Source organism: Lissotriton vulgaris, chromosome 3_1 (genome assembly GCF_964263255.1).
Source record: "Lissotriton vulgaris chromosome 3_1, aLisVul1.2, whole genome shotgun sequence".
In the NCBI taxonomy this organism is placed as follows: Eukaryota; Metazoa; Chordata; class Amphibia; order Caudata; family Salamandridae; genus Lissotriton; species Lissotriton vulgaris.
This window is the reverse complement of record NC_141689.1, coordinates 1,942,909,304-1,943,053,482: the sequence shown is the minus strand read 5'-3', so window position 1 is coordinate 1,943,053,482 and position 144,179 is coordinate 1,942,909,304.

Genomic DNA, 144,179 nt, shown 5'->3' with positions numbered 1-144,179 from the left:
TCCAAATGAAGCTCTTCTGGAAGCAAGCCCAGGAGAATCTAGAGCTCAGTCAGGAGGTCATGAAAAAGTAGTATGACCAGAAAGCCAGTATGGTTGAGTTTTAGCTTGGTCAAAATATGTGATTCATGGAGCCAATGGTGGCCAGAGCCCTACAAGTACAGTTGGTCTTGGCCCTACGAGGTGATAGTTTACAAGAGTGATGTCACCTTCCTGGTGGACCTCAAAACTTTCAGGAACCCGTTAACCCCTTGCATGCGTTTGTCGGCCAACGGCCGTCGCAAGCACTACCTTGGTAGTGCTGCGCACGTCCATTGGCTGATGCGGCCCCGCCTGCACAATGGAACGCCCGCACGGTTTAAGGCGTTTTGAACATCAATCGCCTCAAACCACACTTTGAGAGGTCTACGTTAACCATGCTCCTGTTCACGGATGATGGGGTGGAAGAGGAGAGAGAACCTTTCCCCGACTTCCTTTACTCCAAGGAGCAGGATGGGTCAGTGGATGGTCTCAGCTTCTCCCCTACACTGACCCTAGAAACAGAGAGAGACTGCCATGAGTTGTTTAGATAGTCTTTATTCTCCCTTACACCAGGATTCACTACACGGTGCACCCATGATATTGACACTCGGAGCAGAACACCATTTTGGGTAAAATCTACTGGTTGTCTGACAAGGTGAGAGCCTGAATTAAAAATAAGGTCCTTAAGATGCTGGAGTTCTGTGTTATTGAGGCGTAAAACAGACCTTTGTCCATCCCAATGATGTTGGTCCCTGTTAGAATTGGTGGTCTCTAGTTGGCAGTGGTAAGTACCTTTGTCCAAGTAGGGACCCTTACTTCTAGTCAGGGTAAGGGGGCACACACTGTTGATAACCCCTGCTCACCCCCTTGGTACCTTGGCATGAGCAGACAGGCTTATCCCCAAGGCATTGAGTAAAGTATATGCACTAACACCCACAATAATACTGCGAAACACCACAAATGAACACCACACAGATGATTATCAAAAATAGATTATTTATCTAAATATTAGACAAGACCAAATATCAAATATGCCAACATACACAGTAAATTCTTGTTGCAAAGAAAAACGGTTCTCTTGTAATGTTTCTTCAGCCCTCACACCTGTAATCCTTGTTTCTGCTAAGTAGCAGCTGTAGGGCCGAACAGTTCTGTACTTGTGTGCGACCAGCAGGAATTTTACTTGCACACGTGTCTGCATGAACCAACAATGCCTCTAAAAACTTTGATCGCCTCACTCGTATGTTCCACTGACACCGCGGTCAGCGATGGTGCCGATTTGCCCCCAAAGCTATGGGCGTGACTTCAACTAGCCTTGTAATTACTTATGACTATGAGCATCGAAGCAACCCTCTGCAACCCTGCTATCAACTCCCAGGCAAGGACACACCCCCCAGGTTCCGAGCGTTACCTGGGGGGTCGCAGCTTCATTTTGAGGGACGGGCAGTACTTGGTCTCCGATGCGCCCTCCTCGTAAGGCAAGTTTCTTCCTTGCGAGGCACCCCGGACCCCCGGCTCAGCTCCGCTCCCCAGTCTGAGCATGGGTAAGCCCTCGAGGCTGGGTCAATCCCAGCGCGGCGAACCGGTGACGCTGCAGGATTTCCCTCTGCTGGAACCAATGGTAGGGTGGCACACCAATGACGCTACGCGACTCCTTGAGCAGTCGGTACCGATCCCAGCGTGGCTCCAGCGATAACATCAGTGGGCCCCGGGCTGGCGGCGGTGATTTCCTTTGGCTCTTCTGTTGCCCCGGGCTGGCAGTGGTGATCCGGGCACCTTGGCGATTTGGGGCGCAGCAGTTTCCCCCTAACAGGGCGTAGGTTTCAGTCAGGCTGCCCACTATGTTGCTAGCACACTCGGTAACAATTTATGTTTGAGACAGAGCAAACATACAGCAGGCGTCAGCTGAGTGCCGATGAGCACACTGATTCTCCCACACAGCAGGCAGTTGTTAATAAAGCATAGGCTGTGAACAAAGACCTGCTCACAGCGTTTTGGTTCTTCTTGGGAACTTTTGTATTCCTGTGTTCCAAAAACAGGAGGCCAGCTCTTCTCAGGCCCTTGAAGACTTGTTTCTTCAAGACATAGCACACAGCAAAGTCCTTAGCAATAAGGGGAGACACAGCATACAGCAAAGTCCCTTTTCCTCTGCTCAGTTGAATCAGCAAAACTGAAGGACAGCCCCAGAGCACACAGCAAGGGCAATCTTCCTTCTTAGTTTCTCCAGCTGTTCTTCTTCCGGCAGAGGTTCCTCTTGATTGTAGAAGTCTGATTTTCAAGGGGTCTTCGTCCTACTTTTATACCCCTAAAGTCTTTGTTCTGCATGTGTTGGGGGCTCTGGACCCAGTTCAAACCAGACCTGGGGGCACTCTGCCAGTGCACAACTTCTTCCTTTGAGAAAGGGGGCCAGGGTCCTCAGACGCCAAGCAGGAGGTGGAGCCAGTCCTTTGTGGAGGCAGGCACAGACCTACTCAGCTACAGGGATCTCCCCACCCACCTCTCTAAATGCAGATGGGCCTATTCAGCCTAGGGCTGACACACCCAGACTCCTGGAGCCAAGACACTTCACCAGCCCCTGTCAATTTACAAAGCCAGACAGCCAATCCACAACCAGGCAGAGGCATACAGGAAGGTTTGAACAGAAAAATTGCAACTTTCTAAAAGCAGGATTTAAAACCATTTTCACTAAAATATGTGTTATTAAGTTCTGAATTCAAGGGTACCAGACTCCATGTCTCCATCTTGGTTCTATGGGAAGATAGGCTGGTAAAATGGTACACAGCCTTCCCCATTTTGTCCTATGGGCAAGATGGCCTTTCAATAGTGAAAAACGAAATTGGCTGTATTTCACTTTTAGGACATGTTACACACATCAGTACATGTCCTACCTTTCATATACACTGCACAGTGGTATTATCCTGATTTAAGGGCCCCCCAAAAACCTCATCAAATTTGCAGACCTCTTCCCCGCCTTAAAAACCATGTTCACAACCCGTCTCAGTCCTTGCTCCCACAGGCTCACCTCTTGCCCATTCCCCAAGTGCTCCTTGCCTCTCCCCTACCAATCTTGCCAGTGACCACGGCAGTGGGTCACCCGGCCCTGTCACTTTGCCACTTGCTCATGCCAATCACTGCGTGCCCATACCACCGATTCTAGCAAACCCTGCTCCTTCGGCCTCCCCCAGGGCCTACCTCTCAGGTCAACCCAGCTGCAGTATCACACATCCTGATATCACACATCCAGCACATACCACCAGAGACGTCCTGAAACCCTTAACCTCCTGCCCACGTAATCAGTCCACTCGCCGGGCTACTGACACTCCCACTAGGGCCTACAACACTAGTATGCAAAAGCCTAACATGGGCCAGCACACTGATTGACTAAGCCCCAAACCCAGGTTGCAAAACCAATCAGATGTAATCGCCCTCACCCCTTCGGCCCCCTGTCCACATGATCATCCCTCTCATGGGGACACTGAACGTCCACGTAAACCCACCTCTAGGCCACCAGCACATACTATCAGAACCGCCCCCTTGCATCCGTCCCCCTGCTTGCCAGAACATACCTCACTAAGAGATATTGATAATCTGCACCGCAGATCCTCCGAATTAACACAGAGCATCCACAAATCCATTCTGGACCTAAAACACCTCCTTCACATCACAAACTCTCCTTTTCGAATCTCAGGCTCTCACAGAATACGACCGACATTCCCTTCATGAAGCCCATCCTTCACCCTCTACCCCTATCCCTGAGACACCTGCGCCCACGCAAACAACCTTGTAACCTCTCGGAGAAGGAAATTCTTGCTCTCCCCAACACCTACAAACCCACCCCTGGCACGACCTATCCCTCTGAACTCACGGAGGAAGAAGTGGTTGACCTCCTCAAAAGTTAGGACTCTGCCTTGACAACCCCACTCCCCTTAAACCTGAGGGAAGAACACCCTATCTGTACGGTTACAACCAACCCTAATAGATCTGCTTCCTTCCGCACGAGAGGGGTGGTCAATAGCAACCTAACTAAAATTCCCACCGCCGCTGCTACCCTTGACAATCACTCCTACCCCTCCATAGCCGGCCTCCTAATAAACTGCTGATCAGCTGTAAAGCATGCATCTGATGTAGCCAACATCATTCTGAGTCATAATTCAGACCTAGCGATCTTGACTGAATCCTGGCTCAAGGATTCCTCATCGCCTTACCTAGACCTCTTAGTCCCGCCCAACTATAACATCGTAAGGTTGGATAGGCACCCAAAGAAAAAGTGGGTGGCATTGCCTGAATCCACCGCTCCAACCTCATTGTTACGGAACTGCCAGTGGACCCCACAGACTCCTGCGAATACCTAGCGCTCTCTATCTCCAACAACAACTCTCAGCTGTGCAAACTTCACATCTTTTACCACCCCCTAGGCAAGAACGACTCCTTTACGGACCTTTTTATGGAAATCATCACAGCCAAGGTTTTCTCCAAACTCTCATTTTCTTTGGCGACTTTAACCTACATTGGAACGATCCTAAGGACCCTCAGGTCAAGGCCATCAGAGACTTCTTGGCCGATCAAGCCCTTACCCAAGCCTGCTCCCTCACTACTCACTCGAAAGGCGCCACTCTAGACTGGATCACTGCTAAGGAACCAGCGGTCAAACTTCTCTCTATTGACCCCTGCGATTGGTATGACCACCACGCCATCATCTTACTACTGCCCAGCAGCCACAAAACATGAACACCTCAACCCGTGATTCGCAAAAGATGAATTAGAGACACTAAGAACCTTGAGCATGAGAAGCGGGCAGCGCGTTGTGTGTCTGACCTCCCCCCGCCCCCTTGTGCATCTCGGTTGACAACCTAGCGACTCATTACTCCCCAACCATATCCGACATTCTCGATGACCTGGCACCACTAAAACTAAAAAGAACCCAGGTCAAAGACCGAAACCCCTGGTTCAGCGGATCCCTTCGACAAACTGAGCGAAACTGGAAACAACACCCTTCAGCAGCACGTCTAAAACTTCTCCGCCAGGTCAGAAATGCCTACAATAAGAAAATCCTCAATACTAAAAAAGAATTCTTCAGATCTGAGCTGGAGAATACCAAAAATCGACCCCGCAAGCTGTTCGACTTGGTCAAACACCAATCCAACAAACTAGCGAAAACCACCAAAGAAACACCCAAACCCCTAATATCAAGCGAGGAATTCTCTTCTTTCTTCTAAGACAAAATCACTGCCCTTGGAAATGAACTTTAATCCGCTACTTACAACCAAAATCAAAATCCGTCTGCTCCACCTTCTCTCTCTGCGCTGTCCTCCAAAAACACACCCAAAAACCTAGCGCACTGGTTCAAATTTAAAACCTATGATGAACTTTCTATCTCGAAAACTCTTGCCTCCTTAAAACCGAACAATCACTTCAATGATCCTTTTCCCTCTAACTGCCCAGCTGCCGCCTCTCAGGCCATCATCCCTTCCTGGACGTCAATAATCAACGCCTCTCTCCTACAGGGCTCAATTCCCAACTCGCTCATAGCTGGCCAAGTCATCCCCATCCTAAGAAAAACATTGCTGGACCCTGCCTCTTCAGAGAACTATAGGCCCATATTCAACATCCCTCTCCTTGCCAAAGTTCTGGAAAAATGTGTGCAACAGCAGCTAGCCTACACATCAACGACTTTCACCTGCTTGATGACTTCCAATCAAGGTTCAGACCTGATCACAGCACGCAAACCACCCTCCCCCACATAGTGGATGACGCCCTCCAAGCCCTTGACCAAGGCAAATCTTGTCTACTAATCCTCCTAGACCTATCCTCTGCCTTTGATATGGTTAACCACAAAATTCTCTTAGAACATCTCAAACTTAGAATGGGGTTAGATGGCATGGTCCTTGAATGGTTTAGATCCTTCCCCCAGAACCGCTCACAGAGAATCCTCATCAACAGTAATCTATCCGCCCCCTCGCCGGTTACGTTTGGAGTTCACCAAGGATCAACCCTCTCCCCCACCCTCTTCAACCTTTACCTTGAACCTCTCACCGAGGTGCTACGTGCCGCCAACATCTCGTACCTTATGTACGCTGACGATACTCAGATCTACATAAAAATCTCTTCCCTTGAGGACATTCTCTCCCTGAAGGAGGCCCTGAAGTGGACAGTCCACTGGCTCACCGTCAACCAGCTAAAACTCAACGCAAGTAAAATGGAATTTCTCCTGATCTCCCCACCCAAAGCTGATCCAGACACCCAGGAATGGATCAAGACCATCTCAGCGCTAAACTGCCCTCCTACTATTGTTGACTCAGCAAAATCTCTTGGAATAACCCTTGACGGCAGCCTGAACATGCACAGCCATATCAACTCGATGGCCAAAACAGACAGATTCCATCTGAGTTACCTAAGAAACCTAAAACCCTTCCTCGATGTGGCCGACCTTAAAACAGCAACTCATGCACTAGTCATTTCCTGACTAGAATGTGGATGCTCTACTCTTGCAGGCCTACCCAAGAACTCTCTGGCACCTTTGAAAGCCCGCCTCAACACTGCCGCCAGACTACTTACTGGCCCAAGGAAATTCGACCACATCTCCCCCCACCTCAAAGCCCTGCACTGGCTTCCCCTAGAGGCCAGAATCCAATTTAAACTGGCTTGCATTACTCAAAAAGCCCTTTTCTTCAATTCCCCTTCATTTCTTGCACAAAAACGTGTGTTATCCGGAGGAGCCAGCACGCTTCCTAAAGAACAAAACCTACAATCGGGCATTTTCTGGGGCCGCCCCAAGAATCTGGAACTCTCTCCCACCCTCCATCAGAAGACTTCCGTCCTTGGCACACTTTAAGAAGGAAACCAAAACCTTAATGAGAAAATAACTCGCCCATACAAATACTTTACAATTACCGCAGTGACTTACCCAACTCTCCACCTCAGCAATATCCCTGCCTTAGACGGAGGATACCTTTTCTGCACTCCAGGACATCCCTCCTAGACTTGAGACTGCATACCTTCTCGTATATTGTATTGACTTGTATTAATTTTTATATCATGTAACCTGGACTTTAAACGTGCAGTGTGCTTTTCTTGTATTATGCACCCCCTACCTGTCCCAATTTATCCCCTGTCCCTACACTTGTATACTACCCCTTAATCTTGTAAAGAGCTCTGATACCCTCATGGGCCTGGTTCGCGCTCTATAAAACTATAAATTCATAAATAAAATAGGGGTGTCCTATGTGCACAGAATGGGAAGGGTAGGGCCTGGCAAGTGTGGGCACTTGCCAGTGCAACATGGAAGTTTAATAATTTGCATGCAGGCACTGCAATGGCAGGCCTGAGACTTCTTTTAGGGCTACTCATGTGGTTGGCACAATCAGTGCTGCAGGCCCACTAGTAGCATTTGGATTACTAGCCCTGGCACACACAGTGCACTCTACTAGGGACCTTACAGGTAAAGCAAATATGGCAATCATGGAGGACCAATCATGTTTAATAATTTACACAGGGAGCACTTGCCCCAGGCCACTGATTAGTAGTGACCAAAGGGCCCAAAGCATCTAAACCAGCAAAAGTGAAATCCAGCTTAGCATAAAAAAACACAGGAGGCAGAGGCAAAAAGTCAGGGGTAACCACGCCAAGGATGTCAGGTCTAACACGCGTCCCCTCCAGCAAAAAAGTGGGGAATACTACCCACCCTCTTGGGAGTTCTCATCACTAAGGTGGAAAAACCTGAACAGACCATAGCATTGGCGTGTTCTGTACCAGGGCGGTGTTCCACCGTAACGTCCATCTCCTGTAGGGAGATGGACCACCTCAACAGTTTTGGGTTCTCTCCCCTCATCTGCATCAACCATCTGAGGAGCCTGTGGTCTGTGTGAATGCGGAAGTGAGTCCCAAACAAGTAGGGCCTTAGCTTCTTCAGCGCCAAGACCACAGCAAAAGCTTCCTTTTCAATTGCACTTCCCCTTCTTTTCCCTGGGAAGTAGCCTCCTACTAATGAAAGCTACAGGTTGGTCCAAGCCCTCATCGTTCACCTGTGAGAGTACTGTTCCCACTCCATGATCTGAAGCATCTGTCTGCATCACAAACTCTTTGGAGAAATCAGGCACCTTGCTCACGGGTGCCGTGCACATGGCAGCTTTCAGGGCATCAAACGCGGTCTGGCAGGTATCAGTCCAGATCACCTTCCTGGGCTGCTTCCTTGAAGTCAGCTCTGTCAAGGGGGCAATAATGGTGCCATATCCCTTGACAAATTGGCGGTAATATCCAGTGAGTCCTAGAAAGGCTCTCACCTGGTCTGGGTCTTGGGGCACTCCCAAGCCAGAATGCTGTCAATCTTTGCTTGGAGTGGCGCCACAAGGCCGCTCCCTACCTGGTGTCCAAAGTACACCACTCAACCCTGCCCTATCTGGCACCTACTGGCCTTGATAGTGAGGCCTGCCCTTTGCAGAGCCTTCAACACTTCACAGAGGTGTTGCAAAGGTTCTTTCCAAGTGGAGCTAAACACAGCAATGTCATTCAGGTAGGCGGCGCTGAATTCCTCCAGCCCGGACAGTACCCTGTTGACCAGTCTCTGGAAGGTGGCAGGGGTGTTCTTCAACCAAAAGGGCATGACACGGACCTGGAAGTGGCCCACTCAGTTAAGGCATTCTGCCAGTACCCAGACGTTAAATCAAATGTACTGAGGTACTGGGCGGCGGCCAACCGGTCCACGAGCTCATCAGCTCTGGGGATGGGGTGTGCATCAGTGTTGGTGACCGCATTCAGCCCACAGTAGTCCACACAAAACCGGAGTTCTGGAGTGGCACCGGGTGCAGCAACGTCTGGTACTAAGACCACTGGGCTAGCCCAGGGGCTGCTTGAGGGCTCAATTACCCCTAGAGCCAACATCTTGGAAACGTCTTCCTTGATGCTGGCCCTGACCTTGTCACCTACCCTGTAAAACTTCTGCTTCACAGGTAGGCTGTCCCCAGTGTCCACATCATGGACGCACCAAGTGGTGACTCCTGGTGTCAGGGAGAACAGGGATGCGAACTGACCCAAAACATGGTGACATTCCCTCTGCTGGTCTGGGGTCAGTGTGGGAGAGAGGTTTACCCCATCCACTGATCCATCCTGCGCCTTGGCTGACAGGAGGTCCGGAAGATGGTCAATCTCCTCCTCCATCCCATCATCTGTAGCCAGGAGCATTGTCATATCAGACCTATCAAAGTGTTGTTTGAGGCGGTTCACATGTAGGATCCTCAAAGGGTTCCTGGGAGATTGCAAGTCAACAAAACAGGTTACACCGCATATGGCCGAGTCCACTTGCCTTGGAGCGCGCACGGCTCCACTTGGGCCATAACCCACACCTTCTGCCCAGGTTGAAATTGGACCAGAGTGGCATTCTGGTCATTACATCTTTTCATTTCTTCCTGGTTGGCTTCCAGGTTTGCCTGAGTGAGTTTCCTGAAGCGCTGAGTCTGATTACAGAAGGCCAGAACATAGCTGAACACGTCCTGGGGGGCTTACCAGGGGATTTTTCCAAACCCTCCTTCACCAGACTGAGAGGTCCTCTAACAGGGTGACCATACAGGAGTTCAAAGGGGCTGAACCCGAAGGACTTCTGGGGTACCTCCCTGTAGGGCAAATAACAGGCATGGTAGAAAGACATCCCATTTCCGTCTCATGGGCTCTGCAAGACCCATTATCATGCCTTTTAGGGTTCGGTTGAATCTTTCAACCAACCCATTACCTTGAGGATGGTACGGAGTGGTAAACTTGTAGGTTATCCCACACTCCTCCCACAAAGACTTCATGTATTTTGAGATGAAGTTGGTACCCCTGTCGTAGACCACCTCTCTAGGGAACCCCACACGGGAAAAGATCCCCATCAATGCACGGTCCACCACGGAGGCTGTGGTTGTCTGGAGAGGGACAGCTTCCAGGTACCTGGTGGCATTGTCCACCAAAACCAAGATAAACTTGTTGCCTAAGGCTGTCTTGGGTTCCACAGGCCCCACAATGTCGATGCCCACCCACTCGAAAGGGGTGCTCACCACGGGAAAGGGTTGGAGGGGATCCATACACTTCCCTCCACTCTTGCCACTTGCCTGGCAAGTCCTGCAATGTGTACCGATGTGCTTCCTCATTTGGGGTCAGTAAAAGTGGGTGACAAGCCTCTGGTAGGTCTTGTCATACCCAAATGTCCCGCGAGAGGCACGTTGTGAGCCAGACCCAGTAGGAAGGCCCTGAAGCGCTCGGGTACCACCAGCACATGGGCAGCACCGGGCTTCACGACCTTAGGCTCGCTATAGAGTAATCCACCTTCCCAGTAAATGAGGTGATCTCTGGACTCACCACCTGCCACCTGGTCTGCAGCCTGTTGCCATATACCAATGAGAGAAGGGCATTCCATCTGCACCTTTGAAAACTCCTCCCTGGAGGGACCTCCTTCTTGCTGCCAATGGGGCACCTCAGGCAGGTCTCCCAGTTCGGCCACCTGTTCCCCTGTAGGTTCCAGGGCATCCCCCTCAGGTTTTGCTTCCTACTGGACTGTGGGAACACCTGGGGCTGGTTTCCACGTCCCCTGCCTTTCCTCCTCCTGGTGGGTACCTGGGCCACTGTTTCAGGCTCCAGGTCTTCTTGATTACCCTGATGGGCTGCCATGAACCGAGTGGTCACACAGACCTGCTCAGGCAGACCCAACATCCCCATATGAGCCTGGTGTTCCACCTCCTTGCAGGGGGAACTCTCCAGGTCATTTTCTAGCAGACAGTCTACAGGCATGGATGGACGAACAACAACCTTCAAGGACCATGAGACCCCCCACTCAAAGGAAACTACCGCCACCCTACACAGGTGCACGGAGTTGTCTGTTGCAATTACAGGGTGAAGTGCATTGGGAATGACCTGAGACACCCATTGACACCTGACAGATGTCACACTTGCTCCGGTGTCTCTCAGAGCCTCCACCCTCCTCCCATTGATGGTCACCCACTGCCTGTATTTTTTAGTGTTCTCCGGAAAGTAGGTTTCTGGGACCACCTCTCTGTCTCCTTAAAAGACCAGGGTCATCACTGCTTGCTTGCCCCCTTCACTGGAAACCAATTCCTCCTCCAACGCTATACTCACTAGACCCGGTGTCTGAGCACCAGTGGGTTTCTTGTGGCACTTAGGGGCAATGTGACCCACCTACCTACATGCATAACATGTGGGTGGAGTTTGGATGTCCTGTCTGCCCTTAGGGGGTCAGGACCTCTAAGGCTTGGGGGATTGGGACTCCTTCTCCTGAGAACTATTTTGGGGCCCTTTAGAGAACTTCTTTTGGTTACCCTTGTCCTCCCCACCATTCTGCTGGGGACGCTGCCCACCTTTGGCTGTGGTACCCACCACCCCCTTGTGGACCCTGGTGCTAGCCTCCTTAGCAAGCTCACCCTGGTCAGTTAATGTGCCATCCAAAAGATGCTGGTTCAGCTCTGGAACACATAGACTGCACAAGTGCTCCCAACTAATTAAGTGACACAACCCCACATAATCAGTTACCTTGCTGCCCTTTATCCAACCTTCCAGTGCATGCGTGTACATACTCACACACTCCACCCAGGTACTGAAATCAAGTTTCTAGAAGTTTCTAAACTTCTGGCAGTAGAGTTCTGGAGTGAGACCATACCAGAGGCATAATGCCTCCTTCATAGCGGGGTAGGTTAGGGTAACTGCTGACTCTAAGGGTGACTGACATCCATCCCAGAGGCTTCAAAATGCTTACACAGGCCCGCCCCCAACTCTTCTCAGGCACTTCATTCATCTTCAAGGCAAGCTCATAGGATCTAAACCATGCATAGATATCCTCACCCCTCTGATAATGTTGTACCAAATCTTTGGGTATGTACACCTTACCCGCCTGCACTGGCTGTGCGCTGCCACCATTGGGACCGGACTCCACATGTTTGGATTTGAGATCCAGCTCCCTCAGACTCAGCTCATGAGCCCACTGGAGTTTCTTTTCCTCCAAAGCGAGAGCGTTCCTGCTCTCCTCCGCCTTCTTTTCACTTTCAAGGCGTAACTACCTCTCTTCTGCTTGAGCCTTGAGTTTAAAAAAGCTCTAGCTCATTGTCTCTGATCCTCTGGATCTCCTCCAGCTCCTCTGGAGAAAATCCCCTACTGGAATGGGTGCTGCCAGGCCTAGAAGCTGGCCTGCCCACTGGCATATCATGGGATATAAAACCATCCCCATTTGCATCCCCCTCTCCAGTGACATCCTCTGTCTCCTCAACCTGTTTGGCCTCCCACCAGGCCCTTAAGGCCTTCTGTAACTCCTCCTTTTTAGATCTGTTCCTCATGGGACATCCAAACTTGTTGCAGAATTGTTTCAACTGCTCCACCTTGTATGTGAGCAAATCCTGAATCTCAAATTCCAATTCCGCACTTTTACTTGCTTCTTTTCCTTTCTGAGACATGATGCTTGCAAGGGCTTCTCAAAAATAGATAAAAAAATAGGTACAGTATGTGGCTGTGTAGTGTTCTAAAACTAGTGGTGTACACTAATTACTGTGGGTCAAGTGCAAATACAAGTTCAAATCCTCACCGCTGACCACCAATATTAGAATTGGGGGTCTCTAGTTGGCAGAAAGTACCTTTGTCCAAGTAGAGACCTGAAAACAAGCACGCTAAATGTGTGCAGAATTTAGAAAAGAGCCAAGGCATGTTGTATTACATACAGCCACAAGGGCAGGAGTGTAGGTTGAGGACAAGGGGTGGGGGTGGGGATTTGAATCTTACCTCATGGTATTCCCCCTAGGGTTGGTGGAACACAAGTGTATCCAAACAGTGGATTGGGGGAGAGAGATAAAGACAATTACTCGGGAGACAAGTCTTGAGATGAAATTAACTACTCTCTATCCTCCAAGGGATTATTGGAAGTAGAGCAACCGTGGGGCAAAGTTTGCCCAGAAATGCTCAACCTTATGCAAGCTCATTATCAAATAAATACTGAAAGTATTTAAGCCATTCACACATTAAGGGGTGTTTACGCAATAAGAAAGGGAAATGGTGGTTACTCTATGCTTATGCTTTTTCAGGAGGGTTGCCAGTCATTTGCTCAGAACTCACCACGAGGAGAAGTGTGGCTCAAGTGGTTGGAGCGGCAGACCCTGATGCAGAGGTCTGGCCTGGACCAGGGTTCAATTCCCCGCCTCGGCAGGTCTTGGGCTCAAATTTCCCCGGACCTGACAATTCTCGCCTCAGTGCCTATTCCAATCAAGGAGTCCCACTCTGTAACTCTGGGCAATAGCTTGCTTAATCTCCACAACGGCCCCTCGCAGCGGGATGCCTGGCTTTCACCTTGAGGATGCCCAGTAATGGGTTATCTCGCAGGGGAATACCAGGACGGGTTCCCTAAGCAAGTGCTGGGACACTTTCAGGCAGCCATGCACTCTATAAATCAAACTTCATTTCATTTCACGGGTACATTTATAACCATTGTGGCAGTGGGCCTCTGCATTTGCCCCCCCCCCCTTGCTAGGCCACTGCCTAACCGCTAGTAAGAGTAATAGAACCCAGCCTGTCTATGAAACTTGTGACAAATGTATTTTAAGTCAATAAATTAGATTTTGTCATCACAGGTGTCACCGACAGCAGAACCATGATAAACTTTTCAATCCTATGTGTTAGAGGTAGCAAAGTTAAGTATGCGCCATTAGACCTTTGCTTCTGAGGAACGGTCAGTGGTGGTGTTTCAGCCTCACATTCAAGAGGCACGACAGGTGGGTCAACGGGCAGAACAACTGCTATATTTATAGCTAGTTTTCAGGCCCTTATTTGTAGCTATGTGTACTCTTATTTAGTAGGATGTTTGAGCTATACACTTAAATCACTGTTTGGGTCATTTGGTAATGTTTTACAGATAATTTTTCTTGCTATTGAAATGTGTCTACAGATATTTTCAGCAACAGCTATGCAGCTACTTAGAGAAGGATACATTCCCTTGTCTGGTAAATATTTATGCAAATGTTTGGGTCATGTTTGTGTGTACCATTTATTATTTTTAGATATTTCATATATACGTATATTTTTAAAATCCCTTTTAAAGAAATTTTGTGTACAATTATTTTTGACTCACGTCTAGAGAATATACAAGTCATTTCTGAGCTAGTTCATGGTCACAAAAAAAACGGGTTATGGTGGGTAATACTTGCTTGGTAAAGATAGGTCTGATATTATCCAATTAAACTCAAATACACATTGGTGCAGAAATCCTGGACTCATTGCAATGACTTGTGTGCTACACAATATTGAAAATCATCAAGGAGATAGGTCTGTAGGATGAGTGACCAACCGCAGCACAGCAGGTCACAGGATCCCCCCCCCCTCAAGTAGGGGTGATGCTGTTTCACAAGCGCAATGAGGCATCTGCCGACACTCCGCCCATATTTTTCATTGTCTTGTGTCATTGTCCTTCGAAAATGATGGCTTCTGATTCGGTAATTTGCTTGTTTGTCCATCTTTAGTACCGCATTGTCTTAATTTGTAACCTCCCATGAGAGCTGGCACCTTTCCTTCTGTTATGTAAATGTGTAGCTAGCTCACCTGTGTAATTCAGTTAAGTGTGTATTTATGAGGTTCAACCTGATATTGGGAGCCTCCCAGTGTAAGTAGTTGTGCCCACAACTCTTGATTAATACTGCTCTGTAGAGGCCTAGTGCACACTAGGTCTGCCTGGGAGCTCACCCTGTGTCCCTAGGGTTTCAAGTCTTTAACTCATTAATCAATAGTAAGAAAATTATTCAATGTTGATTAATTCGCAAGATTTTTTTGTAGGTATAACATTCTTTAGTGATACTATATTCATTTGTATACATTCAAATCATAAATGATGTCATAATCAAAAATAGCAATTACAGTTTTCAAAGAGCGATCAAATTAGAACAGTAGCACAGTAGTACTTAAACAAATGAAACTAGTGAAACTTAAATCATAACATTTCCCAATGCAATTTCGGGTCTACTGCGACCCTTCTTCAGGGGAATACCATTACGAAAGACGAATCCAATTTTGATACTGTTTTGAACACATAAATCATCACATCAGTTCCGTTTTCAGAGCACTGATGTTGGAAATATTGTGCTTTCTGCGTGTCAATGACGAACCTGGAAAAACGTGATCGGCCTCTGGGGGAAATGTGGTAAATAGGCTCACGTTACAATAGAAGGTCAACATGAAAGATCGAACCTATGAGGGAGATACGTATGCTAAGTTCTTACCCAAAATGTAGTGTTTTGCGTCTCCGATATGCCAGACGGAAAAAACGTGCTAAGCGGTTGTGACTACCGCTCGCCAAACTGGCGTGTCGTCACAAGTGTTTCCGATGTGCCAGACAGAAAAAATGTGCTATGCGGTTGTGGCTGCCCTTGAAACTCGCAGAACTGGCGGTGTCGCGACCTCTGACCTCACAAGTGTTTCACAAGGGTTACCGGAAACACTTGTGAGGTCAGAGGTCGCGACACGCCAGTTCGGCGAGTTTCAACTGCAGCCACAACCGCATAGCACATTTTTTCTGTCTGGCACATCGGAAACACTTGTGACGACACGCCAGTTTGGCGAGCGGCAGTCACAACCGCTTAGCACGTTTTTTCCGTCTGGCATATCGGAGACGCAAAACACTACATTTTGGGTAAGAACTTAGCGTACGTATCTCCCTCATAGGTTCGATCTTTCATGTTGACCTTCTATTGTAACGTGAGCCTATTTACCACATTTCCCCCAGAGGCCGATCACGTTTTTCCAGGTTCGTCATTGACACGCAGAAAGCACAATATTTCCAACATCAGTGCTCTGAAAACGGAACTGATGTGATGATTTATGTGTTCAAAACAGTATCAAGATTGGATTAGTCATTCGTAATTGTATTCCCCTGAAGAAGGGTCGCAGTAGACCCGAAATTGCATTGGGAAATGTTATGATTTAAGTTTCACTAGTTTCATTTGTTTAAGTACTACTGTGCTACTGTTCTAATTTGATCGCTCTTTGAAAACTGTAATTGTTATTTTTGATTATGACATCATTTATGATTTGAATGTATACAAATTAATATAGTATCAGTAAAGAATGTTGTACCTACAAAAAAATCTTGCGAATTAATCAACATTGAATAATTTTCTTACTATTGATTAATGATTTAAAGACTTGAAACCCTAGGGACACAGGGTGAGCTCCCAGGCAGACCTAGTGTGCACTAGGCCTCTACAGAGCACCTTTCCTTCTGTGACACAGACTGTGTTATTTAGTCTCTATGCTTTGTATCCTTCGGAGCTGGGATCTCTACTTATTGCTTCGAATGAGGTAAAGAACTTGGGAGTCACGTTTGACTCCATGCTTTCCTTTGAAGGCCACATAAACAAGGTCACATCCATGTAGTTCTACACACTAAAATTACTTAGAAGGATTCTTCCATTTATTCCGGTTGATCTGCGGAAGTTAGTGGTCTCGACTTTTGTCTTATCTAGAGCCAACTACTGTAACGGTCTTTTCATAAATCTTCGGAAGAACTGTGTGACTAAGTTGCAGATTGTGCAAAATGCTGCAGCACGTTTGTTGCTGAACATTCCAAAACATAAATCTGCTTCCTCAGTGCTCAAAGCATTACACTGGTTACCATTTAAGAGACGGATCGAGTTTAAGGCTCTTTGTATAGCTTTTAAAACGATTCATGACACAGGAACGGCCTTTTTTAAACAGACTTTGCAGCCATACATCCCTGCTTGCCATCTTCGCTCAGCTCACGCTCACAATCTGGTAGTCCCCAGGTACAAAAAGTGTCCTTCTAGTGGAAGAAGCTGTGGTTTGACAAAATCTTTATATATGAACGTATTTGTTTGTGTCATAGTCCTTTTTATCAATTCTGTAACCTAGGGGACTGCGTTTGATGAACTGAAGCTCATTGAGTGAGTTTTATCTTAATTTAATTTTCTTTTGACTTTAGTTTTTTTTGTAAAACGCTAATAAAGTTTGTTTGATTGATTGAAACATTTCAATCAATCATAATTAATTCATGTGAGTATAGGGTACTCCTAAAAAAATTGTGTCATCGGTACACATATAAGAAAATGCATCTTGGTCTCAACGTTTGAGTGTTATTCAATAATTACATATTAGGAAAGTACGTTAGAAGACGTCTCACAAAGGCATTTTTAAACAGATTTATGTAACACCTACTTTTGTTTTGGAATTTTCAATGCACACATTACAACATAATATAATGATTTCGGACTGTTCATAAGACAATCGATCTATTGCACCTTTATTCTCTTAAGTCTTATTCCACGTTCACAATTAAAAAAACTGCATTCGCAATGAAAATTGGTCTCTTATTTGTGAGAGTTGGAGGCATTGGCATTAGAAATGACAATGTATGTTACCCATGTGTTTTATATTGGAGTGAAGTGGATGTACACGGCTGCAAATGTTTCTTTTACCAATCCACAAGCAGAGGTAAACAAAAAAAGTGCCACAGTAGCACATACTTCCCAAAGAAAGTAGAAATAGTATATCAATTATAGCGCTTGCAGCGGAGGTACAGTAGTTAAGTTTAAGTAATCAAAACTGTAGCTGTAGCAGTACGTAACTTGGAACGCTCTTGTACTCTTTAATCCTGATCCTGTTCTTTTTCAGTCCTTCATCCTGATTCACTGAGCATTCCTGATCTCACTTTTATGCCTCTGGGGCCCAACCTCTCTTAGTTAATTTGTATGTTTCCGCCCCTTTTTCCTGTGCGTATTTATCTTTATGACAATATGAACCCCTGACGTCTGAGGGTTTACTTTGTCGGTCGCAAAATTGTTTCTGGCGTGCATTATTGTGTGCATTCATATCAAATGGGTGGCATTTATATTTTCTTTGTCCTGCCTTGTATACGGGGTAGTTGTAAAAAGGCGTTAACACTTTTGATTTAGAGAGACACGTGCATCACAAAGGAAGGCTATTGTAGAAAGCAGAACAGATTTTAGCCTTTCTTGGTGGATAGATTTTATCTGCATTGCTATATTAGTTTATCTCTGTTAATTCCAAAATATATCATTAAACCTCCAGATTGCGGCCTAATGTGGACACAAGCACACAGGGCTCACCCTGTGACCTGCGCTGTCTGAAGGTTGTGTAGGGCGGGCAGGACCGGCAGGTCCGGCTTTAGGGCAGTAAGACTAGTGCGGTCGCACTGGGCGCTGGCCTGTGGAGGGGGGCGCTGTGACCTCAGGGAGGCGCTGTGTTTAGCAATATCTTATGATGGGAGAGATAAGGGGCACTTTTGCAGGTGGTAGGGAGATAATCTGAAGAGCTGGTCATGGGATGTGGGAGCGCCAAAAGTGATTGTCGACAGGGCTCCATCAGCGCTAAAGCCGGCCCTGAGGGCGGGGGCATCTCAACACAGCCCACCATAGCACAGCCAACCTCTGTAGACCCACCAGCGAGGCACAGCTTCAGCTGTCATGCAGTATGAAGGAATTAATACATAAATATTAATTTCAGAGTAGAGCACATTCAATTACCCTCCCAACCGTTTTTTAGTCCTTAACAAGTATATCACAAAATATTTACAATACATATAAACGATGGCACCAGTCAATGAAAAAAGGCAAAAAAGACATGCAACGTTAGAGATAGCGGAGATTTGCTTGGAGAACATGGACCTTTCTTTGACCCCTTATTAACGTTACTGGTAGGTTCCTTGTGAATGTCAATAATAGAAGTAGGAGAAGCTAAAGGTTTTCAAATAGAAGACACCTAGTTATCCATTTTAAATTAAGTTAAGTCAGCTTGTTTTTCAACCCTAGCAGAGTGCTGCACAGCACGTTTTATCAGAATGGTTCTGTCTTTCCCATTAAAGGTAAAAAGCTGGAAGACTGAATGAGCAAGTTATGTACAGATGAAAATAATCTACAAACAACAAATTAACAAGACACTGCAATAGAATACAAGAGTCAACTTCAGGATGGGAAGCTTAGACAAGTGACTGTAAGCCCATAGTTCTCTGAACAAAGGATAATTCATTCGTATAAGAAAGGTATGACAGGAAATATCGGGGGGGGGGCATATTACCAAGCAATAGCGATAAATATCGCTATTGCTTGGTTAGCGTGAAAAACTTATCGCCGAGCTGCGACGATTTTTATCGCAGATAAACCTTGGTATTACCAAGGTTTATCGCAAATGCGATAAACATTGGCTGCAATGCATGAATATCGCTGAAAAGTCAGCGATATTCATGCATTAGCGAGCTAATGCTCTCAGCCATGTTATCCACCTCCCATTGGATAACATGGCTAAGAACTGCTCAGGGCAGGTGTTAGCTTTTGGAGATAATCGCGCTTAGCGCGAATATCTCCAAAAGTTGGTAATAGGAGATAGCGATGTTAGGGACTGTTTCCAGTCGCTAACATCTTGGCACGCCCACTTTGCATGTCATTAGTGATAAATATCACTGACATGCAAAGTGGGGCACAAGATGGTCGCTATCTCCTACTAGCTGTCGCTAACTGGTGTTAGCGACAGCTAGATAATAGGGAGATAATTTTATCTCCGCTTTCTTGGCTTTTAAAGCCAAAAAAGCTGAGATAAACCCCCTTGATAATATGCCCCCATATTCTTTACAGGTTTAGAAAAGGCTGCCACTAGTTTTATCATACAAAAATAGAGAAGATGAATAAAAAAACTCCCAAATATATTGGGCCTTATTTATGAAGGAGTTGCGCCGCCGGTGCGTCACTTTTAACATGGGAAAAAGTGACGCACCGGCGGCGCAAGTCCTTCATAAATAAGGCCCATTATCCATAGCTTAGCCCCTCCTTGACAGAGAAGCACAAACGTAATGCGCACTATAACTTTACTTTGAAATAAAATGGCAGCCGGGGCCTCCCTTCATTAGGAGCAGCGACATCCATGAGTAAGCTACTTCAAAGAGAAAGAAAGGGTCTATTAACTCACAGTGATTCTCCCTCTGTTCCGATGCAGCTGCAGCCCACAAAGCATATGAAGGAAGATGAGAAGCCACTGAAAATCAGTCTTTGAATTCTGGGTATCCAGAAATGCTAAAGCCTGGTGCGATTTTGCAGGCAGCCTAACCACACTCATGTACATATATATATACTGACTGTGTAAGAAAGGCATTTTCCACGTCACTTGTGTTTGAGTGTGAGTGTGTGCATGGGTGGGTGGTGCACGGGTATATACCCCTTCTTCATTCAATGAGGTATATGTGCTGTATGTATATGTGTATAAAGGGACCTTTCACCTCTGTTGCCAACGGCATCTGTGTGAGGAATGCCTGGACTACAATAATCCCTACCGTACTTGTTCTGGGTGTTCAGGAAGCTTACATTGTTTCTGCCTATGCTGTGAAATGTATGTCTATATCCATATGTGAGAGACGGAATGCAGCATTACTGCTACAGTGCTGCATTCATTCTTTGTGTATGCACGAGTTTGCTCTTTCAATACTATCCTCCTCTGTGTGTCTACGGAAGCTTGTACTGCAGCAGCACTTTATCTGTTGGATTGCTTTTGTCTGTTTTTAGGTCTCGCCTAGCGATGCAGCGCATGCACTACTTGGCTTGGATAGATCTATTGTCGTCAGTTTCTGTTCGGAAGGGGGACAGGAGATGTGCACGCATGGCCGGACAGGCGATGTGCACGTGTACAGCTCCCGTCGTCTGAGCATTATGCACGCATGGCACGCTTTCACTTTCCCTCACTTTTGTGTTGAAATTGTTTAAGAAAATTTCAAATAAATCACAAATGCAGATACATATGCAGAGGAAGAAATGGAACACAGTATAAATGAGGAAACCATTCCTAAAATATAACAAAGGAGGCATAAAACAACACATCCTCTAGTATTCATAAAGAAATTTGGGGTAAAAAAGAAAAGAAAAGAAAGAGAAGAGGAAGGAAAAAAGAAAAGAGAAAGAAAAAGAAAGAGAAAGGAAGCCCCAGAGTAACAAACTAGTTGTGAAGAGAGATGGAAGCAAGCAGAGTGATAAGAAGCAGAAAAGAGAGAAGAGAAAGTAAGCATGTTACAAGGAAGGTGAAATTAAGAAGGAAGAGTAGTTGTAGAAGAAGGAGAAGTAGAGACAGAATCATTATCCACTGTGGTTTCCAGGAATGGGGACCATACTTGAAGAAAAATGGAAGCTTGGTCCTGTAGACTGTAAATTATACGTTCATAAGAAGCTGTTTGTATCATTGCCACCAACCATTTCTCCTGAGAAGGAGGTAAGGACGACTTCCAGTGACGCAATATACAAATTGTTGCCGTTGCTAAAGCAGTATGAAGGAGACGGGTCTGTGGTTTAGTAAACTTGGAAAGGCCACGAAAGTCATGTAAAATTATTTTTGCAGAGGTAAAGGGTAAGGGCAATGACATAGAATGAGCCAAAGTGTTTCGTACAAAAAGACAAAATGATCTGGTAAGAGGGCATTCACATATAATGTGCGTTATGTCACAGCCGGAAGCAGAACATCTCCAACACAAGGAATGCCAAAGTAACTTAGCATGATGTAATTTGACCGTAGACCAGTGCCATTCATGGAGAGTTTTAAAAATACAAAATTTAAGGCCAGCTTCTCGAACACCCTTATGTAATCCTTCCAAAATAAGATCCCATTGAGTATCTGAGCATGTCACCGAGAGGCGTGTTTGCCGTTTCAATTGTAGAGCTTTGGAAAGAGATTGCGAGAATAGAGGGTGCAGAAAAGTCTTATAAAGACCAGAAGTGACACCCTTAAAAGTTCCCCATAAATTCAGGTAAGATAAAATAGGAGAAGCGGACAACAATTCAGGTGGGGAACTTAGATGTTTTGTGATAGCTTGCTGAAGATGAGAATATTTACAGGATTGAGTGGGCGGTAGATGAAATTCCTCACTTAATTGGGAAAAGGATTTAAAATTGTCACCATGGAACAGTTGTTCCAGGGAATGAATACCAGCTTCCTGCAATAGAGGCCAGGATATAGTTCGACCTCGAACTCGAATAGCCGAATTAGACCATATAGGAGCATTAAAGTGAAGCCGCAAATTAGATTTAAGGAGACGGTGACTTCTTTGCCAAGACTTAAACATGGCAGATAAGATAGGATTTTTGGGGTCAAGAGAACTTGAACCCTTGCCATATAAAAGGGACAAACCAGGGTCAGAAGCCAATAAATGGCGTTCAAGTGGTACCCATTGAGGGATGTCTTTAGACTTAGGTAAAAAGAAAGAAAGATGGGAAAGATGAAGGGCAAGGGAATAGTGCTCGATAGAGGGAAGACCCAAACCTCCCTGCAATTGGTGGGATTTTTATTTTGCAAAGGTGAGACGCGGTTTAACTGTACCCCATATAAAAAGTTTAATTTTTGAATCAATGGACCGAAGAGTAGCCAAAGGAATAGACAAAGGGAGCATACCCAGAACATAAAGAAAATGCAGTAAGGTGACCATCTTAATCGCCTGAACCCGTCCACAAAGGAATAAACCTAGGGCCTTCCATTTATCGAAGTCCCTTTGCATTTGCGCAATCAAGGGAGTTAAATTGTCTGTGACAACGTTATCCAATCCCCTATTGAGGAATATTCCTAAGTACTTAAGCCGATAAGGTTGCCAGTGAAATGGAAAACCAGAGATTGCATCCTTTGTAGTACCAAGGGACATAGGTAAGGCTTCGCTTTTGTCCCAGTTTATCTTATAGCCAGAAAAAGAAGAAAAATCATCAATGACACGGAGGAGAGCAGGGAGAGATTGCGGAAGATTAGTAAGTGTAAGAAGAATATCATCCGCATATAAATACATTTTTGAATGACCAATTGGAAGAGGAACACCCACCACAGCAGCTGATTGACGAATTGCAGCAGCCAGAGGTTCCCTAGCCAAAAGGAAAAGAAGAGAGGAGAGTGGACAACCTTGACGGGTACCCTGCCGAATAGGAAATGGAGTAGAGAGAAAACCTCCACAGTTAACTTGGGCAGATGGGCTATCGTAAAGTAGTCGTACTTTGGCTATGAACTGATCACCTAATCCAAATGTTTTGCATTATGGTAAAAAGGTATTCCCACTCAATACGGTCAAATGCTTTTTCTGCATCTAAAGAAAGAAGGAGGGCATCATCTGCAAGATTTTTAGCGGACCATCGGGCATGGGAGAGAGTATGTAAATGATTGCGGGAGGAACGACCAGGAACAAAACCTACTTGAGAATTATGGATTAAGGAAGGCAAAACCTTGCGGAGTCGTGATGCTAGAATGCTGGCAAGAAGCTTAACATCAGAATTTAAAAGAGATATAGGACGATAACTACTACACAATAGAGGGTCCTTGCCAGGTTTTGGCAAGACTGCTATGATGGCTTTGTTAGAGATAGAACCAAGAGAAGACTCCTCCACGGCTTCCTCAAAGGCAGCATGAAGAGTATCAAGCATAGTCTGACCAGTCCATTTAAAAAATTCAGGAGGGAAACCATCATCTCCCGGAGCTTTATGGTATGGTAAGGAAGATATAGCTGAAGAAATTTCCTCCTTCGTGATAGTTCCCTCAAGTAGAGCCCTGCCATCATCGGAGAGCCGCGGAAGATTAACTTCATCCAGAAATTTAGACATCACTATCTTATCTACCCGAGTGCCTGGGGAGTATAGAGATCTATAAAATGAGGTGAATTCCCGAACTATCTCTTGTGGCCGAGTGAGGATATCACCTTCACTTGATCTTATTGCTGGAATCGCCATAGCGGCCTCTCTTTGGCGTAACTGCGGAGCCAATAACCGACCAGCTTTTTCTCCTTGTTCATAATGAAGGCCTTTCATTTTTTGTAAGGCATATTCCGCCTTAGAAGTAAAAAGAGTATTGAGAGACATACGCGCCTGTTCCAATAACTTTCGGTTTTGGAGAGATGGTTGTGAAATATATAATTGAGAGAGTCAGCGAATATCCTTTTCCAGTTCAGCCTGCTTGGCAGCGTTCTTTTTATTATAAAGAGCAGCGTCCCGCATAAGTTGGCCTCTACTTGTAGCCTTAGCAGCTGCCCAAACCGTTCGTTTAGAGGAAACCGAATCCGCATTATTGAGAAGATAATCACGTAAGTGGGATTGCAAAAGAAGTTTACCCGCTGGCGTTTTATATTTGTTGATATTCAAACGCCACGATTTGCGCCCCGGATTCATAAGACACAAATCTAGAGACAAAAAGACAGGAGAATGATCAGAAATAGCTGCTTCTAAAATCTTAGAATCAGTAACCAGTCGGACTGAATCTTGCGAAAGAAGAAAGTAATCAAGACGCGAAAACGTACAGTCAGTAGAAGAAAAAACGTATATTCTTTATCCTGTGGATGACTTAGTCTCCAGTGGTCAACAAGACCAGTGTCAGCAAGAATGTCACAGAAAATGGCTCTGTCAGAAGCGTTGATAGTGTCAATGCAACCCGTTCTGTCAAGAGCAGGATCCAGTGCTAAATTCCAATCACCACCAATGAGAAATTGAGAAGCATTTATTTCGGTAAGAAGACGATTTAGTCGAAGAAAAAATTGTTTTTTGGAACCAAGCGGAGCGAATACAGAGCCAAGACAAAGGAAGGAATTGCCAAGCTTCAATTTAACAAAAACATATTGACCTTCCAGATCCGACCATGTCGTTAAAATTGTGAAAGGAAGTGACTTCCGAAAAAGAATGGCGACTCCGCATTTACGAATAGGATTAGGATTGGTGGGATCAGGTTTAGAGACTGAACTATGAATGACTTTACCAACCCAATCTCTGCTGAGCTTACTAGACTCAATATCATCCAAATGAGTCTCCTGCAATAGAGCCACATCCACATGCTTAGAATGTAAATAGGAAAGAACTTTCTTACGTTTTATGTAATGGGTGAGGTCATGAACATTCCAAGAAACCACAGACAACGGATGGATAGGAGGCATGATAATAGGATTGAGTTAACAATAAGTGAGCAAAAGCAGAGAGAAAAAGGAGAAATGCTGCTCTGGGAGGGAAAAAAAAGAAAAGAAGGAAAACGAAAAGGAAAAGTAAGTAAGGAAAGTAGCAGAAAATAGCAACCTGGACTGTTAACTACAGGTCTGGGTGCACTTAGAGCAATGCCAGGGGGAACCGGACCCCCTCGAAGTAAAGAAGAATGGGGACGAGGGGCGTGGCTTGGATGCCGAGGGGAATGGCAGCGTGAGCCCGGAGCTCTACGCCCGATCCCCGATGTTATCCTGACTACGGCACTGAATCCATCGTGTGCCGAGACATCCTAACAAACAGAAACGTCGGAAGGGCGGCGGAACCCCAGGAACCGGAAATATTGCCGCTACAGCGACTGTAAATACTATCGGCAGGAAAGAAGATCATCGGGCGCTCTGGCCCCAAGATGGCGGACGGCACTCAGAGCCGGCGACACTGAGAGCCAGAGGTGTGCAGTAACCCCCCTGGAACCATCGGGAGGAGAAGCGGCGCCGCTCGAGCCCCCCTGCTCGTGGTCAGCGAAGGGGGCTGAATCATTAACCCCAATTACCACGGGAACATTTAATTGCGAGCTGACCAATCCCAATACGGAAGCCCACAAGATGGCACCTGCCCCGCAGATCAGCCGACGAGAGAGGGACCCGGGTGTATAGGCAAAGCAAGAAGGCCAAAGAAACAGTGAACAGCGGTGACCCTGCCCTGGGCCTGCCTGAGAGGAAAGCGGCATAACCACCTACTGAGTGTGAAGATCTCCTGACGGAGAGTCGCGAGCCTGGAAAAGCTATGGGCAGAAGGGCAGAGACCGGCAGGCAGCGGGTGAGGGGCGACCTTTGCTGGCGCATCAAGAAGGGGTACGGGAACCGGACTGCGCTGAAACTCTATGCACTGCCGAGGGCTGGGGAGGAGGAGAGCGCGCTGGTCGACCTGGGGGTGTGAAGAGCCCCGTGGAGAGAGATGGACAGAGGCCGAACCGGGGTGTGATCGCCGGCGGAGCTGGCAGCGTCTGAGTCGCCTGGGGGGCGGACAACAAGGGAGAGTCCCCTGCGAGGATCCACCCGGAATTAATGACGCAGGAGGTGGCATTGTTGGCGGGGGAGGCCCTGGAACCACACCAGAGTGTCCTGAAGCGGACTCTCGCTGAGACCCGGGCTAAGACAACGCTGGATGACCCGGGAGACAAGGAACGTTTCAATTAAAACAGCGGCAAGAGCTGGCCCATGGTAATAATCTGGGGCCACGGTGCCCTCTAGAGGTGAACGAAGCGGACACTAGGCGGTGGTTGGTGAATCACTGGGCCCTGACGGGATATCAACCAGGACAGGCCTGAGGAGTTGGACATAGCACCAGGGCTGGCCGGACCCAGAGGGGGAACGCTGCTTGAACCTGAGTTGTAGGGGACCCCTTGACCCTGGAGGCTGACACAACAGGGTGCGAAACAGCTATTGAGGCATTGGGCACTGGCCGGCACCTATGAACTAAAGGCCGAAGTAAACTGGAGACGGCAAGATGAGCTCAGACTAGTGAATCTAGTGACCTGAACGGTTCATCTACTGAGAGAACGCTGCTCGGAGGAGTACAGACAGACTCCCCCACAGAAAGTTGCTGGGGGACGTGGACGATTGGCGGAAGGTACAGGCACAAGACGGGAAAACCTAAGGGGAGAGTGGAGAGGGCTGCCAGCTCTGAGACGCCAGATGGATCAGGGCAAAGCCCCACGGATCTACAGCAGCTGCAGGACCGTATCTTGGAGGCCATCACAGCCACGAAAGACGCCCTGCGCGAGGACATAGCTCAAGTGGCGACGGGACTGGGGCTTCTACGAGCGGACCACAATAAACTGAAGGACAGGGTCAAAAGCACAGAGGACACCCTACAGGAGATAGTGCCGGAGCATAAATCCATGGAGGGGCGATTGGTAGATGCGCTTGATCGTATACAAGCATTGGAACGGAGAGCGGAAGATGCTGAAAACCGCAATAGGCGCAACAACGTACGCTTGGTGGGTCTGCCGGAGAAAACAGAAGGTGATGACATGGTGGGATACCTAGATAACTGGTTACGAACAGTAGTGGCACCAGAGGGTCCTTAACCTTTCTTTACCTTAGAGCGAGCACACCGGGTCCCGGCCAGACCCCCAAGGCCAGGCCAGCCACCCCGTCCAGTGGTGATTAAACTGTTGCATTATAGGGACAGGGACTGGCTGCTACAAAGGGCCAGAGAGGTGGGCCCATTCCAAGTAGATAATAGCAACGTAACACTGTTCCCTGGCTTTACCTTTGAAACACAGAAACTGCGTGCCTCCTTTTTATCACTCAAGCAAGAACTACGAGCGGAGGGCATAAAATATTTGCTCCTCTTCCCAGCCAAGCGCAAAGTGGTGATAGATGACAAGACGCTCTTCTTTCCCACATCAGCGGATGCTTGGGCTTGGTGGGACACCTACAAGTCCGGGACGGACGGGGCACAATTCAGAGCCGAGGATAAAAAGCGTAAACAACCTGTGCGGAAATCGCAAAGGCTCCAGAGGCATCGACTGAGATGTGGGAAACCAACAGACTCGCAAACGGAAGAAGAGAGAAGAGCAGCACTACAAGCAGTGGTAGACTTGTCAGGGACGGTGAACACCCGCTCATGTAGGGCTTCGAACTCGGAGGGCCATGCTACCGGCTCGGAAATGGACCTATCGTAACTTGGGGGTGCCAGGGGCCCCGTGGTAATGCCGCAGACTTCGGAGGAAATTATAGAAGCTTGAAGAAGAAGGCGAACAATGCTAACTACAGATGGTTCCTGGGAGGACTGGTACCCGCCGATGCTGATGTATGCAACAAGGCAGATAGGATGCTTGTGAGTGTTAATGGGGGGATTGTGGAGCGGGGGGAGAGTGGGACAACGACAACAACCCTCGGAGCCGGGCGACGCCCTGCTGGCCCATAAGGCCACCGTAGTGAAGACTTCGGAATAGGTGGGCAGCAGCGGGGTTTGCTAGCCTTTTTCTAAAAGTTTGGATGGGAGCGGCTTTTTCGAAGTTAGGTCCTGTTCTGGGGGGGAGGAAGCCAAGAGTAGTTGGGGAGGCTCGAGGCGAAGGACTGGGGAGGGGGGGACAGTTGTTTTGAGATTGGGGAAGAGCGGGGGGGCACCACATATGCCTGGATGCAGACTTATGCTACTTAATGTCGCTTAACATCAGACCATGGCTAATTCTGGTGCAGTGAAATGTGTAACCTGGAATGTGAGGGGACTACATACTATGGCACGGAGGCATATGTTTCATGCTTATTTAGTTCGTAGAGGGGTTCAAATAGCGCTATTGCAGGAAACGCATCTGACAAAACAGGAGAGCATTGCGCTGCAGCGAAGGTGGAGAGGGCAATTGTTCAGCGCCACATATTCTGCATTTGCAAGGGGCGCGTTGGTCTGGATTCGGGCGGGGGTTCCCTTCCAAATGGCTAGGTATGTGGTAGACCCAGAAGGTAGATTTGTGGCCGTAGAGGGGAAACTTAAGGGCCGGGATATAGTGCTATGTAGCGTATATGCGCCTAATGTCGACCAATCAGCTTTCTTAACGAAACTTTCCGGAGCACTAGCTGGTTACTTAGTGGGCCCCATACTCATGGGAGGAGACTTTAACTCAGTGGCAGACACGACACTGGACAGATCCCACCCACCGCTAGAAGCATCCCCGGTGCATCGACTAGCGAAGCGTAGGCTTCAATGGCAGGAGAGGTGGGAGTTGGAAGACGCTTGGAGAGCGCAACACCCGATTATGAGAGATTACTCATATTATTCTAGCCTACACGACCTCCATGTCCACCTTGATGCTTTTTTGTGCTCCCCACCCGTGATCACTGCTGTGGCGAACACTGAGTACTTAGCTTGTACACTGTCCGATCATAATCACTTGCTACTAATGCTGAATTGGGGGACTGAGGTCTCGCGAGTCCCGATGTGGCAACTGCGGCCAGACACACTGGACGATCCACTGTTCAGGGAGGCACTGGGAGAGAGGATTATACATTACTAGCTAGAAGAAAAAAATAAGAAAAAAGAAAAGAAGACCAAACGTATAACATGTAAAATATATCTTTACAATAGCAGTCATAATTAAATTAGATCCAATTGTCAATAGGGGACCATATCTTCCTGGCAAAGATCTTCTTTTTCTGTCCTTTCAATTTATAAACTGCTTTGTCCATTCTATAAATATTTAGCAACTTTCCCAACCATTGCTCAAATGATGGTGGATCTATGTCTAACCATCTAGAAGTAATACAAAAACGGTAAACAGACATTCCAATGAAAAGAAAGTGTCCTTGATCAACAGATAAACTCTTGGATGGAAAATAAATACCAAAAATAATCACCGAAGGACATAGCTTAATATTGACATTGAGCAAGTTGGTCAGAAACTTTTCAATCTTATCTATATATACCGCCAATTTAAGACAGCTATAAAACATGTGACATGAGTCGGCTGCTAGGGTTCCACAGCGACTACAATTAATGCCTTTCGTGGCTTTCCATTTGGCCAGCTTAGCAGGTGTGTAATATAGATCTAGAGTAGACATATAATGTTGGCTTTTGAGAGAGCTATTGATTAGTGTTTTGTTACTTATCTCAAACGCCCTTACCAAATCTATCCCTTCTATACACAATTTTCTTTGCCATTTCTGGGCTTGTTGATCAAGATCATCGTGCATCCTATTGACCATTAATTGATAGATTGTACCAATACGGTTATCCTTCCTACAACTCTCTAAAATATCGTTGGTCTCCATGGCATCGCTGTATAAGAGGTTTTTTTTTTCCAAAAAGCTACGGATCTGTAAGTATTTGAAAAATTCATTCCTGGAAAGGCCAAATGTTTCTTGGAGTTCAGAGAAGGACATAAAAACCCCATTATGATACAGTTGCCCAATTAAGTGGATCTGTCCCATGCGCCATCGATATGTAGGAGTATCTTGAAAAATCCCTGATAGTGAAATATTACAACAAATAGGTGTATAAAAATTGAATTTAGAAGTTATCAGTAAAGTTTTGTTGATCTGTCTCCAAACTAAAAAGGCAGAAAGAAACACCTTAAATTTTGTTTTTTTGTAATAGCTGGGTTCCATGAATTTCAATAAACATTGACGCGCATGGGCGCCCATAAGCATTTCAAAAATAGAGGGTGCCATAGAGGTTTCGGTAACATGGTCATGGAATAGCAGGACCTTAATTGTTTTAAGAGTGATAGCCCAATAATATATTCTAAAGTTCGGAAAACCCAACCCATCACGCTCTTGCGGAAGAGTACACCACTTTAAAGATCTTCTTGAGCGGCAGTACCCCCACAGGAATCTGGACAACATCCTGTCTATTTTATTGAAAAGAGACATGGAAAAGAATAGAGGAATGGTGCGGAAAAAATAAAGAAATTTTGGGAAAATCATCATCTTGATGACATTAGTTCGTCCAAATAAAGATAAGTGTAAGTTATTTATCCTTTCTAAGGTTCTGTTGGTAGATATGAGTAAAGGATCCAAATTTAGTCCAACAATGTCATCAATTTTAGGGGATATAGTTACACCGAGGTATGTGCCGGTAGAATTTAATGGAATATCGGTGGGTGCACCAGTTTTAGAGTGTATAATCTGGGTTTTTGAGATATTAAGCTTATATCCGGAGAATTTACCAAATTCTCTAGCTACTTCAATTATTTTAGGTAGGGCAGTAGAGGAATCAGAGGTTACAATGGCCACATCGTCTGCGTACGCCAAAACTTTGTGGTCAACCTCGTGAAGTTGGACTGGTGGAATGCCAGGTTCTGTAATTAATCTGTTCAAATAGGGTTCTAAATAAAGGGCAAATAAAAGCGGAGAACATGGGCAACCTTGTCTGGTCCCCCTAGTGATTGAGAATGGTCTAGAGGTATCAGTGCCTAGTCTTATTACACCCTTGGAATTAGAATAAAGTGATTGTACAGCATTAATAAATTGTGACGGGAAGCCCTTCCATTCTAATACAGTCCAAAGGAATCCCCAGTCTACTCTGTCAAACGCTTTTTCAGCATCGAGTAGAATCACCCCGACTGGGGATTCCTTCGCTTGAGCCCAATCCAATAATGCAATAACACGTTTGACATGATCTGTAGTATCCCTATGTCTGATGAACCCATGTTGAATATGAGAGACCAAGCCTGCCATAACGTCGTTTAGTCTATTTGCAAGGTTTTTAGAATAGATCTTACTATCTGCAGTGATAAGAGAGATAGGGCGATAAGAACCTAATTCCTTTGGGTCCTTGTTCTTTTTTACAAAAACAACTATAGTGGCAGTGGACCAAGAGTCAGGAGATTTACCTTGAAATGCTATATTAAAGATTTTTAACAGCTCTGGTTTCAGCATGTGTCTAAATGTCCGATAAAATTCAAGGGGTATCTGGTCGGGCCCCATAGCTTTACCGGCCGCAAGACTCATGATGGCCTTTTCCATCTCATCCCAACTTATTGGCCTAGCAAATAAGTCTATATCTTCAGGACACAAAGAGAGTTGGTTAGCATTTTGAAGATAATTTGTGGGATTAAGAGTCTTATCAACTTCATTATTGTAGTCATTATACAGTGTCTTATAAAAACCATGAAATGCCTCTAATATTCCTTCCCTGCTTTCATGAAGGACACCATTCATATCTTTAACACATTGTATTTCATTAATGGAAGATTTTTGTCATAAACGCTGTGCTAAGATTTTCCCAGTGCGCTCACTAAATTCATAACGTTCAGTTTTATATTGCTTAAATTTTGCTGCTACTTCATCGGCAATATGAATACGCAGACCAGAGCGTTCAGTAATTAAACGTAATTGTGCATCTTCTATTCCAGCGTTATTTTTACATGCAGTGGATAAGTCCATCTCGGCTATCCTAATCTTATTTAACCTCTCCTTAAAATTTGTTTGGATTTTTTTCCTCTTATAATTTGCAAAACTAATTGTCTCTCCCCGTACAATAGATTTAAAAGAGTCCCAAACTACTTGTGGAGAGGCAGTGTCATTATTTAATGGAAAATAGTCTTTAATAATTGTAGCCATAAATTGAAGATAATCTTCGTCTAATAGCAGATTTCTCTGGAATGACCAGGATCTAGTTGGGTTATAACAGTCAGTGGGAAACTGAATCTCAGCAATTATAGGGTTATGATCTGATATAACTTGCGGTAATATTTCGATATGGATTTTCTCCAGAAACACAGAGGATACAAAAAAATAATCTAGACGGACAAATTTCCGATGAGGAATAGAAAAAAAAGTATATCCTGGGTCTTTATAGTAGAACTTATTCCAGACATCAGTTAGCCCGTTATTTAACACCAGATCTCTAAGTGCTTTATAAGTTCTAACCTTACGACCCGTATATCTCCTCCCTGATTTGATGTTCCAGTCCGCTGACATATGAATATTTAGGTCCCCACATACTATTATTGGTTGTGTCCAGGTAGCTAGCTCTATATTCATAGTGTTGAATAGTTCAGCATCATCCAGATTGGGGCCATAGATACAACATATGGTAAATTTACAACTTCCAATTATTAATTCAGCAAGCCCCCATCTGCCCCATTTGTCATCTGATGTTTTTAAGCACTTCCCAACCCCCTTTCGCATACAAATTGCAACGCCTCTTTTAATACCCATTTGTTTAGACGTGAGCAAGACTTCCAGTCCCAATTTATCCAAAAGAAAACGTTTGTCCCAAGAAATATGAGTTTCCTGAATACATAATAAATCAATATATCAATTTTGGAGCATTGTTCGAAACATAGCAATCTTTTTTAAATCATTAAGACCATTAATATTGATTGTACATATTTTCACCTTTTTATCCATGTCGAAAGTAGTGAAAAAAAAAAGAAATGTTAGCCATCATCAGCACTATACACTCTTCAGTGTTATCATTTGAATGCCTTGTATTCATCCTTGTGTTAAACGCCTCTGCCTTACACCCCCACCACCAACCCTTGCCCTTGCCCACCCCCGCCCTTTTCCCCAGAACCCCTCCCCCCACCCTCCCCACTATAGGAGGCACAGGAACTATCAGTTCCTGAAACGTATGGGTGCCGTGTCCCTGGCCCATAGCGTCCCAACGAAGAGAAAAGAGAAAGAAGAAGGAAAAATAGAAGAGAGAAGAATAATAGAAAAACACCGCGGTCCTGCTTCTTTAAGTAATTGCTAAACAATGTAATTTCTGAACTCAGAGTCTTTGAAGTCTAAATTTATCAAACTATGCAGCAAAGTTCTTCATGTTTATTCAAAGAGAGTCCAGATATTCCTTGGCTTTAATTGTGGAGATAAAGTATTTTACTTGGCCTTTGAATATGGTCTTTAGTTTTGCAGGACCTTGGAGAAACACTGCTACTTCTTTCTTTTGGAAATCAGGAATTAATCTGGTCGCACAAAGAACTGACAGCCTAGTCCGTCCGCTTTCTTGTCTGGTCTTGCGTTACATAAATGGCTTCACGGGCAAGGAAGTTATTAAACGATACCAAAATGGCCCTGGGATAATTTTCTTGACCTTGTCGTGGTTTCCTCACTGTGATGGGGAATCTATGTGCACGTTGTATTTCCCGTGCCCAGTCCCAATCAGTAATCTCGGGAAAAGCATCATTTAATAGATTAATAATGAACCTCCTCGGGTCATTTCCTTCTTTATTTTCAGGGATCCCCAAAAAGCGCAAGTTGCTTCTACGGGCCTGATTCTCCAAATTGGCTAACTTATCGGATAAATCCTCCTTTTGAGCTTTGAAGTCGCCCACTTCTTGTCTTTGGGCCATACATTCTTCTTCTAGAACAGATATCCTAGCCTCTGCTTCGGTGACCCTGTCAGCGGTCTCTGAGCATAGTTTGATTGCACGTCGTACTGCGTTTTTAACTTTAGCACAAGTCACCTGCGTGCGTTGGTTCTCAGCTTTACTTTCTGCCCTGTGGTTCATCATGGTGTCGAAGATTGTTTTCAGTGTAATCTCTTCGCTGTTTTCTTGTGGCAGAGTCGGATCAGGTACAGAATCGTGACTGGACCCCGGAGTATCATTAGCAATAGGAGCGGTAGATGCTGGGTTAGGTGATAAGGAGTTCACACCATTTGGTGAGTTAGGAACGGTCTCTTTACTCGCTGCATGGAGAGATCTCTTCTTCCTCATCTTCTTTTTAATGATAGTGGCCGTGTTGGTATTATCAGGGCTCATGCTAATCTCCCCATCAGAAGATAGGCTCTCGCAGCTAAAGTCTACCCAATCTTTATTTAAGCCAGTCGCTTCATCCGATGAAAGTTCAGATAAAGAATAGAAATTTTCGGGAAGTTCCTGATTATGCTGCTGCACAATAGTTTCTTTTCCATTTTGTAAGTTAGTTGCCGATAGTGATAGTGATACTAATGAAGGAAGAGAGCATGCTCGATTAGCAATAATTCCGCCTGAAACTGCAACTCCCATAATGCCCTTCCTCAAAAGTCTGGACCAACTCCTGAACGTCTCCACAGGAGTCTGTCACGAAATGTAATAAGAAGAGTAACCAACACATCAAAACCCCCAGCATCCTTAAGATTACATGGGAAGGACATGAAAAGAGTGAAGAGAAGTAAGAAGGATAAAGCAAAGGGGAGATAAGATACAAAAAAGAAAAAGTGTGAGAGAGGTAGAGTAATAGACGCAGAAGAAAATATTAGAACCTATTTAAAGAAATATGAGAACCATCTATATCAGAGTAAAGAAAATAGATAATGTCACATGTAACAACAAGTACAACATCATAGGAAGGGGAATGCATTGGAAAAGGGACCGCCATAAAAGAGGTAACAGCTTTGAGGAAAGGCTGCAATCAAGTAAATACTCTGAGGGATTTAATTGCCTAATACAAATACGTAAAAGAGCAAGAAGGTATAAGCCCCAATATGAAACAGAGGACAAGGGTAATCACACCACAAAGAAGAACACATTGTTAGAATAAAGCCTAGACAAGAATAACATGACAAGAAAAAAAGAGAAAACATAACTAAGGAGAAGAAAACAGGAATGAGGGACATATCAACATTGTCTTGGAAAAGGAGGGAAAGAGATAGGAAGTAGAAGAAAAGGAGGACCCCCCCCAAAGTCATACAACAAAGAAGAAACAAAGAAAAATGATCAAACACAATTTAAACCAAGAAAACGGTAAAACAAAGACCATCATATAAAACCGGAGTAATTAATACATGAAACAAATGATGATAGGCGTAGCAACAATAACAACACCATAGCTAGGGGAGTGAACAGGAGGGGAGAAAGATCTTGTGGAATGGGGAACAGTCTTATAGTATATAATAAGCAAAACCTGAAATAATTAGATAACTGTAAACTGTAAATCACATATTGTTAGGAAATATAGAAGAACAATAGGGTACAGAATACTATTTAGGACAATAAGGAGAGTGAATCTCATTATACCATGCATTAAAATCCGTAGCGAGTAGAGAATAACAATAGAGCATGAAGCAACATATAAGAATAACAACACCATGCAGTAAAATCTCAGTGAGCTAAGCGAGCAACAAAAGCATTGTGAACAATAAACACTGCTATAAGCTTATATAATAGGAAAATGTAATAAAGCATTAAAGCATCAAAAGAAGTCAGTCAGCATCAAATGGCAACTTAAGAGGCGATCTAGACACATCATGCAGTGCTAGTGAGTGTCAGTGGACCAATCAAGAAGCAGAGCAGTATCAACAACATGAGCGGCCATCAACTCATGGAAAAACCAAATCAGTGGAACACAAAAAGGAATTCAGTCAGCATCAGAAGGATTTTTAAGAGGCGATCTAGATTTGTCTCTCTGCTGTGTGTTAGTAAGAGATGAGACGGAATGTACAGCTGAGTCCCTCTCTTCTTGAGAACGAGGCAAATGGGTGATATCCCTCCCACGTTGCCTGAAGTCAGGAGAGGCGTTCAAATGAGATGGTGGCAAGTTTGTAAAGGAAGCCTTGGATGTAGAAGATGATTGAGTTTCCATGTCATTGGACTTGATATCATCCAGGAACTGATGATGAAGAGCAGGATCGTAAAAGCCTTTAGATTCCCCATTCCAGGTAATCCGAAAGCGTGCAGGTTCAAATAGACCATACTTGATATCCAGTTGGCGGAGTCTTGGCCGCCGGGAAAGAAATGCCTTCCTCCGTTTATTAGCCTCTTTAGAAAAATCTGCAGCCATATGAATGGTATGACCTTGGAAGATAAAGGAACCATGTGAGCGAGCCATTGATAAAATCTTTCTGGTCTGCTCATGTCGGAGAAAACAGGCAATAATTGGTCTAGATCTAGCAGAAGCTCCAGAACGCGGTGGGCCAAGCCTGTGAGCACGCTGGATCTCAAGAGGAGGGGCAAAAGAAAGCCCAGTCAAAGTGGGGAGAGTGTCACATAAATTTTTTTTCACGTCCTGCTTTTCAATATTTTCCTGAAATCCGAAAACCGCACTTTCACTCTTGTATTTTAGACTTTTAGCCTCCGCTTCAGGGACGCCACGCTCGGTACATATATATATTTGTTTTTTCTCCCTTTCCTCTCCGCTTTCACTTTCCTATGTGGGACTTTGAGACCCAGCGCGGTGCCCGCTTCAGGGACACTACGCTCTGTATATTTATTTCTTTTTTTGCTCCTGCGAGTCCCAGTGCAAGTCCTAACAATTCAGGAGGGCCCCCCAGCCTCAAATATTCCCCAGTGCCACTGCAGCAGGATATGCAAATGGCTCCTACCTTTCGCTGAGGTCCACTTCACGGGACTCACCACGGCACCCTCCAGGGATCATACACAGGTCACTCGGCCATCCTCGATGCAGGATTTTTCTCAGGATGCTGAGGGGGGGGGTGCAGCCGCTCACTCGGGCGTCCCAGCCCCCCTCCTTATAGGCCACAAACAGGCCCGCACCACAACAGGATGCAAAATGGCGTCACCCCAAGCCACGGCCAAACGCAAAGCACAGTCAGCGGTGAGCCGTAGAGCCACAAGTGATCCTGGCCAGCCACCTTGCCCAACAATTCAAGGGCCACAGTCGATCTTCAGCACCAGGTACCTGCCGGTCCCCAGCCTCCACCCCCAGGCCGAGAGGCAGCCGAAACACCACTCCCCACCTCTGGACCAAGGCAAGGCGACCAGGGTGCCACGCTCCAGTACTCCGCAGCTTGTTTCATTGTTTTATTCACTACCGAGCGCGGGGACACCTCGCTCAGTTTGGCAGCCTCCTTGTGTATATGTTTGCAGACCTGTTCCGCAAGAGCAGTGGTAGAAGTGGGCGGGAACGAAAGGGCACCACCTGCCCCTACTTCTAAAAATTATTTCAGTCCGTTCCCCTACTTCTTACTTTAAAAAAAAGCATCCCTGGACGGCATGATTAGTCCTACTTAAAAACGATACGTTTTCACTCAGATTCAACGGGCTGCTCGCACTTCTCTGTTGAACTCCAGAGGCTGCAGCAGTGCCTCCCTGAGCTCGCACAGACCGAGGGCAGGGCCATTGTCATTTCGATTAAGGCTGATTATCCCCTTTTGAATGACAATGTGCCCGCCCTCTGTCTTTAGCATATCAAGTGCCAGTGAGATCAGAGTTAGTGATTATAGAGGAGCTTTACCCATACAGAGTACTGTGGGGAACTTGACACCTTGTGTAATTTGTCAATGTTGTACACTGAGTGAAGTGAACTGGGCAGGAGCAGTGACTGGACAGAAGAGGTGACAGGAAAGGAGAGGTACTAGGGCAGGAGAGGTGACCGGGCAGGAGAAGTAACGGGACAGGAGAAGTGACGGGACAGGAGAAGTGACGGGATAGGAGAAGTGACGGGGCAGGAGAAGTAACGGGGCAGGAGAGATGACGGGGAGGAGAGGTGATGGGGTAGGGGAGGTGACTGGCAGGGGAGGTGATGGGCAGGAGAGGTGACGGGCAGGTGACGTGACGGGCAGGTGACGTGACGGGCAGGTGATGTGACAGGGCAGGAGAGGAGAGATGACCGGGCAGGAGAAGTGACCGGGCAGGAGAAGTAACGGGCAGTTGACATGAATGGGCAGGAGAGGTGACGGGGCAGGAGAGGTGACGGGGCAGGAGAGGTGACTGGGCAGAAGAGGTGACGAGGCAGGAGAGGTGATGGGGCAGGAGAGGTGACGGGGTAGGAGAGGTGATGGGACTGGAGAGGAGATGTGGCAGGAGAGGTGACGGGGCAGGAGAAATGACGAAGCAGGAGAAGTGATGGGGCTGGAGCGGTGATTAGGCATGAGCAAGAGCGGTAACCGGGCAGGAGTGGTGAACGGACAGGAGCAATGAACGGGGCAGGAGCAGTGCGCGGGGCAGGAGCAGTGAGCGGTGCAGGAGTAGTGAACAGGGCAGGAGCAGTGAATGGGGCAGAAGTGGCGGGGCAAGAGCCATGAACGGGGCAGGAGCAGTGAATGGGACAGAAGTGACGGGGCAGGAGAAGTGACAGGGCTTGAGAAGTAACAGGACAGGAAAAGGGACAGGGCGGGAGAGGCGCCAGGGAGGGAGAAGCGCCAGGGAAGGAGAAGTGACGGGCGGGAGAAGTGAGGGCAAGAGTGGTGAAGGGGCAGGAGAGGTGATGGGGCAGGAGAGGTGATGGGCAGGAGAGGTGACAGGCAGAAGCAGTGATTAGGCATGAGCAGGAGCAGCGACCGGGCAGGAGCGGGAATGGACAGGAGCGGGGAATGGACAGGAGCAGTGAACAGGGCAGGAGCAGTGAACAGGACCAGTGAACAGGGCAGGAGTATTGAACAGGGCAGGAGCAGTGATGGGCAGGAGAAGTGACGGGTCAGGAGAAGTGACGGGTCAGGAGAAGTGACGGGCCAGGAGAAAGTAGGGGCAGGGGAATTGACGAAAGCCTGAAACCCGTCCTAGGAGGCTTGTGTCCAGTCCAGGGAGGACCTGGCCTGGCAGTTCGGGCTGGACTATTCCAATTGGGTACAGGATCAAGACTGATATGCATATGGCTGGGTCCAAACTGGAATGGCATGGTGAGCAAAGAAACAATGGATTTAGGCCCAGATCTCTGTATTGGGAAGAATGTATGATATTTTTCTGCATTCTGTCCACCAGTGGTTCTTTTTGCTATATTATGATTGAGCAGCTAGCTGGCTGCCATGAATATGAAGGAGCATTTGTGGGATTCCGTGAGTCTAGATTCTCCTGAAGAGTCCCCTTCTCTTCTGAGCCCTGCTTAACACGTGCACAGGAGGAGCCCCGTATTCATGACCTCAATGTTTGAGACTCATGGATTTCTGAACAATGAGAGTAAAAGCATTAAGGTAACATGTTGTTCCTGCTTATATTTCACACGCTTTACATAAACCTGTATTCCCTGTGAGTGTTTGTTTTTTCCTGAATTAAACCTCACATAAACATGTTTATCCATTGTTTAAATTAAATAACGTTATAAGCTGTAACTGGTCAGTGAAATGCTAAACGTACTAAAAATTGGTATGTTTTGCTATTTCTAGCCACACCCCTGGCTCCGCCCACTGATTCAATCTTCGGTTATTCACGCCCCCTGATTCTCCTCCCACAGTTCCCCTACTTTTTTTTCCCACTTCGACCACTGCGCAAGAGGCCACAAACAGTAAGGATGGCGCTCAGGAGGTCGGCACAACAGCGGTACAGTGAGTAGAGGCGAGAAGGGAGGACCTCGGTACGGTGAGAGGGGCTGAAGTTACCACCGTGCACTGTGGGCGTGGATAGTGTCATAGGCACTCAGGAGGCTCACAGTGAGTCCAGGCGAGGGGGGGCTAGTTTCACAAGTGCTCAGGACTTCGACAGAGCAGCAGTACAATGGGTGAAGATGGGGGTACTCACGAGGGGGTAGTGCATATGTTACCACTGGGCCGTGGGGGCGCAGGTATAGTTTTATTAGGGCCAAGAAATTGCAGCGCCCGGCAGAGTGATCTTGGGCAAGAACTCTTCGCGATCTCTGTTTCTCTTTCCACCCTCCACAGAGATCTGCAGGAGCGTATTTTACTTTTACACAGGTGTGCATGTGTCATTTATAGAGTACACACAGTTTACACATGTCTCTTTAACCCTGGCACACATGTATGTGCCCTTCTGCTTTATTAAAATGTCCCCCTCACCCCCTCTCCTTCAATATAACAGAAGGGTGGAGTATGTTTTCTCCCTATGACTGTCTCTTTGTCCAACAGTTTTACTCCAGATGAGCTTTGCTTGGCATCCCTCTCTGTCTCTGCGACTCTCTCTCTCACAAATGCCCCTGTGTGTGCATGTCTCTCTTGCAGATCCCTAACCACGTCTCTTTCACCAAATCTTTCCTCTAATACAGCTCCCAAACACTAATACTGCCAATAAAAGTTCTGCCTCCATGCTAAGAAGTGCCAGGACTCTCCCAATAAAGGTATTTCCTCCGTGGCAAGAAGTGCAAGTACTCTCGCACTCCATTTAAAAAAGTGTGGGTATTCAGTACCTCTGGACACCTGCCCATTTAAATTACTACTTGTATGGCATCCCCTTCTATTGCTGCACCTGCACATTGGCCCTCAACCTTGATACTTGCCCAGCACCCTAGTATCGGCTCCTGCACTTCTTCTTGTACCGTTTTGTGTCTCGCCCAGAGCATTCCCTGCAGGCTTCGCCTGCTCGTGCTCTCTTTCTGCATCTGCAGCGCTCCATCTGTCCATCCACAGCGCTCCATCTGTCCATCCACTACTGTTTACCCTGCATCCTGATCCCTCTGCCTCTCCAACCCCCATCTCTTTGCTCCTACGGGTCCATCTATTGGCCCCTGCACACTCTTTGCTGCAGTATCTTGTGCCACCGATTTCTTTCTTTGCATCTGCACTCCTAACTGAACGTCTGAGCTCTGCTCCCCCTTCCACCCCGTGTACCCCTCTCTCCCTACACATGTCTCTTTCAGGTCTCGGTCTCCCTCCAGCCTTCCTTTTTTCTCTGTTCCTTCGCTCCTCCCTCACAGTTCAAGGCCCCTCCAGCTGCTCTCTAAGGCCTCTCTGTGCACTCCTCTCGATATGGTCGCCTTAGCGCTCCTTATTTATTGTTTGCAGTTTTAAATAGTGTGACTTTTTGCCTGTGGGGAGTAGAGCGCATTACATGAGAATACAGACCAGGAAATATTGGGCCTCATTTATGAGGCAGTGCGTCACTTTTACGCCGCCTGTGCGTCACTTTTTGTGACCCATCAGTGGAGTAAAAAATGCGCCTTGTTGCGCCATATTTACAAAGTGACGCATCTAGGTAGATGCGTCATTTTGTAAACCCCTGCACCACATTATACCTGAGCCAGGTATAATGTATGCAAGGGGGGTGTATTGACGCAAGGAAGGGTCGTAGTTCACTGCGTCACTTTTAGGACACCGTTGCGTCAAAATCTTGCACCTGCCTCACAGCAGGCGTAAGACTGACGCAGGCTCTTTCACATGGGGCTTGCCCCATGTGAAAGGACGCATTGCTGGAGTTGCATCACTTTTTTGACACACTCCAGCAATGCGTCTCTTTTGCGCTTATAGATATGTCAGAAATACTGACGTATCTGTAACTCCTTGCGACATGATGTGTCATACATTAAATATGACGCATCAGGAATGTCGCAAGGAGTGAGCACTGAGAAGTGATGCATCGCTGCTTTCACGCAGCGATGCATCATTTCTCATAAATGAGGCCCATTGTATCCAGCGAGGGAGCCATTGTGCTTTAGAAACAGTCAAAGCTTTGTGGCTTCTTGTTATTCTTGATGGTTCCTGGTTACCCTGCGCACACACTGTGATACTGGGAACTCTGTTGGTCATATTATCCAAGTGCCCTGGAAATGTGACATGATCCACAGCCTTCATGTACATGGGTGCGTGGCACTGTGAAAGTGAGGACTCTAAATACCACCCCAGTGTTTTTATACTTACCAATGAGCGTGCACACAGTAAGTATTACAAAGTGAGCAAACTATGTGAACCAGCAGATCATGTAATCTCAATCAGGGAACTTAGCCTGTGGTTGAAACAATGCTACAGGTATCTCCGTTCATTCTAAACAACACTTGGAGCAGTTGCTAGTGATCGGTCCTGTCTCTTAGTATCACCAACTTCACAGAGAGGCCTTCAGGTTCTGGCTAGAGTTGAGGTCCAGCGTTGGTGTCCACTTGGACTCTGGAGTCCAGATGAATCATTCAGGCACTTCTCTTGTGCTGTTGCCAAAAGATATAATCTCAGAATGACACAAGGTATTTCACCTACATTTTAGCTTATTCTATACTTTTCGGTTGATGGTATGGTAAGGTATGCTATTCTATCGCGATGTTGTCTTCCTGCACCCCACCTAGGCTAAGGGAACCGGTATAGGTCCCAACTCTCTCCGAGTCAAACAAGCGTTTGCATTGCAATAGGTCTCACATTTGTGAGGGTTTGAGCTATTAGCATTGTAAACGATAATGCCTTTTTGCTTATGTTTTGAAAATCTGGAAGCGGTGCATAAACACCTTACGAGAATCTAGGCTGGCAGTAAAAGAGGATTGTTTACTGCCAGCCTTGCTCGTGATGAGCAATGACTATAAGTACAACACAGGTGTTTTTGCACAGCTTGCAGGTTTTCAAAACACATTAATAAAAGGCATTGTCATTTACAATGCCAATAGCTCAAACTCTCACAATTGCGAGACCTATTGCACTGCAAATGCTTGTTTGTATGTGTGTGAGAAAGAGAGCAAGAGAGGGGAGACATAAACTGCTGTGGTACTTTTTTCCTTGTGAGAGACGTTTATGTGTCTCTACACATAATACAGCTGTTCAGTGCTTGGGGAATTCCTTGTGCTGCTTTTATCAATGATGCATCCATCCTGTTTACAACACTGTAGCTTAAGAAAAATGTTTTCACGAAAATCCTGTTACAACTGTTGGCTTTGTCAATGCATGTTCTCCAGTGACCTGATAGGCTGACTACAAAAAACATTGGCCCACATGCATAAAGGTATTTAGGAGTCGCAAACGGTGCGAATCGGTAAATTCGTCCGTTCGCGATTCCTAAATATCTTTTTTGGATGCATCAATGATTTTTGGGAAAATCGCTATTTTTTTTTTTTAGCAAATTCCAAAAATGCGATTGCTTTAAGGAATCGCAAATTTGTGATTCCTTAAAAGTAATGCATGATTGCATTTTAAATTGCGAATTCGCAATTAGGGGGTGAAAATTACCACGAGGTTGAACCTCGTGGTAATTTACGAAAAAGTTTTAAAATGCTCAAAATTGCATTTTAAACACTGTAATGTTACAGACACACATGACCTTAGGACATGTGTGTGTGAAACATGCACTTAAAAATGCATTTCAGGGGTGCAGGGTGGGGTCATTTGGACCCCCCCTGCACCCATGCAATGCATTAACATTTTGCGAATCGTAAATAGAAATTTGCAAAATGTCAATGCCTTCCCATTGATTCCTATGGGCCTTTTGGCCCATGGGAATCAATGGGAATTGCGAAATCGCAATTTAGAATTCGCATAATCCTTGCGATTCGGTAAAAATAGCGATTTTCACCGAATCGCAAAAATTATGCGAATAAATTAATGCATCCCATTTTGCGATTCCTTATTTGCGATTCCCTATTTATCGCAAAATGTCCCGATGATGCATGTGGCCGTTTATTCTTTAAATACCTGTTTCTATGTGAGTCGGCCTTGAACACACAAAACAAGTGACGAACAGCAAGGTGTATCTTTTAGGATCATGCTATTTTATTAGCATTCATCAGTGTCTAACAGGGAGCTGCTTCTGAATGCATGCTTGATTGAAAACAACTCAAGTGCTGAAGCCATGGAACCAAAATCACAGGATTTTGCATGTCTGATGCAATATGCTAATGACGCACACTGTAGAACCCCCTCATGTACTTAGGGGCAATTTATTAGCCCTTTGCACCCACAGAGCATCACTTTTAGTGACGCTCTGATAGTGCAAACTACAAAATCATATTTATAAGGTTACGCAAAGCCACTTTGCAGGCTTTGAATGGCCTCATAGATAAGGAGTAAGGCAAGGCAGCATAAATCGCTGCTTTACCTTACTCTGCGATAGGGAAGGTTTCCATAGGCATTATGGTGGTTGTTCGGACGTGACACCCATGGTTTTTTATGCTTCCTCTTATTCACAAAACCATTTAAACTTGGGGATGAGCCCAATCTCTGCCTCCCCAGGGGAGAAACAACGAGGCGAAATAACTTTATTTCTCCTTGTTTTTTCTCTTCCATGTGTGCTGCAGCACACATAGAAAGAGGAAAAAGCCTCCCAGGATTATTTTTGTGCAGGAAGGTGGCCCTTCCTAAACAAAAACAATTCTAGCGACAATACAGGCACCCTTGCACCTTGTTGCAAGGGTGCCTGTGTTGTCGGCAGGCACTAGGCTGTCGAAACGGCACCAGCCCAAGGGGAAAGGACAGAAATTCACAGTATGGGATAAATATGCACATTCCTGCCCTTCAACTTTGATGTAGGGCAGTACAGAAATACGACTTTCTCTACTGCCTTACGCCAAATCTGCATAAATGAGGCCCTTAGTCCGTTGTGCAATTTTGCAAACTGGAAAAACTGGGAAATACTCCAAGTTTCAGTGCCACGAGGCAATTGTAAAAACTGTTCTGTATATCATGTTCTTTAGGAAAGCTGCAGCTCTCCAAACTATGCAGTATGCCATTCCATTGTAGGAGTTTTGCGATGTGCTAAATGTTCTATCTAACACTGCTTTTCTAAATATTTCTCTTTGGGAACACTTTCAACAAGTCATGTCAAAGTTTTTGGGAAGCCCGGGTAAAAATGTTATGTGACAGCACATTTTATAAACAGATGTTAAAAAATACAGTCCTACCGGAAAAGAAAAAACACATCGGGCCATATGTATCATTGAAATTCGCATTCGCAAAGGCCGAAATTTGCAGAATTTCGGCCTCTGTGAATGCGAATTCTCAATATTGTATATATTAAGCAAATGTGGTTCAAAATAAGGAATCGCACAATTTGCGATACCTTATTTTGCGATTGCATTTAAGGAATTGCACAATTTGCGATTCCTTAAATACTATGTATCATGTAAAAAAATATTGCTAATTGTCCCTAAGGAATCGCAAATTACCACAAACTTCAAGTTGGTGGTAAGTTGCGAATTCCTTTCAAAAAGCAATTTTTTTAAAAACAAAAGGTGCCATGTGACGCTCATACATGCCCTTAGGGCATGTATGTGCGCCATATGCGCACACATGTCATTTACAGGGGTGCAGCAGGGTGTCCTTTGGACACCCCTGCACCCTTGAAAATATTCTCAATTTGCGATTAGCTAATTGCTAATCGCACATTTCCCCTTCATTCCTATGGGCCTCCTGGCCCATAGGAATGAAGGGGAAATTATTCCTTAATTGCGATTAGCAATTTGCTAATCGCAATTAAGGAATTTTAAGAAATCGCTAAAAAGAAGCTGATTTCTACATACATACCATTTTGCGATTTCTAAATAGCGATTCCCTAAAAATCGCTATTTAGGAATCGCAAAACGGAACTATGATACATATGGCCCATCATCTCCAACATCTGGCACCATCTAGTGATATAGGGCCAGATGTAGGAAGGCAAATACCGGTCGGTAACTGCCTATTACGGCCGTTACCGACTGGTATTTGAAGATGGAGATGTAGGGGCATGTTAAAATACAGATTCGGTAATTTCACCAAATCGGTAATTTTACCGATTCTGTAAAATACTGATTCGGTAAAATTACAGATTCTGTATTTTGACATGTAGGTTGCACTGCAATCAGTGCTACAGGGGTTTAAGAATTCATTATTCACCACCAACTACAAGTTGGTGGTAAATAATGAAAACCCTTTAAAAAGCATTTTTTTTTGCTTTTTAAACAGTTCCATGTTGCAGACATACATGCCCTAAGGGCATGTATGTCTGCAACATGTGCACCCATGCACAATTGAGGGGTGCAACAGGGTGTCAAAGTGACACCCTGCCACCCTTCAATGTTTCCCCCAATTACCAAATCGGTATTTACTGATTGGGTAATTGACATTCATTCCTATGGGCCTGGAGGCCCATAGGAATGAATGGCAATTACCCAATCAGTAAATACCGATTCAGTAATTACTGATTCATACCGATTCGGTAATGAAATCGGTAAAATTACCTAAATCCCGATTGCCAGTTCTTAAATACCGAATCGGTATGATTCGGTATTTAAGAATCGGTAATCTGGGATTACCTACATCTGGCCCATAGTCATGCTAATCACTTCATAAGTAATACATAGGGCACGCTGGCTTCAGAATCTATAAATCATAAATACATATTTCAGCGCAAGGGTGGGTCCCTGATAAAGCATGGGGTTAAGTATTAAGGTCTTCCCTCAATATTAGTTAGACAGCTTGCATTATAAAGGACTATTTCCTACTCGGTTTCTAAAAGCTTCATGACCAGCATTATTGACTCTTTATAGCTTGTTGGGAAATCTCTTGATATTACATGCTCCTTTCAGCAACAAGATGGGATCTACATGTGTTTAGAATGCGTTTTATTTTATATAGTTTTTTTTATAAGTTTTGATTTTCATTATATTTAAGAAGATATTTCAGACTATTTCTTTGACAGACCATCATATGTTAAGGTGTTGCCAAGAAGCTTTCTGGATGAATTCACACGATAGAAACGGGGATTGAAAAAAAACCACTGTCTAGACAACGAAACATCACAGAAATTATTGAAATCACTTTCAGTATAAAGGAAACGCCAAAATACCTTCAAAGTAATGTGATGCAGGCCAGCAGCAGCATGATTTCACTAGATACAAATTATGTGAAGCAAATTTGTGTAGGTGTATTCAATGAAAATCTGAGACTAAAGTGAATAGAACATTTTATTGTTGTTATCTATAGGTACATCCATGTCTTAATAATTCAGCAGGAACAAAACAAATGTGATTCTATTAATGAAAAAAACAAAACGAACTTAAAGAGGGATAAATACAAGGAAATTGTGGATGTTGAACAATTTCAAGGCTTGATTCCTTAGGTGACAGGCTAATGGGTCACTCCAAGATTAGGGCATACAAGTCTTTCAAACACACAGCACAGTTTAGCGTTGCTGCCACCAAATGTTGGGTAGTATTTATATTATAGTGAGCAGAAATTCCACAAAGGACTGGAGGGGAAAGTTCTCCTTGGTGCAATGGTTTGAAATTATTGCACCGAGCTCCATGATTTTGTTGTCCAACCTGTCCAATGAGAAATGTATGCAGGCCAGGAGGTTAATTTGTAAAATAATTAGTGGCAGTGTTCGAAGTTTATCCTAGAATCCTGTCCCAGGCACTATCGAATGTTGGGTTTGTTTGACTACCTACACGAAGGGATGAAAGACGTAGCCGTGTGGATGAAGAACAGCCGTCTAAAACTAAACTCTGACAAAACGGAAGTCCTCATCTTAGGATCATCCCCCTCTGCCTGGGACGACTCTTGGTGGCCTGGGAACCGCACCCAGACCCACGGATCACGCACATAACCTTGGCTTCATCCTGGACTCCTCTCTCTCGATGACCAGACAAGCCAACGCCGTCTCATCATCTTGCTTCAACATCCTCCGCATGCTCAAAAAAATCTTCCTTTGGATCCCCACCGAAACAAGAAAGACGGTCACCCACGCACTGGTCACCAGCCGACTGGATTATGGAAACACCCTTTACGCCAGAAACACAGCCAAATTACAGAAAAAACTTCAACGAATCCAAAACGCCTCAGCCAGACTCATATTGGACATCCCTGAGCAAGCTCACATTTCTGACCACCTAAAAGACCTCCATTGGCTTCCCGTCAACAAGAGAATAATGTTCTGCCTTCTCACCCACGCACACAAAGCCCTCTACGACCAAGGACCCGACTGCCTCAACACGCGACTGTCCTTCTACACCCCCTCCCGCCAACTACGATCGTCCAATCAAGCCCTCGCCGCTATTCCGCGCATCCATAAATCCACCATGGGGGGGAAGATCCTTCTCCTACTTAGCGGCCAAAACCTGGAATTCTCTCCCCACCCACCTCCGCCTTACGCAGAACCATCCCGCCTCAGAAAGCAACTAAAAACTTGGATATTCGATAAGTAAAGCACCCCCCTCTCTCAAGCGCCTTGAGACCCTCTGGGTGAGTAGTGCGCTATACAAATCTCCGAACTTGAACTTGCACTTGTCTTGATTCCAATTTATGCCTTTTATTTAACCAGATAGATAGATAATACTACTTTTATTTGAATTGTTAAAATCATAAAAAGGGTGGGAATTGCCACCGTAATATAAACAAAATAACTCAAATACAGAATAAAAATTGCAATAAAACATTTTTTTGTAGTCGTGACCCTGACGTGGTATGGTACCAAGATGCAGCCGTTTATTATAAACAGAAATGTAAACATGTCCAAGCCTTCTATTACAAGTAAAGTGCTAATGCCAACAGAAGAGGGGGAGAGGAGGAAAGTGCAAAATGATCTCGGGGGAAGTTTTGCCCGGCTGCGAATGACCTTCTCTCCAGGTTCTTAAGTCACTAAGGCTTTCTATCCGGAATGTGTACAGGTATGAGCGTGTCTATGCCTCCTGTTTAAAAAGTAAGGCTTGTCATAGAAGAGAGCTTTGAAAGAAGGGGAGGGCAAGACAGATCTCAAAAAGACTCGGGCCGGCTGCTTTGAGCCCTTCTTTGGAAATTCCTATTTCGTTGTTTCTTTCTTTTTAAGTTCTTGTGCTGTTACTTTCTTTTCTAGTTCTTGTGCTGCTAGTGACAAGAATTTGATAGTCTTTAAGACAGTTGGACTGAGGAACCACAGAGGTATTTTATGACGGCCGCTCTGTAGGTCCTGATTTGAGTTTCTCTTAAGATTGGCCTTAAGATTGACGTCCTTAAATTATGTATTGCCGGGCAGATGGATAATAGATGTAATAGTGACTCTGCTCCATTACCACAGAGGCGTCAGTCCGGGATGGCCAAATCAGTAGCCATTTTGGAGTAAGATCTTTATTCGAAAATGACCCGAATCTCAGTAAAGTCAATTTCCGCTTGTAGTAGTCTCTGAAGCATTCGTGCAAGTAGGATTGTAGTTTCATTTGCATGTAAGTTGGCATCACCGTCCATCTATGAATTTTACTGGCCAGGAAGGCTTTATCAGTTTGTAACGATTATTTTTTAGTTGATTTATTGGTGATTTTTTGAAAACAGGGTATGACATAGGTGTTTGCAAGGCTTCCTCCAGATTTATCGCAGGAAGTGCTTTTTTTAAAATTTGGCATATAGAGTTATTATGCCTTGATTGTTTTTCAACCTCCTTCCAGCAGTTGTGAGCTAGCGTGTTGTCTTCAGTTGCCCTCATTCGCCAGTAATATTGACCAGGAATCCTTGTCTGGCCTGTATCTGGTTCGTTAATCCACATTCAAGACGTATCTGCACCTGAGAGATATGACGCAGGATTAAAAACTGTTTTTTAAATAATCTAGACTGGGCTAGATTTAGCGTTTGGGAGTCCTTGGTGTTCAGCAGTTCTGCGCCGTATGTTAGTGCTGGCAACATTTTTGCAGCCACTACCTTTAGGAGGTGGTTTGTTGAACTGCCACTTAGGCTTTTCTGTAAAGTTTTGAAAGAAAATAATAATTGTTTGATTTTTGTTTGAGCATGTTCTAGATGGTGTTTGTGACTTGAATTGTGATTTAGGAGAACCCCCAGGTTTTTATATACATCCACCTGCAATAATTTGCTGGAAGTTATCCTCCAGATGAATTTGGGGCGGTTTTTATGAGTACTGGAAAAACATAATTAGATTAATTATCAGTTGTTCATTCGAGATGTATAGTGCTAGTTGTGAAATCAGGCACTGCAAGTCAAGTGGAGTTTGGGAGAATAGCACAATTTCATCTGCATATTGCAGGCTTACAATTGATGTCTTTTCCAATTTAGGAGGGTCTCCCTTGATGAGATTAAGGTTGCTCTTAAAAAGAGCAGTGTAGATGTTAAAAAGGCAGGGCGCCAGAACGCATCCCTACTTTAGGTTAGACTCCGGCCATCCCCCTTTTTTTTATCTGTGTATAGGTTGATGATTGCTTCTAATAATTTGGGGGGGGAGGGTCCCACGCTTTCATTTTGGCCCATAGCTTGGCTCTTGGCACTTTGTCAAAGGCTGCTTTGTGATCTAAAGAGCATGTGTAGAGGATGTTTGAGTTGACAATCACTTTCTTTGCTAAGAGGGTAAGTGCTGAAATATTTGTTAAAGTCCCCGTGCCAGCCGGGAATCCAGTTGTGCTTTTGGAATCAGACTTTTATTGCTTACCCATGTCTCCAGGTTTGCCAGTAGTTTTTTTGCATAGAACTTTGCCTCTACCTCTATAAGGGCTATCAGTCTATAATTGTTGGGATCTGAACGTGTCCCTGACTTATAAATGGGTTTAAGAATACTGCCCCTCCAAGAATCTGGAATAATTCCGGTCTCTGAGCTGTTGGAGAACAGGGGGGTTAAATGGCAGGACCAGAACACTAGATCGTGCCTGAACAAAACATTCTGTAGTAAATATCAAAAACACAGTAGAGGGTCCCTGGAGGACTGAATCATCGGGAGAGGAAACAGGGAAAGCACTGAAACTAAAGACAAAAACCTTTCCTCGTTGTTCACTTATAATTTGGGTAGTACATCCACAATAATTTAAATCAACATTGTCCCAAACAAAAGAGTTATTTTAGCAAAAACATATGCTTATTTATTCATTATATTCTCATGAGACTTATCATATACAAAGGTATCAAGCAATCTACACAATTCATATATACAATATATTAAATTCTATACAACACTATGAACAACAAGCCCCACGCACACAATGAAAAAAACAATTGCCCACAAACATTCTTCAAAATACAAACTCAGGCATTTAAAACATCCATACAGACCACTCAAGCAATCTTCAGCCACCATACAATACGGAAAACAATACATAAAAACAATCAAATATATAGCCACACACTAAAAAAAGAGACAGGGTACCGACCCGCGTTTCGGAAAGGACCATGCGTCCACAGTTCCTTCGTCAGGGCGCAAAATTATCTATTTCACTTTTTCTTGGCAGAATCCAATTTGTATAATAGACGTAGTGGTGCTTCTTCTTTCCAAAATAATTCAATTAGTCCATCAGTGCATCATATTTATATATAACGGGGCTTGATTATGAAATGTCATAAAGATCTGTATGGGACAATGAGACAATAAAGGCAGGATTATAATACAAATACATATGTATTCTCACTTTGTTACTGTTTTTTCTCTCTTTCTCTTTCTCATTCTTTCCTCCTTTTTGTGTTTTCTCGTTTTAGTTCTGTGTCAAAGTCTAATGAGGAAATGTACGTTTTTAGTTACCAAAAGTTGAAGGACAGTGGGCACGCCTGTATCACTAGCCCAAATTAAACACTGATCCAAGTGCTCATTTGATACAAGTGCAGCTGTCAAACAATTGATATTTGGTTTTGAAGAAGCAGCCAGGGCCTCTCTGAAGTAAAAGAAGACAAAGTCATGCACCAAGGATTTTACATCAAGCAGAAATGATGAGTGCGAAACTTTAAATGCCTTCATGCAGCAATATTCGCATTGACCCACTGTAGAGCTGACATCATACATGTGTGTGTCTTGTAAATGTGTGTGTCTTGTAAAGCGCACTGCTACCCGGAGGCGTCCTGGCGCTATAGACCGCTGGGGAACCTGTCCTGGCTTTCCCTGTGAGATGTTCCCTCCTGGGTATCTCCAAGGTGAAACCAGGCATCCCCGGCGTTTGTGGGGGGCCGTTGTGGAGATGAGTCAAGCTAATGCCCAGAGTTGCCGAGTGTGATCCCTGGTTAGAGTAGGCAACAAGGCGAGAATTATCGAGTCCGCTGACCCTGGTCCACAACCCTGCCGCGTCTGGGATTGAACCCTGGTTCCGGGCTGTCCTCTACTTCCGAGTCTGCCGCCTCTAACCAGTGAGCCACACCATGTAATCAATGGCTCAATTTAAAGCAGGGCATCCTAGGCCTACAATGATCATTTCACCCTTGTTGAAACTAAGCTGTATTTGATCCTCCTGTGGCATGAAATCTGACTGGGACCAAAGTTCAACACCAGTTTTGCTTGAAGGCGAAGGTAGACTGAGACCTTAAAGCACGCGCTGAAAGGCAAGATTCTTTTGTAAGGCGATCTTCAGTCATCCGTTGCCAGCAACATTACATAGGACCTGAAGGGTAAAATTAGATTAGCTTTTTGTAGATGACATATTTGTATAGGAGTTGTGCCATAGAGGTGAAAATGAAGTGCAAATTAAATCGGGACACTGATTGGTCTTGCGATCATAGGCCAAGCTCAAATTTACCAAGTCAACTGTATCGATTTATGGTGTTGTTACTCTGAAATACAGTGACAAATAAGTGGCAATATTTTACAAACCCAAACAATAAAATAACGTAGGATTTTCAACTGAAATGAGTGAAATTGAGCTATAAGTAGGCATTTGCAAGTGAAATACTAAGATACATGGGTGTTATAAGTGCAAAGGCCATCCCACTACGATGCAAAGCATCTGCTAGGCACAGGACATGCCATCCAGTCACTGCATGTGTCATATGCAAATTGATCTGAGAGCTGTTATTCATGCCCAAATACTATCTCATCACAGTGGTAACGCCCTAATCCATACCCATTCAGACTCCACACTGGCACCCCTTTATGGGCATTTTACATTCTGAAACATGTCTCATCTAGGGCCTGAAGACATATGATCATATCACCTCCATCCTGATGAACTCCATTGGCTCCCCTTGCTATCCACACCATCTTCAAACCCAGCTGCTTCATTTACAAAGACATTGAGCTTAACACCGCCACTTACCTGGCACACAAGCTCACTGTGTTTGTTAGTTCTCAGCACACCCACAGCCAGGACACAATCAGACTGCAAACTAAGGCAGCAGACGTTTTCCATCTATGCACCCAGGATGTAAAAAAAAAATCCAAGTATCCAGCAGTGCCGCCCTGATGCTGCTCCAATTTAGGAAACAGTTGAAGACTCACCTAATTAAAGAGCACTACATCACAATGCATTAAACATATATAACCCAGCTTCTTCTCCTATCACTCATTGACATTATGCTTGTTTTTAACCCAGAACTGCTCTTCAGTGTCTTTTTGCGTGGGTTGTGCTATAGAAATACCATATACATACATGCAAAAATACCTGATGGTATCATATTTAACTCAGTCCTCCTGTTCCAGAACCCAGTTTTCACACCCTTTAACCTTTCAAGTATCGTTTCTTCAATGAGAGAATTACTAAGCTTCCACATTGGTCAACAACCTACTGCAGTAGTGTTTGGCAGGGACTGGGGTGACAGGGCATGCAGCTGGCGGAGGGGGACAAAATACGAAACAAACTCTTACCTCCTCACAGCCAACGTGAATGTCTCTTCATCATCATGTCTCCTTCTCTGGTGAGTCCCAGAAGCAGGAAGCACCCAGGCTCCCCTAAGCCAATCACAATGCTGTGATGCAGCGTTATGATTGGTCTGGGTGCAGTGGTTTTGGTGCTCAGATAGGCAGTGGGAGCTTGGGCATGTTCCTCACCAGGCTGTGTATTACAGCCTAGTTAGGAACATGCAAAGGGTGCATGACTGTTTGGCTGGCCTAATACAGCCGGCCAGACCGTCATGCATGCGTTCTTGGAGTGTGCAAATCACTCCTCCCCCTGTGCCACCAGCCCTCCTCCACACCAGCCCCTTGCCTACAAAAAAATATAAGAGAATAACAACGTTATTATCATTGTATTTTTCCTGCACTGAGAGCAGCAGGGTGAATACCGAGGAGGGGCAAGATGGCGGCGGCGTTCTAGACCGCTGCGAGACGCTCCGCTGACCAGTACCTATTTGCGATGCTCTGAGAGGTGCTTGCTGTTTCTTTTCGGAGAAAATAAAAACGGAAAAATGCCAAACTTAATACGGTGCTAATAGAGTGAGCAAAAGCCTGATACAAAGAAAATATAATAACAAAAACGCTCAACTCTCTTTTCTGTCTGTTTTTGACGGCTGTGTACTGGATGGATGGAGGGGCTCGGACTTTATACTCAAGACCCAGTCAATATAACGGCGGTCTTGACGCTGCGTTCTCGCTTGTCCTTTCTGTCTTCACTAATTGGATTTGCGTTGCTGAGATTCGCTGGATGTGCTCGGTTTGGTGGATCCACCACTGATAGCATCGCTGGTGGTTTGCGGACTGTCTCTGTGGCTGTGGTTGGTTGTGCCTGTTCTGCCTGCTCTCCCGGGGCTGGCTCTGTGCCTCGAATCGGTAGCGAAGAAATGGCTCCCAAGAATGCTGCTGCAGTGGCCGCCACCACCGCCTCTAAGACCCGAGCGGCGAAGCAGGCTCTCCGAGATCGAGAGCTAGCACTGAAGCGAGGTGGTGTGCTGAGCTCCGAGGAGACTCCCGGCCCTGACACCGCCCAAGCCCCAGCCCCGGCGAAGCAAACCAAATCCTCTAAACAACTCCCGTCTACACCCGGACCGGGTCCCTCGGTTGTCGAGCTCCTACGGAAGACGCCCGCTCCTCCTCCCTCCCTCACTCCCACTCACCTGTTAACAGCTACAGTTACAGCGCTGACTAGGGTGGATCAGTCCTTGGTGGCGGGCCCCTCCCCTGGTCTGGAGACTGTAGGAGAGGTCGGGAGAACACTGCCAGGAGGTGGTGCTCTCACTCATGATCAAGAGGGGGTACCGATTGGGAAGCCTAACGCTGTACTCGCAAGTAGAAACCCGTCATTTTAGAAGCAAGCAAGATTAATCATCCGCAGGTTATCGGAGAGCAGATAACTTAGGACTCTGAAGGTATTGATTCACAGACCTCAGCTCTTATACTGTCTGTTCCCACTCCTACCCCTGTGGCTAATGTATCTGTGTCTGCACCTCCCGTGAGTTTGGACTTGGAAGATCTTAATGCATCGCTACCCCCAATAAACACACTCACAATGTTTAATGAACATGAACCTGAAACTGATGCTGTAGCAATCGCATAATCTATCGTGCATAGCATGGAGCGCTCGGAACCTAGGGGGAAGGCATGCAAGGCTCGCAAGGATTGTACTATATCTGATTCGCTGGACACGGATAGAGACCCCTCCGACTTTTATTCGATATCCGAGGGTCTTGAAGATCTTAGGTGGTCACATGATTCATATTTGGAATCAGAGATTGATACTGGCTCTAATACCAGCGCAACGGAAAATGACCATGACCCACCTCAGGGTGATTCCAGGGGGGGTAGGAGGACTGTACGGAGGAAGAAAAGGACCCACCATGGTGCGTCAGGACTAGTATGGGATTATTCTCCAGCACCAGCACTGAATCATCAGGAGCATGCTTCGATATCTCATCCTGAGTCATCCGGCCCTATAGACCAGCAAAGTGCTACATTGACTACTGTAATGGATACAGTTCTCCAGGCCATCGCCTCCCATCGGGAGCAGACCTCGAGGGATGGTCGTAGGGCAAAACTAGCACTACACAAGGTACAGGGTGTAGTTCGAAAACTTTCAAAATCTGTTGCGGCCTCTAATGTAAGAATAACGGCGATGGAAGATCGTATAGTGAATAATGAAGCAGAAGCCACAGTTACCCAGGAGCGAGTGAAAACCCATGATGAGGAACTAAAGGATGTAAGATGGAAGTTGGAGGATATGGAAAATCGCCTTCGACGCAATAACCTCCGCGTCCTCAGAATTCCTGAAAAAAGCGAGGGCGAGGATATACGTACTTTCATTGTTCAGTTATTTAAAGACACACTCCCTGAGCTTGCGTCTTGGAATTGGGATTTGGAAGTCCAACGAGCTCATAGAGTTCCATTTACCTTGAAGGCCTCTTCATCGCAGGGGAAGTACCCACGTGCATATTTCGGAAACTTTCTTCTCCGCCAGGCCATTGCTGACAAAGTTAAACCCGAAGCTCGGCGTACCAGAGACTCTATTTCTTACTTTGTCAGGCCTGATTTTTGCTATACTACCGTGGAGAGGAGATGGCACCTTTGCCAGTTGATCAAAACCTTTCTGGAAAAAAAGGCTCAGGTGTATCTCAATAACCCTGCTAAGCTGAAGGTTATCTATTATGGTCAGGTTAAATTTTTCACCTCAGAGATAAAAGCTAAAGAATATTTAGATAGTCTGACCTGAGTTTTGACATCATGATAACAGTTGAGTAATTGAGTAATTGAATATCTAGAATATGTTGAGACTGAGCAGGGATAATGGTCACAGTAAACTAGGGATGGCTATAGGTTAAAAGAGAGTCTGCCTGTAGTATCTCATAGGCTAATAGTTTTTTTTGTCTTGGTTGGCTATTTGGCAGTTATCTATCCGGCATATGTCTTTGTAGAAGAGGAGCCTTGGCCATTGAAGAAGTATGTGAGGCTTTATAGTTACAGTTATATATACAGATATAATCTTGACAATCATGATAATAGGTCTATGGATGCTAAAATAGCCACCTTGCTCTGTTATTTATCTTCTTTTATGGCATCTCCTTATTTTTCGGTATTCTCCCCTGTTTTATGCACTATATTCTTTTTTTTTTCGAACTTTTCCTCGAATTTTTTCTTTACTCCATCTCTTATTTATTACTCTGGCACTTCCTCAATTTTTTGAGCATATAAGTTCACTGTTAGTGGTACTGGTCAGGGAACGTCTCACCATCACCACAGACTCTTTTAGAGTCTAAATGCCCTGGTGGTTGGTGTGTGGGGGGAGGGGGTGGTGGGTATTCAATTCACCACCACACGGACCGCATTGCAGGCAGGAGCGTGACGGCGCTTGCTGCTCTGCGACTTTTAACTGCTTAAACTTGCTTATTTTTGAATACTTTTAGGTCGCTTGACCCTCGCTCATTCTTCAGCCCCTTACCTGCACAATAATTGTGTCCCGCACCGCCGCTTGGCGGGTTGGTTCCTGGGGTGGCGGACATCTTTCTTTGGGGTGAGTGGCCCATTACACCGGACAGCGCTGCATTGCGCATGCGCCAGCAGGGGAACGCGTATTTAACGCGAGTCCCCGTTCTCTCTCCCCTGACACGGAGCTCATTGCAGGCAGGAGCGTGACGGCGCTTGCTGCTCTGCGACTTTTAACTGCTTAAACTTGCTTATTTTTGAATCCTTTTAGGTCGCTTGACCCTCGCTCATTCTTCAGCCCCTTACCTGCACAATAATTGTGCCCCGCACCGCCGCTTGGCGGGTTGGTTCCTGGGGTGGCGGACATCTTGCTTTGGGGTGAGTGGCCCATTACACCGGACAGCGCTGCATTGCGCATGCGCCAGCGGGGGAACGCGTATTTAATGCTCCTCCCCTAGCGCAGCGGGATCGCGCAGCGGGCGTGGCCGGAGTCGTGCCAGAGTCCTGCCCGTCTGCGCCCGTCCGCGCTAAGGACGCGCAGGACGTGGCGGGCTCTGGGCTGCTTCTGTCTCCCAGCACTGCCGCGATGCTAACATACTCTAGGGAGCGTTTGTTTTCCATTGGTAAGGTGAGCTGTCATTGCACTCTACAGCCCGTTCATCCCTTACCGCTGCCCTTGTAATGGCTTGGTGCTTGACCCCCCGCAGCTCCTCTCCCGGCGTAGTCCCTCTGCCGCCCTGCACAGTAGGGGTCTACCTTCCTCACTGCAGATTTAGAATCTTAATGTCAGGTCGATCCTGAAACATCAGCTGAATGTGTACGATCTGATTGAGAATGAAGCCCCGGATATTTTTGCCTTAACCGAAACATGGCTTCAGGAAGCTGACTCTGCCATCCCCAATCTAGTATGCCCTCCTGGCTATTCTATGTACATTGCGAATAGGCCAGCTAGAGGCGGGGGTATAGCCCTGATAGTGAGATCTAGTTTTTCCTGTGTGTGGACCATCCTTAAGATTGCTGGCTGTGAAAGTGCCTCTTTTAAAGTCTCTGTTAGCCCAGAATTTACTCTCTCTGGGATAGTGGTGTATCGTCCGCCGGGCAGTGATGTGGCGTTCAGGAATGCTTTCCCGGACACTGTCGCCACCTTGGTCACTGACTGTGCCAATTTTTCCATTCTGGGCGATTTAAATCTGCATTTCGATGCACCATCCTGTCTGACAGCACGTAGTATTCTTATGGACTTAGAGGCCTTTCAACTCTCTCAGCTGGTCTCCCAGCCTACTCATTCCGGGGGACATATTCTTGACCCTTTTTTCACCAATCTGACTGAGGCTAAAGTTGCGTCGGTGGCTCCTGTAGAGTGGTCTGACCATTCTTTGGTGTCCATCTGTTGTCCTATGCCAGCCACTACTTCCACTTCTTCAGCCAAGCGGGTACCCAGGAGACCCTGGAGTAAACTCAGGCTGGAAGACTTTTACCATCTGCTGTCAGTGGAACCCCTGGGCCCATTAAACAACGTAGAAGAGGGGTACGACCTCTTCTGCTCTCGGCTCACTAGGGCTCTGGACGCCTTGATACCTGTTGTTACGACGAAGATCAATCCTCGTGTGTCGAGCCCCTGGTATGATGACGCTTTGCGCGCCCTGAAGGGAGCCTGTAGACGGGCGGAGAGGGCCTGGCGGAAAACATATGGGCTGAGCTAAAGGCTGCATATGCCGCGTCCGTCAAGCTCTATCACCGGGCCATTTGTCGTGCCCGAGCGGCTTTTTACGCCGAGGAATTCCGGAACAGCACGAACCAGTCGAAGGCCATCTTTAAAGCGGTTAAAGATCTTATGTCTAAGCGGTCTACCTCCACGGCTGAGAGCTCTGTCACACACTGTGAATCCCTCGCTTCCTATTTCTTGGGAAAAGTCCAGGCTATATATCGGACTTTCCCTTGTACTGGTAATGTGCCGGGTAGCCCCAAGGAGACACTTCACCAGATCACTTTGCTCTCATTTCCCCCTCTCACCCTGGAAGGGTTTGACAAACTTGCTACGCAAGTTAAGTCTGGGTCTCCATCTGATCCAGTGAGGCCTGCCCTCTTTCGAGACCAGACCTTTTTGGGACGCTTGGCTATACGCTCCCTTGTCAATCTCTCCCTAGAGACGGGGGTTGTCCCTACTAGCTGGAAGCAGGCGGTGGTGTCTCCGATCATTAAAAAACCCTCTCTCGACCCGTCTAAGCCGGAAAGCTATCATCCCATCTCGCTGCTACCCTGGCCAGCTAAGTTGACAGAGGCCCATGTCAATCTGGCCCTGTCTGAACATCTAGCCCGGTCCAATGCCCTCGATCCCACACAGAATGGCTTCCGTGCTGGCCACAGCACGGAGACTGCCCTTCTTGTGGTGGTGGAACATCTCCGTGCGAGGTTGGATGCTGGTCAGACGGCGGCGCTGATTTTGTTAGACCTCAGCGCCGCCTTCGATACTGTATCGCACAGCATCCTCCTTCAGCGGCTCGAGGAGATCGGTATCGGTGGTCAGGCGCTGCAATGGTTCCGCTCCTTCCTAGCCAACCGCTCCTTCTGTGTTGCCATCCCTCCCTTCAAGTCCAGGTTCCAGCCTCTGGCCATGGGGGTTCCGCAGGGGTCCTCACTGAGCCCCACGTTGTTCAACCTTTACGTGAGACCGCTGGCTGATGTCGCTAGGCAGTGGGGCCTAACTCTGGTCTCATATGCCGACGACACACAGCTGGCGGTTACTCTCAGTGGGGATGCGGAACAGGATGCCCCCAGGTTTCAGTCTGGACTGAAGGCGGTGGCCAGCTGGTTGACAGGTAACTGTCTCCAGCTTAATGCCACAAAAACAGAGGTTATGTTTGTCGGGAAGGGAGTGGAGCTCTGGGGCGATGAGTGGTGGCCTTCGGAGCTGGGCCCCACTCCGACCCCGGTGTCGGAGGTGAAGAACCTACGGTCTGGTTAGACGCTGGTCTCACATTCATAGGGCACACCAAAAAAATTGCAGCCTGTTGCTTTGGACTCTTAAGAGGTTTAAGGCCAGTGCTTAAGTTCTTCGATGCCCCTACCAGACAGCTTGTGGTCCAGGCAACCATCATCTCCCGTCTGGACTACGCTAGCTCTCTGCTGGCTGGGGCTAACCAGGCTGAGTTAACCCGTCTGCAGCGGGTGCAAAACGCCGCGGCGAGAGCCATTGTCGGCCTACCTAGGTTTTGCCCGGTGTCTCATGTCCTTCGCTCCCTGCATTGGCTCCCGGTCAGGAAGCGTATTCTTTTTAAGGTCTTGTGTTTGACCTTTAAAATCCTAAGAGGCATAGGCCCTGAGATTTTGGCCAACTCCATTTCCTTCTATGTCCCTACCCGCAACCTTCGATCTCAAGGTCAGGCCCTTGCTGTTGTCCCCAGATTCAGGCTCAGCAGGATGGGGGGTCGTTCCTTTAGGGTGAAAGCTGCGTTAACCTGGAACACCCTCCCAGTCGAAATTCGGCTGTTTGAGGACCTGTTGTCTTTCCGTAGAGCCATAAAGACCTTTTTGTTTTAGCCTTCCTGCTTTAGCCTGTTTTAGCCTTCCTTCTGTGGCATTATCTCCTTGTTGTGTTATGTTGCTCCGTGTCCCTGCGCCGGGATGCTCCTTCGCTGGAGCAAATAAGAAAATGTCAAGCATTTTTATGTATGTGGTATCAAATGATGATAATAATGAGAAATCAGATTATGAACCTGTGGCTTGCTACCTGGTGTTATATGTTTTACTGTTTTTTCAAGGTCAGGTTTGGGATCTACCATCCTAGATTCGGGAGAGTAAAACTCTGCAGCTGGAATATCGCAGGTCTTAACAATAGAAATAAAAGGGCGCAACTATATCAATTATTACGACAAGATCCTGTGGATATTCTATGCTTACAGGAGACACATATTACAGAATGTGATAAAGAATTGCTAAAGATCCCGGGGTACAATGTGATCGTAGCCACCTCTCAAACATCTAAAATAAGGGGGTTTGCATTTTAGCAAAACCTGCAATTGGTGATCCTAGACGCAGACTGGCCGACAAACATGGTAGATGGGCTATAGCTCAATTAAATTCAGGTCTTACTATTTGCACAACATACGGATCAAATCTGGATGATCCTTTAGTGTTTAGTGATCTAGAAATAGAGCTGGCTTCCTGGCCTGGTCCCCTTATCCTCTGTGGAGATTTTAACATTGCTTTAGGGACCTCTATAGATAACCAATTACCTCAGAATTATAAAGGACGTAAGCCTAAGGTATATAGGGCATTACGCCAATTGATTGATAGCCACAATCTACTTGATGTCTGGGACTTGAAGAAAAAAAACGACTCCGGATTTACGTATTTTTCTTACCCTCACAACAAATATGTCCGAATTGACTATATTATGACATCTTTAGCGGACTTGGATCTGTTGGATATAATCAAATCTTCAAAAACAATTTCTGATCATAATGCACTCACCCTTATTTTTAATTTGTCCAGTTTTCTTAGACCTAAGTCTCAATGGTCCTTTGATAGAAAGCTCCTTTTTAACTCGGAATATATAACCCACATAACATCTTGGGCTCAGGGGTTCTTTGACTGCAATCAATATAGTGCACCCAGACTGATTGTCTGGGACTGCTTTAAAGCAGCATTAAGGGGTGAAACTATATAATTTGTGGCCAAGTGTAAAAAGACAGAGGATAACATCAATTTGAAGCTTAAGCAGGAATTATCTAGTCTTGAAGCTTATCATGCCACTCAAATCCATCAAGGAGATTCATCCTCTGACACTCTTCAAAAAATATTAATTCTGAAGACTGAAATTAATAGCTCCTTAATCCGGAAAGCTGCGGCAACATATCAAGCAAATAAAAGCAGCGTATATGAATCCGGAGAAAATGTAGGTAGGCAGCTAGCCCTCCGAACGCGTCAAAAACAATCTCATAACAAGATAAAGTTGATTGAGTATGAAGGCCAGCAACACATCTCCTTACAAGATATAGTAGAGGCTTTCCGGAAGTATTATCAAAAGTTATACCGAAGTGAAGATCTATATTCCGGTATAGATATAAAATCTTTCCTTAATAATTGGTTATCAGACCTAGACCCCAATCTCCTGATGGAGGAATCAGTCAAAGAAGATCTTGAAAGAGAAATCTCAATTACGGAGCTGGAGCTTGCACTTTCTGATCTCGCAAGTGGTAAAGCTGCAGGACCCGATAAAATCCCCCTAGACCTTCATAAGGTCCTGGGTAAACAAATACTTCCCTATTTACTGGATTTGTTTCTAGGGGTTCAGTATCATGCAATACTGCCTGAGTCCTGGAAACACACCAATATAGCGATCTTTTCTAAAAAAGGCAAGCCGCCCCAGCTCCCATCCTCATATAGGCGCATATCTCTTATAAACTCCGACTCAAAACTATACACCAAGGTCCTAGCTAATCGGCTGAGTCGGGTTGTCGAGCGTCTTGTCTCCCCGTGGCAGCATGGCTTTATTCCCGGGAAGGGTACCACAGATCATACCCGGAGAGTCATTACCCTATTTGACATCATGGGCGCCATGGGGGGTGAGATGTCGATGATCCTTCTCGATGCCAAGAAGGCATTTGACCGTGTCTCTAGGCAATTTTTGTGGAGCATCTTGGAACTTAATAACTTTGGGCACAAATTCATCAAAGCCATAAAGGCCCTATATGTAGAGCCAAAGGCAAAACTTTCCATCTGTGGTTCTGAGTCGGAGTTTATTGAGATACAAAGAGGTACGAGGCAGGGTTGTCCCTGCTCCCCGATTTTATTTGCCCGTTATTTCAATCCCCTAATTTTAAAGTTGCTTTCCTCACCTATTATTCAACCTGTTAAGGTGGGTCTGTTTTCAACGAAAATTTTGGCATATGCTGATGACCTGGCTGTTTTAACCACTAATCCAACTGAAGCAATCCAGGAAATTGAGTTAACCACCCATATCTTTGGCTCTTACTCAGGTTATTCCCTTAACAGAGATAAAACAATGGTCTTGTGTACAAATAACACCATATTCGAGAGTCCCTATAAAGTGAAACAGGCCACTTATTTAGGTGTTTGCATGTCCTCTGATGTGAATGAAATTAACCATCTCAACTACACTCCCTTGATTAATAAAATAAAGGATGATCTTAGGAGAGTGGATAATTTACATCTTTCTGTAATCGGAAGGGCGAATTATCTAAAAATGACTATCTTTCCAAGGATACTTTACTTGTTTCGTGCAATTCCGTTATTGGCCGGAGGTAGTTTTTTTAAGATTCTTGACTCCTCCATGTCTAAGTTCATCTGGAGCTTTGGAAAGATTAGAAGAGCTTTACCACTTCTGACTCTACCTCAAGATAGTGTTGGGTTAGCTATCCCTAGCCTAACTTTATATCTATGGGCAACACTCATTCAACATATGGGCCCTCTACTAAATTGTAAAGTACCCACCTCAATTACTAGTGCATTTTATATCCCTTCCATTTACGAGTTGAGTCTTGGGGACAATTACCAAGGGCTATTTTTAAGGCAGGTTGAACCATCATACTTTAAAAAAATTAGGTTAAAGGTAGTTACAGATGCTAGGAAGGTTTGGAAATCTGTGTCGAAACAACTAGCTATCCCAAAATTTACAAAATACACCCCCCTATGGCGCAGCTCGATTCTTCCGGCCTGCCTTGATGATAATACTTCTCGTAGGTGGGAAAGTCTAGGTATTAACACAGTTGCAGATTTTCTTGGCCAAGAAACTTCATCCTCTTTTGAGTGGTTACGGCAGAAGTATTCTATTCCAGCTACTGATTTTCTCAAATACTTTCAGGTACTTACAAGTATTCGTAACTGTATCTCCAGAATCAAATTAGATAATATTAATCTCTTTTCAATCATTGGGAAACGCTCCACTAGCATTGTCAGCCTATATCAGATATTGATTGAAAATGCTGTGGATGACTTAGAGAGGGTTGAGCAAGCTTGGGCTGCAAGGCTGGGTAATCCAAATATCGACATTGATTTCTCTCTATCCCTCTCATCAAAATTGTTTATTGCATCTAATCTTAAAGCCCAATATTATAGAGTCATATACAACCTTTATTATACTCCTGCAAAATTATTTTCTTGGGGTTTACGGGCCGATGATAACTGCCCAAGATGTAGACAACCTCAAGCGAATTTAATTCATATGTTCGCTGAATGCCCCAAACTGGACTTATTAAAGGTAAAGATTTTGGGATTTTGGGCCCAGGTATTTGGATGAAATATTCGAGACTCAGTAACCCTTTATTTGATGGGTCATGACGATTCCCTCGGTCATAGTATTGAGGAACAAAGGACCATTTTCTTAGGTACCGCAATCTTCCGTATTATTCTTGCTGCGCCTTGAGACCCTTGCGGGTGAGTAGTGCGCTATACAATTATCAATTTACTTTTTCATGTCTCCAGCCATATGCCCTTTGCCCTGGAGAGAGAAACTATTTAGGAGTAGGTTGACCCGTGATTGCCATCACCTGACTGATAGCTCACACCTAGCCCTTTGCTTTATCTTGTGCTCCTCTCTTTGTGTTCCTGCTGTAAAATGTGTGTGGACTCAGTGCTGATTAAGATAACAACTCTCTTCCTAGTGACACTATGCTCAAATCTGGCCCTACTCTCTTCAGCGTTCTAAGTGATATTCCTTGCTCCTATGTATGCTGCAGGCTAATGATACTTTGATTAATATTTACTGTTTTGATGTTGTACCTGTTTGTATTCCACTACTCCTGTTTATTTGTTGTGCTACAGCTCTTTCATTTTCCAAGTTAAATGGTGGTGTTGTAACTACTTATTTTCCTGAACCTTTTACAGTGTTATTGCTGTTTCTGCTCCTGAATCCTATTATGTTTCTATTGTTCCTCCAGTTCCTGAATGCTGTTTTAATAATATAAGCAACTTTTTTTAGAAACACCGTGCAGATGCAGTTTCTGATTCTTTACTCCAGTTCTTGTTTGTATGATGATTCTAAGTCCTATGTTCCAGAGCCAATAGGTCCTTCCTAGTTTCTAACATCATTCCTCCTTTCCCTTTTAGTTACTTAGGTTTAGCTTGTCTGTTCTTGCTCGGTTCTGTTATCTTTGCTCCATCCAATTTTCGGGAATCTAGTCCTACATCTCTTGGGTCCGGTTTGTACATTGTAATTCCATGTATAATACATTATTCCTAGAATGAAGTATAGATTTTCTTTGAGCCCCATTCTTGTTTTTTTTTATCATATACATTGTGCAGTACTTCGCTGTGGCAACCCCCCCAATGAGCAGCCAACACTGCTGCATATCGACTTTGGCTTAGTGCAGAAGGGTTCGGAAACAGAGCCAGACATTTGTCCACATAACTATAACTCATGTACTAAGGCAGAGGTCTTCGAACTGTGGGGCACGCCCCCCTGGGAGCGCATGGATCAGTTCCAGGGGGGCCGCAAATGCATCTGCAAGTACATGAAAATGAAGATGGCCTGGAAGTGCACGATGTTTATTTGTTGCATTTCCAGGCTGTCTTCATTTACTCCAAAGCCCTTGAAGTGAGATCAGAGTGCCGTTGTGCCGGAGGTCAGTGAGTGTGCTGCTGTGGGCTTGACTGGGCAGTGTCTGGAGTCTTATCTCTGGCACGCCTGAGTTTTTTTCACAGATCTTTAAAGACAATTTGCATATTTACATACCTTTGTAAAATGGTTACCGATCCTTCGCTTTCTTTCTGGTTCCAGTAACCCCTGGGCCCCCACTTTGCCTATTCTTTACATCTGTATTTTACATTTACCACTGTGCGAATGCATTTCATGAAAAGAAATATAAAGTAAGGTTGACAAAAGAAAAATGCCAGCCATATCTTGTTTAAGGAGCCTGCAAAGACCTCGTTTTGACACTAAATAGGGTTATAAATACAAAAAGTATGTAATCATTTGTAATGTGACTTTTCTGTCTTTGTTCCATTGAATTATCTGTCATGAGTCATTTAGGCCCCCCTAAAACACAATTAAAAGTGCTTTCTATTTATATTGAATAGATAGAAAGCATTTAGGTGACTGTTTATGTTTGTACCGTCTGCAAAATCATAATAATGAGCTGGCAACCTTAATCATAAGACTGGAAGTGTGTTGCAGGATCAGCACATTATGTTTTTCCCCAACCCTCGATCCCTAATTAATGCGGTAATAGCAATGGTTTAACTTGTATCTGAAACACTACGCCGCTGTCAATAACATGCTGATTTACTTCAAGTGTCTGGGAATGCACCCTGCATTCAGACAACTCACTACTCATTATCGCCCTTCACCTTCACACTCACCCTGCACACTCAGTTATGGATTTCCCGCATTTGCCACATAATCCATCATCTGCTTCATAAATAGCAGATTTAAAAAAAACTTGTTTCTAGCTCAAACGGTTCAAACGTTACTAAAAATGCAGCAACACATGTTACCTCCAAGTGGAAGGCCCTTTCTAAAGGTTGACTGGTCACCTTACTGTTGCTTATTGCTATATGTGGGTGTTAATGTGGTACTTATGAGGGGCAATCAAAGCCAGGACAGTGTTAACAAGTGTAAAAATGCTAAATAATGCAGGATTTTCTCTCACAAAATATGCAGCATTATGCAACATAATTCGTCTTTGCTTGTTGCAGAATTTATTGTACCCTGCTGCAGAATTTGGCCTTCTTCTGCCGTATAATTCCTGCGGTCCTGTTTACAGTGCTACGAGGTCCCAGCCTGTGGCAGAAAGCACTGTAATAAGTAATCAAACTGTATCTAATGCAGATATTTTTGTGTCTCCATTATGCCAGATCTCAGCTGATAACAACCTTACATAACGTCTCAAAAAGAAAAAAGATTTGCCACCATGAAGCTTTAAGCAGAGCCACTGGAATTATTCAGCAGAAGAGGACCACATAATGCGGCAGGTTTGACTAAATTATGCAGCAAGAAAAGGTAAATTACCATCATCGTACCCATTTTTAAAAAGGGAAACCGGGAGGACCCAGGGTGTTATCGCCCTATTTCCCTCATTGACTCTGCCTTTAAGATCCTGGGCAGAGTCTTACTGACCAAACTGAGGGAAAATTTAGAATTGTGTGGGGGGCTCTCGAATATTCAATATGGGTTTCGAGAAAAACGGGGCACCCTCGAACAATGTTCCAACCTGCACCTTTTGGTCTCCAAATACACGGTGGCCGGGGAGGGGTCAGTATATCTGGCCTTCATGGACCTCTCCTCGGCCTTCGACCTGGTGAACAGGACCAAGCTATGGTCTCTCTTACTTGAGATAGGGATAGAAGAACACTTAGTAGCACTCATTGCTAGTTTGCATCAGGACCTCTCTGCTAAAATAAGGGTCACTAGGGACGGAAGGTGCACGGACAGTTTTAGGTCCGAGAAAGGGGTGCGCCAAGGTTGCATCCTGGCCCCCCTTCTCTTCACCATTTATATAAATGGGCTGGGGAAATATCTAGAAGCAAGTATGGCTGATGTGCCGCGTACAGGAGGAGAACAGGTACCAGCTCTCCTATACGCGGACGATGCCGTGTTAATCGCCCGTACTGGCATTGGTCTACAGGCCCTTTTGGACCGTTTTGGCTCCTTTATGGAGAACCTTGACTTAAAAATTAATGTAACGAAGTCACATACTATGATCATAGGCCGTAAAGGAAATAAGCTGCAAGCTAAATCTTTTACTTGCAAGGGGGAGGTTCTTTCAAGGGTTCCTGTCTTTCCGTATCTGGGAGTTCTTTTTGACCAGAGAGGCTCCTTGGTCCCCCAGATTAAGGCCAAGAGTATAAGCCTAGCTTGATCAACATCAGCCCTGTTGGCTTTCACAAAAAGATTAAGGGCCAAACCAATGGAGGCAATGATAAAGGTATGCAACAGCAAGTGCATCCCAATTGCCACGTATGGGTCTGCCATGTGGGGTTATGCAAACCTGGATAAAATCCAGAGGGTGGAAAATGGGCTTATTAGAAAATTTTTATCCATCCCCAATTCCACCCCTACCTTTACGATCCATGAGGAAATGGGTTTGCCTTATATTATTGACAAACTAAAATTAGCCCCACTTAGTTTTTGGACCAAAACATGGTTGAACTCTGAGCTAACACTAAATTATGCTATCCTTAAAGATGTAATCTCAAGGGATAATACCATGAGAATACCCTGGCTGAAATATATTAGATCTGCTTTCGCCACGCTTGGGAGACGGGAGCTCTTTACCGATCCAACCAACATCAGGAGGGAAGACATTAGATGGATTAAGCAAGAGTTTCTGGAGAGGGCTTGTCTGGAGAGAGAGGTGTTGGAACTGAGGAAACCCTTGGTAAGAGCTCACATAGTTTTAATCACCACTCCCTCCCTGGAACCATATTTAAAAATCGTCACTAACCCACTCCACAGACTCTTGCTAACAAAATTTAGGTTGAATTTAATTCATTACTCACTTGGCAACTTCCCTGTGTGGTCAAAACCTGAAGATGGACCACCCTGTGATTGTGATCAGTTTTCAATTCAGGATACCCTTCATTTTAAATTTTTTTGTGGTCTGTATACTACTGAGAGGGCAACATATTTACTTCCTGTTCTAAAAGCTGCTGGATTCATGCAAGTAAGGCCAGCTTTTATTTTCCTCCAATCGCTAGCAGACACCCATACCATCTTTAGTGTTGCATGTTACTTAACAGCTGCCTTCAGATTAAGGAAGAAAAGAATATCTAGGAAAGCTTTATTTTAATCTAATTTTAAATCTGGTTTTATCTGCAATTTTAATCATTGTAATTATGAGGATACATTTAATTAATAATTCATGTAATAAATTAGTAATCAAATCTATTTCTGTTTTTAAAATTTGTATTGTATTGTATTGTATTTTGTCCTTTTATGATTTTAACAAAAATCAAATAAAGTGTATTTTGACTGATTGATTGACTGAGGTAAATTATGCGGCACAATGTGCCATATTCTGTGGTTAGCATTACTTCATTATTTTGACATTCTAACTCAAGATAACACTGTCATGGGAATATTTCACCTCATTTGTACCAGTTTAGCACCCAAATACAGTGGTAAGCAACTACAAGATTACCAGTCAATCTTTGCAAAGGACCTTCCACTGCTCCGGAACACTTTGTCATGCTTTAAGTAACATTTGTTCTGTTTGAGCTAGAATCAAGTTTTTTTTGTTGAAATCTGCAGATTATGTAGCAAATGCAGTAAACTGATAATTATGTGGAAAACGCTGCTGATGCAGAAACTCATAATTCCAGTGGCCCTGGCTTTAAGTGACTCAATCAATTAATGGCTGGTAAGAAGGCTGGTTTCTTTTTTACCTTGCTGCACTACCAACACACCCTATTCTTTCAGGCAGAGGCACCTTAAAGTCAGTATTAACCATTAAGGGGCAGTTGGTTTGTAAAAGCTAAGTCCATGGGGTGGCTGGTAGAAGGCCAGCAGGGTTGCATTCATATGCAGAGTCCTAATCATCTCGATCCCTGGGGCCTCACAGTAATAGTCTAGGAGACAGAAGAAAGGAGCAAGATTCATAGATATTGTCAAAGAGAAGGCCCAGAATTGGGAGCACTGTATGGGGACTCATTTTTCTGTTTACAAATGACCAGAGGCAGCTTCTTCAGAGAGACACCCCAAAGAAGGGGACAATATGTGTTGTTTTTTTAAGGGACATTCATTTGTGAAGCTGGTACTGCTGCCAAGTATTTGAGTTGCCCCTTCTGGTTATCATTAAAGAGGCAGATGTAGAAGGACTGGAACCCAGGGATTTGAGGGGCCCACTGCATCACAGTTATGACTGTCTACCTTTAAAAAAGGGGCAACAGAGCTTATTTTCCTGTCAAGCATTAGGATAGGGGTGATGATCTGTCATGGTGGGGAAGAGGTAAAAGATGCAGTGGAGATAGCCTGCTACTCAGGACTGCAGATACCATTAGTATAACCAGTGTAGTTGCATTGGGGTCAGAGAGTGTGAGGGTCTCACAACCCTCAATAATGGGGAACAGTTTGTTTGGGATAATATTTGTTTTTGTTTGACGCATTTTCTGTTTTATAAGTCCAATATTTAGTGTGGTCCATAAGCTATAGAAAAAGTGTTCCTGAAATCATCTCATAAGCCCCGCTCCCTGCACACAGCCATGTCCCTCCCGCTGCCCCAATCCTTGCCATAAAGTTTTGGAGGGGGGCCCGACCTCAAAACAGTTTTCTTAGGGGGGGCTCAGAGTAAAAATGTTTATGACCTCTGTCCTTAGGTACCTATAACTCACACCCTCTCTATGCACAGTTTTGTCATCAATTATGTAATTTCAAACGTTGCAATAATGGTATCAATAATTTACTATAACATGTCATTAATGATTTTATATGTGGGACAATTCACTGTGCATGGTAAGTGGTTACCTTATAGTTTCTTTAGGGCACGAGTTATAGTTACTTCAGACAAATATAACTGATGATTGCAAGTGTTTTTTTAATTTTAAAATGTTATATTGTCATTGACATTTTCACCTAACTATAAAATCACTTTAGCCTTTGTTCTATTCAGTGAACTTCTAGTTTTTTGTTTTTTACATACAATATTATTGTATTACCATAAGTAAAGCCAACCCCCGGTATGTTCTGCCTTTGACCTTGTGTGGCCGAGGGTCGGCCATAGAGGTAGGCGTATGACCAACTCTTCTCATGCAAGGAACGCCATGCTGTGCACAGCGATTGGGTTGAATTCTGGGCCTGATTTTACATGGCTTTCGGCTGTGTGCAGTGTGGGTTTGGCTGCTTGGCCCCCAGTCCCACGTCTTTCAAGGCCTTCTGAAATGCTAAGTGTGCAGCTGGTGTTGGAGGTCCTGCCCAAACTCTGGCAGACTTTCTGACTTTGTCAAGGAATTACAACACCAAAATATAAAAAGTGGGCCTTTGGCTTTTTCAAAGGGCGAGGTATCTCAATATGTATAAAACAGGGATCTTTTTGCCGAAAGCGACCTGTGCAACTAAATTTTTGGACCTACTTTGATAATTCAACACCAAGCCACCAAACCGCTGCGGAGCTTCCTGTCCGCCTCCCGCCGCCCCACTTGGTAATTAAACCAGCTGAGTGGTGCCGCTGAGCGGAGAGCGCCAGGGGACTTCATTTTCCATCACCCCATGCGGCCCGTGCTTGAGGAAACCGCGCCAGGAGGCGCATAAAAACTGCGTCAGCCCCGCCTCGCGGGACTCAAGCGGGACGCCGGGCGAAGCCTGGGCATAGGGCGGGCCCTCTTAGGCACTCATAGGCCAGAAGAAGTCGGGCTTGGCCCCCCCCTTTTTTATGTGGTGCTAACCATGGCAAGGTTAGGCTGAATGTTCTTATTACATGTATCTGGGTTCAGTAATTTTTGCTTCATTCGTCTCTTGTTTACAGTATATTAAATTTTGCTGATCACTGTGTATTGGGTGTTCAATTGTAGACCTGTGACGATATACAGACTAAGTGCGTCTTGGGGACCTAATCATAGTGTTAAGTTGGCATAATGACTACACCTGCCCCCATAGTAACAGCCCCAGTAGGCGGAGGAGAAAAACAAGGGACATTAGATAACTTTCTTATCAGGGCGGCTGCAGCAACCGACAGGGACAACCGACAGGGACAGGGACATTGCAGTTGCTGAACGACGGGCAAATAGACTTCGCTCCATTGAGCTAATTAAAAACAAACGCTCATCCCTGGGCTCGCTGCAGCTAGTCATGTCCCCACTTCCCAGCGTGCAGGGAGAAAGTGAGGGACTGGATATATCGTCAGGAGTAAGTGTTCCTTTACTTCTTCAAGACATTACCCTCCCGCCCGATCCAAATAACGATTTGCTCATAAATTTTTCTGTCTCCGGTTATGGGAGAAGTGTATAGAAATACCAATATTTAGTTCAGTCAGCCTGTCACCTCCATACTTTTCCAACTGTGCATCTAAAAACAACTGCAAAAGATACATAATTGATGGATGAAATGCAGAACAAATCAAAACATTCACCCCCAATCAAAAGATCTGGGATACATCCATCATTCTTTTGCTCACCATTCCACCTCAGTTTAAACCAGGCCATTTGCAAAGCAGTCTTGACCCTGTACCTCATGGGAACAGTCCAGTCCGAACTGCCAAGCCAGGTCCTCCCTGCACCGGAAACAAGCGTCCTAGGACCGGTTTCGGGGTTTCACCCCTCATCAGCCAGGATAGCTTGAATCCAGTGGCACAGTGAGCCCGGGACCAACTTCTGGGCCTGCCCGACGAACTTAAGGCGAGAAAGAAAAAGACACACAATTGAAGGAGGAAATGCAGAACAAATAAAAACACTCACTGCCAGTCAAAAGATCTGGGTTAAATCCATCATTCTTTTGATCAAGATGCCACGCCAGTTTAGACCTGGCCAAATGCAAATCAGTCTTGATCCTGTGCCTCATAGGAACAGTCCAGCCCGAACTGCTAAGCCAGGTCCTCCCTTCACCAGAAACAAGCGTCCTAGGACCGGTTTTGGGGTTTCACCCCTCTTCAGCCTGGACATCTTGAATCTAGTGGAACAGTGAGCCCAGGACCCACATCTGGGCATACCCGACGCACTTAGGGCGAGATAGCAAAAGGCACAAAATTGATGTACGGAATGTAGAACAAATCAAAACATTCACCCACAGTCAAAAGATCTGGATTAAATCCATCATTCCTTTGCTCACTATGCCACCCCAGTTTAGACCTGCCATATGCAAATCAGTCTTGACCCTGTGCCTCATGGGAATGTTCCAGCCCGAACTGCCAGGCCAGGTCCTCCCTGGACTGGAAGCAAGCATCCTAGGACCAGTTTTGGGGTTTAACCCCTCATCAGCCAGGATAGCTTGACTCCAGTGTAGGGTGACCAGAATTTTAAATAAAAAACAGGACATTTCACAAAAATAGAAGAAGGACTATCATTTTCCGTCCTCCGAGTGCACAGAATGACAGCGCTCCTCAGTAGAGAATTACAAAACAGGCAGTAAGAACATACATAGGATGCCATTTTTAGACCTAGTAGCTTGCCTGTGAAGTAAATTGCTTTCTTGGAACAACTGCTAACTATTCCTGCTTTGTAAAACATAAAAAAAATACATAACCCATTTTTAGTCGACCCTCTCCGAAAACCGGGACCTGAGCTAAATTTCTCAAAATCTGCCCTGACAGCTGATGAAAAATGGGGACCGTCCTGGCAAATCCAGGACACTTGGTCACCCTACTCCAGCGGCATGGAAAGCGCGGGACCCACGTCTGGGCATGGGAAATGGCTAAAAGTGGCATTTTCAAAATTTCAATTTTAAATCGGTCTTAACCATGACAGCAGATTTTGCATTACAATTGCAAAGATGGGGGCGTGGCTTGGACGCAACATGGCGAACATGCTGTGAGCCCCAGGCCGACACGGAATCTTTCTGTTACGGTATGCCTCCTCCTCAGTGCAGCCTATGATGTCCCCAGTTGTGGCTTTCCAATTCTAAAGCAGCAGTGAGTCTTGCAACTAAGGACATAAGAGACGCTGCAATGTCTTTTCTTCTGTGAAACGCAAGTGGATGCCATTTTAAGTTACGTCGCTTGCGTTGCACATTTCTGCTGTGATAATTTCATGCTATTTTATATCGTTTTGTGCTTCTCTAGCCTTTGTAGGCCTCTCTGGCCATGAGTTTCCTGAAGAATGTTATACCGTTTTGAGTGCATTTTTGTTCCTGGAAGCTGTGGTAGTGACTTTCCTCCATCCTGTCACCACCTTTAACCTTTTTAGGATGTGGAATAACTACCAAAATACTTCTTCATTTCTTCTTCCTGTGGCACTTCTTAGTTTTGGATGACTTCCTCATTGTTATGCATTCAATGCTCCTATTCAAGCCCTGTTGATGAATCTCCATTTTTGCTGGCAACTGTTTGTTCTTTACAGTGACAGTCCTTCTCTGAATTTGGAAAGCAGCTGGTAGGGTTTGAAGGAGCTTCAGATATGTTGGGCGCTCTACCTAGAGTCTACGTTACACTCCGTAGGGAAAAGGTATCTAAGGCGTGGTGCGTGAAGAGCGAACGGGAAAACCCTAAACCGTTCAAAGAAAATCTGAAAGACTTTCACCAACTATAGAAAGCAATGCTCTCGCAACCACAATACAGTGTTAAATATGCAGTAAACAGTAATAACAATAAGGTAGCAAACAACAGCAGATCTTTGTGTTCCTATTCCTTTTCAAAAGGACGTTTATTGGATCCACATTCAGCCGACACGTGTTTCGTCGTGTTCAAAAGTGGAGTCAACACGACTCTTCAGGGCTGGTAGATAGACCCAAGCATCTAAGGGTCGATGCGAAAAGTGAGTGTTGTTGGTTGAAGGATCCTGTGTATGTGTTGATGGGTGTTCAATATCCTTTACATCAAGAAAACCCTTGTTCTGGGTTTGGAGCGACAAGTAAGACTGCTCAGATAACGGTTTCAAGCCCAATGTGGCTCGTTAGTACCAAAACGAGACTAGACACGTGTGAGTGTCTGACCGTACCGGGAGGGGATCCAAATTAAAAAGTTTGAACTGGTTAATAGTTCCGTTTCTCTGTAGATTTAGCGAACTGTAGCTCGGTATCCCTCCTCTGTGTATTCCCGGTCGCCGTGTTCCGTCTACCAGCCCTGAAGAGTCGTGTTGACTCCACTTTTGAATACGACGAAACACGTGTCGGCTGAATGTGGATCCAATAATCGTCCTTTTGAAAAGGTATAGGAACACAAAGATCTGCTGTTGTTTGCTACCTTATTGTTATTACTGTTTACTGCATATTTAACACTGTATTGTGGTTGAGAGAGCATTGCTTTCTTCTCTGAATTTGGGTTGCCAATAAATGACATTCTGTGTATTCCCTACAGACCAACGTATTTTGCCTACGTCTTTTTGGCTACTTCAAGACTCTCAAGACTTTCTACTTTGAATGGTCATTATTCTTGACTTTTTCCTCTTTTGTATATGGGCCAACTTTGTACTTCTTCTTTGTCTACTCATTGTTTTCACCATAATACGACGGCCAGTGACACACACGCATCCACTAAACCAGTATCTTTAGGCAAAAAATTAAAAAGAGCGAAAAATGACCCGCCTTTTCCCATTTTATCTTTCAAGACTCAAGTTCTAGACTCTATTTTGGATGAGGTGTGTGGTCTTCAACCTTTCATGACCGCTACCAATGAGAACCTACAGCAAATGGAAAATCGTTGTATTGTCATGAGTGGGAAGGTGTCGGAACTTGAACATCATGTGGGAGATCTTCAAGATATATCTACAAAAATTCTTATGTTAGAGCAAGAGATTCAGAAACTCAAACTCCACACTGAAGACCTTGAAAATCGAAACAAAGGAACAAACTTCATCTTTACGGTCTTCCAGAAAATATTGAAAGTTCTGATATATTATCCTTCTTGAAGAAGTTTCTCCTGGATCTCTGGATCTTCAATCCTCACCTTCTCTCAACATACAGCATGCACACTGGTTGGGTCGTCTTCTCCCTCACTCAAATAAGCCATACAGCATTATAATGCTCTTTCTGGAATTTACTGATCTTATGCGTGTCCTGAAGACTGTTAAAATTAAACATCGCCTTATTTGGTCTGCTCACAATATTTTTATTTCACAGGAAGTCTCTAATGCAACGAATGCCCGGCGCAAGGAATTCTTAGCTCTTTGCCCCCAGATGAGACATTTGAACATTCAATATGGCATTCTTCATTCCTTTCTCTGCAAGATTACACATGAACGAAACAAGCGTTTTTTCGACGATCCAGCTAAGCTGAAACTCTTTCTAAGTAGCATTTCTTCCCGTAACATGGAGACTAAAGATTAAAATCTTTTAGAGTTGGCTGTAGTTGTTTCCCCTATAATATATATATATATATATATATACACATTGTTGTCCCTACTAATCCCTTTTCTTTATTATACTAAGGTTTTTAACTTTCTGTTTTCTTCTGTATATTGTTATCTAATTATTCTTCTTCCTAGTTTTTGTCATTCATCCTTTATCTTCTATCATTCGTTGTGTCTCCGTTCTTCAAGAGGCTCTTTATTGGTACTTCATTCTTGTCGCCATCTTTGTTTTCGGTGTTTTCATGCTCAGCCTACACCTGTTACTTGTTTCACTTCAGATCTGGATTTTTGTCCTTGATCTGCCTACTTTTTCTAACCTCTCTCTTTCCTTCTCCTCCCCTCTCTCTTTTTCTTTCTTGCATTGAACTTTTTCTCTCTTTACTTTCCTTTACCTTTTTTTTTATTCTCACATGAGTGTGTCTTTAAATTGTTCTTCTAGCCAATGTATTGGCTTTTCCTTATATTATATGGTAGGAATTGTTAAATGATGTCCCTTTGTCTCCTTTATTGTATCTGCAGCCCATTTGACCTATCTTCATATTCCTTCCTCCCACAACAGGTTTAATGTTGTTTCATGGAATGTTTGTGGTCTCGGTCACCCCGTCAAGCATCAAAAGGTACTTTCCCATTTATCTAAATTTAATTCCCATGTAGCTTTTTTACATGAAACACATTGTAATGACATTGAATCTCTCAAACTCAAACATCAATGGGTTAATCAAGTTGTTTTTTCTCCTTCAGTCAATCATAAAGGTGGTGTGGCTATTTTGTTTCATTAATCTCTGAATACTCAGATTATATCTACTGAATGTGATACAAATGGACGAGGGTTTTGGTTGATGCTATTATATTCCAAAAACAAGTAACTTTTTAAAATATTTATGGAGCTAATAAGGCTGACCCGGAATTTTGGCCCAGTATTAAAGTGAACCTTTATTCAATTTCAAACCCTGATATAATTGTTACCAGTGACTTTAATGAATTGTTAGATCCTTTTTCTGATAGAAAGTCTACGTGCAAATTTAAACCTGATAATTCCCATGAAGCTTTTCAGGCTGCCTTTTCCTCTTGTCCATTCTTTTTTTTTTTAAGTTCAAGAAAAGTTTATTGATCAAAATACAAGGTATCAAAAATAGTACAGGAGAGTGAAGGGGGAAATCAAACAAAAAGGGAAGAGGAAAGGAAAAACAAAAACACTGTGGTGAATATTACAATAAAATCATTAACACGGGCAAATCATGGGCATTACAATTTGAGCTCAAGTAATACAATGACAATATGTATAAATAAATGGAAAAATTCAAATAGCAGTTATAAATGAAGGAAAAAAAGAAATGCAAGGGTATTCAAGGTGGCTTGAGAACTTCTTGCTGAGTAGGCTGTGGACGAAAGGAACGCAATGAACAGTTATCTAAATACACTGTAACTGGAAGCCATAATCTTGCAAGTTTGGTAGCCATGTTGATCGGGAAGACAAAAGTAGTGTCCAGTCTATGGTTATGACAAACATTATACCACCAAGCTTTGAAGGAAATGTTAGATGAAGCCTTCCAGTTAATAGTAATTTGCTGAAAGGCAACAGCCAGCAATACATCAACAATACGAACATCAAGATCAACATCCTCCCAACAAGGCGAAAGGCTTCCCAAAAAGATGTGAGTATGAGAGAAGGGAAAGCGAGTACAAAAAATGACATTGATTTGAGCCCACAACTGTAACCAGAAATCGTGAACAGACTTACAGAGGAACAACATATGAAATAGGGAAGCATTTGGAGAAGAACAGGACCAGCACACATCAGGGGTGGTGGAGAATCGCTTATGAAGAACTAAGGGAGTATGGAGCAATCTATTGTAAATGAAAAACAAAGATTGCGCAAGGGTTGCCGCTCTAGATGATTTACGGATCTTGGTCCATATTCTGTCCCACAAAGGAATTGCCCAGGTAGTGCCAAAGTCCCGTTCCCACTGCTCCTCTACTCTGGACTTGGGTCTGGGGGAGTCATGAGCATGGAGGAATTTGTAAAGAGTAGAAGCTTTAGGGGTAGTACGAAGAAGAGAGTGGAGTTGTGAGGCGAGAGGGGGGGACAGGGGGATGCCTGTGCATGCAGTAGACGATTATATGTAGCCATTACCGCTGCTTTAAATAGAAGGTATTTTGGGGCAGAAGATGCAGGCAAACCAAAAGAAGAGCAGAGGGTCGAGAAGGGCAGTAGGGTGGATTGTGAAAATAGTTGCGATACCCAAACCAAGCCCCTTTGTCTCCAGGACTTCCAATAAAAGGGCTTATTGTGAATCAGAAGGTATTTGTTATGCCAAAGTGTGGAAGAGAGAAGGTCAGCGATGGACACAGGAGGGGAAGACGTGGAGGAAAGGAGGAGCTTGGTGGTAAATTTATGAATAGGAGTGGGAATCGAAGAAGGTTTGCGGGAGAAGGATAGATACTCCGCAAACGAGAAAGGGGAGAGGAAGAGGCGCTCAACCTTAGCCCATGAGGGACAAGGAGAGGCGGGGTCCTGTATCCAAAAGGAAGCCTGGCGGAGCAAAAAGGCCCTTTGGTAAACTGGGAAGTCTGGGAAATTCACCTCGCCTTCCGATGCAGGGTGGATCAATCTGGCAAGGGACATCCGATGTTTTTTGTTGTGCCAAAGAAAGGAAGTCAAGACCTTATTAATTTGCTTAAAAAATTTGGAAGGAATAGGCACAGGTTTATTAGAAATTGTATAAAGGATGATAGGAGACAGCATCATCTTGATGGTGTCCAGACGGCCCCACCAGGACAGGTAGAGATGGTGCCATTGAGTAGCTAAGTCCGATATCTTTTTAATACAGTTAGTCAGGCAAAGGGAAACAGTGTCTGAAATGGAAGGGGTAATGTGTAGACCTAAGTACTTGATATGCGAAGGGCTCCAGGTAAAATTGGAGGCACTGTAGTCAGGCTTAAAGGTAAATTTTGTTAGAGGCAATATCTCACATTTATCGCTGTTGAGTTTGTAACCAGATATCAAGGAATAACTCTGTACTTCTTCCAGGAAAGCAGGGATGGAAACTGTGGGATTGGAAAGGAAGAGTAAAATATCATCGGCATAGGCAGCGAGTTTAATGGGGAATTAGCAGCCGGAAAACCTTGAATGTTCGGGTTTTGACGCATCTAGACAAAAAGGGTTCTAATGCCAAATTGAACAAAAAAGGGGAGAGGGGACAACCCTGTTGTAAGCCTCTGCCAAGGTCAGAAAAAGAAGAGACATGACCATTTGCGCATACTGCTGCACGTGGGAGAGAGTACAAAAGAAAAACCAGGGAGATAAAATTGGGACCAAAGCCGAACCATTGGAGGGTATGGAAAAGGTAAGACCATTCAACCCTGTCGAACGCCTTTTCGGCGTCCAGGGCAATTGCCGCTAGGGGATGTTGTAAACGGGAAGACTTTGACAAAATATTAAACAATAGTCTAGTATTATCAGTTATGAAGTGACCCTTCACGAAACCGGACTGTTCTTCACCTAGGAGATTGGGTAACAAAAGGTCCAGACGTATCGCTAGTGCCTTAGCAAATATTTTATAATCGATATTCACTAGGGAGATGGGTCTGTAGTTCTTACAATATTGAACATCTTTCCCTTCCTTGGGTATCAAGCAAATGTGTGCGTCAGAAAAGGACCCAGAGGAGCTACCAAGGGTACTGAACGCATCCAGAAGAGAACATAATTTTGGGATAAGTAGCTTGGAGAAATGTAGGTAGAATTCAACAATGAAGCTATCGGGGCCCGGAGCCTTGTTTGATTCAAGGCGTTGAAGTGCAGTGAGTAATTCCTGTTGAGAAATGTTAGATTCTAGGTGAGAGAGGTCAAGAGGAAAGTGTGCCGGTTTGTGGATATTGGAGAAGAAATGTGTAAGAGATTGGCGAGAAGGTTGGGATACAGAAGAATATTAAGTTTTGTAAAAAAGGGAGGACTCAGTGAGAATATCAGCATCCTTGTGTTTGAGAACAGAAGCAGTGTCATAAATGGAGTCAATGTTCAACTTGTCATGTTTAACTTTCAAATAATTAGCAAGAATCTTCCCAGCCTTGATCCGCCCTCCATAAAACTTGGCACTGGATTTCAACAAGTACAATGAGGCATCCTCTGTGGATTTCTTATTAAAACTCATTTTAGAAGAAACAAGGGCAGTCAAACTAACATGTGAATGCGAGGTGAAATAGGCGTGCTCCAGTCTCTTAATATCACAAAGGAGATCTCTGGTAAGTGTGCGGGCAATCTTACGCTTCTTTGCTACAAAATTAATGATAAAGTCCTGTGCTGCAGCTTTGAAAGCGTTCCAGATAGTATGTTTTGGAATGGAAGGGGCGTCATTAAATAAGAAAAATTCATCAAAAAATGCCTGAAAGGAGGAGGTGAACTTAGGGTCCAAAAGCAGGGCATTGTTAAAGCGCCACCCTTTAGGTTCAACAGATTTGGGAAGTAAATCTATACCAACCAACACAGGAGCGTGATCCGAAAGAAAATCGGACCAATTTCAGCAGTGTTGAGGGTTTGGGCAATATGGTGTGAAACAAAAATATAGTCAATCCGTGATTGAGAGTGGTGAGATGGAGAGTAAAAAGTAAACTCCTTTAAGGTTGGATTACACAAACGCCATGCATCAATGAGCTTATGTTGATTGATGGTTTGGGCAAAAAGCTTGTGGGATTTGTTAGGGATGTAGTGAGCAGCAGAGTTCCAATCAACAAAGGGATCTAAGGGATGATTGCAGTCGCCAGCAAGGATGAAATTATCATCAATAAAACAGGAAACATGTTGGGAGAATGCAGCCCAAAAGAGAGGGTCACCCACGGTAGGAGCATAAACATTTAGAAAAGAGACTGGAACACCTCTAATAGACACCTTCACAAAAGTCTATCTACCATTATCATCGGATTCTTCAGAAATAACGGAGAGGGGAATAGATTTACGGCATAAGATTGCCACACCATTGCGCTTACCATCACCTTGAGAATAAAAAACTTCACCCACCCAGCCTCTCTTAAGTTTCGCAGATTCGACATCAGAGAGGTGAGTCTCCTGCAAGAAAGCCACATCAACATTCAATTTAGCCAAGTGTGACAAAATGCGTTGACGTTTGATGGGAGAGTTGATACCCTTAAAATTCCATGTAACTATGTTCAATGACATATCATAACAAGTAAATCATGAGAAAACAATAGCAAAATGTGAGAGAAAAGCCCAGAAGAAAAAGCCAAGATACGAAAAGGAAGTAAATGGCAGGAATAGAGAAGAAAAGAAATGAAGAAAGAGATACAGAGTGCAAAAGAAGGAAGAAAGGGAGAGTGAGTGAAAGGAATAAAACAAAGAAAAAAGAGCAATTGATGTAGAAAATGAGATACAAGGAGACGAGAAGAGCCTAGGGAAAGGAGACAAGTATCTGTGTAAGAGTGAGGAAGAGGAAGCTAATAGAATGAAGTGGAAAACGAAAAGAAGAACAAAAGGAAGGGACAAAAGGGAAACATACCTATGAAAGGAGAGAATGAGAAGAAGGTTGGGAGGGATGAGGCCACACGGGGAAGGCAACACATCCAAGGTCAGCAAGGCGGGGAGCCAGGGAGACATCATCAAACGAGGGAGAAAGTCCTGCGGAAATGAAAGGGAGACTAGGGGTTAACATGCAAACGAGAATGGAACAAAAACATAGACAAAGGTGAACAGCATTAAACTTGAGGAAGATCAAAAACATGAAGGAAAAATTCATAAGGACATAAGGAAGAAAACTGGCAGGATGCATTATCATAACAACAACGAAGAAAACTGCAAGAAGCATCATCATAACAGCAACGAGGAAAACTGCAACTCAGAAAAACTGCAACTCAGCCGGGGAAAGAGGATGAAGGTCCAGAAGAATCCATGGAGGAAGTCTTATGCGCATTAATGAAGCTCTGGAGACGAACTGGATCTTCATAGGTGGTCGTCCTGTTCTTATAGGTGACTTTGAATAAGCAGGGATGATAAAGACCATATCTTGCTCCCATGGAACGGAGGTCCTCTCTCATGGCTAGGAAAGCCTTACAGCGGTTGGCTGTGGCCTTTGCATAGACCTGGGCAAAAAACAGCGAAGAGCCAGACCAGGATGACTTTGGAGAAGACTTGGCCGCAGACAGAACCTTGAGAAGATCAGTGTATTCCAGAAAATAAAGTTTGACGCCTCTAGGTCTCTGAGAGGGGGAGGCAGAAGTAGAGGGACGACTCAAACGATGCGCACGTTGGATATTAAGGCTGGTACCATCAGGCAGATGGAGCAATTTGGGAAGGAACGTTTTGAAGAAGGAAAGTGGGTCGGAGCCCTCAAGATCCTCCGCCAGAACGTAAATGCGGAGGTTGTTCCGTCTATTCCTATTTTCCAACTCCTCCACCTGTTGTTAAAGAGCAGACACTTGGGAGTTCAGATGGGATACAGTAGAACAAGTCTCCTGAATAGATGAAACTGCGTGCTCAACTGAAGAAACCCTTGTGTCCATCTGGGACCAGCTGTCCGTTAAATCATGGAGTTTGACATTAGTTTCCTCCATGAAAGGGCGTAACGACCTGATTTCCTCCAGAAAGAGGCGGAAGGATCTAATTTCGTCCAGTAGCAACTCCATGGAAACAGGCGCAGATTGTTTAGGTGGTGAAAGAGGATCTTTTTTCGGTCTTTTCATAGTGGATTTCCCCGATGAGAGTTGGGAGGACTCCATCACTGTGGCCGACCCTGAAGACGTAAGAGAATCCTCCAACTGGGAAAAAGCTGAAAAGACTTTAGAGTTTTTAACAAAGACAGTCTGTGGTGTGTGAGGCAGACGTGAAAAAGACTTGACCCTACCCATACAGCATAGACAAGATCAATGTAGTTGAGCAGGTGTGAGAGAGGAGCACGCAGGGAAGTACAATGATGCCCAAAAGGGATTAAGGCAGTAGAATGTAGAGAGTCTAAAAATGCATCACAGATGAGATGGGTAAAATCCATTACATTCAACTGAAGGGAAAAGAGACCATGAAGCACCAGTCTGTAGAAGGATATATCCTCATGAGTAGAGGAGGCCAGCCAATGATAAGGTGACAGGTGCCTTGAATGAAAAAGAACCGTTCATCAAGTAGCGAGCACAACTGAGGAGAAATAAGAGGCAGGTCACGGAAACAACAGCTCACGCTGACTGAAACAAGCCCCAGGCTTAGCTATTCACAAGAGCCTCGTACTGAGAAGGTGGGCGACAGCGTTGTGAATCACGGTATCCTCCACATGTCAGAAGCAGCATCTACCAGTAGTAAACAGGCACGAGAAAATCCTCCACCATTCAAGAATTTCAGGGTATATGCCTGAGGGGGAGGCTGGAAGTATCAATGGCTGACATTTGCAATAGCTATGTAGCAAAAAGGACGCTGCTGCAGTCATAGGATGAGAGAAAGGCAATAGGAACTATATGGCGCCATTATGACAAGAGCATGTGAGGTATTGGAAGGACCTGACGAGTGTGAAATGGCAGCTGCCACAGCAACGCAGTCCGCAAAGCCTCATGGCAATTTAAATCCGGGCAACAGGGCAAGGAAAAAGTCTCAGGAGGTCATGGGGTCAGCCAACATTACCTCGATACACCTGTGTCCCAACACGCACTGAAGGAATGAAAGTGCGTCAGCTCGCATGAGAGGCAGGAAATGGTGTCTGCAATGACAGGAGCTTGTCGAAACTCACTCCGGGAAAATGCGGCAGTTCGGTGACATCTCGGGAATCTATCAGCGTCTCAGGGCAGTCTCCAGATGCACCGGCAGCAAGTCAGCAGCTGAAAGCAGGAAGAAGGGGGCAGAAAGCGGGATTCTCTCGGCGTCGCAGCGGAGCCTCACTCAGGCGCTGCCATCACCGTTGGGCGCTAATCCACACCCCCCTCTCGTCCATTCTTTGATATATGTAAAACTTGTCATCCTGATTTATGTGAATTCACATTTTTTTCAAATGCGCACCATACTGTGTCTCGTATTGATTACATTTTGGTTTCCAAATCCTTCCTTTCCTCTATTCAATCATCTGAGATTGGTTCTATTTTTAGTTTTGACCATGCTCCTGTCCTTACTTCCTTGGAAATGTCCCTCATTTCCCCCAAACAGAGCCGATGGCCTTTTTATAATAACTTATTATACGATCAAACCTTTACTACAGAAGCATCCTCATTTATTAAGGAATTTTTTCAATTCAATCTAAATCTAAAGATACCTCTATTCCCAACAACTGGGATGCTTTCAAAGCTTTCTTTAGGGCTTTTTTAATTGCTTATTCAGCCAAAAAGAAAAAAAAACATTTGACTTTTCAATATTTCTCTATCCTCAAACATATTAAAAATCTCGAACATGCTTGCTATACCTCCAAATCTCCCTCAAGCTTACATGATTTGATTAATCTAAATCTACTTTGAACAAAATTGTCACAACTGATGCTTGTAATGTCCTCCTTAAAATCAAATCTCAGTATTAAGGTGGCCAAAATAAGGCTGGTAAATTGTTAGCCAATTATTTAAAAATTAAATCAGAAAGGAAAACTGTTGGACCCATTTGTTGCGCACAGAATAATGAGATGCTGTATTCATTTCCAAAACTTTACCAACGTTTTTCAGTCTTACTACGAACAATTATATACTGAGGATACAGAACCCTCTGAAGATAATATTACATCATTTTCTCAAGAACTCCCCAACCCTCCTTCTATTCCTGAAAGCCTCTCTTCCTTAGAAAACTATATTTCCCTTTTAGAAATTACTGAGGCCCTCAAATCCCTTAAAAAAACAAAGCTCCTGGCCCTCATGACTTCACTATGGAACTTCTCTTATTTTCTTCTTCTATTTTGGCTCCCAAATTACTTGAACTTTACACCTCATTTTTGTCTAAGTCCTAAGTTAGTGGATCTTTTTTAGAAGCTCTTATTATTATTATTATTATTCCCAAACCCGATAAAGACCCTTTCTTATATAAAAATGGCCATACCATTTCACTAATCAACTACGATTGTAAGGTACTTGCAAAAATGTTTGCTTCCCGTTTAAATGGTATTATTCCCCTTCTTATTACACCAGACCAATCAGGGTTTATTAAAGGCAGACTTGCATCTGATAATTCCTGAATGTTTGCTAATATTCTTGCCCTTCGAAAAAAGTATCCCTCTCCATTACCAGCGCTGTCACTGGATGCTAGGATAGCATTTGATCGAATAAATTGGAATTTTATGTTTGCTACCCTTCGCTGGTTTGGGTTTGGTCATAACTTTATTTCTCTGATCAAATTGCTATATACTGATCCACATGCCTGTGTCTTTTTTAATGGACACTGTTCCCCATTTTTTAATCTCCATAAAGGTACTACACAAGGTTGCCCTTTATCTCCATTACTCTTTCTCCTATGTTTGGAACCTTTATTGTAACGAAGCAGATGCAACAATGATATAACTGAATTTAAGATCAATTCTCAAGAAGTAAAATTATCTGCTTATGCAGATTATGTTTTATTTATTTGTTCAATCCCTCTACGTCCATTGAACCATTTTTGCATGAGATAGCTTGTTTCTCCAATGATTCCGGTTATGAATAAATGGTTCTAAAACTGAAATTCTACCATTAAATGCTTCTTGTTACCAATATATGTTTCACCAGACAACTTTACATGGTGTCCTCAAAGGATTGAATATTTAGGAGTTTGTTTCAAATATTCCTGAGCCTGTTGCTTATAATTTCACCTTCCTAAAATCCAAAATCCAAACGTTTTTCTTCTTCAAGGTCTGCACTTTTTTTTATCTTGGTGGGATAGATTAGATACCATCAAGATGATGATTGTCCTTTATATCCTTTTTTTATTTTTCCCAAATGAATTCATTATGTATTAAGTTCCTTTGGAATAACAGTTGTGCTCGTATTGCCATATAGAAACTAATTATGCCAAAAACTGAAGGGGGTGTAAGATTTACTGATTTCCGATTGTATCATACCGCCTTTTTAATTCGTCAATTTGTTGCTATTTCCAAAGATTATTATGATGCTTCTGTTCCTAAATGGATTGTTTTTTAATGTTCTTTGTTAAATGAATTCTACTTTAGAAATATTTTTCTGTGTCTAATTGTACCTTCATATCAAAAAACCCAATTCTCAAATATTCTCAATATTTACTACACAAACTTTTAACTAAGGATCTGATTCTCATCAATCCTTTCTTGCATCCTCCATTTGGTACAACAAATTCATTACATTTCACCACAAATAATTCTACTTCAAACATTGGTAGGAAAAGGGTCTTTTTTGTCCGTTACTTAATTTCTCATAATTTTATCTTATCTTTCGAAAAATTGCGGAAGAAGTATGGCCTATCTGATTCCTGTCTCCAACAATACAATCAGTTAATTCCTATACTTCAGAACCATTTATTAAATGATAATTTTATATTTGATGCTGCACCATTTATTCCTCTGACACTCTATATGATCTTTCTACTGATTTCATCCCCAAAGCCTCCTTTATTTATAAGTCACTCTCTTCCCCCCTTACTATAAAAAATAAGTCACCAACTGAAATATTATGGGAAAGTGATTTATCTCAATATTTATCTATCCAACAATGGGACTTACTATGGAGTAAATTATTCAAAACCTATGAGGCTGCCAATATAACTCAATCTTTATTTTTTATCTACCGTAGAGCTGTAATTACTCCTTTTTTGTATAAAATTGACTCATCTGTTTTCTCCTTCTATTGGTCATGTCTGAAATCTGTTGGTGCGTTTAGTCACCTTCTCTTTTACTGTTCTAAGGTTAATCCGTTTTGGAAAGCTATCTCGGCAAATGGTGATTGATTTTCTCATGTACTATTTCATTTTCTACTCAGGATGTTTTTCTTGGTACCTTATCTGCTGACTTTGATAACACATCTCCAAAACCTGTTTAATTTGATCTATTTATTGTTCTTGCTTTTAAAATGTTTTTATCATGTGGAAAAGATAATTCTAACTTATCTACTATGACTTGATGGAACCTTATCTGTGATGATCATAGAATCTCTGGAGTCTCCTCTTCTTCTTTATCTCGGCAAATCAAATCTGATATACTCTGGCTTTCTTTTACTACCTTCCTATCTTCAAACTCTTCAGTACCCTGATAACTCATTATTTCTCTTCTTTCTCCTCTTTTTTCCTTTTTCCTATTTGTTTTTCTTTCTTTTCTTCTATTTCCTTTTTGTAAAAAAAGTAATATGTTTTATAAATTTGACAGTTTTGCTTCTTTCGTGCTCATTCCCTTTTATTACTATACGTAGATTCAATAATTCAATGTTGTTCAGATTTTCTGGTTCAATTAACCCCTTTTAAGATAACATTGGTAATAAGGTATATTTTCCTTATATCTTTGTAATCCTTACTATTCTTTATCTTCAATAAAATCATTAAACTGAAAACAACCAATTGCATAGACACCAAATACGAACTGGTTTGACTTCTCCCATTTGGAAATTACAGCTTGTTAAATGTAATAAGGTAACTCCAATGTTATCCTATTAGAGAGGTAGGCCTTTTACTAGTGAAAAATGAGTTTAAGAGTTTTTCACTGCGAGGACATGTAAACTTAAAAGTACATGTTCTGCTTTTTAAATACATTGCACCCTGCCCTCTGGACTATCCAAGGCATACTTAATGAGTGACCTATTTGTTACATGCATTTGCAATGCAATCGGTCTCTCCTTTGGGACCTTATATGTATTTAGCTATGCACACATTAGCCTGGTTGCTGACACATTTGCTGTTTGTTAACATGGAAGGATAGTAAACACCAAACTGCGCGACACGCCAGTTATGGGTACAAATTGAGAGAAATATTGCCTTTCAGCGGGAAATGGTATAGTCCAAAGCTCTTTTTTTTAATATTAAATCAGAGCCTTCAGTGGTCATGTCACTGAAAATACAAGATTTGATTTTATTTTCTATCTACGGGTCCTCGTAGAAGACAATTTTGTATGGTCTGGTATCTAGAGAATGCCAAATTGATTCTGGTATTTTACTGACTTCTACTTGTTGTTTTCAATAAAGACAGTTAAATAGAGGTGGTAGAACAAGCAGAAAGCAATTCTGGTATTTTACTGACCTCTACTGGTCAATTTCTATCAAGAAAGTTAAATGGAGGCATTTGAACAGAAAAAGTCCACAAGCGGAAGCAGACAAGTCCTAGGGCTGATCTCCAGAGCCCACAAAGTACATATGAGTATATACTAAAGTACATAAAAGAGGTCTCGAATGCTCGACCTAAAAAAGGTTGGTTTGGACCTGGCAAAGGGTTTATTTTGTCAGGTCGAATTAGCAACATAAAACTGCATATGCATGCATCAATGGCAAGCCTGGGACATGTTTAAAGGGCTACTTAAGTAGGTGGTACAATCAGTGCTGCTTATCAGTAAATTAAATATGCCAATTGGGGATAAGCTAATCTTATGATGTTTTAAAGAGTGAGCACATGCACTTTAACAAAGGTTAGCCGTCTTCAAGTGCAAAGAGTCCTAAGGCCAAAAAAAACAAGATCAGCAAAAAGTGTGGGAGGTAGAAAAAAAGTTAGGGGGCACAACCAGTTTTAGCCTGAAAAGTCTAACAGTGGTCTGAATGCTGCTTGCATTTTGAGGTTTGGTATTAGCCAAAACCATTCTATATTGCTAAAATTATATGTATAAAATAAGTATAAGAACTTTTCCATCACTCTTCATCTATTGGTGTATAATTGTGTCATTCACATTTTTATATGCCCACTACAGCCTACAGTATGGTGAAATAGGACAGCCCATTTCATCCTTTGCCTATATCTAGTGTGAGTGATGACAGTTGGCTTCTGTACACTTACACAGTCATTCCAAAAAATAATCCACTTCAGTGGCAGTCTTTCACATATCACATATCACATTTTGTTTTATATTACTTCCTGTGCACTTCAGTCTCTGAAATTCTGCTCTGCCTATCACTTCTTGTCTGTGCTTAGTTTACAGCTGTACGTACATCTGCTTAACCTTACCACCAACACTATAGTATGCCTCAACGACTTCTTCTGCTCTGCCAAACCCCCTCAAGCTACCCCTCTAATTGTCTACATGCACTTTATTGTGTATTTTAAGTGTTTGTTAAAAAAGGAATGTTTTCTGCAATAATTTAAAGTGTCATTTACATTTTTCTCCCGACTGACACAGCTTATAACATGGACCGGTGGTTCATCCCACTTCATCCCTTAGCTGTTTTTCACTTTCAGTGCCTGCATTTAGCCTGTTTGCATCCGTAGTGGGATGGAATGGGCACAGATAAAGGGAAAAGAGTACTAGTGATGGAGCGGTAATTTCTTCTGGTAATTTCTCAATTCAAAACCCTCATTCTACCTCTAATTTACCACTGGCAAAAAGTGTTGGGCCCTTCACACCATGTATTAATTTCAGGAGACTTTAAATAATCATGAACAGTCAAAAATGCAATTATTATTCCAGCCAATGAAGAGAGTTGTTGAGTATTTTAAAGGGTTTTATTTTCTAGTCATAAGTTAATTTTTCTCTGACCCTTTATTCATTAGTAAAATATCAATCAAGTTACAGAATTTGGAAAACAGGAAAAATAGCATTAATACAGAACACATTACAGTCTGCATATAAGCATTACATGTAGGAAAGAAAATGTGGCGCAAAATTTAAGTCACAACAAAGAGTTATTTGCCTGCGCACACCCTTTTGAATGCCAAGTACTCTGTTAATGAAAAAAGTTTAAACTCTGTGTGTGTGCTGTTTGGTTGGAAGGCAGCCAGCCCAATTCAATGATCAACCACTGGTGAAAACTCCACTAGTATACCAAACGCACTACTGTAGTTAAAGTATAACAGTGATAAAAACGTAGTCTATTATTGATTGAACACCAAGTAATCACTCAGAAATCTCTTTGCAAAAAATGGTCGTATATTATTTAAATCTTATGCATTTTCATTGCAATTTCACAAATCACTCAAAAACAAGTTCATACATGATTATGAATAAATCCAGAAACAAAAACATTGTCATATAACTATTATAAAAACATTGTCACACAATTGTCATGCTGAATTAATTATTGAAAGAGAATCAACAATCATGAAATTATAGAACACAACTTAGAAAAGGTCCAATGCATTTCGGGAGGTTCCCTTCTTCAGGGGCACTGAAAAAAATGAAACATTGTATCAACAATCTATAACAATATTTTCTTATTTGTGATCAATACAACAAGTTAAACTCACTTATTAACAATAATCAATGGCAGTTCTAAATGCTGAAGATGCTGGGAGAAAACAGCTAAACATAGTTACAGTTTATGAGATTATTTTTAGGTCAAAAAGTACCATGAAAGTGTGAAGCATCAAACAGAATAGTAGGTAAAGCTAACACCAGGTCAACAGTACCATGAAAGTGTGAAGCATAAAACAAAATATTAGTTAGAACTAACACCACCATGAATGTGAAATCCACATTAAGAGAGTATTCAAAAAGATTCAAATGCTAGATACCAAGATCTAACTGACACCACTGTGTAGATAAAGAAACTTAAAAGGGACAGTTAACTCTGGATACAACAGTACTCACTTCCAATTCAAGATGCGCAAATGCGTGGCAGACGTGACGTGAAAAAAAGGAAACTGGGCGTAGCAGCTCAGCTGGTAACAACAAACAAAGAGACCATGCCGGTCATTAGCAAAAATGGCCACAGCGCGTAATAATGAACTTAATCTTTGCTAAAGGATGTACCAATTCACTTACTATGATAAACAAAAGCTGCTCAGAATGACAACTATGCGATCTCTCACGATGTGAGACCGTCAGTTCTATGACTGAGAATGAACAAGATGCGGGGGACGTATCCAATCTTCTAAATTCAATTGTGCTCAAGAACAGTGTGAAAACTTTTTGTATGAACACAACCTGCAATGAACGGACAGGCGCACTGTTAATATATATATATGCTCTAGACATACACATAGTCCAAGCAACCACGTAAACGTAAAAACATTTTACCCCTCTATAACACGCATATATGAAACTGCAGCTAGCGTGCTCTAACTAGGGCCAATGAGTCTTTCTTATTATCAATGATCACCCAAGATTTTGAACTGAAGATTTGGGCGCGGGGCAGGGGCCGAGGGAAACTGGCCACCAGTCATCGGACCAGGTCTTATCGGCCTTTCCAAATAGTACAATCTCCGTTTTGCTGGCGTTCAGCATCAGGAAGTTCTTTGTCATCCAGTTTTGAAGGTCAACCATGCACTTTTTAAATCTGAGTTTGGTCTCATCTGGATCATGGTTTATTGTAATCAGTATTTGGGTGCCATCTGCATAGGACACGGTTCCAAAGCCGTGTGCTCGAATAACCTTTGCCAAGGGGGAGACATAAAGGTTAAAAAGGGTGGGGCTCAAAATTAACCCCTGTGGGACACCCTTGTCATTAGCATGATAGCAGGAGGAGTGGGAGCCAACTTGGACCTCTGACCGTCTGTTGGTAAGGTAGCTTTTTATCCATAATAGCGCAGAGCCCACAACACCAGCCTCAGCAAGACGTTCTAAAAGAATGTGATGCGAGATGGTATCGAAGGCTGCGGACAGGTCAAGTAGGACAAGTATGGCCGACTGTTTAGAACCCAGGGTCATTCTGACATTGTCAATGATCTCAAGCAGGGCAGTTTCGGTACTGTGGGATGCCCTGAAACCAGACTGTGATGGGTCCAGAAGTTTGTTAGACTCAAGGTGGGTGATGAGCTGCCTATTTATTAGAGATTCCATGATTTTGCCGAATAGAGGGAAATGGGTCGATAGTTTGAGAGTAATTTAGGGTCGGCTGTGTTTTTTTTTTAGGATTGCCCTAATTATCGCCTCCTTCCAGTGAGTGGGGACGGAGGAATGCAGGAGGGACTGATTGAGGACTTTGGTTAAGACGGGGACCAGGACAGGGGCGATTTTTGCTAAGATTTGAGGGGGAGGCGGGGTCGCCCGGGGCTCCTGACTTCATTTTATGCAGGGTTGCCTCCACCTCTGTTTCAGAACAGGTTGAGAATTCCCTTAGGCTGTTGATGTGGGTTGTTGGGTCCCTAGATTAGTTGGTGGGTGGCAGAGTAGTCTGAGGCAGGGGGGGGGTATTGAGGAAAGAGTTTGTGAATGTCATTGATTTTTTCATCAAAATACTGGGCTACGGTGTCAACCCACTCTTTAGATTCGTTAGGTATTTGCTGGCAGGCAGGTGGATTGGTGAACTCTTTTACAATTTTATATAGCTCTCTATGAGAGTTGGCTGCTTGGGAGATCCTGTTTCCGAGATACACTTTTTTGGCCGTGGCAATTTCACTCATGTAGGACCTGTGAGCTGCTTATAGTGTAGCATGTCATTAATGTCTTTGGTTTGGCGCCATTTTCTTTCTGCAACCCTGACCAAGTGTTTGGTTATTTTCAGGTCCGGAGTGAACCATGGTGAGATCTTAGAGGGAGGCCTGGAGGCTTGTGCCGGGGCTATAGAATCTAGTGCCAGGGAGATGGCAGAATTCAGGCCGATCACAGCAGTATTAGGGTTGGTATTATCTGTGATAGGGGGCGGGGAAAAATGGGTGGCAAGAGCAGTCTGGGTAATTTTGTTCAATGATCTGCTCAGTTTTTCTTGGGTGATTTTGTGACGTTCAGGGTGGAGACTTGTGATAGAGAATGTTATTACAGAGTGGTCAGTCCAGAGCACAGGGTAGATCTGATTGATTTCAACTTTGGTCGAGTTGGTACAGATAAGATCTAGTGTATTGCCAGCGTTGTGCGTTGGCCGGTCGGTATTGGGTAGAGTCCAACAGAGGTCAAGTTGTTAACTAGATCTACATTATGGGGGTCACAGGTTAGCTCCAAGTGATAGTTAACATCCCCTATTAGCAGGAAATTCCCTGTGGCCAGGGAGTAGGGAGCAATAGCTTCAATCAGCTTATTTACAAAGTGGGTTTTAACTCCTGGGGGTCTGTAAATAAGGGCCACTTTCCATGCCTCTTTATTCCCAAGGGTCAGGGTGACAATTCCCAGTTCGCCCCAGGGCTCTAAGTAGGAGTCATGGGGATAGAGTTTAATGGAGGATTTGTATATGATGGCGATTCCTCATCCTTTTTTGCTGCGCCGGTCGAGGCTGTGTAATTTGTAGTCATGGGGCAGGGCGATAGCGATGTCTGGGGTGGAGGACTCTTGAAGCCATGTCTCTGTGATAAATAATATATCAGGATTGTCGGAGACCAGGAAAAAGCATTTAGCCCCCTGTGTAGTGTTTGGTGCATTATTAATTCACACACATTATAAAAATAGGTGTTATTAACTGACAATGTTTATCAAAATATGCAACAAGTCAAAGTCTTTTAAGACAGGAATAGTGAATTTAGATTGCATGGGATGACCTGGGAAGAGAGAAACACATTCTATTAATCTTCAAAGCTAAAAAGGCCACTTTTCTCTACATTGCAAAAACACATGTGAATTCAGCAAAAGCATTTCAGACTGAATAGGCCTCACTTTCATAACAGTGAACACTACAGTTTAAAATGTATCCTGTTAGTAAGTGTATCTCATGTCTTAGCTGAGTCACTCATTCATGTAAAATGAGTTTTCAGAGCACCTATTCATAGAACTAGAAAAAAAGACCAGAGAGAGTGTGAACTGTTCAGCTATTGGTCATCTTTATAGAACACTCTTAATGGTGGAAACATTGATAATTTCTGCACAAAAGTGAAACTTCCATAACAATATAATTAATCATAGAAGAAGAGGGATAGGGGGCAGCCGACCACAGGGAGGTCTGCGCCCGGGCAGATTGGGAGGGTGGTGTAGTCTGTAGTCCATGAACTGCCATTTTGTGTTGGGCTATGTTTGTAGCCCAAGATAGGCCAAACATATAAATAGGTGGATTTTGGGCTTCCTGACACCATTTTAAGTTCAGGTGACCTGGAGGCTGGTGACAGGGAGCATAATTGAGGCCTTCGGTTTACTTGGGTATCATTTAAAGAGCAGCAGCGCGTCACTTAATTTATTTGTGGTGATTGGTTTGTGGAATGGCAGCGATGTACAAATAGGTGGGTGAATCAATGTGGCTTCTTCTGGAGGCCGGCTTCTAGACCTTGTAGTCAGTGGTGAGGCAGCGGTGAACCCGGCCTGCCAGGCATTGGTGCGCATTGGCCGGTGTTGTAGTCACATGTTGTCCGCCACGCAAATGGAGGCCATTGTTGTCATCGCCTGTGAGGGTGGGGGTGAGGGGTTGCCATGTGTCTAGGAGAGCGGCCCCAGGGGGTATGGGGAGAAGAGGAGCATTTATGGTTGGAGTGGGCGGGCTGCAATGTCTGAGTGCACTCCTATTGAGTAGGGGGTGGGTGGGGGAGGAGCATGATACAGAGAGTGGGCCAGAGAGGCAGCGCAAGCTCGGGCTCACATGTCAATCCAGGTAGCAGACGAGGCCAGTGGCTGGAACCTCACCGTGCGCCCTGTGAGTATATGTGGTGGGTTGAAGGCCTCAAGTAGGAAAGTGGCGGCATCTGTAAGCCGCCTGCAAGGCCAGGTCGCAGTGGGGGAGAGTTTCAATCCAGGAAGTGAGCAGCATCTCCAGGGCCGCTCCCAGCGACATTTTTACAGGGTCACTGACAAAATATCGAATACAAAAATATAGACTTACCAAAATATTGATGCCAAAATATAGAACGCAAAAATATCGAATTCCTATCTACAAACAGGTAAGTACAAAAATATCGAATCAAAAATATTGTAAAAACTATAGTCAAAATATCAATTTTTTTGAATGCCTCAAAAGCAATTTAACATTAATGAAATAATAAATATAATTACCTAAAATATACTTAAAAAATACTGAACCTTTAAATTATTAAAAAATTAATGTAAGTTATTAAAAAACATACATTTAATTTTTTAATACATATATATATATATATATATATATATATATTAGCATAATATTAATTAAAAATATACAATATTTTTACCGTGGGATAGCGGGAGAGTAAAAATTACTATTCCCAATCTAGAGAGGGCAACAATAGTGAAAGCATTGGATAGCGTAAGGGTACAAATTACTATTCCCACTCCAGAGAGTGCAACAGTAGAGAAAGCGTTGGATAGCATAGGGGTAACAATTACTATTCCCACTCCAGAGAATGCAACAGTAGGGAAAACGTTGGATAGAGTAGGGGTAAAAAGTACTATTCCCACTCCAGAGAGTGCAACAGTAGGGAAAGCGTTGGATAGCGTAGGGGTAAAAATTACTATTCCCACTCCAAAGAGTGCAACAGTAGGGAAAGCGTTGGATAGCATAGGGGTAGAAATTACTATTCCCACTCTAGTGAGTGCAACAGTAGGGAAAGCTTTGGATAGCGTAGGGATAAAAATTACTATTCCCACTCCAGAGGGTGCAACAGTAGGGAAAGTGTTGGATAGGGTAGTAGTAAAAATTACTATTCCCACTCCAGAGAGTGCAAAAATAGGGAAAGTAATGATTTAATAAATTAATAAAAGTAAATTAAATATCAATACCAATAAAAATTAATTACAGTTAATTATCAAGGTAATATTATGTAATAATTAATCAATTAAAAATACACATAAATATTAGTTATTCAAATTAATTACCTATTCATAATTAATTACCAATTAATTAATTTTCAATACCAAAAACTAATTAATAATAAAAATTAATACCAATTAATAATTAATTAACAGTAAATTATCAATACACAAAAAGTATTTTTAATTTGTAAATAATTACAATTAAATTACTCCCACCTAATATTAAAAATTAATGTAAGTTATAAAAAAACATACAATTTTAGTTTTTTAATACATATATATATTAGCGTAATGTTAATAAAAAACATACAATATTTTTACCGTGGGATAGCGGGAGAGTAAAATGTACTCTTACCACTCCAGTGAGTGCAACAGCAGAGAAAACATTGGATAGCGTAGGGGTAAAAATCACTATTCCCACTCCAGTGAGTGCAACAGTAGGGAACGCATTGGATAGCGTAGGGGTACAAATTTGTATTCCCACTCAAGTGAGTGCAACAGTAGGGCAAGCATTGGATAGCGTAGGGGTAACATTTACTACTCCCACTCCAGAGAGTGCAAACATAGGGAAAGTAATGATTTAATAAATTAATAAAAGTAAATTAAATATCAATACCAATAAAAAATTAATTACAATTAATTATCAAAGTAATAGTATGTAATAATTAATCAAGTAAAAATACAAATACATATTAGTTATTAAAATTAATTACATATTCATAATTAATTACCAACTAATTAATTTTCAATACCAAAAACTAATTAATAATAAAAATTAATACCAATTAATAATTAATTAACAGTAAATTATCAATACACAAAAAGTATTTTTAATTTGTAAATAATTACAATTAAATTACTTCCCACCTATTGCCCTATAAACCCACAACCCGCTACAGAAAATAAAGTAATACAATTAACATCATTATCTATTAATCAATTAATAAAAATTATTTACCAATTAAACATTAATTACCAATTAATTCAAAAAGAATACCAATAAATAAATTACATTATTTAATTAATTACAATTAAATAACTTCCCACCCTATTCCCTATAAACCCACAACCCGCTACAGAATTAAATTAAGCAAAAATCAAATGACTTAAAATTCATTACTTAAAATAAATTACAAAAATAACATACACTTTTCACACATATACTAACATATAAAACACTTTAAAAAATTCGATATAATTAAAAATTCAGTAGTTTGACTTTCTATATTTAAAAAAAAGATATTAAATTACTTACCTTCAATTTGATATTTTACACCACTATATGCTGTCCATTCGATATTTTGTCCATTCTATATTTGGACTTCGACATTTTATCCATTTGATATTTTGAATTCGATATTTTGTGTAGTTACCATTTTTACACATAGAAGAGACACAATGAGGGGTGGGGGTGGGAGGAGTTAATCTTGTTAGACACAGAGGAGGGTCTGGGTTTAGGGATCTGTGACACAGCAAAGCGGGAGTAGAAGCAGGAGATGGCAGTAGTAGAATTCCTTGTGATGGAGAGAGAGGTAGGAGAAGACAAGTTGTTCCTGGAAGCTTCAGTGACTAGGACCGAGTAGGGGCATTATAGAAGTGGCCATAGGGAGAGCCCTCAGCAATGGCAAGACTATCATGGGATGAGTTGCTGAGAGGCGGTAGGAATATGTTGTACCAGTTCGATGCGTATATGGGAAAAGGGTGTTTGCAAAAAGCAGGTGAGGGAATGTGAAATTGTTTTGAGGAAGGGTTAGTGGAGGGTTGGCAATGGGTTTGGGTGGGATATGGTGCAGGACAGACAGTACAGTGTGGCAGCGGATGTGGGGACAGTCAAGGGAACCCCACCCGCGTTAGTGGTGGCCATGTTAGGCTGGAGCAGGGAGGAGGATGCAGGGAATGCAGAGGGCCCAGGAGAGGAAGACTTCTGGTGGGGGAGTTCAGGGCAGAGTGGGAAGTGACTAAAGATATCTTATGGGTGGCGGGAATATCCAGCTGGTTGGAGGTCCAGAGAGAGCAGACGTATTTTTTTGGCAGGCGCAGGGGCCCAGCATTCAATCCTGTCCTATTTCTTCCAGGCATAGGAGCTGTACATATGTTTGGACTGAGTAGATCTGGGAGCAGGTTGTAGGCCCGAGGGGATGAGAGGGTTGCAGACCCCGTGGCTCACCCGACATTTTTGTGGGATCTCTATGAGGCATACAGAAGAAGGTCCAATACGACCTTGTCAGCCCACTGGTTCATAGGTCACAAACGGTCTCAAGCAATAACAGAGTGGCAGACAGGCAGGTAGTATTGACAGAGCGTCAAGGTGGGGTCCTTTTGCCCCCCCCCCGGTGATTCATGTCAGCCTACCACTCCCAGACCCGTATTAGTTTTCTGGCAGGATGTGGATGTAGGCCCCAGTTGGGTCAGTGTGGTAGAACCGCTAGGGGTCACAGTGTTGGACCATGACATTGTAAGCATTGAAGAAGATAAGATGAGTGACACAGAGCCAGGAAGTGATGTGAGTGCAACTACTGTCATGTTCAGTGTATTGCAGGGAAGAGCGGAGTGACCAAGTAGGATGACGGCCCACACAGGCCACTGGCAGCGTCACAAGCAGCACTATACAGAATGTTCTTGGTGCCAGATAAATCTCCAGCTATTGCAGTAGGTCCAGTAATGGTATCCGAAGGTGGGGATACAGGGGGATTCAGGGTGGGGCAGGGGTGCGGCTGAGTAAAAGGAGGTTTGTCACTGATGCGGATGTGGCAGTGAAGGAAAGGATGCAGGGAGATCAAAGCATTGCTGAGAAAAAAGGAGTGGTTAGTGGTGGAGGGACAGGTAGTGGGGGGTCAGAAGAGAAGGGAGAGAAGCTTGGAAGGTCTGGAGAGTAAGGAGCACAAGATAAAGAGGTAACCCTCATGGGGGTCACTAAGTCTTTGGGAGTGCATTTAATGCTAGTCACAAAGGAACAAATATGGAAAGGGGGCACGTTGAAATGCTCAAACTCTTGCATAGGGAGGTGCACTCCATAGACGCTTCGTAGAATAGTAATAAGAACTGACAAAGCGGCCAAAAGTATCCCTGACAATTGAGAATTGGTCCACTGTATTCTTAAGTCAGCATTTATTTTTAAAAGAATCCGGAGCACTGTGTGGCCATGTTTAAGTACATGAATGTTATCTAGGAGGCCTAACTTGCCGGGAGAGTTATGCATGGGCACAGTATGATGAGGAATTTTGGGCGCAATCGGCAGGGGTACCTGAGGCAAAGTGGGAGAGAAGGATTCGGACCTGTAGCACCACACCATAGGGGCAGCAAATATGGGCAAAACTATCTTTATGGCAAGTGGTTTGGCAATCATATCCCCGCCCTTTTCAGGGGTGACCCAACCAGGGAAGTGTGGGTTTCACAGCAAAAAGCCAGATGGGGACAGGGGGTGCCTGCTGAGACTTCATAGAAGGATTTATACTCAGGAATACTGCAAGTTTCAACAGGAGTATTCCAAGCATGCTGGTAATCTTATTCTAAGCAACTATTTTAGGGATGATGGTGGCCATCAGGGACAGCGCTCAAGTCATTGGATGCAGCATGGGGCGGAAAGGAGCTACACCAGCAGCTGCAGTTTTCTGGCACCCGGGAGCAAGGGATCCCAGAGATCTAGAGCAAAAGGCTGATACTCCGGTAAAACTTGAGAGGTTGGAGTACTGAATGAGGTTCTATGGACTTCAGGAGGAAGCAAAGACGTTACGGGAGAGGTTTAAATAAGGTTTTCATTTGGGTTACAAAGGTCCATGGGTACAGCGGTGGCCAGATCCCTTGAGGTCTGCAAAACAGCACAAAGGTGTTGTCCACGAAAAACTAGAGAAAGAGATTTCGGAAGACAGGATGGTGGGCCCCTTTCACAATTGGCCAATGGAAGAATTGATTTTTTCTGCAAGGGGGCTGGCGCACAAGAAGGAGCATGGTTAGGTTAGCCTGATTCAGCATTTGTACTGGCCAGAAGGGAGGTTAGTGAATGGGTTTATTGCAGAGGAGGTGGACTCAGTATCATATGCTTCTGTTGATGTTGCTGTGTCACTGGTGGTGACAGAGGGCCTGGGGTGTTAATTTCAAAATGTGACAGAAAGTCAGCTTTTGGCTCCTTCAGCTGCATCCTGATGACTTTCAACTATTGGGTATACAATTTGGAGGATGCTGGCATGTAGATAAGACTTTACCCATGGGTTGCTACATTCTGTGCACCTTGTTTGAATGCTTCAGCTCTTTTTTGCTGTGGCTGTTTACATAGCAGACAGGCCATCAATTGGTAACCAACTACTTGAATGGTTTCTTTTTGGTGGGAGCACCTGGCTCAGATGACTGCTAAATACTTCTGGCGAAGTTCCAGGATCTCATGGAGGACCTGGGGGTGGCTTTAGCACTGGAAAAAACAATGGACCCACAAACAGTGCTTTCCTTTTTGAGCATTGAAATTGACTCTGGTTGCATAGAAGCACAGTTGCTACAAGAGAAAAAAGGGAAAAATGTTAAGCTTGTCAGAGTGCATTCTCATTCAGGAGAAAGTGAATGTGAGGGAGGTTCATGTAAGTATGGGCGAATTTGGCAAATTCGCGGTACGCGAATTCATGCAAAAGCGTACTAGCGGTCGACAAAATCTGCGAACTTTCACAAGATTACGGATTTTTTCATTTTTGCATGTTCGTGGGATTTTTTTCACCGCGGCTAAAGCGATCTTACCCATGCGGTCGTGTATGGGCACGGCGAACTTGTTTGCACTGTTCGCTTTGCGTATTTCCTTTTCCAGTTGCTAGTTGCATGCTCGTATTGCGCTTTTCCTATTCGGGGCCGCAGTTGCGTGTCCGCGTCCATTTTTGTGTGCTCGCGAGGAAAATATCGCGCAAACTTACCCACATGGTTGCAATGGGTGCGGCCATCTTGTTTTTTATTCATTGCTATGGTTCTGGGCATGCCTTTTCTATCCAGCTTCAATCCTTGTAATCGTTTGTTTTTTTGAACTTTTTTAAAAACTTTTTTACTAATTATCTATCTCTTTATTTTTGTACATCTATATTTTGTGTTTTTTTCTACTTTTCGTTACTTTAATAACTACTTTTTCTTTTAACTCTCTCTTTTCATTTATTTACTTTTTTCCCTATTCTTTCCTCTTTTTCCTTTCTTTAACCCAGGACAATGGACAATGGCAAAGGGAGCCGGCAAGTCCAAGGGGAAGAGTCCCGCTCCCGCACCCCGCACCCCGCACCCCGCACCCCGCACCCCGCAGCCAGCTCCCTTGCGGGCGCTTACGGGGGGAGTCTGTAAGTCCCAGGGAGATCTTCAGCGCAGTGGAGGTGGCCGCACTGGTCTTCTTTGTGCAGCGCCACCTCCCGAAGACCGTCGCAGCAGGCGGCAGGCCCGGTACCGGGTACAGCCTCTGGGAGCGTCGCCAGCTATGGAGTAAGGTGTGCCAGGCCATGTATCGGGAGTCAGGGGTCCGGCGCACCTACAACAAGGTGACGCACCAGTGGTCCAATATACTGGACCGGGAACAAGACCTGCTTGGCGTCGAGATCCCTGGGCAAAGTGAGTACGAGTAGCTATTTAATAACTACTTTGTTTTCTTCTACTCTGTGTTATATTGCAAATATAGGTTTTTTCCCAATAGCAAGAATGCTGCCGATTACATTACAGGTAAATTATGTTTCAAAAGCTTCTGTGATTGCAGGTGCTCGCCTGCTGAGTGGCGGTGCTACTTTGTTTTCAATTTTGTGCTCATTTGGCCTAAGTGATTATGAGTGTACTTTACAGAACTGTGTAATGCTAGAGACTAGAGACTCAAGTCCATTCCTTCCTTTGTACTCCTGTCACTAAGAAGAGATAGTGGTGGTGGATTGATAGGTTGAGTATATCATGACGTGTCATTTAGTAGGACATTTTTCAGTGGTCTGCCATCATGACGGACTGTGTCTGTCACTTCACGTGCTGCTGAGTGTTGCCAGTCCTAGTAGAACCTTTTTGTAGTAGGTTTGGTGAGTTACATAACTTTCCAAGTAGACGGTCCTCGAATCCAGCAATACTAATATCCTAGTACACCAGATAGGTCAATAAATTTAGTGCAATTGTTGTTTATTTCCCCAAAATAATTTGTTATTGTTTTTTTGAAATGTTTGATATCGTTGACAACAATAATACATGTTTGTGTCTTTCTTTCATGTACATCAGCTCCTCCCAGGGGCAGGAGGACAGAGGTGGCAGTGGCGGCACCAGCAGAGCAGGAAGGCCAGGATCGGTCCACCGAAGGCTCTTCTGCTGGCCCCAGTAAGTTTTCCTGTTAATATTAATAATTATACTTCCCTAACTTTTACAGCACATATTCATTCCAAATGTTCATCATAATTCTATTTTTTCCTAAATCGTCTTTTTTCTTCTTGTAGACTGTTTCTAAATTCTTATCCTGCCTCTACTATGACTCTCTGTGCTACTACTATGTATTATTATTAGTCTGTCTGTGTAGCTAGCTAAGCTTGCACAGTTGGCAAAAGGTGTTAAACAAAACTCCTATTCAGCAATAGCTCTAGGCACTGAGTGCAGTCCTCTGTTTTGTCCATAATGTCTATTGAAGTCTTCTTAATGTTTATGCTCTGACAATTCCCAACAACAAAATGTCAATTGCCACCAAGAATAAGATACTAGTTTACTTTTTGATTGGATAGGAGGACATACTACTACTTTTGCAGGGACTATTCTGCACATACAGAACTATGGACAAGAAATAGGGCATTGGTGATAAAAGGCGCAGTTAGACTTTCCACATACCTCAGTCATAACAGAAGTTGAATCCCCAATCTCCTTACTGACTAGCTAGTGTGTCAGAGTAATTATTTAGCTCCCAAATGCAGCGATGATCCCCAATCATTATGCAACCCAGAACATAAGACTATGGAGTCAGAGTCCCTACCTCTCAGAGTCACGGAATCATGCTTGCAAATTGTAAACCCTTTCGCTCACTCACTCATGACCAAAAATCACAGAGTCTATGTAAGTTTTAAAGCTTTATTAAAAGTAAAACAACTAGCTCTATGTGTACTCTGTATATTAATTTTCAATTGTCCATTATATAAAAACATTTATTAAAATCAACTTCATACTAGAAGAGAAATAGTGAACTCATGAAAACTGAACAGTGGCTGATGTACATGTTAATTGTGGGAGACCCCTCACCTGGTTGGAACTGAAAGTACTGGTGGTGATGATGATGAATAACATTTTGCTCTTGTTCGTAGAAGGGAATCTTCTGTCTGTTATGAGAAAAAAGGTGCACGTTAAAAAGCAAGCATTCATCAGTTGTGGCAAAAAGTGTAGCATGTTATGGCTAAGCATAAATAAAAACACCCTCCCCTTCCGGAAGGGGAATTTTTAGTTTAGACTAGAGAGTCATAATTAGTTAAATTTGTTTATGTAGTAAAAAATGTTTTCGTTCCTAGACAAAATAGAGAGTGGTGTATATGGCATCTAAAAATATGAAATGTATTTTCTAGGCGGAACACCATCGGCACAGCCCACCACCAGTGCCAGGGCCAGGGCGGAGGTGGACACTCCAGGGGCGGATGTAGTGCCAGCAGGAACTGCTGTGGGGGATGCCTCAGTAGTGGCGGGCAGTGGTAAGCTATTATATTCCTTACTTATTGAGATTGCATAGTAGGCTCAATGCAGGAGTATATATGTTGTACACTACAAGTACACTTTACTGTTAAGAAGACTTACAAATTTATAACTAAGTTTTTGTCAACCAGGTAGAAGACAGTCACCCTTGACTTCGCATTAGCAACAGAATTAGCGGGGGGAGTTGACGAGTAACCAATGGCCTCCTCTAAATTTGACTTCAACTCAGCTGTGAAGGACGAGCGAGTTAAATGAATGACTGGCAAAGAATGATACGTGTTTTCAAATCAGGCACAGGTGGCTGGGAATCTGATGCATGGCTGGTTGAAGGCTGAAGCAAGGATGGGTGGAAGTAGAAAGAAAAGAGGACTGCCTGGGTGGGTGAAACAGAAACTGTATGTGTGCGCAATATATCCTTTGGGTCAAATTCAAATGCAAGTCAAGCACGGATGCATGGGTGGCGGTTTACAAAATAAAATAAAAAGGGTGTTTTTCGGTGAGAAAAAGTAAGGTTTGTCCAGTTGAGACATTAAGAAGAATGATTGACATTTACTTTGAATGGATGGATGCCTGGATGGTATCTTCCTCATAGATAGCATATGTGTATGTAGAGTAGACAGAGTAGATGGTCACTGGATGAAGAGTGCTACTTTGAAGAGCATGTAACACCGCACGTCCGTGCCGGAGTAGCAAAGCCGAGGAAAGTAGAAGTTGTAATTTTTCAGAATACTCCCTTGACTAACAGTAGTTTGCAAGCACAGCATATATTGTGTATCTATATTTTATAGTTCACATTATCAAGTCAAGTCACAAGTGCCTTCCTCCGCCGATTACGGGGACCACTCACTACCTATGTTAATAATTTTTTTTCACTTATGTCATTCATGGGTGTCCTATCGGTGTTCACTCAATCAATAAAAACAAAGCACCTAAAGTCATCCCATATATAAGCAAATATGCTGTGAAGGGTTAGATGATCATATTATCTTCTTAATTTTCCTTTTGTAGTAGTTAGGGGCAGGGCAGAGTGAAATTTAAATTAATTGAGCAGTAGCCCTTGGAACAGAGTATGGCCAGTGCCACCCGTAATAGAAAAGTAAGAGCTTCTCCACCTGCATGTACTGGACTGGTAACAGTAACGCGAGTCTGCGTCATCATGGCTTGCATCTGTTTATCTTGAGTGCAAGCTGACTGCGCTGGCATTATGCCGGCTTCCACAAGTTTACGTACTAATTTCGCTAAACAAGAGAGAATAAGAAGACTAGTGTACTGTCTGAGTCTAATGTAGTGAGTCCATATAGTGCTAGTAGAATTCCTGAAACTCCCACTAATGTTAGAGCAGAGGCCGACGAATTGGGAGGTTAGATAGATACATGCCACAAATGTTATGTACCTTGCTTGTAAGTTGCTAGTGCTACTGTGACACAACTTTCTGTTGAATTATTTTGTGTTAATCTTAAAGAGTATTGGTTACAGTATGTTTTTCTTTCTTCATATAGATACTCCTTCTGAACTATCAAGGAAGGAGTTGGCTATCCGGGCCAGGCAACAGAAGCTGGAGGCAATTGTCGCTGAATATCGGCGGCTGGTGGCTCAGGAGGAGGAGGATGACTCTCAGTCAACATCAACAACAACAGCTGCATCCTCCTCTGCTGCCCCTGGGTCTTACAGCCAGCGCAATCCTCCAGTGGTACGGCACCGTGGTCCGGCAACCACCCGCCGCCGCCGAGCAGCGAAACTAACAGCTGCCCCGAACAGTACCTACAAGGCTTGTGTGCACCGATTAACCCTGCGAGTGGCCTACCTTGAGCAGGAGGTGGAGAGGCAGAAAGCCCTGCTCAAGGCCCTCCGGAGAGAGCTGCGTGACAACCTGGGAACAGGAAACAGCCTGCCAAAGTAGAGAGATACTGACCCTTGCCCCATTTTTAAAGACTTTTGGGGGGGGGGATTGGGCATTGTGGTTTTTGAACTTTTGGGGACATTTCATGGACATTGGTTGGGGTTAGGGAGGCGGGTGAGTCGGGTCTTGTGGGATAGTTTATTTTTGTTAGGGTCGAAATAATTATTTATTTTCCACTCAAACATAGCATATGCGTTTTTACTGTTTTGTGGGGGAGGCGGGGGGTTAACTGTACATTTCTTTTCCTAAAACTTAACTGGCTGGTTGATTCAAATTGTCTAAGTAATTGCCAAAATTTGTACAAAAGTGCCACGGACAGAGTTAGTGAATTCAATTGTCCTACTACTTTAGTAGTCAGTCTCTCCTCTCCTCCTACTCCATTAATCTTCCTCCCCCAAAATGCTTATTTTACCTGTGATTCGTGTTTGAGAATAGGGCTAGGCACAGGGCTGGCTGCATGGCAAATGGCGATTAAGGTTGGCTATGTAATCCGGTACGGATGAAATGGCATCGTTGTGGTGGTAGTAGTATCACACTAGCAGTAGCAGCATATGAAAAAAAGGAAATGAGACATTGAGTGGCCTGAGGAGCATTAGAACAGTACGATAGTAAATAGTACAGTCCACAAGAACAGTGCCATAAATTGTAGCCTAAGCAATGTTAAAGTATTCAATCAAAAGTTAACTACTAGTTGCGTGGATTATGGCTACTACAAGAACTAGTACTGAAGGACACAGCAGGGTAAGCTTTCGTCACGTGTAGGAGGATGTTGTTGTTGATGAATCCACTCAATGGCGGACATGAAATTCTGAATTGATTTGCAAATACTCATGGGTGTGCGTCAAGCAGAATACGAATATATGCTTGTATTCCTTGACTTGCCTTGAAATTGATTTTCTATTGCTTTTGTCCTTATCCTCCCCAGCAAGCTTGTGGAATCATTGGTGTCATTTAGTCCCACCACAATAAAAACCACACAGCCCGGGGTAAGAGGGTTAGGGTTTGAAAAATGGTTGGGAATGGGGGTTTTTGGGAAAGTTTTTTGGAGAGAGAAAAAAAACACAGAATGGACAAACAACAAATGAAGAAAAACAAATCTTTGGATACGAACATATCCATAAATCTTTTAAGGGACATAAAGGAAGTGCAGTCATGAAGTTGTTTGCTAAATGGATGGTTAGGTTACTGAAAAGTAGTACTTATACTACAACTTACTAACTAGTACTAAACAATTAGACAGTACAGGGCTGCAGTAATTACGCAATTTCACTTGCCTATCTGCCCTCAGAGAGAATAAACACTTAGTAGTACATTACATTAGTTTTAAAAATAGCAAAGAAACTTATCAAATAGCTGTAGGGATGAATTTGAAGCAGAGAGCAAAAGCACAGAGTCGCACTCATAGGAGTTTACAACAATAACATTATTTAAAAGATAAGGACATGTGAAGTGGATACTTTAACTGTATGTTGTAGTTGTCCTGGTCAAATTGGGAAGTTCCATGCATCCAGCCATTCCTCTTATTCGCGGTACTCCTCCATTCCATCGGGCGCTCCGTCGATCAATCTTGGTGACCACACTGTCCACTGCCTGCCTGGTGGATGCGGAATTGCGGTAAGCCTGAGTTAATGTTTTTCCCATAGTACAAGGTAAGTTACGGCCTGTATTTGTCGATGGAAAAACAGAAAGGGATATTAAATCACCCCGGATTAAAAATATAAGGTAAAGTGTGTAGTGCAAAAATAACACTTTCACTTTCAAAGGCGATAGTATTACATACATGCATCATTTCTAAAGTGCCTACTATGAGTCTCTGTTTCCAGGATAATAATTAGCACACAGCAGGACAGGGCCATGCAGACGGTCAAGGTAGGCACCACTGAGTGAACCAATCTCCATGTAGCATACCTCTTTGACACAGACAGACAAAGCAGATCTAATTTACACAGCAAGCCACATAGCCGCTATTTTGCATGAACCGCTGTCTGGACTCTGGCATAACACTACACTTGATCGACCACTCCATACCACGACTAGACAGACATGTAGTTCTGCTGTGGTTGTTGTTGACTTGTTTACCTGTTTGCCACTCACGAAATGGCCATAGTTCTTCCGTAAATCGACGATGATGATCCATCCATCCCAGTGAGTGACTGTGAAGATATTAGGTAACTTTGGTCATCATCATGAATCATCACCATCATGGTGTTGGCAAACTCAATGTTGTTCATGCAGTCACAGTCTGCACACAGGGAGTCCAAGGACATTTTCCATATTAAAAAATGCAACGTAGTGGCCCCTGCAGTAGAAGTACAATTTGCATTAAGCAAGGTAAACAGAGTAGACTTGAGTTACATTTAGTGTGTAAAAGATTAAATAATAACAGAACACATAGGATTCATTTCATGCACAACAAACAAACAGCAATTGCTTTCATCAGAGCCAGACAGCCAGTGTTGTCCACTGCATGCCATCTCATCATTCATTACCTGTTCCACTTTTTGTCAGCATCTTACTCTTAAGTGAAGGGCCACAGGGCAGCCTCTAGTGTCAATTTCAGAAGTAACAGTCAGCATAGTCAAACAATCAATCAGTGTATTTGTAGAGCACACTACTTACCCGTGAGGATCTCAAGGTGCTGGGGGAAGGTGGGGGAGTGCTGCTACTGCTCAATGAGCCAAGTCTTGAGGAGCCTCCTGAAGGTGAGCAGGTCCTGGGTCTGCTGCAGGTGGGTGGGGAGGTGTTCCAAGTCTTAGCGGTGAGGAAGGAGAAGAACCTGTAGCTAGAGGTTGTTCGTTGGATATGCGGGACGGCGGCAAGGGCGAGGCTGGTAGAGCGGAGCTGGTGGGCGGGGGTGTAGAAGTTGAGTCTGTTGTAGAGGTAGGCTTGTCCGGTGTTCTTGAGTGCTTTGTGTGCGTGGGTGAGGAGCTTGAAGGTGATCCTCTTGTTGACGGGTAGCCAGTGCAGGTCTCACAGGTGGGGGGTGATGTGGCTGCGACGAGGGATGTTGAGGATCAGGTGGGCGGAGAAGTTTTGGATGCGTTGCAGTCGCCGTAGGTGTTTGGCAGGGATTCCTGCGTAGAGTGCGTTGCCGTAGTCCAGCCTCCAGCTGACGAGGGCTTGGGTCACAGTTCTTCTGGTTTCGGATGGGATCCACTTGTAGATCCTGTGAAGCATGCGGAGGGTGTCGTAGCAGGAGGAGGAGACGGCTTTGACCTGCTTTGACATGGAGAGGGAGGAGTCAAGGATGAATCCTAGGTTGCGTGCGTGGTCTGAGGGTGTCGGTGCTGTTCCTAGTGTATTTGGCCACCAGGTGTCATCCCAGGCAGAAGGGGTCGGGCCGAGGATGAGGACTTCTGTCTTGTCCGAGTTCATTTTCAGGCGGCTGCTTCTCATCCACTCGGCGATAGCCTTTATTCCCTTGTCGAGGTTGGTTTTGGCGGCGTGAGGTTCCTTGGTGAGGGAGAGGATGAGCTGGGTGTCGGCGGGGTAGGAGATGATGTTCAGCTCGTGCTGGCGGGCCACTTGTATGAGGGGGGCCATGTAGACATTGATTAGGGTCGGGCTGAGGGATGAGCCCATGGGTACGCCACAGATGAAGTCTGTGGCTTCGGATCGGAAGGGTGGGAGGAGGACTCTCTGGGTTCTGCTGGAGAGGAAGGACGTGGTCCAGTCCAGGGCTTTCTTTTGGATTCCGGCTTCTTGGAGGCATGTTCTTAGTGTGTGGTGGCAGACCGTGTCGAATGCGGCTGACAGGTCCAGGAGGATGAGGGCTGAAGATTTGCCCTTGTCTAGCTGGTGCCTGATGTCGTCTGTAGCGGCTATGAGGGCTGTCTCTGTGCTGTGGTTTCTTCTGAATCCAGATTGGGATGGGTCCAGGATGTTGATGTCCTCGAGATGGCGGGTCAGCTGTATGTTGATTTTCTCGATGACCTTCGCCGGGAAGGGAAGAAGTGAGATGGGCCGGAAGTTCTTGAGGACCTTGGGGTCTGCCTTTGGCTTCTTGAGAAGGTCGTTGATTTTGGCGTGCTTCCAGCTTTCCAGGAACGTTGCTGTGTTGAAGGAGGGTTTGATGATCTTCCTTAGCTGGGGTGCGATGGTTGCGTCTGCTTTGTTGAAGACATGGTGAGGGCAGGGGTCGGCAGATTGTGTTCGGGGGTGGGGTCTGTTGTGGTTGGAGTGGACGGGGTGTTGAAACTGTCTTGGATGACGGTGATCTTGCGATGGAAGAAGGTGGCCAGTGCGTTGCACAGATCTTGTGAGGGTGAGATGTCGTTGGTGTCAGCGATGAGGTTGGAGAGTTCCTTCACTATGTTAAAAAGCTCTTTACTGTTGTGAGCATTGTTATCCAGGCAGGTTTTGAAGGAGGATCTCTTGGCTGTTCTGATGAGTTGTGTGCTGCGTGGCTGTCTGGTGTGCGGTTGTGGGTCCATTTCTTCTCCAGCTTCCGGCATGTGCGTTTGAAGGTCTGTAGTTCCTCGGTGAACCAGGCTGCTTTCTTGCTGGGGTGGTTGATAGTAAGCATGGGCGAATTTTGCGAATTCGCATTCCGCGAATTTTCAGATTTGCGAATTCGCAATCTGCAAAATTCACGACTTCGCGCGAATTTGCATAGTTTTTCATTTTCGCATGTTTGCGGTTGTTCGCGAGGCGCTTTGCGTGTTCGCGGGTGTTCGCGAGGCGCTTTGCGTTTTCGCTGTTTTTTTTTTGCCTGGTTAATCACTGCCACCCTCTCATTTTTTATGCCCATCTGTCCTCTGTACCACTCGTTTCTGTGCCCTTCTGCCCTCTGCCCCACTTAGAATGGCGCCGGCAAGCTGCCAGCGCCTTTCTAAAATAGCTAGAAATAGCTTCAACAGGAAGCACTAATAGATAAAGTAAAGCAGGTGCTCCAGTTGAAGGTCAAATTAAGTTACACAATCATTAATCACCCCAAGTTTGGGTTGATTAATGATTGTGTAACTGAATTTGAGCAGCACCTGCTTTACTTTATCTATTAGAGCTTCCTGTTGAAGCTGACTTTTGTAACTATTTTAGAATGGCTCTGGCAGCTTGCCGGCGCCATTCTAAAAGAGTTACAAAAGTCAGCTTGAACTTTTGACCCAATCCGTTCCGCTCGCGGATTTTGCGGGAAATTCGCGAATCTCGCGGATTGTGATCTTACCGAAAATCCACGAAATCTGCGAGCGGAACGTATTTTCCGTCCATGCTTAGTTGATGGTCAGTCATTCCAGCCCCACTTCTTTTGAGGGGACTCGTCTACGAAGCGACAGTTTCTTGATTCTGCGTAATCCGGCCATCTACCTTGAGGGAAATGGATAGGGGGAGTCAGGAGGAGGAGGATATAGGAGCATGACTGAGTTGTGAACTTGTGAACTTCAGGAATGCAGACAGCGGCACCTTCAATATGGAAATAAGACGAAGACAGTGCTGCTGATGGATTTGTTGTGATTAGAGTTTTGTTGTGCTAAAAGTTGCAAAACAAAGTAAGATATACAGAAATAAAAGTGAATAAGGACAAAAAAAAAGTAAGTATTTCAAGCCTAGGTGTCAGGGAAGTAGAGCTCGTCCTCAAACTCTGTGAATTGAACCGGGAGTAGGTCAGCTAACAGAGAAGAACTTCTGTCACCTAAGTCGGTGTCCTCTTCTTCCTGCGTGGATTTATGTATTTTGTAATCTGGTGGTATGAAGTGCTGATTCATCTTGATCATTGTTAACCTCTCCACATTTTTTGGAGAGAGGCGGGTCCTTTTTGAAGTTACAATGGCACCAGCAGCACTGAAAACACGTTCAGAAGACATGCTTGTGAGTGGGCAAGACAAATAATTTATAGCCAGCTTGGTGATCAGTGACCATTGAGGCCTTTTCCCATACCAATACACCAATGGGTTCTGATCAAAGAAGACCTCTGTTGGATCATCCAGCTAGGCCTGCACATCCACTCAAGGTCCTCCAGGGGTGCTCCACTTTGCGTACCATCTGTTGCCTTTGCATCAACACTGAAACGAGCAAACCCTTGATGATTTATCCAATCCGCTTCCAACAATATTATGGCTGGGCCTGGTGCAGGTGATTATACGGTTTCTGGTGTTGTTAACGGCTCCGGGGGAAAGTGACTGCCTTAGGCCACAGAAGTGGACCTTGACACCGGATGGCCAGTTGCTTCAGTAGTACTTGTGGTGGTTCCTTCAATTTCCTGCCACTCTTTTTTGAACCGAGTGGCTGACAGAGCAGCCAATGTTTGTACTTGGAAACATCTGCTTCAGAAAAAGAAATGAATGTATTGCTGGCCAGTGCCTTTTTGTACCGTGGATCCAGAATAGTGGCAGAAACGTAATGTTGTTTTGAATGTATTGCTCTAAGCCTAGCATTGTCAACAAGGCGGCTTAATAAGCTCTGTGCCAACAGATATGCGTCTTGTTTTTCAGCATCAACTCGGAATGTAGAAGACACCGCCTTCAGTTGGTGATTTAGCATGCGCAACAATGGGATAGCTTTGCCCATAGTACAGTCCTCTGTGCTGACTTCACGGGTGAAGACCTCAAAAGGACAAAGTATGTCTGTCAGGCTTTTAACTAGGTCCCATTCCTCCACCTCTAGCCTCATGTCTTTCATAGAAGCAGCCCGTGCTTGAAAGACATACTCATTGATTACCAAGTACTGCTCAAAAAGACGCTCAAGCATGTAGAAGGTTGAGTTCCAACGTGTTGCCACCTCTTGGATGAGTCCCCTGACTGGCACTCTACGGTCACGTTGAATGATCCTCAGCTGCTTCCGGGCCTTAAAAGAATGGCTGAAATGAGTGCAGATTCATCTGCAGGTGGTCAGTAACTTGCTGACTATGTTTTCTTTTTTCGAGAAATCTTGAACAATAATGTTAAGGCTGTGCACCAAACACGGCACTCTGAAATAGCCACTATCAGCCATGGCCTTAACTATATTACTGCCATTATCCGTGGAAACATAATCATTCATGTACTTTCTTGGATGCAGCCATTCAAAGACCTTACTGTTAAACTCCTCCAAAATGTTTACTGCAGTATGAGATTTCTCCATGGCAAACATGGCAACTGTTGCATGTTTCCGAGTAGCTTGAAAATTTGTGACACTGTCAACACCTGTAGCTATCTTCTCTCTAACCCCCGCAAAAGTGTGCAATAATGCACATGTAATCAATGGCTTGGCAACTGGTCCACTTGTCTGTTTACAGGTTGATAGTGTGAACAGCACTCTTCTGCAAAGCTGCCTCAATCGCGTCCAGCACATCTTGATGTAGTGCTGGAACCGCAACTCTGGCAAAATAGGACCGGCTAGGAACCTTCCATTTAGGGCAGACTGTTGCCACAAATTCTAGAAAACCTACCTCTTCCTCGAAAGAAAAAAGGGAGAAGGTCCAGCGCTAACATTTTAGCCAGCATTGCTAATGCAATGCTGGCTGATCTTTGCCACCCAACGGCACATCTGTATAATGATGTGCCGTTGGGTGGTTGCGTTCAAATGGCGTCTCCGACCAAAACATGCTTTTAATGGTGGTCTGGACCGTTTTCATATGTGATGATGATCCAGACTTCTTCAACCGAGTTAGGCTCATTGATGTACTTTTTCGCATTGGTGTCTCTACCAGACTCTTACTATGCCTCATAGATGTTGCTGGGGTAGAGGGTGTGGGCGCTACCACTACAATGCTGCTGCCAGGGGTACTCTGTGTACCAGAAAAAATGTATCTTGCTTCTTCACCTTCCCCCTGCACGATCAGCTCCTCATCATCACCAGATGCAATATCAATGGGTACATTTGGATTTGTACTTTTGGCTTTCCGGATGTTACTTAGGTGCGCCTCCCACTAGATGCTGTGGTGTTTTTGGAGATGACCTCTCTGGCCTCCGGTACCATAGTTTGTACCAAGCTTACCCTGACTAACTACTTGTTTACAAATCGAACAAATAATGTGGTTTTCCACCTTTTTGCTAATACTAAAGAAGTCCCAAACTGGGGAGTTGAGATTTCTGGTGGTGGTGGTGGTGGTGGAGGTACCACTTTCAATGCCAGATGAAGTGGAGGATGGGCGAGGCGGAATTATTCTATGTTGTGGACTTACAGCACCACTACTTGAGGTAATAAAGGTTGAGCTAGATGAAGGTCCCTGCCTGCCCTTCTGAAGAGAAAATATGGAAGCTGTAGGTTGTGTTGGTGTAGTAGTTACCTGTGTTGGTGGTGGTACCAGTGCCATGCCGCCCACATCCCGCGCAGCATTTTGGGATAGGGTAAAAAATGTCTGTCTGCTGCATGCCCACTGGGGCTGGAGTGACGACTATGATGACTGGGTCGTCATCATCAGACTCTTCATCAGCAGCAGAATACACCACTTCTACTTCTTCTTCGTAATCACACATAACTGAAAGCCTTGCGGGAACCTTCCTTTTACCTAGCTTTGCCGGCTCATGGTTGGCCTCCCTCTCAGACTGAATTGGTGGGTGTCAATCAAGATCTAGATCATCAGAAGGAAGGGGGCTTGAAGAAGAAGTTTTACTAGTAGCCCTCATTTTACTTGCTGGGGATCTGGACGACAATGGATCCTCAGGAGTGGCTTGCTCGGCTGATACCTCTGCATGAATCTCAATTTCCTCAAGTGGCGCTACTTCAGGAGGACCAACCATTGTGGGCAGTTCTGCCTCTCCTTGTGCCTCTCCTTGCGCCTCTCCTTTTGCCTCTCCTTGCGCCTCTCCTTGCACCTCTAATGGCGCCTCTCCTTGTTGCACCTGCGGTTGTTGTTGCGGCTGTGGTTGAACACTTGTCAGATGAGTTACACCCTGCGTTGATTGGATGCTACATTGCGATGAGTCAACGCCAACATCACTGGTCGATGATGAAAGAGCAATTAAAGTGGCTGCCTATGCGGCACTCATGGGCTTGGGCCTAACTTGGCGTGGTGGCACTGAGACTAATGAAGCAGAGGTGCTGCTCCCAGCTTGGTCCCCGGCGGACATCGCTGCTGCAGGCGTAGTTTTTTTTCCCCCAAAAAAGTGTTGGTCGGCACACCAGTCTCCTTGGTAAGTGGCACCACTTGCTTCTTCTGCTCCTTCTTACTGGCAGTGGCACTGGCAACTTTCTTGGTAGAGGAGCTACGGCCACCTTTCTTTGGGCCCATCTTCTTCAGATGTCAGAACAGCAGGATGCAGTTGCACGAGTTGCAGAGTTGTCTGTGGCCACACGTGACTTCACGTCACGTTGTGCACACACAGCAGCAGGACTTCTTCCTGGCACTACAACAAGTGATGATGATAGGATGATTCCTGGTTCTCAGTCTTTGTGCACCTAAAAGCAAAGAAGCCATAGGAACATCAGTTAAATAAATGTTGCATATGTTGTGCTTCAATTAATACCATTGCAACTAGGCATTTAATATTATTAACACAACACACCCAAAAACGGAACGACCCAAAATAAAAATTGGAATCCTAATCAAAAATGGATGTTTACATTATTAGAGGAGAGACCACACAGAGAGAGCTGTTTCATGCACCCATTCATCATATCACCCTAGGCCTACTGGCTGGCAACCGTAAGCTTGCCTGCCTATGGCAAAAATTGCCTGGCTTCAATATGCCCCCCCAACATTGCTAGGCCCTGGACCAGGCCCCACAGAAAGACTGTGTCCATGCACCACTGAGTACCCCTGAGCATAATGGATGAAAACAAGGCAGACTGGAGCAGGCCTATGGCACAAAGCACACAGCCTGGCTTCAAAATGGCCCCTAGACCCCCACCCACATTGCCAGGCCCTGGACCAGGCATCAAAATGGCCCCCACTCACATGGCCAGGCCCCAACATTGCCAGTTGGTGAACCATGTCCTAAGGGAGGGTGCGCAGGTAGGCCAAGGTTAATTTAAGGATGTTTGTTTACTTTAGGGTTCATACATTCAGGCATAGGCTGTAGGGGAAATACGAAGCTGAAAAAGTGTAAATGCACTACAGTTAAATTACAAAGTTGTGGGGTGGGTTTATGGGGAGGACTGTAGGGGTGTAGGTGGGGGTCGTTGGTTTGTTAAGTTTGATGTTTAGCTAGGTTTTAGTTTTGTAAAGCAGTTTTCCAGAATAAAATCTTGTGATGGGCACCTGTTTTAATAAGACAGCTAGACTAGAGAAGTTTCAAGTGCATATGGTGGGCTTGCTGTCGCAAGACTCCGGCCCAAGGAGACATGCACATTTTAAACTTGAGTTCATAAAGCTTCCTGTTGCAATTCAGCATCAATGACCCTGCCCCGTCCTCATGCTCAGTTTGGGATGGGTCGGTTGCGGAAAACTAAAATGGTAATAAATAAGCATTAATACCATTTCCTTTTTCAGCTCTGGCCTGGGGCTTTTGTTTGTGGGGTGACGTTCCTCCACTCAGGAGAGCTGCCCGTGCTAACAACATATTTGACTTTTCTCACACAATCTTGTCCACAATTGCATGAACTTTAGAGCTTTGCTGTCAGCAAAGTTGCTTGGAAGAATGTGTATAACAACCTTCCCTATTCACAATCCACATGTTATATAAAACCACTTCACGAAAACTGAAATGGGGTAAATAGTATTGTCGTAGAATTCACGTGGATTATCTCCAGGTAACGATATTCACAAAGTTTGTTTTTGTCACTAGCACTGGTGGCCAGAGTGTAACAGTTTTGTTTAAATAAATAAATAACATATATTGATTTTTTAATTATGTAGAAGTGCTGTTGTTTGTTCAAGGATTACCCAGCCAACAAGGTACTGACCGGCATGCAATCAATCAATCAATCAGTACATTTGAAGAGCGCACAACCTCACCTATGAGGGTCTCAAGGTGCTGGGGGGGTCGGGGTGCTGCTTCTGCTCCAACAGCCAGGTCTTGAGGGGTCTCCCGAAGTCCAGCAGGTCCTGGGTCTGTCGTAGGTGGATGGGGAGGGTGTTCCAGGTATTTGCAGCGAGGTGGGAGAACAATCTGCCGCCTGCGGTCGCTCGATGGATGCCCGGAACGGTGGCGAGGGCGAGGTCAGCGGAGCGAAGCTGGCAGTTCGAGGTGTAGAAGGTGAGTTGTTCGTTGAGGTATGCTGGTCCGGTGTTGTGGAGAGCTTTGTCAGCGTGGGTGAGGAGCTTGAAGGTGATCCTTTTGTAGACGGGGAGCCAGTGCAAGTCTTTCAGGTGGGCTGTGATGTGGCTGTGGCGGGAGATGTCGAGGATGAGGCGTGCTGAGGCATTCTGTATGCGTTGTAGTCGTTTCTGGAGTTTGGCTGATGTTCCTGCCTAGAGAGAGCAAGCCGTAGTCCAGTCTGCTGCTGACGTTGCAGTCATTCACACTTGTTCAATTGAAAAAAAACCTGCATAATGTTTACACTTTGCAAGAGATTCAGTAATTACCATTTTTTCTCTGCACCAGATGAGGGAGGCCAGCTCCCATCGCTGCCTGCGGGTGCCGTCTAGTACCTCAAGCACCTACTTCCAGGTACTTAAAATGTCCATGTTTCACAACATCAGAGACACTGCCCCTGTTCTTCACTGTCTCCTATTTTGACTTTGAATGAGATGCTGAGAAAGGGGGCAAGTACACTGTCACGAAAGGTACTGATTGTAGGTGATTTTAATGTACACCCATGTGGTAACCCAGGAGTTACCCCTATGGGATCTCTGGGGTGTAACAGTGTGGAAAGTTTTCATTTCGCTCATTCCAGGCATGGAGCTAATCTCAACGACCTGGTGAATGAAAATAATCTAACTGTAGCCATGTCCATGGTTCCCGAGTCCAAGGTCTTTGATGCCCCCACATTTAAAGGTTTAGGCCAGGGGTATTTTATAGATCACATACTACTATCTGCAGACCTTGTCAACTGGGTCTCGAGATTTACCATTTAAACGAACATCTATAGTGATCACAACCCCTTAACCATTAGACTGGGTGGGGGACTATTTGAACAGCAAATGATCTGTGAAGACCGGGAAACGTTAAGTTGTATTAATGGCAAACGCCAATTGAAATGGTCAATGGTAAATCAAGAGAACCTGTACATCGAAATAAATAAGTCATGTGGCGAGGATCTTGCGGCCTGCGTGTCACCATCTACATCCCCAGAGCAAACTTTAGCTGGTTTTGAGGCAGTGGTATTATTAGTAGGCTCTATGTTAACAGCTCCAGTGAGGGGTCAAACTAGAAATAATCCCAAATGGTTTGACCATACCTGTTCTAAAGCAAGCAGAGACTTGAGAAAGGCGTTAAAAATCAAACCCAGAGACCAAGGTCAAATCAAAAACTTGCGACTGATTTACAAGAAATCACTAGCTACACGGAAAAAAGAAATTAAGGCTTGAACCTGGGAGTCTCTACTTGACCCATCAGTTCTGGGCAATAGCAGCAAATTCTGGCAAATTATTAACAAACCTCTGTTTGACAATCCCAGCGACATAGCACTTGGCACTAATATCCCAGAGGAGGACTGGGTCACTCACTTTAGTGCAATCTTTAAAAGCAATGAGCAACAGGCAGAAAATGTTTTTTCAACTCCTATGGAGAATTCTTTGTGCTTTTCAGTTAACGAAGTAGAAAAGGGTATCCAAGGGTTAACTAGTAATAAGGCCCCAGGCCCGGATGGCTTGCCTCCGGACCTTTTTAAATCTTGTACCTCATTATGGGCCCCTGTCCTTACTGCTGTAGTAAACGCAGCTGCGATCTCGGGGTGCCCAAGGTCATGGGGATTATCGACCATAGTGCCCGTGTTTAAAAAGGGCGATCGTAGCAGCCCGTTATGCTACAGGCCAATATCCTTAATCAATTCTGTAGCCAAAGTGGTAGGTGGTGTAATCTTGAACAGGTTAGCCACATGGGCAAATGAAAATAATGTTATATCCCTGATACATTATGGTGTCAGACCTGGTCACTCGACAGTTACCCAGTGTCTGAATCTATATTTGATCTTAGGTAAATATACCCTGGCCAGGCAGGGAACTGTCCACATGGCCTTTATGGACTTATCGTCCGCATTTGATTGCGTGGACAGAGGCAAATTATGGGACACCTTGTTAAAGATGGGTGTAGAGAAGAACCTAATTAACTTTCTGGCTGACCTGCACTCCGATACAAGAGCTAATGTTCGATATACTCAAGATCTGAAAGTGACAGGGGATATCAGAATCAATCGGGGTGTTCGACAGGGGTGTATCTTGGCTCCATTCCTCTTCAACTTGTATATCAACGAGTTGGAGGAGCATCTGCTAAAAACAGGAGCCGATTACCCCTATGTAGGCCGAAAAGGCGTCCCTGTTCTGCTCTACGCGGACGACGCTGTCCTTATTTCTAGGACAGCAATCGGCCTCAAGACACTTTTAAACTCCTTCTTTGATTTTATGGAGTCCCGAGGCCTAAGTATTAATAACTCTAAGTCCTATGCTATGAAGACAGGCCTAGGATCACGAAAATCTAATCTATTCTGCATAAATGGGGAAAAAAAAATTCCAACCACCAAAACCTTTTCATACCTCGGGGTCCTTCTTGATCACCAATTATCTTGGGGCCCGCTGTTCTCAAGAAGAAGGGCAAGGTAACTCGTGTTAACGCGGCCATACTTGGCTTCGCGAGAAAAATTGGCAACAGCCCGGTGGCTGCTTTACTTAAACTATATCAGGCAAAGAGTGTTGCCGTCGCTTGCTATGGAAGTGAGCTCTGGGGCTACAGTAAGTTGAGGGATTTGGAGGTTGTAGAAAATAATTTCCTGAAGAAAATACTGAGGCTGCCAAGGGGAACCGGAAATTTCTCAGTACACGAGAGGCTAGGTGTACCTTACTTAAGTGATAGAATAGCAGCTAATCCCGTATTGTGTTGGTTGAATTGCTGGCTCAACAACGACATACCTCTCACCCATGATATATTAAAAGAAGCCTTAACATGGGATGGTAGGTTCAAGGTCCCGTGGCTGAAGTATATAAATGATCGCCTTACCGAAATAGGATGGCCTGATTTGTTTTTAACCCCAAACCTTATTACTAAATCAGATGTCATTTTTGTGAAAAACACATTTATGACAACCAGGTATACCGCCCGGGAGGAGGTTGAGTTGCAGAAGGACAGTGTTAAGAAACATGTTCTACTTAAAACCTGTCTACAAATGGAACCAAACCTATCATGGCCCAAGACTGGCTATGAACGTTATCTACTAACAAGGTTCCGTTTTGACCTTTTTCATCTCTTACTGGCGGTACCAAGTGGGGCCCATCGAGGTCAGGTGTTGCCAGCTTGCGGCTGCGACGGAAAGTCTCCGCAAGATCTGGCACACTTTTTATTTATTTGCCCTTATTATACAATACCTCGGAGGCTATATCTAAAACCTTGTCTCAAAAAACTGAAATTTACACAGATTAAACCAGCACTTTATTACCTTCAACTTTTGAAATGCGATTGCACTTTATTTGTTTGTAGTTTTCTGAAACTAGCAATGGAGGGATAATTATGCTGCTATTGCCGTTAGGTATTTTTTACTTTTTTTATCGTGTTGTAACTATTTATATTTTTAAAATGTTCACTCTACCTGTTACTTCTGTCTTTTTTATTGTTTAAGGAAATTGTTGTCGTATAAATGAAATAGTTGGATTGTTTTTAACTGTATGTTTATGAATTGTGCTTTTATGATTGTAAGGTTTACAATCGAATAAAGTTATTTGAACTTGAACACTGTCTCCTCCCAGCAAAACAAAAACAAATAAAGGCAGTGCAGTGCTATTTTAATGGAGTAAATTGTGGTAATCTATTCAGTGTAGTACCTCTATTCCTCCACACAATGGCTGGAATTAAGCTACTGCCATAGGTAGTCTTAAATGTCTGCGGATTGGTGAGTTTATAGAGCTATATGTGTACAAGTGTTATTACATGGCTCAATTATTTTAATTTTACCAACATTGAGTTCATCGTTCCTGAGTGTGTTTTATCTGCTGTTTCTATGCATGGTACATTTTCCATTTGCGAGGGAAGATAGCACCTCTATTGCTTAATATCTTTTGAGGAAAGCTTGCACTGTTGATTTCGATGTTATTCATGTTCCCTTTGTAATGCAAGCTTGCACTACTGCTCCCCTGTGCTAGTCACCTTTATAATCTATTTCTATGTAATAAGGTTGTTTATTTTGCTGAAAATGTTGAGGTGCAGATGGCTGCAAAATAATGTAGAATGTAGGGGTGACACACTTAGATTTGCTTTAATTCCAATTGGGATAGAAAACATGGCTCTAAGGTTGTATGCCATTATGCTCATCCAAGGAGTTTGTCATGTATTTAAAACTACAGAGGTTTGTCCTTAGGGTCTGACTGAAGGTGTCTTACAAGTGGCAAATGCATGCATCAACCTCTTGCCTTAAGATTGAGGGCCACGTGGCACTTTCAAGAGAGTGTTACTATTAATGTGAATAAAGTATGAACTCTTTTTGGAGGATGTTCAAGGTTTTAAAAGTGGGTGACACCATTAAATACTATGGAGGCATTTTGTTTGTTACATAGGTGAATAACACTATAAAGAGGATAACATACACTAATTGTGGGTGCCTTGACAAATATGCTAGGTATAAATAATGAGATCAAGGTTTATGCCCATTATCACTTGATTGGTGGTAGAAAATTGGGCAGATATGTAGCTTGTTAAATTTCTTAAAGTCCCATACTCTAGCCTAATTTAGATATTAGGGGACAGGCTACTCCACCACAATATGGAAATTCCATTCGCCGAAATATAAACCCCATTATATCGTATTAAAATGTATATTTCGGCGTATGGGATATTATTCATCATTTTGACGGAGTAACCTGTCCACCAAGATCTAAATTATGCCCTTATTCACAATGACTGCATGATGTAATCAATGATGTTGTTTGAGATGTCATTAGTGATGTCACCAATGATGTCGTTTAGCATATCAGGAGTGATATAATATGAAAGGTCATAAGTAGAGCATGATGGGGCACAAGTTATAATTAGTTAACTAAACTGTAACTGGCAAAATTCCGTTTTTTAAAGTTTTTTAAATGTTAGCTCTTTTTTCATTTCAACACCTAACTATAACATTACTTTAACCTTGTTTATTCAGTGAGTGCTCATGCACACATACACACACTCACACATACACACACTTTTAGCCAATGTTTTATGCTTTTCAGATTGATGAGGTCACAGTAGCTTCCCCTACAATACAGTTTTGCAAAACTAAGAGAAAACAAGAAAAGCAGTACTAAAGTCAAAAGGCTGGTGGCCAACTCTAGACCGATTGGTTTGCCAATGCTTGTTTTTCTGTGCTCGCATGCCAGTGCATTGACCAATGAATGAAAGGAACTAATGGCTTCTGAAGAATCTGAGATAAACAATCATACAAGTCCAGTTGAAAATATTTTTTGGGGAGGATCGTGTTGGAAATAATGTGAAATGGAAACAACCTTAGTTTAAACTACGGTGTCACGGTCAAAGTAAGTTGCCCATTTTATCAATTAGTGCTTATGTAGGTAGAAGAAAGACTGTGGTGTCACCCTTGAGGAGGAGGGAGGAGTACCTTAAGTCCTATGTTCTTCCACATGGGTCTCTCTCCTGATGATGACACTCAATTTTAATTAGAAATGCTTGCATTGAACTAGAAGGCTCAGTCTCCGTAGCTGCACTGAAAACCCAAACACCACTGCAGCTATGTAGGACACTGAATTGTTCAGTTGTTAGGAAAAGCGGCTAAAGACTTGATATAAGATGGACACGAAAAAAACTATTGTATATAACCCCTTTTGCTATTGAACCATGTTTAATGTAGTTCTGGCTCTACTCAATTTGAAGATATGTTTCAACTGCAGGTGAGTTTAGCCCTCTGATGAAGGGACAGGCAAGGTAAAAAAAACACTGGGGACATCTAGATAGCAAAAATGATTGGATTCTTTCAAATCACTGAAAACAATATTAACAACTTACTTTCATAAAGAATTTACAAATTATAGATTGACTACAATTGTTTATCATTATTTACGTTGGTTACTGATGCCAAGCCCACAGCACTGTGTTATGTTCCTCGAAGTTCCTGGAATCTATTATCACAAAAACTTCAATGTGACAATAGGACTCAGTCCCTGCGAACCAAAGAAGAGTCTAATGAAGTGGGTTCTGACACAGAGATAGGTATCTTTCATCATCTTGAAGATCATCATTCAAAGAAACTTGTCATGGCTCTTACGGGTCAAGCCTAGTCTCCATTGTCAAAGAAACGTCAGGCCAAGAAAAAGCATGGAATAGAATCAAGTCCCTAATCCTTATTGGGGGCAGTTGGTACAGTCACCTTTTTCTCCACCAGTTGGTTACTTACTCCCCCTCTAAGTAACTTCCTATTGTCAACATTTGTGAGCTGTAGGGTCGCTAGCATGCACACTTCTGAAGAATCGTACTAAAAAAATCTGTACATGTTTTTTTACACAATTTTAAGGACAACGTGGCAGAAAAAGATTGTCACCGGGCATTATAAAATTATTTCAATCTTCTGTCCACTGTGATATCTGGATCCTACATTTTCCTGGCATAGTCAGTGGCATTGAAATAATATTTACTGTTTCACAAGGACATTGTGTCAAGGCCAGGAAAGTACAGTAACTACAACAGCTTGGGTGCACCACCACATTTAGCATACAGTCTAAAATGTCTAATGATTCACAAAGGATGACATTCCTCAATTTGATATTCTTCATTTAAAAAAACACGGTTGAAGCACCATACAGCCAATGCGTTTCGTCCCAACAGGGGGACTTCTTCAGGGCTGTTAAACACAAATACATAAATAGCCAAGGTATAAGAACTTATGTTTGACAAAATACACAGATACACATAAATATACACTACAATTAGTAAACACATACATTTTAAAAAGCCTTTAAAATTTGATAAACATGGGAGTATGTCTGTCAATTTATTCATCTTCATTGTGATTCAAAAATGTCTGTATCTCAATGAGTTAGCTCAATATTGATTTAAACATTTCTTAGCAGACAGCATGGAGAAGGGTTTGAAAGAAGCATGTGGTCTATATATTAATAATATCTAAATCATGCAGTGAGCAGTCTCATTTGATTGCTCAAATCCCTGAAGAGCAACATATAAATAAACATTTGCCATTCACTAATTTAAGGGGCAGACCAGGGAGAAGAAAAGAGAAGAGAGAAGAAAAGAAGGTAGAGGAAAGGGGAGAGATGATGGAGAAGATGAGAGAGTGAGATAAAGCACTAACAATTAAGGTCCAAAAACTGTATATATATTATACCTTATACAAGTGATATAGGTTTCAAGGGCTGATGAAAACCCCAAGATCTAAGATATGGCCCGTTGATGGCGTGAGATCGTCTCTTTATATGGCGTGAGATCGTCTCCTTATATATAAACTGCAAATGACAAGGTCAAAATATTAATGGCGGGCTATCCATCCTAGAGAGTCAATCTAGTTAAATCTGAAGGCTAGGGTGAATATGGAGGTGCAAAAGGTAAAAAGCCAAAGACTTACTGGAAAATAACGAATCCAATTAGTCCAAAGATCACAACTAATGTGCTCCAAATTGTACTTCCAGATGTGGCCAGGTGGATTTATATCCGCTACTATTTATGAGAAGTCTGTGAAAGTAAATATCAGAGTCAATACGTTGGTTTCCCTACTCAACAAGGAAAAAATGATGATTGTGCATTAGGTCTTCAATAAAAATTTACTTATATGTGGGGGTACTAGTTGTTAGCGGCTGTTCAAAAGAAGGTTTCACTGTTAGGTCTCTGCTCGCCAGAAAAGTACAGATCTAGAAGTTTAGTTTCTCTCGTTTACCTACGTTCTTGGCCTAAATGATTGTCTTGATCATTTAAAAAAAAAAATTTAAAAGTGGTTTGGTGCTTTCAGTTGCAGATTTATAGAGATAATTTTCTGAAGCCACTCGTGTACTATTTTCATGTTTTCTTTCAATATGGGACGAATCTCCTCAGCTTTGTAATCACTCAATTACTAATAAAGACACTGACAGCCAGCATCTGATGCCTTGTTCACTAGGATCATAATAACCCTTAGGTAGTAAAAGGCAATGTTTGACTATACCTCATCTTATCCATGTACGATAGTTAGTAAATCAGTTCAGTCACCATCTTAGTCAGTTGAGGGTATCGGAGCGCACAATTGCTTAATGAGTGACCCGATGTTTATGGATGTGCTCCCAGAACCTGGAATTCGATACACCTTAAATTCTACAAGCAATAAAAAAGCCACTTAAAAGCTTTCTCTTTGGGAAATTCTTCTCAATTGCTCCCTTAACTAGCCTGGTAAAGGTCTGTAACTTTTCAGGCATCAATTTTATGTATTTATTTGTTTGTTTATTTATTGATTTGAAAAGTTTTATATAGCGCTGGTTAGACCCGGAGGTATCCGAGCGCTTTACATGAGGTATGCATTGTTTCAGGTATCTGAGGCCCCTCCATCATCTGGGTTGATTTGTTAGCACCAAAACTCTGGCTATTGGTTGATAACAGGCTATCAAAACAGACCAGCACATGAGCTTTTGCAAAACTGAGTCCACCTGCTCAGACTCTCTCAAGCTGGAGTCGCCATACTTTAGGCAATACATTCTGCTCATAAGTTGTAGCAGTGAAACTTCACCAGTTCCTTTCTTGCAGCAGGGCCTGAATGTCGCGATGGACGGTGGGTAAACGAGTATAGTATGGTACATCCTAGACCCCCTCCTCCCATCTCAGTACAGTGCCCCAAATAGTAACACGCTTACGACTAGAGTTGGACTTTTTTGGATTAGGGGGTTGTGAAACCCCCTGGCTGTATTTATGAACATACAGTACTAAAACAAACATTTTAAAACAAAATTTCTAATATTTACATAATACGCAGAAAGATATACAATTACATGGATTACATTGGACGGTACAGATGTCAGATTGCTAACCTTTTTTTACTCAACAAGAGGGAGGTACCCTACTTCTGACAATAGGGACTGGGTGGATTCAGAAGGCAAAAGAAAGAGCTGTCCCACTAATATAAGTACAGATATGCATTAAAACATGAGAATTTCTTACATGGCACACATTAATCACACAATAAGGCCTAAACAATGTTGTGTCAGCAAACACTAAATGATGCACACAAAAAACAATAATATAAAAAACAATTTGTTCAATTTATTGCGGGAGGTGTGTGCTGAAAACCTACACCTTGAAGAGAGAAAGTGCATCAGCAGCATGATTCAGCACCCCTGGCACATGTTGAGCCCTGAATTGCATATTCAATCTCATGCATGACAATACTATTTCTTTCAACCAACGGAGGATCATTTTACAGCGTGCCGCTTGCTGATTTATGCATTCCACAACAGTCATGTTATCCGACCAAAAGACAACACGTTGATTACGCAGTTGCTCTGGCCAGACTGACAATGCCACCCAAATGGGGAATAACCCCAAGAAACCAATGTTTTCTGTCAAACTGCTCTGTACCCACCAAGCTGGGCATTGCTGTGCCACCCTCTCTCACCGAGTATAGCTCCAAATCCCTCACTACCAGCAGCGTCTGTGATCAAACCCAACTCTGCTGAAGTGGTGAGCGGACCGGGCCACACTACCATGCCATTGAAATCCTGCAGGAATGCTAACCATATCCGCATATCCTGCCGAACCTCAGCTGACAACCTGGTGTGATGGTGTTTTTCCTTCAGGCCAGACATGGCTTGTGCGATGGATCTTGAGAATGGGTGCGCCATAGGGATAATACGCAGGGCAAAATTCAGTTGTCTCACCACCTGTTGTAGCTGATGCAAGGTGACCTTCTCTTTCGCTAAGCATTGCTGCAACCCTGCTTGGAATTTCAGGACCTTCTCTTCTGGCAACCGAAAACAACCTTGAATGGAGTCCAACTCAATCCCGAAGAACTCCATCTTAATTGTTGGCCCAACCATCTTTCCTGGTGCCAATGGAACCCCAAAAGCCTGCATGAGCACGCAAAATTCCTGCAGCGCCCATCCACACTCCTAGGAAATCATCCAAGTAATGCAAAACATAATGATGTCCCGTCACCTGTCTGAAAACCCATTTCAGAAAAGAACTAATCTTCTCAAAATAGGCGCAGGAGACTGAGCACCCCATGGGCATACGCCTATCCATATAAAATTTTCATTGGAACTGGAAACCCAAAAGGTGGAAGTCTGACGGGTGGACTGGCAACAGACGGAAGGCTGACTCAATGTCTGACTTTGCCAGCAATATACCTGGCCCCAAACATCTGAGCAGCTCCACTGCCTGGTCAAAAGATGCATACTTTACACTACACAAATCTTCACTAATATCATCATTCAAGGATTTACCCTAGGAGCAGATAGGTTATGAATCAGCCTGAGTTCCCCTTTCTCTTTTTTGGGAACAACGCCCAATGGAGAACAGACAAAATTACTGACTGGGATGCGATCAAAGGGTCCTGCCACCCTACCCCAGCGCAACTCCTTTTCAATCTTTTTTTGCTGCCACACTTGGGTTGGTCCTAACAGAGAGCTGATTCTGGAATTCCGTGGTCCCTACATAAGCAGGCGCTGGAATCCTAAAACCATAGCTGAAACCTTCTCGCAACAACTTTGCACTTGAATGATTGTGATATCTATTTAACCATGGTGTCAATGCCGTAATTCTAATGGGCGTGCATGTTATCTGTGATGCCAAACCTTCATTCCTGCTTCTTTCTCCCTCTATCTACCTTTGAATTCTTGAGCCACCTGGACTGAGGGTGAGATGGGTGGGCACAGAAAAAGCATGCATGTTTGAATTTACAAGTGCCGGAGGTTCTGGTACATGTACGCCTGTTGAAATTGCAACATGTTTCCCCTCCCCACCACTGGAAGTAGGCTGAAGGGCTGCAAGGACTGTAGGGCCTGGACTTTGTGAATTTCCTGAGACCCACAACCAAAATTGTCTAACCAAGCAATCATATCAATTTGATTCCAAGAGAGTGATGGATCAATTGTTAGCTTAAGCTTCGTAAGTGCGCTCCTATGAAATGCACTCTTTTAAGAATATTTTCCCTGCAATACTCTTGGAAGTGCATTTATGCAATTTTTTATTTCCAGTATACAACTCATTTGCGCATAACATGTAGTACATCCTGTCACCTTGGAACTTTGTCTTTATCTACTACTCCCTAGGATCTACTTGTTTCTTATTTTGTCAGGATGAAATCCTGAGTTGGCACTGCCGGGGGTGCACTGCAGATAACATATAATGTGCGTGTTTTTAAAGTGCACTTACGCCCAAGGGGGGTCTTAGCACTGAGTAGCCACTGTTTACTGTTATCCAACTCCATGGATGCTGTATTCCCATGCCCTGTTTACCACAAATCATCAGCACACTGCTCGCCCTGGGATCTGATCCAGGCATCTGCCTTCGTGCTAGTTCTAAGTCTTGGAGGTTGGTCTAGATAGTTGCTGAAATTATTGCTGGCTTATACTTATACAGGTGAAGTAGTCCCTTAGAACAGTGAAAGTACTGCTTTGACTCAGACCTGCTGATATTGACAGAGCCTCGCCACAAGATGCTGTTTATCTGCGAGTTAACCAAAAACCAACAGCCTACATGCTTCCAGCCTACAATTGCCTCCTCACTGTGCATTCCGCCTTTACTTCTCCTGGAGCCTATAACTATTAATCATATGTGGTTAAGTCATTGTATATGCAGTGTTACATCAGACAGAGAACAGGGGTGGATTCACCTGTTCTCCATACAGGTCCGTGGTGTAGTTGAAGTGTACTTGTTTTAAAAATCAGACCCCTGCTTGCATGGTAACGCCAATACAATCTCCAGGCACATTGTTTCTTTTCCATTGTGTAATCTACTGAGCTGTGCCCTAGTCTTGGCCGGGCTGCACTAACCGTGACCCCACACACGCCCATAGCTTTAAAGCTGTAACAGGCTGGAGTGGAGGCAGTCCTCACAGACGTAAGTGAAACTGCTCTGTTGAGATACATTTGTAACAGTAACAACAATTTCAGTGGTGGAAAACGCATCCAAGAAAGCCTAATGACATAACACCCGGGCCGTGATCCCACTGCCCTGAGCAATCTGGTTCTGGAAACCTTCTCCACCTTATGCTAATGCTGGTTCGATCTTTAGAATTCTGGGCACTTTACGCGAGCACCAGTTGTGTTACAGCCAAACACATTCATTTATGGGCATGGGGAGATTAACTGGTCTGTCAGATTCGCCGGCTGCTTGAGCTCCTGCGAGCCCGGTTCCCCAATTTCCTCGTAATTTGCCAATTTAGCACGAGTTTGTTAAACCACATAGATTGTCATGTCCTCTAAGTAGGTGATCATAGAACAATTTTACGTCGATTGACTAAATACTTGGCTTTTGCTATCCAAACCGGGTGACTTGGGAAGAATAATTGACAATGCTACAAAATTAGGTTTGATGATGGGCAGTAAACGCTAAAAGGTGCTGTTTTATTATATGAAATCAAATCAGGTGTTTGTTAAGCGTGTCTACTCACCCGTAAGGGTCTCAAGGTGCTGGGGGTGGTTCGCAGGTTCCAGTTTATCAAGAAGGGGGTCTGTCGAAGAGCCAGGTTTTGAGGTTTCTTGAGAAGATGGGGAGCGATGTTATCTGTCTGAGGGGGAGCGGAAGGTCGTTCCAGGCACTGGCCGCGCGGAAGGTGAAGAAGCAGCCTCCGGATCTGGTCTTTCTGCTGTGGGAGACCATGGCGTAGGAGAGGTGGTGTAACGACCGGATTCTCGGACCAGATGGGATCAGCTCCTAGGAGCCCCTCTAACCCAGTCGGAACGTACTCACCTCCCTCCTTAGAACGTATTTACAATGGGTATAGGTATATGTATGTACATCTCGTACCTAAGGATGGGGAAAATAGCAATACACATGCATAGGTCTTCTACAATATCCTATTCATACCAACTAGTCTCACGGCCACTTAGGCCCAGACTAATCTACCCTGGGGCACGTCTGATTATGTACCCTCACACACTGACCACCCTCAGTGCTCACTCGACACGCAATCCGGCGTGCCATACACACTGATCACCCTCAGTGCTCACTCGACACGCAATCCGGCATGCCATTCACACTGGGCTGCAGTCCCAGTGCTCTCTTTTTATCCTGTCCACAATCCGGCGGACCTAAACACTGGTCTCCCTCCCAGTGCTCGCTTACTTACAACCCGATCCGCAATCCGGCGGACCTACGCACCAGTCTCCTACCTGGTGTTCTCATTAACGCCGCTTACCAACGACGATCACTCTCCTATGAATACCTTTGGAAGAAATCTCTCATTTGCTACTCGGGATGATACTACAATAACGTGAATTAGCACGGCGTTCCAAATTGGAGTATGTACCTTCTGCTCTTGGCATCAAATGGTCCCTCTCTCCCTCATTATTCAGTCACCTCTTACCTGACCGGGATTCACATCCGTTCATGAAAACAATGTCTGACTAGAAGACCAGGTTACCCTGATTGAACAAGAATACAAGGCACATGTCGGTTCACTAAGAACTGGGGTATTTTATTACAATGATTATAAACACAATACTATACTATAACATATATATCCTGCAAAGAAAAGTGATAGGTTAGAATGTGCACACTATGGGGAAAAAGGTCGACATCACCTTAGTAATGTGGAGTCTGGGTTCAGCAGTCATCTAGGTTCCCTTCTCGTCTGTGCCTTGGCTCGTCTCGGAATCACACCTCAGCAGTCACGAGTACACGTCTGCACCGCTATGCTCTGTCTCCTCTGCTTCCCTCCAAGTCACTGGAACCTTCCTCTTTATTAGCTGCTGTCTCTCTCTGTCTCTGATCGCTCTGCGCTACTTCTCCTTCTCCTTCAATCTTTCTCAGAGAGTCTCAGGTTCATGATCTTTCTCAGACTTCAAAATGGCGACTGTCTGCCTGGAAATAATTAATGGCATTGATGCTAACGGCTAGCTGCCGCCTACAGACTGACTGACTCACTGCCTAACACTTTCGCTAATATGGAAGCTTGTCCTTTCATGGAAAGTTACGGCCAGTAACCTGCGCCCACCAAATTCTTGTACCTCCCTGTACCAAGGACACGTTCCCAGCCGGCCGGCCTGATGTTGTGTCTTCGGAGTGGAGAAAAAACAGTCTTTCAATAAGGGCCAGCCTGAGCCGGTTCTCTCCAAGCGAACAACACTTCGAAACTAAAACATTACACTTGACCTAGAAGCATCTCAAGCTGCCGGGGCAAAAAGCAAGATGGAGTCTCTCCCGTTTGAGGCCTACAAGGCCCGAAATAAGCATAACTCCATAGAAGGTATACTAACACTCTTGCAAAAGGACGGATTATCACTAATACTAATGAATCTATCCCCTAACTTAAGTTTATAAGCCCTGATCTAAGGAAAAGGGTACGAAAATGCACTAGTGTGCCTTATGAATAGGCCCTGTTTATAATTCTAATCCCTGCACTAGGAGGGTAATAGGCTGGAGTCACCTTCAATCATTCTCCCTCCAAGGAGGGCCGAAAAAGTCGGTCAGAACACTTCACCCTTGACTCCAGTCTATTAACCATTTTCTATATGGAACTAACATCCGTGGAAGAATAATAGGAAACAAAATTAACTGATCTATTCCTCCTACTAAATCTACAATATTGGAGTAGAGAAGGAATGCATTGAATAAAACAGCAAATGGCTTCTAAAATACAAATAGAAATCATAATACCCCCTAATATCTGTCGTAGGGAATGTAAGTCAGGTAACCAATTGAAGAGCCAGTCAAACCAGCCCTGATCAATATGTTTTCTAACCTCTGCAGTCAAGTCGTGAAGTTTGTCAATATGGGCTTGGATTGATTTGGTGTGGTCCGACAAATTAAAGCAGCAAAGACCCTCAAAGTCAGAACAGTCATGTCCATGCTTTAACAGAAGGTAGTCAATGGCTGCGCGGTTCTGCAGAATTGCTCTGCGTTCACCCTGGGCATCTAATAACATGTCAGATAAAATGGTAGAAGTTTGGTTAATCGATTTACCATCCAGCAGGCCATTTTCCCAATGGATTTAGCGTTGTAAACTGCCAACGCTGGGACACCAATAATTGAGATAGCTAAACTAAGATATTCAGATTTAGAATAGAGATGTAAGGAAGAATCACAGTCCTCATGTAACATCATAGAATCACGGACTACACGGGAATAGGTATTGGGATGTGAGGAAAACATTAATTAACTCAGTCTAGTGATGGCACACGGGCCTCCGGAAATATTTGCAGGAATATAGGGCCAAGAGGTGTTGCCGCATGAGAACAACCAACCAGAAGGTAACAGCATTGTACGGTAATGGCTAGGAGCAACTATTATACTTTTACAGGTCATATTATTTTTAACAGAAACACATGATTTCGGGAGTCTTCGTAAGCACAGCAAGCGTTCATGAGCCGAAAAAGAAGTGGCAGCTTTCAATTTTAACTTCACACATTCAGTAATTGCTTTAGGATCACAAGTCAAGAAAAAGCATAAATCACCCTGCGTAATATTATACGTGGTAATCTGAGAATGAATTGGGGGAATGGACTCTGAGAAAATAGTACATAAGGGACAAAATTCATAGGCCGCGAAATCGCCCAGAATAATATTGGGTCGGGCACTTGATATATTGAAAATGTGTTTCAGAGTCTCCGTTGAGGCAGGGACGGCAACCAAGCAGGTTGCTAAAATGTCAGTTACAGAACGCATAGGTGTCAAGCAAAAATGCGGAGAATTAGTAACCCGTTTAGCCAGGGTAGTCCAAAAGTTTGATGATGAATCCCACGCAGCGAAGGAACGCGGTACTCGGGTTCTCCAATCAACCGAAGTCTGTGGGTTCTCTCCTCTCCCGACGTAGCAGACCAAAAGGAGTCCAATGCCGGCACATCCTGCAGCAGCAGTCCAGAGAATGATCTGAAAGAAAATCAAATACAGGCATTATTCATTCTCGTAGGTAACATTTATCAGCCGGGACATCTTCCCAGCTATCTTTCCCTGGTCTCATCACCAAAATGGTGTTGTCATGACCGGTTGCAATAATTTCAGCCTGTTCAGGGGGATGTTTAGGCGATTGCACCCATATTCTCGCTCCAGGATTATCGGTAGAGCCAAAGCCTTTTTGGCCTCGCACAGTTAGTAAAGTTGGGGCAGTGCCTTTCTGAATCTCATCACTGAAAACAGGCATGATTAACAATTGAGCAACTCGGTCAGTCTTTTGAATCGATAAATCAACCTCACTGCTGTTCAGCAGGAGAACCTTAATCTCTCCCTGATAATCACTGTCAATCACTCCTCCGAGTACTTGAACACCTTTTAAGGCAAGGCCCGATCTAGGGGCGATCAGACCAAAATTTCCAGCTGGTATACAGACACCAACGCCTGTCTCAATAATTATTCGGTCTTTACTCTTGAGCATAGTATCATTCATGGCATGCAGGTCCAAGCCTGCGGAACCTGGGGTTGCTCTGCATGGAGCCAAAGCTCCGGGGGTAATTTCCCAGTACATTACAGTATTGCCAATGGTGTTGGGTTTTGCATCAACATTTGGAGGAAACAAACGCATCAAAGGAGATTCAGCATGTAACAAGGGACGATTATTCAGGATCAACAATGCTTGAACTAAATAATCCCACCAATTTTTATAGTGGTCATCAGTTAACTTTCGCAATTGTTCTTTAAGCAAACCATTCATTCTTTCAATCAGGCCTGATGCCTGTGGATAGTAAGGAATATGAAACACCCATTCTATATTGTTTTCCACACAAAATTTCTGTACCAATCTTCCACGAAAGTGGGATGCATTATCAGATTGAATTTGAAATGGAACACCATAATATAATATGATTAATTCCAATGTTTTAATGGTATTTATTTGAGTAGCTTGCTTGCAAGGAAAGGCCACCAAAAGGCCACTGTAGGTATCAACAATTGTACAAACATATTGACAATTTTTGCTCATAGGGAGCGGGCCAATATAATCAATCTGCCAAATTTAAGCGGGCAATTTTCCTCGATGTAAATGACCTTTAACAATTTGTGGTACTTTTCGTTGTCTAGAATGTTGACAGATGGGACAATGCAGAATGGTATCTTTAATGTAATTTAAAGGAATATAAATTCCACGATCGGCAGCCCACCTGCTAGTGGCTCTCTCTCCAAAATGTCCTGCTTTCTGGTGGGCCCATTTCGCCAATCCCGCCAAATCAGAATCTTGCATGTCCACCACTGCCTCAGCAATTTTAGATTTCTCATCTGCAATGTTATGAAAGAATTTGTCAAGGGAGTCTATCGGGGTATGAGCATCCAAATGAAAGATTGTCACAGTACTCTGTGGGAGCATTTCCCAAATTTCTTGCCATAATTCTTTTCCCCACAATTCATTTGAATGCAACTCCCAATTATGAGAATGCCAAGTTGGCAACCATACCGCCAGTCCATTAGCTGTGGACCAGGAATCAGTGAAAATATGACATGTGCCAGGTAGTTCCTGTATCAAAACTTGGTAAACTGCGTATAATTCAGCATATTGACTACTCTTTCCTTCACCAGTTGTACTCAGTAATTTCTGCGTGATAGGATTATAGGACACTGCCTTCCAATGCTGTTTATCTCCAATGAACCTCGCTGAACCATCCGTAAACCACACATGTTTTCTGTCCTCCGCGGACAAATCATCAAATGGCTTACCCCACTTGACAGGAGATTCCTGTACTACGGGTACAGAGCAATCACTCCCAGTCTCATTCGATGGCGCCTGCGCCACTTGCTCATGTAATGCTGCCACACCCTTCGGACCCACTCGTGCCCTGTCCTGAATGTACCATTTCCATTTAATCACACTTGCTTCTTGAGCATGTCCAATTCAATGAGTTTTCGGCGAACTCAAAACCCACTGCATGATAGGAATTTCAGGTCTCAAAATCACAGCATGACCTAAAGTCAATTGCTCAGTATCCACCAGAGCCCAATAACATGCAAGTAACTGTTTCTCAAAAAGTGTGTAACGCTCACCAGCCTCAGGTAACTTTTTAGTCCAAAAACCTAATGGCACTTTTTGTCTGCCTTGCTTTTGCCACAGACTCCAATTCGCATACAGACCTTGTACAGACACATTCAAATCCACATTATCCTCACCCACAGGCCACAGATCCAAGGCGTACTGAATCGCTTCTTTCACCAAATTAAATGCATTCTGTTGTAGTTCACCCCATTCAAACGCATTCTTTTTGCGAGCGACTCGATATAAAGGAGCCAATATCTGACTCAAATGGGGAATATGTTGACGCCAAAAACCAAACAAGCCAATGAAACTCTGAGCTTCTTTTCTATTCCTCGGAACTGCAAAGTCTAAAATTTTTCGTTTAACCTGCGGGATCACCTCTCTGTGACCTTCATGCCAATTGATACCTAAAAACTTGACATTTTGGGATGGACCTTGTAACTTATCAGGATTAATTTCCCAACCTTTTTCACGTAAGCAGTCAAGGATCTGATCTAATTGGGTCTGAACTTTATCTTGTGTTTCACCTTGAATTAAAATGTCATCGATATAATGGCACACTTGAATGTGCGGGTGTACAGTTACTTCAGACAAATGCTCCGCCACCAGCCGGTGACAGATCGTAGGACTATGTACATAACCTTGAGGAAGACTTCTAAACGTCGTTTGATGCCCATTCCAGGTAAAACTGAATTGTTCCTGACACTCAGGGGCAATCAGAATTGAAAAGAAAGCATTAGCAATATCAATAGACGCATACCATGTACCTGGATGCTTTTGAATTCTTTCAATTAAAGTAACAATATCTGGTTCTGCAACAGTCAAACGGGGTGTGTGTTTGTTCAGTTCTCGATAATCAACGGTCATGCGCCAAGAATTATCACTCTTGCGCACAGGCCAGACGGGGTTATTCCAAGCAGAAGTAACCGAAGTTATAACTCCTGCATAAACCAAATCCTGTATTGTGGCACTGATCTCTTCATGACCACCTGGAATACGATATTGTTTCTGAGAAACCACTTTTGTAGCTTGGGGAATTTTTATGGGGGGCATTCGTAAACGGCCAACCCGTACGGGTCTGGACAATATGTAGTGCTTATTTCCAAATTGATAACAACCATCATCCAAATGCAAAGTCATTCCTTTTAAAATATCAATTCCAATTATATACTCTAAAAGTGGTACAACTAACACAGAATATTCTTTTCGGGGAATTCTTCCTATTTTCATTTCAAGTGTAGTTTGCACTGCGGGGGTTTCTTTTCCACCTAAGCCAGTAATTGTAAAAAATTGTCCTTTGAATTTCTTTGATTTACCATGAATTAAAGTGGCCTCCGCTCCTGTATCTACCAATGCTCGGGCCCTTTGGATATTACGATGTTTCCAAAAAATTTCAATATCTACATAGGGTCTATTATCTCTGTGAGCCCACCTGCGTACTGGAGCTTGACCTATTTCCTAGTCATTTTTACTGCGTTCTGTCAACCAAGACAAATCAGGATAAATGCTCTCAGGTTTCTTGGGTATCAAAATATCCTGTTCATATCCATCTCCATTACGAAATGGATTTTTGTCATTTTCATAGTACTGTGAATTACGATCAGAAAGCCTGTGACGATCCTCCCTTCTCCTCAAATCAGGGGAATGATCCCTTCATCTCTATATCTGTTGAAAAAACACGATCATCTCTCCCCCTTTCTTTTTCCCCCTCTCTCACTCTCACTTTTTCACCACGAGGGGACCCATCACGATCATAACGCCGCCCTTCACGGCGATCAGAATCCACACGACGCCTGTCATCACCACTGTCATCAGAATAACCACGGTCACAATCATTCTTTCGCACACGCCGGGCACCTTCTTTCCGATCCAAACCACGCTTACAAAACATGTCCCATAAACGATTATTAGGTTCACCGTCAATATCCTCCCTCTTTACACCATCAGCCAATAGTGCAAGAAACATATCACGTCTAGAGAATTTATAATCTCCAGCGGTACGACCCTCAGGTCGAGATTGTCTCTCAGGTTTAAACCATTCACCCAACTCACCAAGCTGACGAACAGATTCAAGCACCATAGACAAAGGATTGCCAGTTCGATTAATCAACAAAGTCATCATAACCTGCTTATAAGCAACAGGGGAAGAACGGATAATGCGATTCCGCACAGAAGATGTTAATAAGCCATCCAACAACCTGTCAGAAGTACTGAGAAAAATCGCAGTTTTCATCACTTCTTCTTTTAAACGCTGCAACGCATCGCGCAATGTGTACCACGGCTTGTCATTGACAGGCCAATCAGATTCAGTAGGGTATTTATGATTACAGCCATCATTCGCAAGCTGGAGCAGACTAATCTGGCCAGCACCATTATAATTTCGAAAATGATCTTGTACAGTAGAATCGGAACTCAAAGAGCAAAATCGTAAACAATCACCTGCATCAAGCATGATACCTGCAGCACCTAATTCATAAAGGCGCACCATCCACGTAAGCAAGGTCTCACCGGGCCGTTGTCGAAATCGTTGTAAAATGTCACTAACCTCCTGTTGAGTAAAATCTTCAATACTATCCAAATGAATACCATTCGGCATACCAGGAGCCTGTTGCAATTTGCGTCAAAAACCGGGTGAGCAGAAACCTCCGGAAGAGCCTCCGAAGAAGCCCGATCCTTAGATTTAGAGGAACAATCAGGACGAGATACGTCATCAGAATGGGAAGAGCGACCACGGTTGCTAGAAACATCGTCTTTGTCACAAGAAGCAGATTTACAGTCACGTCCAGAGCGAGAAGACCCGCGCTTGTCACACTCCTCAGCCGAGGAACCAGAATCATTTGAATCCCAGATATTACCATCCCACTCGTCGGGATTCCAATCCAGTCCGGCTTTCGCCACGACCAGACGCACCTTCCGCGTAGAAACACGACCACGACGGTGTCTGTATTTGTATTTCGCAATCCGCACCGCAGCCCTTTCGGCTATAGTCTGATAAGTCTCAAGTTTGTCGGAAAGCAATTTATTCTGACATCGCAAAAGAGTATGCGCATTCTGCACTTCAACAAACTTTTCTTCCATATCCACAAATCGCTTCTGTAATTTTACAAATTTCTCATGAAGCATTTTATATGCAGTCAAAACAATCCAACCTCTGCGTCCCAAAATAGGAAGCTCATCACCCTTCACTATAGGTGCTTTCTGCAAGCAAGAAACCACATCAGCAGGCTCCGCCTGCTCCAAACAAGAAGTCCAATTCTCACTCAAACCAGTAGAATCGGCCCACTCACGGGCCAAGGCCTCGTAAGGCGTTGATTCCCAGGCGGGAATTTCAACAGGCAATTTGAAAGTAGATTTCGATTTACGCGAAAACATTTTGACACACAAAAAATATATACACAATTATCAACAAAGAAAATACGTACGAGCCGAGCGCAAACCAACAAGATCAAAACAATACAGCGCACACAGGCTTCGTAAACAGTTTGTGACGCCAGATGTAACGACCGGATTCTTGGACTAGATGGGATCAGCTCCTAGGAGCCCCTCTAACCCAGTCGGAACGTACTCACCTCCCTCCTTAGAACGTATTTACAATGGGTATAGGTATATGTATGTACATCTCGTACCTAAGGATGGGGAAAATAGCAATACACATGCATAGGTCTTCTACAATATCCTATTCATACCAACTAGTCTCACGGCCACTTAGGCCCAGACTAATCTACCCTGGGGCAGGTCTGATTATGTACCCTCACACACTGACCACCCTCAGTGCTCACTCGACACGCAATCCGGCATGCCATACACACTGATCACCCTCAGTGCTCACTCGACACGCAATCCGGCATGCCATTCACACTGGGCTGCAGTCCCAGTGCTCTCTTTTTATCCGGTCCACAATCCGGCGGACCTAAACACTGGTCTCCATCCCAGTGCTCGCTTACTTACAACCCGATCCGCAATCCGGCGGACCTACGCACCAGTCTCCTACCTGGTGTTCTCATTAACGCCGCTTACCAACGATGATCACTCTCCTATGAATACCTTTGGAAGAAATCTCTCATTGGCTACTCGGGATGATACTACAATAACGTGAATTAGCACGGCGTTCCAAATTGGAGTATGTACCTTCTGCTCTTGGCATCAAATGGTCCCTCTCTCCCTCATTATTCAGTCACCTCTTACCTGACTGGGATTCACATCCGTTCATGAAAACAATGTCTGACTAGAAGACCAGGTTACCCTGATTGAACAAGAATACAAGGCACATGTCGGTTCACTAAGAACTGGGGTATTTTATTACAATGATTATAAACACAATACTATACTATAACATATATATCCTGCAAAGAAAAGTGAAAGGTTAGAATGTGCACACTATGGGGAAAAAGGTCGACATCACCTTAGTAATGTGGAGTATGGGTTTAGCAGTCATCTACGTTCCCTTCTCGTCTGTGACGTTGGCTCGTCTCGGAATCACACCTCAGCAGTCATGAGTACACGTCTGCACCGCTATGCTCTGTCTCCTCTGCTTCCCTCCAAGTCACTGGAACCTTCCTCTTTATTAGCTGCTGTCTCTCTCTGTCTCTGATCGCTCTGCGCTACTTCACCTTCTCCTTCAATCTTTCTCAGAGAGTCTCAGCTTCATGATCTTTCTCAGACTTCAAAATGGCGACTGTCTGCCTGGAAATAATTAATGGCATTGATGCTAACGGCTAGCTGCCGCCTACAGACTGACTGACTCACTGCCTAACACTTTCGCTAATATGGAAGCTTGTCCTTTCTTGGAAAGTTACGGCCAGTAACCTGCCGCCCACCAAATTCTTGTACCTCCCCGTACCAAGGACACGTTCCCAGCCGGCCGGCCTGATGTTGTGTCTTCGGAGTGGAGAAAAATACAGTCTTTCGATAAGGGCCAGCCTGAGCCGGTTCTCTCCAAGCGAACAACACTTCGAAACTAAAACATTACACTTGACCTAGAAGCATCTCAAGCTGCCGGGGCAGAAAGCAAGATGGAGTCTCTCCCGTTTGAGGCCTACAAGGCCCGAAATAAGCATAACTCCATAGAAGGTATACTAACACTCTTGCAAAAGGACGGATTATCACTAATACTAATGAATCTATCCCCTAACCTAAGTTTATAAGCCCTGATCTAAGGAAAAAGGTACGAAAATGCACTAGTGTGCCTTATGAATAGGCCCTGTTTATAGTTCTAATCCCTGCACTAGGAGGGTAATAGGCTGGAGTCACCTTCAATCATTCTCCCTCCAAGGAGGGCCGAAAAAGTCGGTCAGAACAGGTGGGCCGATCGTAGGGTCCTTTGGGGTGTGCAGAATTTTAGTCCGTTGTTCAGGTATGCTGTTCCGGTGTCATGGAGGGCCTTGTGAGCGTGGGTTAGCATCTTGAAGGTGACTCCAGCTTCGATGGAGAGCCAGTGGAGTGTGCGCAGGTACTGGGAGATGTGGCAGTGGTTTGGCATGATGTGGACCAGTCTTGCAGCGGCGTTTTGGATGTTCTGTAGCTTGTGGGTGAGGTTTTTGTTTATTCCGGCATAGAGTGCATTGCCGTAGTCGAGCCTGCTGGTGACCAGTGTGTGAGTGGCGGTCTTTCTGTGTTCAAGGGGGATCCATTTGAAGGTCTTACGTAGGAGGCGGAGGGTGTGGAAGCAGGAGGACGAGACAGAGTTGATCTGGCAGTCCATTTTGAGCTCTGAGTCCAGGATGATTCCCAGGTTGCGTGCGTGGTCCGTGGGGCTGGGCAGGATTCCGAGGGCAGGGGCCCCCAGATGTCGTTCCAGGCATCTGGGTTTGGGCCCATGATCAGTACTTCCGTTTTGTTTGTGTTTAGTTGTAGGCAGCTGTTTTTCATCCATTTGGGTAAGGATTCCATGCCTTCCCGAAAGTTGTGTCTTGCGGTGTTGGGTTCGTTGGATAGGGAGAGGATGAGTTGGGTGTCGTCTGCATATGACACAATGTTGAGTCCGTAGGTTCTGACGATGGGGGTGAGCGGAGCCATGTAGGCGTTGAAGTGCGTAGGGCTGAGGGAGGACCCTTGGGGGACTCCGCAGGTGGTAGGTGTAGAATCTGAGAGGAAAGGGGGAGTCTGACCCGCTGCGTTCTGATGGAGAGGAAGGGGGGGAGCCAGTCGAGGGCCTTGTCTTGGATCCCTGCGTCATGGAGTCTGCGTATTGAGGTGCGGTGAGAGACTGTGTCGAACACTGCTGAGAGGTCGAGGAGGATGAGGGCTGCTATTTCTCCTTTGTTCAGTAAGGTACAGATGTTGTCTGTTGCAGCAAGAAGGGCGGTATCCGTACTGTGCTTTTTTCTGAAGCCGGATTGCGAGGAGTCGAGGATGTTGTTCTCTTCGATGATTGTGGTGAGTTGGCTGTTGATGGCTTTCTGGATGACTTTCGCTGGGAATGGGAGCAGGGAGATGGGTTTGTAGTTTTTGAGGTTGGTGGGGTCTGCTGAGGGTTTCTTCAGGAGGGGGTTGATCTCAGCGTGTTTCCAGTAGTTAGGGAATGAGGCGGTTGCCAGGGAGTGGTTGATGGTGTGGCAGAGCATGGGTGCGATGGTGTCGGCGGCTCTGTTGAAAACGTGGTGCGGGCAGGGGTCCGTGTGGGCCCCGGGGTGGATTGACTTCATCGTCTTCAATGATATTTATCTGCAGTTAGTGGACGCGGTGGCATGCCGGGAGATGATGTCCGTGATGGAGTTGGCGAAAAGTCAGCGGGCTCCAGGGGGTTGGTAGATGAGGGTTCCACAGAGGCTGGAGGTAGGGCTGACCAGTATCTTGAAGTGAAGGTGTTCCATCAGGCAGAGGGTGGATTTGGGGACGATGGAGATTCCTCCTCCAGGGTGGGTGGGGCGGTCCTTCCTGGAGATCTTGTATTCTTGGGGAATGACAATGTCCGGTCCCGAAGTGGTGTTGGTCCAGGTTTTGTCTTATAATCCCTTTTGTTTGTCGTCATTCCTGTCGATAACCCAACAGCTTCTTCCAGGACTGCAGGGTGTTTTCGCATCTAAATGATTTCCTTTTTGTTGGAGTTTTCTTAAGCGCCAAATTGTTAAGCCATGTAGATCATTATTTAGTCTCAGTACGTACTTGGTGTTTGCTATCACCAATCGGGTAATTTGGGCAGAAATCTCGACAATGATAAGAGCCCCTGAGCAAAATGTTCCCTTGTGTGCAGCCTCTGGTACTTTCAAGTGGTATATTCTACTGGTGATGTATATTTTACACGCAGGGGTGCCATTTTTTCTCTTGTTTAATTCCCTGTTTATTTTAAACAGAGCTCACACCTGCGATCATCTCTAAACAGCAACTTTTGACCATTGAACCCCTGTTTCCCAGAGAACCATGGCAGAATGCAAACAGTGCCCCGGTAAGCGCTACCCTTTTTTACACATTAAACCGACCTCGGAGCCCCATAAGACAGGAGCCCTCTTTCATAGGGAGGGTGCCACCCCCTTCGTGAAACCACATATGCAACCAAGTTTCAAATTAATGCAGGGCTGCACTGTTTCCTTATGATCGCACTGTAGTGTGCTTCAGAAAGAGCCACTAAATATGGGACTATTCATTTGTTTGTGAGCCAGAACTCCGGATCTCGAGCGTTAGAGGTCTCATAATCTACATCTTCTGTGAGGTGCAATTTCCATTTTATTTACCTTGGGATGCCGGAAGGTTAAAGGGGGCGGCAGTGATTCGAACCTGGGACCATGGCATACCACAGCTGATGGATTAGTCTAACCCTCCCTATTTCCCTACGCCACATCCACTCTTACTACTTGAGCTTGTGGCCATGGAAGGGTGAGCTTGCCTCACAAAACATCATTGCACGTGGTGCTTCCCATATATTGTAGACTCGCACAGCTTTGCCTACTGGCATGCCCACCCTTATTGGGGAAATTACCGTTGAATAACCTGGCTTAGATCAAAACACCACCCAGCTGTAGTGACTTCTCGTCCCCACTTAAGTGCGTGGACCGCAGCAAGCACCTTTTACCACTGCAGTAAAATAAAAAAAGTACTAATTTACATTTAGCTCAACTCAGGTGCGCTCCTCCTTGTTTGACCCCTCACCTTGCCCCTGCCGGTGTCTTGTGCCGCCTGGCTCTTCCTCTTCTCCCGTTGCCTGGTGAGCTGGGGGTCCTGCCCACGTCACTCGCTCTGGCCTCCTCTCCCCTTTGCCGTCCTTACTCCGACGGGGGTGGGGGGGTGCCATCCTCTGTCTCCTGGTGGCTGGGTTTCTTTGCAGCTCGTCACCTTTCAAGGTAGCTGGCTCGCTGGGCGAGATGGAGCTGAGGGTTCTGCCCCCGTTACTCGCTCCAGCCTCCTCTCCCCTCTGCCATACTTTGCTCCGGTGGGGGGCCATCCTCCGTCACCAGGTGTCTGGGTTTCTTTGCAGCTCGTCACCTTTCATGGTAGTTGGTTCACTGGGCAGGCAAGATGGTAGAAACTCCAAATCGTTTCCGGGCTGCATCTCAACTCGAAGCACTGAAAAACCGTAGGGGCCACTCCCCCAGCTCCCTGATATAAAAAGTGAGATGCCCAGGGTGAGCGTCGCCTTATATCCCCATCCCCCTTTCCTTCTTCCCTTTGTTCATGAGGAGGGGGAGGAAAGGGCCTCTGGCGCTTTTTGCCGCGTGGCAATTTCCGGCGGCGCTAACCAGCCCAAACCGGATGTGTCCCTTGTGGGCTCGGGTGGCCGTTATGGTGCCAGCCCTCGAGGCCCCCTTTGGGGGCGGCCTCTGCTAGTTTGGGCCGCGAGATGATACCCTGTCCTGGAAGGAACAAATAAAAGTTTGAGGTGTCAATTGGCGAGGCCCTCATACTTGGAGACAGACGAGAGGGGGCAGACCGTAGCAGGATGCCTGTGTTACAGGCACAAGCCACCTCTATTATGTGAATGAAAATGATGAGGGAGACGAATGAGGAGCTACGCATATTCGAATTCTGTCAAAGTATAGTGGCCAAACATTCCAATCAGCATGCTTCCAAACACCACACTCACCTTGACTTCTATGAGCTCCCGTAGGCTCGCGCTGCTGAATTGCGCGTGATTGTGGCACTTTGTGCGTTTTAGCGTAACATTTTAAAATCGCCGAATTTTGTTTGTTTAAACTGTTGGTCGATAATTGCCCCTCACTTGCACCATAATAATAAGGAACTCACCGCTGTTTGGCGGGTCCCGTGAATCCCCTTCGAACCTTTAGGAGGCGCCATTTTGGATTGGGCTGGCTGGGTTGGTTGGCGATCGCCATCTTGGGGCAGCATAGGAGGAGGTAGGCGGGCTCCTACGAAGCCTACTTAAACCTGCCTCATGCTAGCGCGCAACGTTTGCGCGCAGCGTGCGTGCCGTGGGCGCGCCGGAGGCTTGCCAGAGGCGAGCCCATCTACGCCCAGACGGGACCCGGGGCCAGACCCCCTGGTTCCACCACCAGGTATAGCAGGAAGGAATTGATGGACCTACATAGAGGTAACCTGCAGCTAGGACATGACTGTTTACAAAGGTTACGAAAGGAGGGGTTGTTGAACCTTTCGCTAACACAGGAGGGGAGGAGAAACACGAAAACAGAAACAGAAGTCCCTTTTGCTCTTTTAAATACTCAGTCACTTCAGAAACATAACCTGGAAGTTTTCACCTTGCTACAGGAGGGTGAGTTAGACATCCTAGGGCTAACGGAGACGTGGTTAGAAGAGTCATCCACGCCAGATGTGGTGGCCTCTCCCCCCCCAACTACCTGGCTTTTTGCCAGAACCGGACACAGGACAAGAGAGGTGGAGGGGTGGCGCTTTTGTTTAACAGTTGTTGGAAGGCAGAAAGAATCTGCGCCGAGTGTTATGGGGGCGTAGACATCCTAGGGGTTAAATTTGAGCTAGGTACCGAGTGTTTGGTCATCCTGTTGGTCTATCGGCCTCCGCGGGCCACACTGGATTTTATGGATAGCTTTGTTGAGCTGATATACGACCTCAGATCCCGTTACAAGGATATGTTGGTGATGGAAGATTTTAACTTCCATTGGGAGACCACCCCCAAAGAAGGACAGGCTCTCGTTCTAGAGGAAGCCTTAACAGCGTTGGGGATGATACAACAGGTGGCTGGGCCAACGCACGTAAAGGGCCACACCCTGGACTTGGTATGGTCAACAGAGCCAGGCCCAAGGGTGGTAGTTGGGAGCCCCTGTGCATG